This window comes from Ranitomeya imitator, chromosome 7, assembly GCF_032444005.1.
Source record: "Ranitomeya imitator isolate aRanImi1 chromosome 7, aRanImi1.pri, whole genome shotgun sequence".
NCBI lineage: Eukaryota > Metazoa > Chordata > Amphibia > Anura > Dendrobatidae > Ranitomeya > Ranitomeya imitator.
The window spans coordinates 59157180-59301358 of NC_091288.1; the positions used below are offsets into that span (position 1 = coordinate 59157180).

Sequence of the window (144179 nt, forward strand, 5' to 3'; positions counted from 1 at the left end):
GAGCAACCATCATCTCACTGGGTTGAGAAATTCCTAGAATAAGGGTACGGTGCACGGACACTTCAGGCTGGTTTCCTGAGTAAGTGAACCGTGAAAATAATGGGAAAATCCAGCAACCGCAAAAGTAAAAAAATATCACATTTATTAGTAGATTAAAATATGAATGGGAACAATTTAAAAAATTCATGATTAAGAGCTAGTGTGGCTCAAAACACGTCGACCGTTATCATGTTTTTAACATTTTTCCCTTTAATGTTTTAATCTACTAATAAATGTGATGTTTTATGACTTTTGCGGTTGCTGGATTCTCCTTTTTTTTTAACGGTGTGTATGATGAGTGCCTGTACTAAGTCAGTGGAACATTTATGCCTGTGCTGAGGTACTGTTCCTGCCCTAACCTAAAAGGACTGTTTGTTGTTGTTTTACATTTTGGTTGAAGAAAAGCTGCATTGTTTGTTTTGCAAGTTCATGAGAGACAATATCTTTACTCTGGTTTTGAGACCTCAAATCCGTGACTGTGTGGATCTAGGCTGCTACCAAAGAATGTGCCCCCTATAAATGTTTGCTCACATTATGCACTATTATTAATATACAGTATAACCCTTTGTGCATCTAATGCAGGTGAGAGGGTTTATACTACTCACTAAATGGCCTAGAGATTTAATTTCTGGACTGGCACTGGTACCTGTGGTAGAAGCTGGCACTTCATTGCTCCCCTGACAAATCCTCTTCAAATGTTTATTCAAAGAAATAATTTATTGTACGCATTTTTACACTTCGTAACAATTATCTATCATACTTGTACTCAGGGAAAGAACATAAAAGCTAAGCAGGGAGATAACCAACAAGTTTGGCAAATTTCCAAGCCTGCTCACTGTATAAAGCAAGTCATTCAAGGTCAATTGGCCCAAATGAACATTACTTCCTGGACGATCCTCTGCAGCAATGAAGCTATCACTGTTGTCTCTGTGTGGAGCCCTAATGATCGAGTTCTGTTTTTTTAGCCAAGCTAATGGAGGCAAGCTGCTTGTAATTCCTATTGGTGGTAGTCCCTGGCTCAGCATGCGTCCTCTGGTGGAGAAGCTGGCACAGCTTGGACACAAAGTTGTGGTTGTAACAGGTGAAAGCAACATAAGAATTGGTGAATCTGATCTCTATACCACCAAGACTTACTCTGTCCCTTACAGCGACCAAGATTTAGCATTAGTCTTAGAAAAGTTTGGATATGATCACTTTAACCAATCTTACTTCCCTGGTGTGGCTATTACAATGTTTAATGCCATGCAAGACCTTTATAAGGTATTTGACAACATTTGTAAGGCCTTACTAGATAACACAGAACTTATTCAGAGTCTTAAGGATGAGAAGTTTGACGCTTTACTCACCGATTCAATTTTGTTATGTGGAATGATACTGGCTGAACACCTTGATGTGCCCACGGTGAACTATGTGAGGGGAATTCCTTGTACTCTTGATTATATAAGCGCACAATGTCCAAGTCCTTTTTCGTATGTGCCTAGAATTTTTACTCAGTACTCGGACAAGATGACATTTTCCCAGCGTGTGAAGAACGTACTGGTCAGAATGTTGGAGACTTACTATTGTGGACTTACATTCTTGCAAATACAGCAAATGGCTTCAAATTTTCTGAAGAAAGAGGTCACAATTGTGCAGCTTCTCAGCAGAACTTCCATCTGGCTCAATCGATATGACTTTGTCCTTGAATTTCCAAGACCTATAATGCCCAACATGGTGTTTGTCGGAGGCATCAACTGTGAATCAAAAAAACATCTAACCAAAGTAAGGCTTATAGTAGATAATTGACTAGTATTTGAAGGAATGTTCATAAGTATGTTTACAGACAGTGTATTATAATGATATCATGATATACTGTATAAGTAATTACCAATTGCAAATTTTATTTCTGTTTTATTCTAATGTCCTAAAGTATATGTTTATTTCAAGGCATATTAGAAATTATTAGTGATATAGTTTATATTGGTATCCAAAATTTTAATATGACATATATTGTGGACCCTACAGTATCACTTGTGTTTTTTTTTATTCTATCACTTTAGCCTTATTTATTATATACACAATACATTAGTTAGTATACTGATCGCCATATTCTTCTTTTGTCATCAACATTCCTGACCTCTTCTGCGCCATGTGACTGCAATAATGGCTTTTGTGTTGTCTGGAAGTCACTTTCTCTGTGTAAGTCTATGGGATGCACATTGAAGCTATCATAGTTTTGCATTGAGAATATGACTTTAGGACTACACAGAAGATGCTGTGTGATCCGGTGAGGATTATTGGCAGTCATGTGGTGCAAAGGAGAACAGAAGTAGACAGCAATGGGTAAGTATATTAATACATGGACTATAAACATAGATAATGCAAAGGTGTTAAAAGATTTACAAAAAAAATCGTATGGTCAATCTTTTTTCTTGAGTTTCGTCCACTGTACAGTGTAGTATCCATCGTTTGGAGAAAATCAAGTCACAGCAGCTCAAGAGAGGTGCCAAAATCGATGGAACATCACCGGTACAGGGAGTGAACACAGAGTATTTTTATTTTTCAAGGGGTAATGTAGTATTTAAGAAGGAATTGTCTTAGCAGTGGACAGCCCCTTCCATTTATAAAATTTTACAGTAAATATGCAGAATTTTTTTTTACAGTTACATATAGTTAAACCACTTCCCGACCGCCCACTGTAGATAAACATTGTCATTTGCAGGGCTTTGTGCAGTGCCGTTTCTCTGCGGTCGGTGGTCTCGCAATGCTCAGGACCCCCAGGGTCCTGCAAGCACTATGATTCCATTGCAGGGTGGTAACTCTGACAGGTGACATCATCGAGACCTGATTGGATCAGGTCCCAGTGATGTTAACCCTTTGCTATCTTTTAAATAGTGAGAGCGCTCCTTTTTTTACCTCTCTGACGCCTCCCGTAATGAGATGGGGGAGCCGAATGTTGTCATGGCAGCCGGGGCTCACACTTAATGACCTCCGGGTCTGCTAGCTATGGTGGTCTGTTAGACTCAGCCAGCAGCGGTCTGCCAGTGTAAAATGGACAGGTCTCATGCAATGCAACACATGTGTATTGCAATGCATGAGACCAGTGATCAGAAAAATAAAAATTGAAGTCCCATAAAGGGACTAAGTAAAAATGTTAAAAAAAGTTTTAAAACTATAAAAAAACATAAATAATAGAAGAAAAAATATTAAACCATTAAATACATATGTTTATGTAGAAACAAAAAAAATACATATATTTGGTATCACCGCGTCCGTAATGACCTGACCTATAAAACTGTCACACTAGTTAACTCCTTTTGCGCATACCAGAAAAAAAAATGTTTTTCATCATACCGCCGAACATAATGTGGAATAGAACATGATCAAAAAGTCAAATAAAAATAAAAATGGTACTGATAAAAATTTGTCCTGCAAAAAACAAGCCGCTATACAGCTCAATCAGTGGTAAAATAAAAAAACAAAAAATATGCTTCTGGCACTCATAGAATTTATTTAGTCTTTAATTTATTAATATATTTCCATGCAGACAATAGTAGTGTAGTAACGTTTCGGTCAAAACATTGACCTTCGTCAGACTGAAAATATACAAAAAGAAAAAAAGAAAAAACAATTACATAATATCGATTCACATCCATTTTAGACATATCATGGATATAACAGAATAAACATAAACTACAAAAAGCAACTCCAATTTGTCAAAAGAACTGTGTCACTTACTCCTAACTCTATCGTAAAAAAATACCACAATACGTGACTTCCTTCACAATAACACTGCTCATAAATCTGGTGAGTGACATTAAGAGGTTCATATAGAAAATAAATGCTTTATTAACAGAGAATCCAATGCCACTGGTAAACTGAAAAGAAAAACGTTCTTACCCCTATGTCAGCTAGGAATGTATATATTTTGTCAAGGCAATATCTGTGAATGAAAATACCTTGTGTGAAAAAACACTACCGTAGAAAATAAGAAATGTATCTACACATACAAGTGTAATAAAAAATATATAGGTCGACTAAACACTGAAAAAAGGAAACCAACGCTTAAAAAAGGAGAAAATAACGCTTAAAAAAGAAAGTGAGTTACAGTGCTTACCAGCGATTAGAAGTGCGTCCCGAACCCGGCACTGTGGAATAGGTGAACGACCAAATGAAAACGGCGCCATAAGTAAAGCGTGCATATGCACGTGTATATATAGTACTTAGGTCGGAAACCGGGTGATAAAGATGACGTCACCGCGTCATTGAGACGCAAATGGAACGCAAACAGAGTCACCTAATAATGTGCAAAGCATAGCGTCACAGATGAGACGATCAACCGTCGCCCCGTTATGACGTGAAGTACGTACGATCCTGGTAATCTAAGGGAAGGACCAGGAAATGAGTCATCGGAGTCCCCGGCGAAAACGGAAGTGATCTGTGAGACGCAAGTGGAACGCAAACAATAGGGAAGGAGGTGGTGCAGAGGACGGATTCTTCATCGCTGGAACTGGCAGAAGATAACTATCTCTAATCAGTAATCAGGTAGCCGCCTAGGAAAAACAGAACACATGTCACATATATAAAAAAGAGACAATACAAGGATGAAAGTCCCAGTGGCAAAAATAAAAATATGCATTATGATTACAGGACTTGTGGATGACATAACCATCATAATTGAACAATACAAATCATAGCAAAACTATAATAGAAAGAGAAATGGGATATTACTAAGGGGGCATAGGGTATGAAATACCAACTAAGTGGTAATCTTAATGGTAATAAAGTCCTAGCAGCCGGATCGTAATTAGAATAAACCCGTAACATCAAATTCCCTGTTCAAACCCCTTGGTTCCATGCTTTGTAGGGAATGGATCCAAAATGCCTCTCTCTCTAATAATTTCTTGATCAAGTCTCCACCTCTCCTGTTAAGAGTAACCTGTTCCAACACCAAGAAACGTAACTGAGCTATTGTATGTCCTGATGAGTTGAAATGAAACGGAACGGGAAGATGGTTCTTATGGCAGCGTATGTCCGACTTGTGATGGGATATGCGATCTTTGATCGCTTGTGTGGTTTCACCCACATAAACTTTACCACAGGGGCACTTAATGGCATACACTACGGATTTAGAAATACAAGTAAAGAAACCCGTAATTGGTATATCTGCTCCTGTCAACGGGTGAGATATTTTTGGACCTTTGAGGACATTTGCGCATTGAGCGCATTGTAAACATGGAAATGTCCCTGTGCGAGGAGTCGAGAGAAATGTTTGCTTTGGGACAGTTAGGGATGATCCTATATCAGCCCTAACTATCCTGTTCTTCAGATTCTTAGGTCTTCTGAAACAGGGTAAAAAAGGAGATTGGAACTCTGGAATATTTGGAAAACTATCACGAAGAATAGGCCAGTATTTGCGGATTGTTTTGTGTACCTTATACATAAAAGGATGAAATGTGTGTACAAAGGCTATCCTCTGAGATGTAGATAATTTAGAAGATGATTGTGGTCTCAATTGAGCCTGCTTTAGAAGATGCAGTGGGTAGCCTCTTTGAACAAACTTTTGTTGCATTTCATCTAGACGTTGTTTACGTACTTCAGGATCACTCACTATTCTCCGAACTCTCTCGAATTGGGATAAGGGGATCGATTTCTTAACGGCCTTAGGATGACAACTTTGATAAAATAACAGATTATTACGATCTGTGGCCTTAGTATAAAGATCCAATGTGAGTTTCCCATCCTGATCTTGTAAGATCTTTGTGTCTAAGTAATTTATCTCATGTTTATCAAAGTTAAGTGTAAAGGATAATTAGTAACATAGTAACATAGTTAGTAAGGCCGAAAAAAGACATTTGTCCATCCAGTTCAGCCTATATTCCATCATAATAAATCCCCAGATCTACGTCCTTCTACAGAACCTAATAATTGTATGATACAATATTGTTCTGCTCCAGGAAGACATCCAGGCCTCTCTTGAACCCCTCGACTGAGTTCGCCATCACCACCTCCTCAGGCAAGCAATTCCAGATTCTCACTGCCCTAACAGTAAAGAATCCTCTTCTATGTTGGTGGAAAAACCTTCTCTCCTCCAGACGCAAAGAATGCCCCCTTGTGCCCGTCACCTTCCTTGGTATAAACAGATCCTCAGCGAGATATTTGTATTGTCCCCTTATATACTTATACATGGTTATTAGATCGCCCCTCAGTCGTCTTTTTTCTAGACTAAATAATCCTAATTTCGCTAATCTATCTGGGTATTGTAGTTCTCCCATCCCCTTTATTAATTTTGTTGCCCTCCTTTGTACTCTCTCTAGTTCCATTATATCCTTCCTGAGCACCGGTGCCCAAAACTGGACACAGTACTCCATGTGCGGTCTAACTAGGGATTTGTACAGAGGCAGTATAATGCTCTCATCATGTGTATCCAGACCTCTTTTAATGCACCCCATGATCCTGTTTGCCTTGGCAGCTGCTGCCTGGCACAAACAACATTTATCTCATTGAAAAATTCCAAAAGACTATCAATAGTACCATGCCATAAACAAAAAACGTCATCGATGTACGTAAACAACGTCTAGATGAAATGCAACAAAAGTTTGTTCAAAGAGGCTACCCACTGCGTCTTCTAAAGCAGGCTCAATTGAGACCACAATCATCTTCTAAATTATCTACATCTCAGAGGATAGCCTTTGTACACACATTTCATCCTTTTATGTATAAGGTACACAAAACAATCCGCAAATACTGGCCTATTCTTCGTGATAGTTTTCCAAATATTCCAGAGTTCCAATCTCCTTTTTTACCCTGTTTCAGAAGACCTAAGAATCTGAAGAACAGGATAGTTAGGGCTGATATAGGATCATCCCTAACTGTCCCAAAGCAAACATTTCTCTCGACTCCTCGCACAGGGACATTTCCATGTTTACAATGCGCTCAATGCGCAAATGTCCTCAAAGGTCCAAAAATATCTCACCCGTTGACAGGAGCAGATATACCAATTACGGGTTTCTTTACTTGTATTTCTAAATCCGTAGTGTATGCCATTAAGTGCCCCTGTGGTAAAGTTTATGTGGGTGAAACCACACAAGCGATCAAAGATCGCATATCCCATCACAAGTCGGACATACGCTGCCATAAGAACCATCTTCCCGTTCCGTTTCATTTCAACTCATCAGGACATACAATAGCTCAGTTACGTTTCTTGGTGTTGGAACAGGTTACTCTTAACAGGAGAGGTGGAGACTTGATCAAGAAATTATTAGAGAGAGAGGCATTTTGGATCCATTCGCTACAAAGCATGGAACCAAGGGGTTTGAACAGGGAATTTGATGTTACGGGTTTATTCTAATTACGATCCGGCTGCTAGGACTTTATTACCATTAAGATTACCACTTAGTTGGTATTTCATACCCTGTGCCCCCTTAGTAATATCCCATTTCTCTTTCTATTATAGTTTTGCTATGATTTGTATTGTTCAATTATGATGGTTATGTCATCCACAAGTCCTGTAATCATAATGCATATTTTTATTTTTGCCACTGGGACTTTCATCCTTGTATTGTCTCTTTTTTATATATGTGACATGTGTTCTGTTTTTCCTAGGCGGCTACCTGATTACTGATTAGAGATAGTTATCTTCTGCCAGTTCCAGCTATGAAGAATCCGTCCTCTGCACCACCTCCTTCCCTATTGTTTGCGTTCCACTTGCGTCTCACAGATCACTTCCGTTTTCGCCGGGGACTCCGATGACTCATTTCCTGGTCCTTCCCTTAGATTATCAGGATCGTACGTACTTCACGTCATAACGGGGCGACGGTTGATCGTCTCATCTGTGACGCTATGCTTTGCACATTATTAGGTGACACTGTTTGCGTTCCATTTGCGTCTCAATGACGCGGTGACGTCATCTTTATCACCCGGTTTCCGGCCTAAGTACTATATATACACGTGCATATGCACGCTTTACTTATGGCGCCGTTTTCATTTGGTCGTTCACCTATTCCACAGCGCCGGGTTCGGGACGCACTTCTAATCGCTGGTAAGCACTGCAACTCACTTTCTTTTTTAAGCGTTATTTTCTCCTTTTTTAAGCGTTGGTTTCCTTTTTTCAGTGTTTAGTCGAACCTACATATTTTTTATTACACTTGTATGTGTAGATACATTTCTTATTTTCTACGGTAGTGTTTTTTCACACAAGGTATTTTCATTCACAGATATTGCCTTGACAAAATATATACATTCCTAGCTGACATAGGGGTAAGAACGTTTTTCTTTTCAGTTTACCAGTGGCATTGGATTCTCTGTTAATAAAGCATTTATTTTCTATATGAACCTCTTAATGTCACTCACCAGATTTATGAGCAGTGTTATTGTGAAGGAAGTCACGTATTGTGGTATTTTTTTACGATAGAGTTAGGAGTAAGTGACACAGTTCTTTTGACAAATTGGAGTTGCTTTTTGTAGTTTATGTTTATTCTGTTATATCCATGATATGTCTAAAATGGATGTGAATCGATATTATGTAATTGTTTTTTCTTTTTTTCTTTTTGTATATTTTCAGTCTGACGAAGGTCAATGTTTTGACCGAAACGTTACTACACTACTATTGTCTGCATGGAAATATATTAATAAATTAAAGACTAAATAAATTCTATGAGTGCCAGAAGCATATTTTTTGTTTATACATAGGGGAGTGGTTGCCCCCTTCTTTTGAGCACCATTGTAAAAGTGGAGTGACGTGTCATCATTATATTATGTAAAATAAAAAAAGTTATAGCTCGCAGAAGAGAGCGATGCAAAAACAATTCTTTTTTCTATAAAATAGTTATTGTATAAAAGAAGCAAAACATTAAAAAAATGATATAACTGTGGCATCGCTGTAATCGTACTGTCCTGCAGAATAAAGTTGCCTTTTCAATTTTTCCACACAGGGAACAGCAATAAAAAATTAAAAAAAAATCTGAATTGCTGATTTTTGGTTATTCTGCCTCCCAAAAATCTGAATAGTAAGCGATCAAAAAATGTCATGTGCCTGAAAATGGTAGCAATAAAAACATCAACTTATCCTTCAAAAATCAGTTGACAAAGAACGGTTGCATCTGTTCGAAGCGCATCACTTTCTGCATTTCTGCTTTGTATCAGAATTATACTTTTTAATCTATGATTGAATAAAGTTTAAGGAAATTTTTCCAGGAGGTGGAAATATACCTTTTTTTGTCATTTTTTTTTCTTATCGTCACACGAATATTCGAATCGTGATTCCCTGCACAGTGGCCTATGACAATTGGTGAGCTGTCATACTTTTTTCTACTTCAAAAATCAATCAATTACATGACTCTGTCGGCAGAAATATGGAAAAATTATAGCTATCTAAATATGGCAAGGCAAAACCTTGTTTTTGTAAAAAAAATTAAAAAAAAGCGTCTTTTAGTGTGTGACTGCAGCCAAGCATAAAAAACCCTATATAAAACATATGTGGCACCCCAGGAGTCCGGTTGCCACAGTGGCATTGCCTCCATCAAAGGGAGTAATGTCATGCCTGGAAGCAAGGAGGGGTCCCCTTACCAGGTGTCAGTAGGAGAGAAGTAGAGCAGAACCTGGGGAGTGGAGCTGTGATTAAACTCGCCCCAGAACTGAGCGCTAAGAACCGGATACCGGAGTCCATGGTTGCGTGGGTACTGAAGTCCAGGTAGCTAAATCCAGAGGGCAGGGGACTGCAGGTCTCCTGGCCCAATCTAATACCCGGTGGCACAGCTTTATGATCTGTTACCAGTACCCCGGTCTGTACTATCAACCATCAAGGAAAGGAAAACTACAGCCCTTGTCATTCAGTGATCTCTTGCGCCCTGAGTACTGCACCACAAGGTACACGAAGCCTGACATAAATGGGACCGGTAGCTTTGGAGCCCCGCTCCACCTGTGGCGAGCAGAACCATCCCAGTTGCGTCACCATCAGCCCCAGCGGTCTCCTTTAGCAGCGTTGGTCATCCATTGCCGAGCACCACAGGTGGCGTCATGTTAAATCCCATATACATATTCCCCATTTTACGGCACAGCCATGGCCACGGAGTCGTGTCACGGCCTCGTGACTTCCCCAAAGAACTGTCCGGCCCGGTTCCAAGTACCCCACGGCCCTGGTGGGTGTGTCACATAAATACAACCAATTCTTCACCTTGGTTCTTTTGTTCATTCTGCTTTCCAAAGATCGTATTAAGGCTCGGCGCACACTTATCCTGCGCTCTGCGCTGACCACTGGGGTTTCAGTGTACATTTCTGAAATACATGATTCAGACAGAACCCCCCCAGGCAAAAGATTCCCTATGATGATGTGTACCACAGTTTTGTGCACCTCTGAAAAGAATGACAGCGGACAAATGGAGTCCAGAGTAACTGCTGCCTCAATATAGTGAATAGATCCCTTGAGGGTTTCATCTGAATCACGTCACTCAGAGATTTAGATGTAAACCTCAATGTAAGTGTGCAGCATAGATCTAAAATGTTCCCAATAAAAGCCTCAACTCAATCCACAAAAAAAGCGAGTTCCCACTCAGGGCCATCATCTGTTAACAAAAAAATAGCGGGCTTCCACGTTACTTGTAATGCAAAGGCTCTGTAAACGCGCCATAGCTCCTCTCCCCCAAAATAAATCCAATGAATTCTGTGCTCCCAAATACAAATGCCCCCTCCCTTCTGAACCCCACAGTTAGCCTAAACCAGTGTGGCATTTCTGCAGAGATGAGAGCCCACCTAATTTATGGCTGCGTGTCTCCAGAAGCATAAGCAGGGCATAATGTATTGGCACTACAATGTACTGGTCAGTGGTCACTACAACGGCAGTTTGCAATTTTTACTCAGCAACATCCACTTCTGCTTGTTTCTGGAAAACAGTGGTGTAATTTCCAAAACGGGGACACTTGAGGGGGGGATATTGCTCTTATGGCACCTAGGGGCTCTGTATATGGATTCCGCAAACTATTCTACAATGAGTTGTTCTCCAAGAGTCAAATAGAACTCCTTTCCTCCCAAGTGTTGCTGTGTGGCTAAGCAGTACTGTACTTCCATATATAGGGTAATGCCATGTTCAACAGAAATTGTGTGACACATTTAGGCACAATTTTTACCCATTTCCCGTGTGAAATGTAAAATCTGGGGCTAAAGCAATTTTTTTGGTGTAGAAATGTAATTCTGTTTTCTTCACTGCCCAGTGGTATAAAAATAATGCTGTGACACACCTGTGGTGTCAACATGATAACTACACCCATATATGAAATAATTTTGCTGTTCTGGAACCCCAGGGTCTCTGCCAATTTGACATAGCACCCTCAAACCAGTGCAGCAAAATCTGCACTGTAATATTTTCCTTCTTCCCTTCTGAGCTTGTACTGTGCCTCAAAAGTATTTTTTGACTACTTAAGGGGTGTTGATGTACTCAGGAGAAATTGCGTAACAAATTGTATTATTCGTTTTCTCCTATTACTCTTTTGAAAATTACACACTTGGGGTCATGATATCCGTAACCTATTCCAGCCAAAAGAGCGCACATTCCCTTTACAGCCCTTCCGTCCACCAAATCAGTCATTTCATTAACAAATATGGGGTATCGGCGTGCTCAGGAAAAAATTGCACAACAAATTTTGTCATCCATTTTCTCCTGTTACCCTTCTGAAAAGAAAAAAAAATGTAAGCTAAAGCAACATTTTTGTGGGAAAAATTGTATTTGTTTTTATTTTCACATCTCAGCACTATAACATGTTGTGAAGCTCTTGAGAGTTCAAGGAGCTCACTACACATCTAGAATTATTAAAATTAAAAAACACATTTTTCCCACTGATGTAACTCAGAGGACAGATGAGGAATATTGTGGTTTGTTATTTTACTTTTGTTGCAGGAGGCGTTGGCTTCAGTGAATTAGGCGTTCGGTGAGTATGGTTTAATTAAGATTGTTAAAGGAGTCTGTCATTATTTCAAGTAAAGGACTTTATTCTGAGTGTCGGTGTTTTTATACATTATCACTATGGGTTTAGTAATGGATAGGTGTCTTTTAGACACCTCTCCATTACAAACCTGTGGGCTTGATGTCACCTGACAATATAAAGGTGACATTAAGCCCACAAAAATGAACCCCACTTGCCACCGCTACAGAGCAAGTAGGAAGAGCGAGGCTAAGGGCCAGATTTAGCATATTTTATAGATGCGCCTTTTCTGGGGTGTCTGAGAGCTGATGTTTTTAGTCTGGGAGGCGCCAACATCCATGGCCCCTACCTAAGCTATTAATTTCAGCCCACAGCTGTCTGACTAGCCTTTGCTGGTTAGATTTTTTTATGGGGACCCTAGGTCAATTTTTTTCTGGGGTCCCCCTGTAAACCATCCAATAAAGTCTAAGCAATGTAACCAGTAAAGCCGCTGATTGGTTGCTTTCATGCTTTTTTCAACAGACAACCCATTTGTTCAAATTGTGGAATTTTGAAAAGTTGTACATTTCATAATCCTTCTGGCAATATCAACCCTTTCTAAGGGATTATTTATTTTATTATGCTTTGCTTATATAGTGCTATCATATTCTGCAGCGCTTTACATACATAATAATCGCTGTCCCCAAAGGGGCTCACGGTCTACATTCCCTATCAGTATGTCTTTGGAGTGTGGAAGGGAACCTGAGTATCCAGAGGAAACCCACGCAAACACGGAAAGAACGTACAAACTCCTTGCAGATGTTGTCTTTGGAGAGATTTGACCACAGGACCCCAGCGCTGCAAAGCAACATTGCTAACCACTGAGCCACCATGCTGCCTGATTAATTAATACATGGATGGATGGATGGATAAATTAATACATTTTTAAAAGGTTGATAAATACAAATAGAACTAAATACAAGTCAAAAACTTTCATCAGTTGTGACTCAGCATAGAAATGACTCAGCATTGTACATCAGGCATCAGGCCAAGTTACTTGAAACTCTATATCAAGATCTATGTACAAATAATTGCGCCACAAAGCCTTTTTATTTATGACCTTCATAACCTTTGTAAAAGTAGAGAGTGCAGAACTACAGTTCAGAGCTTATAACACATTGCCTTCATTCATGTTTTTGTCACATAGGGCAGGCTGTTATATGTTAAAGTTCAAATGTATAAAAGCCATTTGCTGAAAAGCTTTATGCTACAGAGACTCACAGAAAGGACATGGCTCGAAAGCAGCTCTCTTTATTTCTGACTACTACTATTGTATTACTAACTTGTGGACTTGTAGGATTTGTTACTGCTGGGAAAGTTCTTGTGGTGCCCGTAGATGGAAGCCATTGGCTTAGTATGCGCCCTGTGGTGGATGCATTGATTCAGAAAGGACATCATGCTGTTGTTATTGTACCAGATATTAACTTGCATCTTCGGACATCTCAAGATTATGAAGTGAAGTTTTACCCAGTATCATATACAATTCAACAACTACAGGAGAATTTCTTTTCCATGTCACATGAACTCTTCACTCAAAGACCTTTACTGGAGAAGTTCTTAGAGCTTCAAAAAATTTTTAAATTAGGAGCAGCCTTTATGCTAGACAACTGTGCTCAATTGCTGAACAATTCTCCGCTAATACAGTCTTTAGAGACCATGAACTTTGATGTTGTCTTTACTGATGTGATCCTCCCATGTGGTCAGATACTCGCTGACCACCTTTCTGTGCCCTCTGTTTTTTTCTTGCGAGGAATACCATGCCACTTAGATGCTGAAGCTTCCAAGTGCCCAATCCCATTATCATACGTGCCAAGGATGTTGACCAGCTTGACAGACCATATGAATTTTCTTCAGCGGGTAAAAAACATCTTCTTTGACCAAACCACACATTTTTTGTGCAATATATTTTATTCTCCTTACCAACAACTGGCTGCTGAGTTTCTTAAAAAGGATGTAAGTCTGCAAGAAATTCTTGGTCATGCAGCCATTTGGCTGATGAGAATAGACTTTGTCTTGGACTTTCCAAAACCTCTCATGCCCAACATGATCAATATAGGGGGAATCAACTGTGCTCAAAGGAAGCTCCTAAATCAGGTGCAGTTTTTTTTCCATTTTATATCTATTTATCTTGATTTATCTGTATTGAGAATATGTGCACAATGTTGGTTTGGTTGATATCATGTTTATATTTTTGTAGTTTTAGAATTAGGCTTGAGCCACACTAAACGTATAAAAAATCCATCAGATTCTCACTGCTGGGAGTCGCACGAGTGTAAGGCAAGTGTCATGCGTTGTTTACTACTTTCACTATGAATCTTCAACACGCGTGTACAGATACCGTGGATACCTTTATTTCGATGTCTGTTTAATTCTGTGCTGCATTCCAATTTTGTACCTGGTTGACTGGCTGAGTGTGTTGAGGTATGCATGGGATTTTCCCTTACCTCCTGAGTAGTTCCCAGACCTTTACTCTCCATTTACAACACACTAATCTATGAAATACCTTTTATTGCATCATTTATTACTTATCTACAGAAGGAATCCCAATTACAACCTCTCGTGAATACAATAGCTTTTCTACAGTATTCGGTTTCACACCTACACCCGTAGACATGTTGAGCTATCCTTGGTCATTTTCTATCTATGTGTTTGACTATAGTGCTTCCTTGAGGAGAGTAGAGCGGGGGCGCCATCTCTTGTCAATCTAGAGTGCCAACCTCCGCAAGTAGGTAGGTAGGTAGCAGATTTCAACCATAGGGACAGTGCAGCACTTCTTCACACCGGCTCTGTGTGTGTATGTTGTGCACTGATTTTTTTTCTGGCACTGGCTCCAGCACATTCAGTTCTTCAGTGTAGGGTATAATATATCCTGTATCCCCAATTTTTTCCTTTTTCTCATAGATTCTGAGGACTCTAGAAGAGTCTATGTTGTACATTCTTCTTTGAAAGTCCATTCTACGGTTGAGGTATTTCCATCAGGGCTATTGCTGATTGATATTAGTCCCCTATCTAGGCCCTTTTTTTAGGTTTGGGACAGTTGACGACTGAACCGTGGGGGGTGCTAATCTTTTGATAGTGTACCCACCCCCGTAGACAGTAGGGTGAGTTCAAGGGCAAAATTCATCTGATCAGACCACCCCCCTGTTTAGTTTATCTGCTAGACCTAAGCACTGCATGCACTTTTTTCACTCTTGTAGGGTTAATTTTTTATATATACTTAATAACAGTTATTTGTTATAAGGGTTATTCACAGTAAGCCCTAAATGCAATACAGTGTTTATTAAGGAGGGCATAGTCACCCAGCTAATACTAAGTGGGCTTGGTCTATTCATTTTATCTGTGGTGGCTGCTGATGATTTCGCATATATTCCAAATATTTTTTTAAATTGGGTAACAAATTGCAACCCATTGTCCCCATAATTTGTGTATTGCCATTACTTTTCGATAAGTATTGTATTGATTTAATTTGTGAATACCGTATATACTCGAGTATAAGCCGACCCCCCCTAATTTTGCAACAAAAAACTGGAAAAACTAATTGACTCGAGTATAAGCCTAGGGTGGAAAATGCAGCAGCTACGGGTAAATGTTAAAAATAAAAATAGATACCAATAAAAGTAAAATTAATTGAGGCATCAGTAGGTTAAAGGGAAGGTGCCATCCCCAAAAATTTTTTTCCAGCAATTGAAAAAATGTAAAGAATTAATGTTCACATTTTCTTAAAAAACATTATCATTTGTTTATAATTTAGTAAAATATGAAAAATAATTTGAAAAGGTTGAGCATTTCCACTTTTAAACACTAGGGGGAGCAGCTGCTGAAATTTGACAAAAACCTAGTGTACAACTAGCTCACATTACAGCACTGCAGTAAATATGGGCGGAGTCTGCTGATGTGTCTCCTCTCCTCCCCTTCTGGGTGTTTGCTAAGGGATTAGATAGGATGATATTCAGGAACCCAGTGAGCAGCCATTTTGTTGGTGATTGCAAAGTTATACTGACAAGTAGACAGTCACCGAGGATGGCAGGCAGCAAGGATTCTGGGAAATATATATGGTGGAGGGAGCAGGGTGACAGCAGTGCAGAGTATTTCAGGATAGCAGTGTGCTGGTCTATGGGGGGCACCCTGTTTGGTGCATGGAGCAGCCAGGGATTGTACATAGAGCGCTGACTTTTATACACATGGATGGACCGTCTCCTCAGAAATCCAGGAAACATTTCTGCGGATTGATGGCCTGTTCTGATCCAGACGTTACATGCAGACCCCATTCCCCTCCTCAGATCCTGTCTTCCCCATCCTGTCCTGGCGATGTGTGAAAGCGAGGTGACAGGCGCAGTCCGGGGTGATGCTGGGGGAAAATGTAGCCATATAGTCAAGATAAAAATGAGACCCCTCTCTTCAGCTGCCTCACTAGCCCTCCCATGACTGCACCTAACTGGAGGTCATGCTGCCCCCTCTATTACCCCAGACTCGTGTGCAGGTGCTCAGCTAGAACCACCCTGGAATGGGTCCTCTTTTTGAAGATAATACTGCCATAGTGTTCTTACATAAAACAGCCATAGTGTTCTCACATAATGCCACCATATACAGTTAGGTCCATATATATTTGGACAGAGACATTTTTCTAATTTTGGTTATAGATATTACCACAATGAATTTTAAACAAAACTATTCAGATGCAGTTGAAGTTCAGACTTTCAGCTTTCATTTGAAGGTATCCACATTAAAATTGGATGAAGGGTTTAGGAGTTTCAGCTCCTTAACATGTGCCACCCTGTTTTTAAAGGGACCAAAAGTAATTGGACAGATTCAATAATTTTAAATTAAATGTTCATTTTTAGTACTTGGGTTGAAAACCCTTTGTTGGCAATGACTGCCTGAAGTCTTGAACTCATGGACATCACCAGACGCTGTGTTTCCTCCTTTTTGATGCTCTGCCAGGCCTTCACTGCGGTGGTTTTCAGTTGCTGTTTGTTTGTGGGCCTTTCTGTCTGAAGTTTAGTCTTTAACAAGTGAAATTCATGCTCAATTGGGTTGAGATCAGGTGACTGACTTGGCCATTCAAGAATATTCCACTTCTTTGCTTTAATAAACTCCTGGGTTGCATTGGCTTTATGTTTTGGGTTATTGTCCATCTGTATTATGAAATGACGACCAATCAGTTTGGCTGCATTTGGCTGGATCTAAGCACACAGTATGTCTCTGAATACCTCAGAATTCATTTGGCTGCTTCTGTCCTGTGTCACATCATCAATAAACACTAGTGACCCAGTGCCACTGGCAGCCATGCATGCCCAAGCCATCACACTGCCTCCGCCGTGTGTTACAGATGATGTGGAATGCTTTCGATCATGAGCTGTACCACGCCTTTGCCATACTTTTCTCTTTCTATCATTCTGGTAGAGGTTGATCTTCGTTTCATCTGTCCAAATAATGTTCTTCCAGAACTGTGCTGGCTTTTTTAGATGTTTTTAGCAAAGTCCAGTCTAGCCTTTTTATTCTTCATGCTTATGAGTTGCTTGCACCGTGCAGTGAACCCTCTGTATTTACTTTCATGCAGTCTTCTCTTTATGGTAGATTTGGATATTGATACGCCTACCTCCTGGAGAGTGTTGGTCACTTGGTTGGCTGTTGTGAAGGGGTTTCTCTTCACCATGGAGATTATTCTGCGATCATCCACCACTGTTGTCTTCCGTGGGCGCCCAGGTCTTTTTGCATTGATGAGTTCACCAGTGCTTTCTTTCTTTCTCAGGATGTACCAAACTGTAGATTTTGCCACTCCTAATATTGCAGCAATTTCTCGGATGGGTTTTTTCTGTTTTCGCAGCTTAAGGATGGCTTGTTTCACCTGCATGGAGAGCTCCTTTGACCACATGTTTACTTCACAGCAAAACCTTCCAAATGCAGGCCCACACCTCAAATCAACTCCAGGCCTTTTATCTGCTTAATTGAGAATGACATAACAAAGGGATTGCCCACACCTGTCCATGAAATAGCCTTGGAGTCAATTGTCCAATTACTTTTGGTCCCTTTAAAAACAGGGTGGCACATGTTAAGGAGCTGAAACTCCTAAACCCTTCATCCAATTTTAATGTGGATACCCTCAAATGAAAGCTGAAAGTCTGAACTTCAACTGCATCTGAATTGTTTTGTTTAAAATTCATTGTGGTAATGTCTATAACCAAAATTAGAAAAATGTTGTCTCTGTCCAAATATATATGGACCTAACTGTAGATCACACATAATGCCACCATATAGATCACACATAATACCGCCAGTGTTCTCACATAATACCGCCATATAGATCACACATAATGCCGCCTCATACATCTCACATAATACCGCCATATAGATCACACATAATACCACCACATACGTCTCAGATAATACCGCCACATAGTACCACCATATAGATCACACATAATACCACCACATACGTCTCAGATAATGCCGCCACATAATACCGCCATATAGATCACACATAATACCACCACATACGTCTCAGATAATACCGCCACATACGTCTCACATAATACCGTCACATAGAGCACACACAATATCATCATATAATTTTCACATAATACTGCCACATATCACACATAATCCCACAATCTAGTTCTCATATACCGTCGTATAGCTTTTACATCATTCCACAATACTGATCAAAATAATACCGCCATATAGATCACATATAATACAGCCATAGATCACACATAATGCCATAATACAGCATGACCGCAGCTGCTTCTGTTATTGCACGCACTGAGTTGTGTGTGCAATGGGGAAAGACATGCAGGGGGGAGAGGACTGCATAGGAGAGGATTAGATACACAGCTCAGCAGACAGTATCACACAGGATAGGATTAGATACACAGCTCAGAAGACAGTATCACACAGGATAGAATTAGATACACAGCTCAGCAGACAGTATCACACAGGATAGGATTAGATACACGGCTCAGCAGACAGTATCACACAGGATAGGATTAGATACACAGCTCAGAAGACAGTATCACACAGGATAGGATTAGATACACAGCTCAGCAGACAGTATCACACAGGATAGGATTAGATACACAGGGCGGCAGTCAGTATCACACAGGAGACGATTAGATACACAGCTCAGCAGACAGTATCACACAGGATAGGATTAGATACACGGCTCAACAGACAGTATCACACAGGATAGGGTTAGATACACGGATCAGTAGTCAGTATCACACAGGATAGAATTAGATACACAGCTCAGCAGTCAGTATCACACAGGACAGAATTAGATACACAGCTCAGCAGTCAGTATCACAGGAGAGAATTAGATACACAGGGCAGCAGTCAGTATCAAACAGGAGACGATTAGATATACAGCTCAGCAGACAGTATCACACAGGATAGGATTAGATACACAGCTAAGCAGACAGTATCACACAGGATAGGATTAGATACACAGCTCAGCAGACAGTATCACACAGGATAGGATTAGATACACAGCTCAGCAGACAGAATCACACAGGATAGGATTAGATACACGGCTCAGCAGACAGTATCACACAGGATAGAATTAGATACAGGGCTCAGCAGACAATATCACACAGGATAGGATTAGATACACGGCTCAGCAGTCAGTATCACACAGGAGAGAATTAGATACACGGCCGGCAGACAGTATCACCCAGCAGAGGATTACATACCCGGTTCAGCAATCAGTATCACACAGGAGAGAATTAGATGCACGGCTCAGCACAGTATCACACAGCAGAGGATTACATACATGGTTCAGCAGTCAGTATCACACAGTATAGTAATAGATACACCACGGTCTGTTGTCCTTGATCAGTGGCTACAGTGAGAGGCAGGGAGCGAGCAGCACAGAGAGACTCTCCCCCTCCCCCGTGTTACCTCTGCAGCTCGTGATAAGAGGACATCAGACCGCAGCACTTCTGCCTCTCTAGGGATTCTAGAGATTACAGGCAACAGAGAAGAGGACAGGGAACGGCCGCTGACAGTGTGAAGGGGAGACAGATGGAGCTGCCCCTCCAACAGCGCAGCTCTCAGTCACAGTGGAGCTCACAGGTACACTCCACTGTAGGCTGAAGCAAGATGGAGCCGATCTCCTGCCTCTGCTGTGATGAGGAGACAGCCCAGGGGGCTTGGCCAGATCACAGCAGGGAGCAGCACAATGATAGGTATGGGGTCGGACGCCGACTGCTGACTTCTATGCCCAGGGCTGCCATATTTGCAGAGTGTAAGTGTCGTGCAGCTACACTTACACTCCTGCAAAGCAAAATGGCGGCCCCCAGTGGCTGCAAAAATAATAAGAAAAAAGATATTAAAGTTAAAAAAAATAATTTTTGCATTAAAAATAATTGTTTATATACACAATCATTTTTAATACAAAAACAAAATTGCGGCACCTTCCCTTTAAGTGTTTTTGAATATCCATATTAAATCAAGAGCCCCATATAATGCTCCATACAGTTCATTATTGCCCCATAAGATGCTCCATACAAAATAGGCCCCATATAATGCTCCATACAGTTCATTATGGCCCCATAAGATGCTCCATATACAAATATGCCCCATGTAATGCTCCATGCAGTTCTTTATGGCCCCATAAGATGCGCCATATAATGCTCCATTCAGTTCTTTATGGCCCCATAAAATGTTCCATACAAAATATGCCCCATATAATGCTCCATGCAGTTCTTTATGGCCCCATAAGATGCCCTATATAATGCTCCATGCAGTTCTTTATGGCCCCATAGATGCCCCATATAATGTTCCATGCAGTTATGGCCCCATAGATGCCCCATATAATGCTCCATGCAGTTATGGCCCCATAGATGCCCCATATAATGCTCCATGCAGTTATGGCCCCATAGATGCCCCATATAATGCTCCATGCAGTTATGGCCCCATATAATGCTCCATGCAGTTATGGCCCCATAGATGCCCCATATAATGCTCCATGCAGTTATGGCCCCATATAATGCTCCATGCAGTTATGGCCCCATAGATGCCCCATAGACCCTCCGTGCAGTTCTTGCCATGCATTGTACCACATGTATTGCTGCTGCTGCACTAAAAAAATTTTTAAAAAATGACATACTCACCTCTCTTCGCTACTCCTCAGCGTCCCGTCTCTCTGCACTGACTGTTCAGGCAGAGGGGGCGGCGCGCACACTAATACGTCATCACGCCCTCTGACCTGAACAGTCACAGCAAGAGGACGGGAAGACGAGGCGGTGGTGGAACGCAGAAAGGTAAATATGACATACTTACCTGCTCCCGGCGCTCCTGACGCGGTCCCTGCATGTCCCACGGTCTTCGGGAGCGGCAGCTTCTTCCTGTAGTGAGCGGTCACATGGTACCGCTCATTACAGTAATGAATATGCGGCTCCACCCCTATGGGAGTGGAGTCCATATTCATAACTTTAATGAGTGGTACCAGTGACCGCTGAACAGGGGAAGAAGCTGCAGGTGCCCGAAGACCGTGGGACATGCAGGGACTGCGTCAAGAGCGCTGGGAGTAGGTGAGTATTTGACAGCTCCCGCTCCCCCTCACCTGCCGACCCCCCCGCCTTCCATGACTCGAGTATAAGCCGAGAGGGGCACTTTCAGCCCATTTTTTGGGGCTGAAAACATCAGCTTATACTCGAGTATATACGGTAAGTACTGAGCTACTATGAACTCTTTATTGAAAATGTATTAGGGCACCATCACACTATTATTATTATTATTATACATCTTTATAGCGCCATTTGTTCCATGGCGCTTTACATGTGAACGGGACAAATATAGACAAGTACAATAAACAGGAGTAAAACAAGGCGTACACAAGTACAGGAGGAGAGAGGACCCTGCCCGCGAGGGCTCACAGTCTACAGGGGATGGGTGAGGATACACTAGGAGAGGGTAGAGCTGGTCATGCGGCGGTTCAGTAGACTGGGGATCACTGCAGGTTGTAGGCTTGTCGGAAGAGGTGGGTCTTCAGGTTGCTTTTGAAGGTTTCTGTGGTAGGCGAGAGCCTGATTTGTTGGGGTAGAGAGTTCCAGAGTATGGGGGAAGCACGGGAAAAGTCTTGGATGCGGTTGTGGGAGGAAGAGGATGAGGAGATGATGAGGGCATGCACAAGCATTTTAGTAGATTGGGGGTTGAGGAAAGGACGGATCCTGGAGATATTTTTGAGCTGGAGGTGACAGGAGGTGGAAAGAGCTTGGATGTGTGGTTTGAAGGACAGGGCAGAGTCGAAGGTTACTCCGAGGCAGCGGACTTCGGGTATGGGGGAAAGCATGATGTCATTGACTGCGATAGATAGGTCAGGTAAGGAAGATTTGTGGGATGGAGGAAAGATGATGAGTTCAGATTTGTCCACATTGAGTTTGAGATAATCCCTATCTGATGTATTTAAAAACCTGATCATCTGTATAGTACCTGTATGAACAGGGCTCAGAGAGACAATATCCACGTTAAACATGCGAGATGGAACAGCTACTGTTATGATCTGGTGGCCTAGGAGCAGCATGAGACGGACTCTGGAGAAGGTGGTCCCTGTACTGACCGCAAACCCTGAACTTAGCAGCGCAACTAGAAGTAGCCGTGGGGGGTACCTAACATTCCCTAGACCCCTCGGCACAGCCTAAGATCTAACTACCCCTAAAGACAGAAACAGGAAACCTATCTTGCCTCAGAGAAAATCCCCAAAGGATAGATAGCCCCCACAAATATTGACTGTGAGAGGAGAGGGAAATAACATACGCAGATATGAAATCAGATTTTAGCATAGGAGGCCATACTAGCTAAAAAGAAAGAATAGAACAGAGTACTATGCGGTCAGTATAAAAACACTAGAAAGTATCCACCGCAGAAAATACGGATCACCACATCTGACTAAAGACATGGGGGGTATATCTGCATCTCCAGAGAAATAGCTAGGCTGCAAAAAATCCTTCACAGACTAAGCTGGACAAGACAAATACATGAAAAAGCACAGAACTATAAGGTCCACTGCAGGTGGACAGCAAAAACAAAGCCAGGACTTATCTTTGTAGAAAAGCACAGCAAACTAGAGAGACCAGCAGGGAAATGAATCCTTCCAGAACAATGGACAACTGGCACTGACTAAAGGATCCTGCAAAGCTATATACCCCAGTCAGTTTTGCAATTAGTAGATACACCTGTCCACTCCTGCACTCCAGGCACAACTGCATTACCCTCTACAACCACCGGAGGGAGCCCAAAAGCTGAATTCACAACAGTACCCCCCCCCTTGAGGAGGGGTCACCGAACCCTCACCAGAGCCCCCAGGCCGATCAGGATGAGCCCGATGAAAGGCACAAACCAAATCAACGGCATGGACATCAGAGGCAGAAACCCAAGAATTATCCTCCTGGCCATAACCCTTCCACTTGACAAGATACTGAAGCTTCCGCCTCGAAAAACGGGAATCCAAAATCTTCTCAACAACATATTCCAACTCCCCATCGACCAATACAGGGGCCAGAGGATCAACAGCGGGAACAACGGGCTCCACATATTTCCACAACAAAGATCTATGGAAGACATTATGAATAGCAAAAGAGGCCGGAAGCGCCAGGCGAAAGGACACCGGATTAATAATCTCAGAAATCCTATAAGGACCAATAAATCGAGGCTTAAACTTAGGGGAAGAAACCTTCATAGGAACATGACGGGAAGATAACCAAACCAGATCACCAACCCGAAGCCGGGAACCAACACACCGACGACGGTTAGCAAAACGCTGAGCCTCCTCCTGAGACAGCACCAAATTGTCCACCACATAAGCCCAAATCTGCTGCAACCTGTCGACCACAGAATCCACACCAGGAAGGTCAGAAGGCTCAACCTGCCCAGAAGAAAAACGAGGATGAAAACCAAAATTACAAAAAAAGGTGAAACCAAAGTAGCCGAACTAGCCCGATTATTAAGGGCAAACTCGGCCAATGGCAAAAAAGCCACCCAATCATCCTGATCAGCAGACACAAAGCATCTCAAATAGGTCTCCAAGGTCTGATTAGTTCGCTCAGTCTGGCCATTTGTCTGAGGATGAAATGCAGAGGAAAAAGACAAATCAATGCCCAGCTTGGCACAAAAGGCCCGCCAAAACCTGGAAACAAACTGGGAACCTCTGTCGGACACAATATTCTCCGGAATACCATGCAAACGCACCACATGCTGAAAAAACAACGGAACCAAATCAGAAGAAGAAGGCAATTTAGGCAAAGGCACCAAATGAACCGTCTTAGAAAATCGGTCACAGACAACCCAGATAACCGACATTCTTTGGGAAACAGGAAGATCGGAAATAAAATCCAGAGAAATATGCATCCAAGGTCTCTCAGGGACCGGCAATGGCAAAAGCAACCCACTAGCGCGGGAACAGCAAGGCTTAGCCCGCGCACAAATCCCACAGGACTGCACAAAAGAACGCACATCCCGTGACAAAGAAGTCCACCAAAAGGACCTACTAACCAAATCTCTGGTACCAAAAATCCCAGGATGGCCAGCCAACACAGAACAATGAACCTCAGAAATCACTTTACTAGTCCATCTATCAGGAACAAACAGTTTCCCCACAGGACAGCGGTCAGGCTTATCAGCCTGAAATTCCTGAAGAACCCGTCGCAAATCAGGGGAGATGGCAGATAGAATCACCCCTTCAAAATGCCGACCGGCTCAAGAACCCCAGGGGAATCAGGAAAAAAACTCCTAGAGAGGGCATCCGCCTTAACATTCTTAGTACCAGGAATGTACGAGACCACAAAATCAAAACAGGAGAAAAACAGGGACCATCGAGCCTGTCTAGGATTCAGCCGTTTGGCAGACTCGAGATAAATCAGATTCTTATGATCGGTCAGGACCACAATACGGTGCTTGGCCCCCTCAAGCCAATGTCGCCACTCCTCAAATGCCCACTTCATAGCCAACAACTCCCGATTGCTGACATCATAATTGCGTTCCGCAGGCGAAAACTTCCGAGAAAAGAAGGCACACGGTTTCATCAAGGAACCATCAGAATTCCTCTGAGACAAAACGGCCCCTGCCCCAATCTCAGACGCGTCAACCTCATCCTGAAAAGGAAGAGAAACATCTGGCTGACGCAACACAGGGGCAGAAGTAAATCGGCGTTTAAGCTCCTGAAAGGCAGAAACAGCCGCGGAGGACCAATTCATCACATCAGCGCCTTTCTTGGTCAAATCGGTTAGAGGTTTAACCACACTGGAGAAGTTGGCAATGAAACGACGATAAAAATTAGCAAAGCCCAAGAATTTCTGAAGGCTCTTCACAGATGTGGGCTGAATCCAATCATGAATGGCCTGAACCTTAACCGGATCCATTTCTATAGATGAGGGAGAAAAAATGAAACCCAAAAAAGAAACCTTCTGCACTCCAAAGAGGCACTTTGACCCCTTCACAAATAAAGCATTATTACGGAGGATCTGAAATACCATTCTGACCTGTTTCACATGAGACTCCCAATCATTGTAAAAAATCAAAATATCATCCAAATATACAACCATGAATCTATCAAGATAACTCCGAAAGATATCATGCATGAAGGATTGGAACACAGATGGGGCATTAGAGAGTCCGAATGGCATCACAAGGTATTCAAAATGGCCTTCGAGCGTATTAAATGCAGTTTTCCATTCGTCACCCTGCTTGATACGAATAAGATTATATGCCCCTCGAAGGTCAATCTTAGTAAACCAGCTAGACCCCTTAATCCTAGCAAACAAATCAGTAAGCAAAGGCGAGGGGTATTGAAATTTAACCGTGATCTTATTCAAGAGGCGATAATCAATACAGGGTCTCAAGGAGCCATCCTTCTTGGCAACAAAAAAGAACCCCGCTCCCAACGGGGAAGAAGATGGCCGAATATGCCCTTTCTCCAAAGACTCCTTAATATAGCTCCGCATGGCGGTATGTTCAGGCACAGACAGGTTGAAAAGTCGGCCCTTAGGGAACTTACAACCTGGAATCAAGTCAATAGCACAATTGTAACAAATCTGCTGGCATCACAGCATGGCCTCACATCTCTCACACAATCTTACCCACTGCTCCAGGCCATGATGTGCTTTCTCTTTAATGCCAGCTCCATGTTCTGTTTCTCTGCTCTCTGCATGCCTCATGGCTATGTGTATAGGGGGCCGGCGCCTGAACTCTCTGGTTCTTATAGGAATCAGGTGCACCTGTCCAATCAGTTCCTGACCAATTACCAAGAGGCCTCCTGTATATAGTGCAGCTCCACCCTGTGGTCTGGGCCTGTGCATTGTGTTAGCTCAGTTAGTGTTTAGCTGCTGAGTTTGCCTGGCCTTGCTCTGAGTTACTCCCTCTGAGCTTTTCTCTGTGCTTTCGCCTTGTTTTTGTAGTTCGCCCTCCAGGAGGCAGAATATCCTGGTCCCTGTGTCTTTGTCCCTGTGTCTTGTTCTATTGCCTTGTCTGTACTTTGTCTTTTCTCGGTCTCCTTGTCTGTGGCTTCCTTCCCTGCTTTCTTTCCTTGTGTTTTCTGTTTGCTTACACTCCGCACTCTTGCGGCTCTGCACTCAGACTTTGCTTCGCACTCTCTGGCTTTGCTCTGTGGCTCCGCTCTTTGCGGTTCTGTCTGGCTCCGCTCTTTGCGGTACTATCTGGCTCCGCCTCCTGTGTTTCTGCACTTGGCTCCGTCTCTGCTTTTGGCTCCGCCTCCAGCATCTCCGCTCTTGGCTCCGCCTCCAGCATCTCCGCTCTTGGCTCCGCCTCCAGCGTCTCCGCTCTTGGCTTCGCCTCCAGTGTCTCTGCTCTTGGCTCCGCCTCCAGCATCTCCGCTCTTGGCTCCGCCTCCAGCGTCTCTGCTCTTGGCTCCGCCTCCAGCGTCTCCGCTCTTGGCTCCGACTCTAGCGTCTCCGCTCTTGGCTCCGCCTCCAGCGTCTCCGCTCTTGGCTCCACCTCTTGCGGCTCCGCCCTTGGCTCTGCCTTCTCCTTCTCTTCTCTTAGTTCCACCTTCTACTTGTTACTTGGTCCTCTTGTGTGAACAGGTCCCTACCTGTTTCTTCATACCTCATTCCTCTCTGCTTGTTTCCTTTCCTGCATCTTCTGTGTGTACAGGTCCCTACCTGTTCCTTGATTCTCCTTTCCTTCTGGCTTGTTTCCGTACCTGCATCTTCTGTGTGTACAGGTCCCTACCTGTTCCTTCCTCACACTCACAATAGGACTGCACTCGGGTGTCATCTGAGTGCAGCCTGATTCATACACCACATCAACCAGTCCTGTGTATCCTGTGTTCCTGCCAGTCCTGCCGTTCCTGCCCTGCCTTCCAGTCCTGTGTTCCTGCCAGTCTTGCCGTTCCTGCCCTGCCTTCCAGTCCTGTGTTCTCTGCAGTGCCTCCCAATCCTGTGTTCCTGCCAGTCCTGCCATTCCTGCCCTGCCTTCCAGTCCTGTGTTCCTGCTGTCCTAGCCAGTCCTGTTTCCTGCCGTGTCTCTGCCAGCCCTGAGTTCTCTGCCGTGTCTCTGCCAGCCCTGTCTCAGCCGTGCCAGCCTACTCGTCTGTGTTCCAGCCGTGCTCTTCTGCCAGTCCTGCCTAATGCCCGCACCAATCCTGGTGTTCCTGTCTCCCAAGTGGGATCAGCAGCCACAGCCAGACACCACCCTGGAGTAGCACCTGGCAGCTGCCTGCTGCACAAGCCTGTCCTCACCATCAGAGGCTCCAGTGAAAACCCAGGCAGCTGTCATAGTCACGCCCCTTCCAGGGTAGTCTGGTTTGTGGCACAGTGGGGCCACAAACCCCCCGAGCTCACGCCCACCAGTCAGGGCATGAGCGTGACAACAATCACAGTCCCTATGCGGTGGAAGGGAACTGGATTTAGGCTCATCGAATACATCCTGGAAGTCAGACAAAAACTCAGGAACTTCAGAAGAGGGGGAAGAGGAAATTGACATCATAGGAACCTGATCATGAACCCCCTGACAACCCCAACTAGTCACAGACATGGATTTCCAATCTAACACCGGATTATGTAGCTGCAACCATGGAAAACCCAGCACAATATCATCATGCAAATTATGCAACACCAGAAAACGACAATCTTCCTGATGGGCTGGCGCCATGCGCATGGCCAGCTGTGTCCAAAACTGAGGCTTATTTTTAGCCAACGGTGTAGCATCAATGCCCCTCAAAGGAATAGGGCTCTGCAAAGGCTGCAAGGGAAAACCACAACGTCTGGCAAATTCTAAGTCCATTAAGTTCAGAGCGGCGCCTGAATCCACAAATGCCATGACAGAAAATGATGATAATGAGCAGATCAAGGTCACGGATAACAGAAATGTAGGTTGTATAGTACTGATGGCAACAGAACTAGCGATTCTCTTAGCATGCTTAGGGCAATCAGAAATAACATGAGCAGAATCGCCGCAGTAAAAACACAACCTATTCTGACGTCTGAATGTTTGACGTTCAGCTCTAGACAAAATCCTATCACACTGCATAGGCTCAGGGCTCCGCTCAGAGGGCAACGCCACAGTGCGCACAACTCTGCGCTCGCGCAAGCGCCGATCAATCTGAATGGCCAGAGACATAGAATCACTCAGACCAGCAGGCGTGGGGAACCCCACGATAACATCTTTAACGGATTCAGAAAGACCCTTTCTGAAAATTGCCGCCAAGGCATCCTCATTCCATTTAGTCAGTACAGACCATTTTCTAAATTCCTGGCAATACAATTCTGCCGCTTCTTGACCTTGACACAGAGCCAACAAGATTTTCTCAGCCTGATCCACAGAATTAGGCTCATCATACAACAACCCCAAAGCCTGAAAGAACGAATCAACATTAAGCAAAGCAGGATTGCCAGATTCCAGGGAAAATGCCCAATCCTGTGGGTCACCACGCAGCAGAGATATGATGATTTTAACCTGCTGAATAGGATCACCAGAAGACCGGGGTCTTAATGCAAAAAACAGTTTACAGTTATTTTTGAAACTCAAAAATTTGGATCTGTCACCAAAGAATAAATCAGGAGTGGGAATCTTAGGTTCTAAGGCAGGAGTCTGAACAATGAAATCTGAAATACCCTGTACCCTAGCAGCAAGCTGATCCACCCGATAAACTAACTCCTGAACATTCATGTTAATACTAGACTCCGTAGCCACCCAGAGGTAAAGAGGGAGGAAAATACCAATCAGGCTAAGGAAAAAAAAATGGCTCAAAAGCTTCCCGCCCTTCTTCCGAGATGCAATTAACTCATTGTTGGCCAGTTGTACTGTTATGATCTGGTGGCCTAGGAGCAGCATGAGACGGACTCTGGAGAAGGTGGTCCCTGTACTGACCGCAAACCCTGAACCTAGCAGCGCAACTAGAAGTAGCCGTGGGGGGTACCTAACACTCCCTTGACCCCTCGGCACAGCCTAAGATCTAACTACCCCTAAAGACAGAAACAGGAAACCTATCTTGCCTCAGAGAAAATCCCCAAAGAATAGATAGCCCCCCACAAATATTGACTGTGAGAGGAGAGGGAAATAACATACGCACATATGAAATCAGATTTTAGCATAGGGGGCCATACTAGCTAAAAAGAAAGAATAGAACAGAGTACTATGTGGTCAGTATAAAAACACTAGAAAATATCCACCGCAGAAAATACGGATCACCACATCTGACTAAAGACATGGGGGGTATATCTGCATCTCCAGAGAAATAGCTAGGCTGCAAAAAATCCTTCACAGACTAAGCTGGACAAGACAAAAACATGAAAAAGCACAGAACTATAAGGTCCACTGCAGGTGGACAGCAAAAACAAAGCCAGGACTTATCTTTGTAGAAAAGCACAGCAAACTGGAGAGACCAGCAGGGAAGTGAATCCTTCCAGAACAATGGACAACTGGCACTGACTAAAGGATCCTGCAAAGCTATATACCCCAGTCAGTTTTGCAATTAGTAGATACACCTGTCCACTCCTGCAGTCCAGGCACAACTGCATTACCCTCTACAACCACCGGAGGGAGCCCAAAAGCTGAATTCACAACAAGCTACAATGCAAATGACCCACAAAGGAGTGGTGAACTCCCCATTCTTGTAGAAACAAGAGAACAATTATAAAACCAAAAACACATGGGCCACCTGCATAGCGAACAAGTGTGTAGGAACCTGTTCACACCACCAAAAAACTTGAAAACACAAAAGCGCACAGAGAGGTCAAAAAATACTCTGTTGTAAAAAAGTCACAGTAAATAAGCAAGTGCTAGTCAAAAAATGAAAAAATACAGGGTATTTAGTTAATACGTTTTTTTGCAAAAAAAGTATGTTAAGCTGCTCCACCAATCGCCAAGGTATACCCATAATAGAGCAGTCCTGTTTAATGTATATAATCCCTATCTGATGTATTTATAAACCTGATCATCTGTATAGTACCTGTATGAACAGGGCTCAGAGAGAAAATATCCACGTTGAACATGCGAGATGGAACAGCTACAATGCAAATGACGCACAAAGGAGTGGTGAACTCCCCAGTCTTGTAGAAACAAGAGAACTCCTTTGTGGGTCACTTGCATTGTAGCTGTTCCATCTCGCATGTTCAACGTGGATATTTTCTCTCTGAGCCCTGTTCATACAGGTACTATACAGATGATCAGGTTTTTAAATACATCAGATAGGGATTATATACATTAGACAGGACTGCTCTATTATGGGTATACCTTGGCGATTGGTGGAGCAGCTTAAGATACTTTTTTTGCAAAAAAACGTATTAACTAAATACCCTGTATTTTTTCATATTTTGACTAGCACTTGCTTATTTACTGTGACTTTTTTACAACAGAGTATTTTTTTACCTCTCTGTGCGCTTTTGTGTTTTCAAGTTCTTTGGTGGTGTGAACAGGTTCCTACAGACTTGTTCGCTATGCAGGTGGCCCATATGCTTAAAGAAGGAGGCAAATTCTTCAGCCGAAATGAGAGGGGAGGGAGGAGATGCTGGGGGACGGAGTAGAGAATTGAAAGTATTGCAGAGCTGTTTAGGGTTGTGAGTCAGGGAGGATATGAGAGAAGAGAAGTAAGACACATAGAGTTGTTCCCTGAGTTGCAGGTATAACAGCTTCTACCCTCCTGGGATACTTTCTAAAAGATTTTGGAATGTGTCTTTGGGAAATTTTGCTAATTCTTTCAGAAGAGGATTAGTGAGGACACTGATGTTGGAGAAGGCTGGGCTCAGAATCTATGTTGCAGTTCGACCTGGAGGTGTTGGAAGGGGTTGAGGTCAGGGCTCTTTAGTCAGTCATGTTCTTCCACACAAAATTCACCCAACCATGTCTTTTATGGACCTTGCTTTGTGCATTGGGGTATGGTCATGTGGAACAGATAAGGTTCTGCCCCAAACAAAGTTGGAAGCATGTAATTGTCTAATATGTCTTAAACACTGAAGCATTAATATTTCCCGTCACTAAAACTAATGGGCCAAGGGCAACTACTGAACATTAAGGCATGAAACTGCTCAGCCTAGAAATTCCTGATAGACGAACTTTTTTTGTGCTGATATTAATGCCAGACAAGATTTGGACCCTGCAATTATGGAGTCATCAGAGCATTGGTGTGAATAATAGAAAAAGATGGCTGTCTCCCTTGAAGATAAACGAAAGATATATATCTTGGTACCATTTCAGCCAGTGGATAGAAAAATATTTAGAATTGAGAGTCCTCAGTGGTTGATACCTTTTAATGGCTAACTGAAAAGATGGTTTCAAATTGCAAGCTTTCGAGACTACTCCGGTCTCTTCATCAGGCATAGACTAATAGAAATTCTGAAGAATCACATATTTATGCACAACACAGCACAGAAAAATGCCATAGACCAGACAGGAGACGTGAAGCAGAATTAACATTATGTGAGTGATACAGTTATGTCCAAAAATATTGGAACAGTTCATAGATAAGGAGTGTGGATGTTTTATTGTCCTCTGATTGGGGTCTGATTCTATGTTATGCTGACCCCGCATGGTGTGAGGAGCACATTCCTTAGTTGATGTAAAAAGACATCAATCCATGCGACACATTCATTCCTGCACTGAAGATATACAAAATTTACACAGCCAAAGTGTCATAAATATGACAGAAATGTAAACCGATCCTTGACTGTAGTACATTTCTTGTGGTGGCATATGGAAGCTGAAAAATATGTACAGCATTAATTACCAGACCACATATTATTATATATGTGCTTGAGGCTTGAATATACACAAGTAAAATTTCCATATACATTAGTAGTAGGGTGTTAAATCAATTCCACCTGTGGGCCCTGGGTGACCCAGTTCGACACCAGTTTGGTGAGGTTTGTGTGCCAGGGCTGCTTTTTAATTCCAGTCTGGCCCTGTGGATGTCTGTGCATTGAGGGAGGGGGTGGAATTGATATACAATGACTTGTGAAAGTATTCTCCCCACTAGGCAATCGTGTTTTGCCACCTCACAACCTGGAAGTTCCCAGTTTTTTTGAGGGTTTGCATCAATTCATGTAAAGAACATGACTAAAGCTGTGAAAATTTGTTTTTTATTTTTATTGCGAAGCAAACATCAAATAGGACAAAATATCTGAAAACTTCAGTGTGCATAACTGTTCACCCCCCTAATGTCAGAACTTTGTAGGGCCTCCTTTTGTGGCAATTACAGCTACGAATCACTTTGGATAAGTCTCTATGAGCTTTCCACATGTTGCCACTGGGATTTTTGCCTTGTCCTTAAGTCAAAACTGCTCCAGTTTCTTCAAGTTAGATGGCTTCCTCTGTTGAACAACACCAATCTTCAACTTTGATCACATCACAGATTTTCAATTGGATCACAATCTGAGTGACTAGGCTACTCCAAAACATCTACACAATTCCCCTTAAACCTCTCTAGTGTTGATTTAGCAGTATGCTTTGGGTTATTGTCTTGTTGGAAGGTAAACCTCCTTCCCAGGCTCAAATCACTGACAGACTGAAACAGCTTTTGCTCAAGAATATCCCTGTATTTCGCACCATCCATCTTCCCCTTGACTCGGAAAATTGCCCCTGTCCTTGCTGCTGAAAAACATTCCACCAGCATGATGCTGCCACCACCATGTTTCACTGTGGGGATGTGTTCTTGGGGTTATGAGCTTGGCGCCAGACATAGTGCTTACCTTGGTGGCCATAAAATTCAATTTTGGTCTCATCTGACTACAGCACCTTCCTCCATACATTTGGCACATGTCTTTTGGCAAACTTAAAACATGATTTACAATTTTTTTGTGTAAGTAAAGGCATTTTTTCTGCCCATCCATAAAGGCTTGTACGGCTTATTGTGCTCGTTTGAACAGATACTCCAGTCTCTGCTTGAGAGCTCTGCTGCTCTTTCAGGGTTACCTTTGGACTTTTTGCTCCCTCTCTGAGTAATGCCCTCCTTGCCCAGGCTGAGAGTTTTGGTGGGTGTCCCTCACTTAGCAGGTTTGTGGTGGTACCATATTCTTTCCATTTGGTGATAATGAATTTAATGATGTTCACAGGGGATCATCAGAGATTGGGATTTTTTTATAACGCAACCTTGACTTCTACTTCTCGACAACTTTGTTTTTGTTTGGAGAGCTCCTTTGTCTTCATGGTGTTGTTTGGTTAGTGGTGCCTCTTGTTTAATGGGGTTCATATTTGTGGGGTTGATGTCACTTGTTGTATTGTCAGGTGACATCAAGCCCATTACTAATCCTATAGTTACACTGTAAATAAACACATACCCAGAATAAAGTCCTTTAACTGAAAGAATGACACAGACTCCCTTAATGTATCTAAATTAAACCATTTTTATGTCATCACCCAGTCCACAGAAGCCATGGTCTCCAGTAACAGAATTAAAATAATAAACCACAATATTCCTTATATTAGCTTTTCAAAGTTATTTCCATAGAAATCAACAGGTATGGCACTTCAAACAATGTATAACCACCAACAGACTTACAAAGGTAGTCCAAAGATGTGAACCATATGATAATAAAATACCAAGCACCCGGAAGAAGCTAGGGTGAAACGTATGTTGGGGTGTGGTTCCAGTACACCAATCCCTGTATCTTAGTGCTCATCTGGATTAACTCTATATGCAGGTAATGTCCATATGCTTACATCCTTTGTCTATATACTAATATTCTTGTAACATTATTTGTACTAGTCTATGAGTCACAGATTGAAGTATGTATATCATGCTTAAATAGGACACCAGCTGCACACACTATGTGATATAATTGAAATTTTGCCTCTGAGCCCTAAATAAAAAAAACGTATACTACAGTTTATTATTTACTGGGACTAGTACTTAGGTCTCTCTAGCTCTAGATATTCACATTTGTTTTTTCCATTGCGTTTTATACTTTGCATAAAATAGTGCCTACTCTAAATAATATTGCTATTTAATCTTAGAGCTTTATATTTACTACTCTTTGATTTTGTGTATACTGAGTTGAGGGCCCCCTTATGGACATTTTTGTTTTGTTTACTTTCTTTAGTTATTTTAATGAATTCTTCTAAATATATTTAAAAAAAACTGTGTATTTTATTATCATATGGTTTGCTTCTTTGGACTACTTTTGTAAGTCCTTTGGTGGTTAAATATTCCTTATATTTCCGCAGAGAAGATAATAATCCATTTGTGCCGCAACGGGTCTAGCTCTGCTACATCTAGATGGCAGGCTGCATTGTTGGATGATGTGACCATACAGCCTGCCATCCAACAGAGACACTGAGCAGCATGTGCTACTTCTGCTCAGTGTCTGGCGGTGAACCTTTATGACCTGACTGACGTCACCGCGGTCGTGACAAAGTTATCACTCTCGCGATTCCGTCAGAAAGGTCTTGGGAGTTCACAGCCAATGAACTCAGTTCAACTCACTGACCTCAGCGCGAGCTCAGTGGGAAAAGGTGTAATGTCGCTCGCGCTGTTTTAGTGTTTGTTTGCCTGCCTGGTTATCAAAAGTACAGGGGAACCCACGTCAAATTCTTTAAATTATTTATTTATAAACACAATTGATGGGTCAATTAATGCTACTTTTCCTGGTGTTTGCCCCTAATTTTAGCTGTTTTGGCAGCGTTTTGGCCACCCTGATGGTGTTGTCTATATGTTTTGTTTTGCCTCCTACTGAAACCAATAGGGTTTGGGTATGTTCATCGAACCATTCAGCGAAAGCTAGGACTTTCGGCGATCTGAACTGAACTGAACCTTGAAAGGTTCGCTCATCTCTAGTGCTGACAAGAGCCAGCACCAAACTAGACGCCTCTTTGACTACGGTCCACGGATGTATTTTCAAAGTATATTTTCTCTAAAACACTGGAGAGTTTTAGAGAATAATATACTTGACTGTAATCTGTAGCTAGGCTGCAATTCATGCTGCATGTGATTTCGGCCTGGAAGGTTTCCTTTAAAATAGTTTTCATAAAGCAAGCACAGCATATAACCAGTAAGGCCCCTGATTGGTTGTAGCTATCATGCTTTTTTCAACAGACAACCCATTTTATTCAAATTGTGAAAAGTTGTAAATTTCATAAACCTTCTGGCAATATCAATACTTTCTATGGGATTAATTATTTTATTATGCTTTGCTTATATAGCGCATATCATATTCTGCAGCGCTTTACATACATCATCATCGCTGTCCCCGATGGGGCTCACAATCTAAATTCCCTATCAGTATGTCTTTGGAATGTGGGAAGAAACCAGAGAAACCAGAGGAAACCCACGTAAACATGGAGAGAACATAAGAACTCTGTGTAGATGTTGTCTTTGGAGAGATTTGAATACAGGACCCCAGCACGGCAAAGCTAACCACTGAGCCACCATTTAATACATGGATGGATGTGTAAATTAATACATTTGATAAATACAAATGGAACTAAATACAAGACAAAGACTTTCACTAGAAGTGACTCAGCATAGAAATGACTCAGCATTGTACATCTGGCATCAGACCAAGTTAATGGAAAATCTATGTCAGGATCTATGTACAAATAATTACTCAACAAAAGCCTTTAATTCTTGCAGAGGATTAAATCCCTGTTGTATATGGAATGAATAGCCCAAATTCTATAGCAATGTAAAGCTAACATAACTTGTGGGTTCCAATTTCTACATACGTTTATTACCTTCATAACCTTTGCAAAAGTAGAGAGTGCAGAAGAACTACAGTTCAGAGCTCATAACACATTGCCCTCATTTATTGTTTTGTGACGTAGGGCAGGCTGTTATACGTTAAACTACAAATGTATAAAAGCCCTTTGCTGAAAAGCTTTATGCTACAGAGACTCAGAGAAAGGACATGGCTCGAAAGCAGCTCTCTTTATTTCTGACTACTACTATTGTATTACTAACTTGTGGACTTGTAGGATTTGTTACTGCTGGGAAAGTTCTTGTGGTGCCCGTAGATGGAAGCCATTGGCTTAGTATGCGTCCTGTGGTGGATGCCTTGATTCAGAAAGGACATCATGCTGTTGTTATTGTACCAGATATTAACTTGCATCTTCGGACATCTCAAGATTATGAAGTGAAGTTTTACCCAGTATCTTATACATTTCAACAACTACAGGAACATTTCTCTTCTATCTCACATGAAGTTTTCACTCAAAGACCTTTACTGGAGAAGGTCTTAGAGTTTCAAAGAAAGGTGAAAATAGGAGCTGCCTTTATGCTTGACAGCTGTGCTCAATTGTTGAACAGTTCTCAGCTAATACAGTCCTTAGAGACCATGAACTTTGATGTTGTCTTTACTGATGCCATCCTCCCATGTGGTCAGATACTCGCTGACCACCTTTCTGTGCCCTCTGTTTTTTTCTTGCGAGGAATACCATGCCACTTAGATGCTGAAGCTTCCAAGTGCCCAATTCCATTATCATACGTGCCAAGGATGTTGACCAGCTTGACAGATCATATGAATTTTCTTCAGCGGGTAAAAAACATCTTCTTTGACCAAACCATGCATTTTATGTGCAATGTACTTTATTCTCCCTACCAGCAACTGGCTGCTGAGTTTTTAAAAAAAGATGTAAATCTGCAAGAAATTCTTGGTCATGCAGCCATTTGGCTGATGAGAATAGACTTTGTCTTGGACTTTCCAAAGCCTCTCATGCCCAACATGATCAATATAGGAGGAATCAACTGTGCTCAAAGGAAACTTCTAAATCAGGTGCAGTTTTTTTTTTATTTTATATCTATTTATCTACAGTTATCTGTATTGTGAATATGTGCACAGTGTTGGTTTGGCTGATATTATGTTTATATTTGTGTAGTTTTAGAATTAATGTGTGTTCTTACCTAAAGACTGTCAGCTATTAACAAGTGCTGATCAGCTAGTTCTGTGCTTATCGGCGAACATTTAATAGCCTGATTACACAGGCAGACCACTCTAACGATGCGCACTGAACAATCGGTAATTGTTCAGGGAGCTTATGTTGCCATCTTTTCACCCTACAAATGAGCAAGTGGGTTATTGGCAGACTGTTTAGACTGCGAGATTATCATGAGACGAGCATTCCAAGGTATACTTGTTCACAATAACCTTGCCATGTAAATGGACCTTACTTCGACTATAGAGAAATCAATAGAGAAAAACCCGAATATAAGTCAGAGAGAGTATATAAATAAAGGATGGGTGAAACTTACTCCTGATGAACCTCAGTGGAGGGGAAACGTGTTGAGTGTGTGGACATTGGAGTATATGACATGATATATCATTTGCCATTATCAAGAGTGTGCGGACATTGGAGTATATGACATGATATATCATTTGTCATTATTAACAGATTTATCTTGAATTGGGGAATACATATTGTGAACTGCAACCACTTTCATTATAAGGGCTGCGATTTTAGAGCATATATTGCATTGATAGTGCTATATCATTTCGATATTTCCTGGATAATACAGGGTGCATTTTGAATTTTTGAGATACAAAAATAGGCAATTTTAGATGCAGACAGTGCAATTTTTGCTTTCATCACCTTACGGCAAAAACTTTAAGAATTGGTCCAATAAATCATGTGGTACTTGAGTTTATCTCTTGTAGAACCACGCACGTAGTGTACGCCATACTATGCCCTTGTGGCTTTTACTATATCGGCAAGACTTATCGCCCCCTATTTGTGCGCGTGAGAGAACATTTTAACTCGGTCCGCACAGGAAAGGGGGTTCCCCGCCTCATCAATCATGTTAGGCATGGTGACATTAAATCGCTCTCATTTGTGGGATTGGAAAGGGTGTCTCTGCCACTGCGAGGTGGGAATCTGAATAGGTTGCTTCTAAGACGGGAGGCAATATGGATAATGCGTACAAATGCTGTGGGCCCTATGGGCCTGAATGAGAGAATTGACATGTCGTTTGTTTTACGACCTGATTAGTTATAATTGATACCATATCTAGTGACCTTCCTCTTGCGTTTTGTTTTTTTGTTCTGTTTTCTTTTTCTTTTCTTTAGACTAAGTTGTATTGCTTTTAAGTTACGTTTTTAATGATTTGTGTTCACATTTTGTATAAGGGGAGTGATTATGTATGATGTCATGAGGTGGGAGGGGTGTATATTTGTATAAGTGGTTACCTCATTTCCCCCATGCCATCGGGATCAGTGGAAGCGTGGTGTGTGCAAAACAGCTGTCATCCTACATTCAGCACGTTCTCCCTTAATTTACTGCACATGTCCTAATAAAGATAAGAATTGTTCGTTGGGCCTGGTGAGTGCAAGCCGTTTTTTTCTTCTTTTTTTGGATCATTTATTCTTGAGTGGCTATGCACAGTAAAGAGCCCCTTCATGGATGAGTGGGTATGAGTATTGGAGCAGCATTATAGGGCGCACCATAAGAGGTTTGCATTAGGCAGCAGTGCGGGTGCTACAATCTCTCTTTTTTTGGACATACTTAGATTATATACTGATATATTCCGCTGAGACATTCTCATTTATCACATGTTAAAACAGTTTTTCAAAGACTCAGAGAAAACCAATTATTTGTTAAGCTGGAGAAATGTTTTTTTTTAGTTCAGGAGCTATTGCTTTTGGGTCTCATAATCTCTCCACAGGGGTTTTGTATGGATCCCAAGAAGGTGCAAGCCATTATGGAGTGGATCCAGCCTCGGGACCTTAGAGGACTCCTGCACTTCTTGGGATTCGCAAATTACTATCGCAGGTTTATCAAAGTTTTTCTCAAAACCACTGTAAAACCACTCACGGATCTCACATGTAAAGGGACAGATGCCAAGAACTGGTCCCCAGTAGCCAAACAATCTTTTTTTAACTTTGAAAAACTGTTTCACATCTTCTCCTGTTTTGGTGCAACCGGACTCATCCAAGCCTTTTGTGGTTGAGGTAGATGCTTCAGAGGTGGGGGTGGGGGCAGTGTTGTCACAGTAACCTACTTCTCTGACTAACCTTGTGCCTATTTCACGAAAAGGTTTTCTCAGGCTGAGAGGAATTATGAAGTTGATAATTGAGAACTCATAGCTATCAAGTTGGTGTTCGAGGAATGGAGGCATTTTTTGGAGGGGGCGGCTCACCCTATCACAGTCATCACCGACCACAAAAACTTAGAGTATATCAAATCTGTAAAGAGACTGACTCCTAGGCAGGCCCGTTTGTCACTTTTTTTCCAGATTTCAGTTCTCAATAACTTTCCATCCGGGGTCTAAAAACGTGAAAGCTGATGCTTTGTCACGTAGTTTTGAGCCGCTATCTGCCCCTGTCCCGCCGTCCCCCATTCTTGAACTCAATATCGTTATAGCCGAAGTGTCATCGGAACTGGAGCGGGAGATTGTGAGACTCAATCTTTAGCTCCAAGGTCCAAACCCGAAAACAAATTGTTTGTTCCTCAACAGTTATGCACCAAGCTCCTGCGAGAGTTCCATGATTCAAAACTAAGTGCTCACCTGGGCATTTTTGCCACGCGAGAGGCAGTAGCTAGAGTCTTTTGGTGGCCTTTAATAGCTTCGGATGTAAAGAAGAATGTCGCTGCGTGCGGGGTATGCGCCCGTTCTACTAAGAGCTCTCATTGCCGGCCGGGGAATTGGTGCCTTTGCCAATTCCAGAAAGACCATGGGCCCATTTGTCCATGGTCTTCATTACCAACCTTCCTTCATTGGGGTAACACGGTAATCTGGGTAGTCGTAGACAGGTTTTCTAAGTTAGCGCATTTTGTACCTATGGCAAGTCTACCTTCAGCAGAGACCCTCGCTAAGCATTTCCTCGCGCAGGTTGTAAGGTTACATGGGGTACCTATGAACATTGTGTCTGACAGAGGGGCACAATTTGTGGCTAAATTTTGGCGGGCTTTTTGCAAAAGGTTGGGGATATCTTTGTCTTTTTCCTCAGCTTACCACTTGGAGAGTAACGGGCAGATGGAGCGCACCAGCCAGTCGCTTGAACAAATTCTTCGATATTTGACTTCAGCTCTCCAAAGTGACTGGTGTGATGCCCTACCATTAGCAGAGTTCGCCTTCAACAACTGTACCCAGGGCTGCCACTAGGAATTTCGGGGCCCCATACTGGCAAAATTTTCGGGGCCCCCTTAAGACTCCGCCCAGGCTCCACCCCAGCTCTGCCTCCACCCCTTGAACTGTCCACAGCCCCACCACTGTCTCTTGGAAAAACTCCACTTCTCACCAATCACACATTAACAGTTCTCATCACCAGATCACACACATAGACAGCAGATTTTGTTTTGGCCAAAAGGTTTTTTTAATCTGCCACGATGACAAGGTAGACTCTTTTGGCTGGGCCCTACTCTAATCTAACTTATTAAACATTTGTTAAAATATGTAATACAATTCAGGTATATTTTTATTTATTTTTCAATTTTTCAAATGAACAGTAATACCACATACAAGGGACAAATACCACAACACCATGACCAGACACCATATTATCACCACATAGTGACCTATAATACTATCTACAAGGAAAAAATACAGCCACACCATGTACAGACCACATATTACCACCACAGTGACCGAACAATATCACATACAAGGGACAAATACCACCGCAGCATGTATAGACCACATATTACCACCACACAGTGATCGAATAATAGCATATACAAGGACCAAATAACACCAGACCGTGACCAGACCACATATTACCACCACATTGTGACTGAATAGTACAATACTGATCATTAATAAAAATAAAAAAATACTATCACTATAAGTGCCATTATACACAGGAGATCTGTACTTAGTATGCAGTGTCTGTGTACAGGTAATACCGTGGTCACAGGTGCCATTATATACAGGAGCTCTATATATAGTGTCAGTGTACAGGTAATACAGGAATCACCAGTGACATTATACACAGGAGCTCTGTATATAGGGTACAGTGTACATGTAATACAGTGATCACTAGTGACATTATACACAGGAGCTCTGTATACAGTGTATGGTGTCAGTGTACAGGTAACACACTGACTCACCAGTGACGTCTCTAGCTGAAGTCCTTCATCTTTGCCTTTCTTTTAATCCAGCGCAGACCGCCATCACTTCTTTCAGCCAGGATTCATCTCTGGATAAAATAACACAGTTATCTAGAGCACCGCTTCCAGAGCACATTCCCCACTTTTTCCCTTTCTCCTACACATCTGAATACAGACGTTCACCCACCATTAATGTATAATTGGTTATTATGCAACCCACCATTCCAAATATAAATTATAATCCGCCACTGTGCCCCAACTATCTGTACATAACCACTTTCCCTATTTTTAACCAATAACCACACTGGCGCTGCACATATATAAAGAGAAGAGGGGGTACAAAAAAGCAGCTGGTATTTAGACAGAAGTTGTGCTGACCTCTGTCAATGAATTGAACACAAATAATCAGCTTAAAAATACCGCGCTATTGAGTGTGCATATATGTAAAAACATTCACATAAATACGCATGCAAATATCTTTCACTACAGAGAAGCCCTGCGACCACAGGATGCCGCTGTTTGCAAATAAAAGTTTGATAGGAATCCACTATATAGGGGGCTGTAGTCAGAAAATAGCAAAATATATAAACCTTCCTTGTAAGCGTTCAATAGTAGGAGGTTTTGCTAATTAACAGCCTGGTGCATATATAGTCTGATGTGCATACCTTAGTGTTGCTGTATCAAGATGCGCTGCGCTTCCTGGGGTGAATGACTCCGGTTGGTGTAATCGCTGTTCCGCTCTGAAACTGGAGTGTGCAGAGGGGAGGGAGTGTCGCGGTGTGCAGAGCCAGAGGCGCCCCGGCCGGTAGCGTCCCTGGTTGCACGAGGAAGGTAGGAAGATGGCCGGTACACCCAGCCACTCGACCTGAAAGTGACGTCACTTTACTACGGAGGCACAAAGGAGTCAGATACAACCCTATTTAATATATAAATTAATTAGCACCTGTACTCTTTCCCCCAATTTATTACCAGTCACTTTATTCTCAACGACCCCACTATGTACCTCCAGCTCTAACCCTGACCCCGATTCATTATAGTTACATGCCCCTTCTGCCTCAATTCATTGTCATGTCTTCTCTCTCTCCCACTCTTTATTCATTATCAACTGCTCTTCCCCACCCTCAAAATTCATTATTTGCTCTCCCCACCTTCAATACACCATTTGCTCTCCCCACCCCCACCTTCCATTCAATTGCCATCCCCCGTCCCTCACAGTCACTTGATGTGCAGACCCTATCACCCCCACTTCATCATTTGCAGTCCACCTTCATCATTTAGTCCCCTATCCCCCTTCACTTCATCTGCAGTCCCCCTTACTTCATCATTTGCAGCCCCCTATCATTTCATCATGTGCAGTACCCCTTCAAACACAATTCATCATCTGCAGTCGACATCACTCCCACATCATCATTTGCAGTCCCCATCATTTGCAATCCCCATCACCCCCACATCATCATTTGCAGTCCTCATCACCCCCACTTCATTTGCAATCCCTATCACCCCCACATCATCATTTGCAGTCCTCATCACCCCCACTTCATCATTTGCAGTACCCATCATCACTTGCAATCCTCATCACCCCCACATCATAATTTGCAGTTGACATAATCCCCACTTAATCATTTGCAGTCCCCATCATCCCCACATCATCATTTGCAGTCCCCATCACCCCCACATCATCATTTGCAGTCCCCATCACCCCCACATCATCATTTTCAGTCCCCATCACCCCCACATCATCATTTTCAGTCCCCATCACCCCCACTTCATAATTTGCAGTCCCCTATCCCCCTTCACTTCATCTGCAGTCCCCCTTACTTCATCATTTGCAGCCCCCTATCATTTCATCATGCGCAGTACCTCCTCAAACACACTTCATCATCTGCAGCCCCCTATCATTTCATCATGTGCAGTATCCCTGAAACACATTTCATCATCTGCAGCCCACTATCATTTCATCATCTGCAGCCCACTATCATTTCATCATGTGCAGTACCCCTCAAACACACTTCATCATCTGCAGCCCCCTATCATTTCATCATGCGCAGTGCCCCCTCAAACACATTTCATCATCTGCAGCCCCCTATCATTTCATCATCTGCAGCCCCCTATCATTTCATCATCTGAAGCCCCCTATCATTTCATCATTTGCAGCCCCCTATCATTTCATCATGTGCAGTACCCCCTCCAACACACTCCATCATCTGCAGTCTCACTCCCCCCCCCACCTCACCCAGTTAAAAAAAAACAAAAATGTTTTTTTATACTTACCTCAGTCGTTCCCGGGGCGTCTAGTGTTGTCAGCAGTGAAAAAGCAGCTAGAATGTATGGGCTGCTGAGAGGACCTGACTGGAGCCCCTACATTCTAGCACATTCACTACTGTAGTCAGGACCTGCAGGGAGCCCATACATTCTAGCTACAGCCGAGCAGGAGCTGCGCAGCCAACTAGGTGAGACGGCCGTGCACAGCTCCAAGAAGGCTCCCGGGCCCCAGCGCTGTTGTGTGCGCCGCAGTGCACAGTATTTTAGTGCATGATGGGGCCCGATCAGTAGAAGCACAACAGTGGGGCCCTGGATCTGTGGGCCCCTCTGTGTACTGCTGCTGACTGGGCCCCATACAGCAGAAATGGCAGTAATGCCCTGATGGCGGCCCTGACCGTACCAATCAATCAACCGTTAGGTCACAGTTTTTTATTAATTATGGTTTGAACCCCTACTTTGGTGAATTCTCGTGATTTAGTTTCGGGCTGTCAAGGAGTTGAGAACTATGTCAACCGAACCAGGGATCTTTGGTCAAAAGTTTGGTTAAAAATTTCCAGGGCTCATGAGAATTATAAGCGTTTTGCAGATAAAAAAAGGGACCCTGCTCAGATGTTGCAGTGTGGGGACAAGGTGTGGCTCTCTATGCGGGACATAAGTCTTCGTTTGCCCTCCACCAAACTGGGGCCTAAGTTCCAAACTGGGACCTAAGTTCATCTGTATATGAGATTATTGAGGTAGTTAACTCGGTGGCATATCGTCTTCGCCTCCGCCTCTTTGAAACTCCATGATGTATTCCATAGATCCTTGCTTAAACCCTTGGGATCGGTGGTGGAGGATCCAGGTGCTGTTCCCTCCCCAGTCTTGATTGATGGGCACCTGGAATTTGAGGTACAACATACTGTAGACTCCAAGCAGGTTCGAGGGTCTTTACAGTACCTAATGCATTGGAGGGGGTACGGTCCGGAGGACCGGTCTTGGGTGCCAGCCAGATCAGTACACGCTGACCGTCTGATTCGGGCCCCCCATTGAGAAGGGGTACTGTCATGGTTTACTGGGTTCTCGGGTCAGGTAGTTGCAGGGTTAACTCGGATGGCCTCTTTCTGGGTCCTGGGAGGCTTTTTATAGCCTCACTATGAGGCCAATCTTTGTTGTTTATACTCGGACCCTTGGCTAATTGTCTCTGACCCTGGTATGTTTCTGCTTTGTGCATGTACTACTGTCTATCTGTTTGGTTTCTGATCTGGTTCTGTCCTCGTTGTGATTTTTGCCTGCCGTTTCTGTACCGTCTATTGCCTGTTCTCGTTTACTGATCTCTTGCTACATCCTGACTATTCTTCTGACTGCCCCTGTGTACTGCTCCGACTTCTCTGTGTTTGACTTTGGCTTGTGTGACTACGTGTTTTCCTGTCACCCTTTTTACATCCCTGGGGTCTCCTCTCCCTTTTGCACTTCCCCTGGAGCCACTGCAGCCCCGCGCTGTAGGCTCAAACAGCGGCACTAGGCTCCGCCCACCCCCTCTGACTCACGGTCATGTGACTGCAAGTCCTGTTTGCCTTTGGAGAGCGGCCAGCTCCTACAAGCGCTACTAGTACCACTCTCACGGCTCCCCGATGTCCAGGCTAACCTCCTGCGCAGCCGCCGGTGAGTGCCCGTCGGGTTGCTGGTCCTGACAATATATATAGCTTTAACATTCAATATGCTCACTGCTGTCCTTATACTAGATCTTTACTATGTCCTTGTAGAACACGGTTCTCCTTCACAGTTTGGACTCAGGAGCTCATAGCGTGACTATGTTCATTTCCACTGCAAAAATTGTGAACAAACATTAACTCATAAATTAGTTACAAAATGTACAATTGGTGGGGAAAGGTTGAACTTGATGAACCTAGGTCTTTTTTCAACCTATGTAACTACATGTAACTATTGATTAACAATTAACTTACAAGTTACAGACATATGAGGTTATATCATATCAGATCCCTTATGTTACGTAATCCTACTGACCAACAGAAGAACCGGACTTTGGTCTGTGGATATTTTAAGCCATTTCTGAAACAGTTGAATTCAATCCCAACTCAGTGGTTGTAATCTTATGGTTCTCTTCTTAATAGGTCACAGCAGATGTCCAGCATCTTCCATTGCATTTTGGACTACTGTCATTAGATTTTGCAGTGCAGGCATATTTAGACCTGTTGTTTGGAGATCAGAAATGGCTAGGGGTGTTAGACGGTGCAATGCTCCAGGCTAATGCTGCGAGTAACCGGCTGGTAGGAACAGGGTGTTCGTCGGTGGTACGGGGCCTCTGCCAACATTTTGTGACAGCCCGGAGCCATTGCACTTCCATGGTTTCAATGTGGTGGAACCCAAGAAAATGGCTGCTGGAGTCGGCTCATGCGTAGAATGAGATCTCCTCTCCTGAGATCTCGTCTCCCAAGATCGAAATCTGTGCATGCGCCACCTCTGTTGGCCATTTTTACGGAGTCCACCGCATTGAATCTATGGAAGTGCGGGGGATCTGGGCTTTCAGAAATTGACAGTCAAACCTCCGCACCGCCAAGCACACCCTTATACCAGCCTGGAGTAGGACTCGCTGCATCGCCTGACAGCATCGCACCTCCGAAAACCTCCTGTGACCCTGCTTTACCACCATTGTCACCCCACGGTAAGCTGAATTAGGGCTCATTCCCACTTGCGATGAAATTGGACGAATTCAATCCGATAAAAAATCATATTGAATTCGGACCAATGTTACTCTATGATTGTGTGTTCATGTGCGTTTTTTTTTCCTGCTCGGATCAGATCACAATCTGACTGGAAAAAGTCATGGAATGCTGCGATTGTATTTAGAAATTGGATCGCATCCCGCAATAGAAGTCAATGGGTGCAAAAAAACATCAGCTCTCAGCTGCCCCAGAAAAGACGCATCTCTAAGATGCACCAATTCTGGCACTTAGCCTCACTTTTCCCACTTGCCCTGTAGCCTTGGCAAGTGGTATGATAGTTGAGGGTGTTGATGTCACCTTTGTATTGTCAGGTGACATCAAGCCTCAAGGTTAGTAATGGAGCGGTGTCAATAAGATGACACCCCATTGTCACATTTTGAGAAAACAGACACCCAGAAAAAGGTCCTTTAATTGAAAGACACAGACTCCTTTAATAATCTTAATTAAACCATACTTACAACCTCACCCATTCCTCGATACCCTCGTCATCTGCAAAAGAGGTAAAAAAACAACAATATTTCTCACTTTTCCGCAGAGATACTTTTAATCCATTTGTCCCACGACGAGTCAAGCTCTGCTTCATCTAGAAGGCCGTCTGCATGGATGCATGATTGGTCCATACAGCCTGTCATCCAGCAGACACTGAACACTGTGTGCTCAGTGTCTGCCTGTGAACTGCTATTCCCTGTCTGAGGGCACCGCGAGCGTGAGAAAGTTCTCCTGCTCGCGATGCCGTCAGACAAGTCCTGCGAGTTCATGGCCAATGAACGCACTTTACCTTTCTGACGTCAGCACGAGCACCGTAGAAAATTTTCCCACGCTCGCCTCGCGCTGACATCAGAAAGGTGACGTGATGTAGCAGAGCTGGACCCGTCGGACAAATGGATTATCAGCATCTCTGCAGAAAGGTGAGGAATATTGTTGTTTGTTTTTTTACCCCTTTTGCAGATGACAAGGGCATCAGGGGAAAGATTATTAAAAGAGTCTGTGTCATTCTTTCAATTAAATGACTTTTTTCTGGGTGTCTGTGTTTTTTTACAATGTGACAATCGGGTTAGAAATGGAGGCATCTTATTGACGCTTCTCAATTACTAACCTTGGGCTTGATGACATCTGACAATACAAAGGTGACATCAACCCCCCCAACTATCACCCCACTTGTCACCGCTACAGGGTACAGTAAGTGGGAAGAGTGAGGTAAAGAGCAGAAATGGCGCATCTTAGAGATGCGCCTTTTCTGGGGTGACTGATAGCTGATGTTTGCATAGCCTTTGCTGGTTATTAATTAAAGGGGGACCCCACGGCATTTTTGGGGGGGTTCCCCCATTTTAGTAGCTAGTAAAGGCGAAGTATACAGTTGTGAGCTGATAGTAATAGTCTGGGAAGCTCCATGGGTATTACCTTCTCAGGTTATAAACATTTGCCCCCAGCCATCAGCTTTCCCTCTACTGGTTACGAAAATTACGCGGGAGACCACGCCATTTTTTCCGAAAAATAATCTTTTATTAATTAAATACATGTACAGTAAGCTGCACACACTGCACTAATTGTATTTTTCTCAGACATTTATATATCTACCTATTCTATTTATATTTATTGTATTTAATCTATCTCTTCTATCCTGTCGGCTCCTGCAATGATTTTACAGTACACGGCAGATGAATTGCTGGCTTTTATTCTATCTATCTATCTATCTATCTATCTATCTATCTATCTATCTATCTTATATATATCTATGTGTATGTTTTAAAGAATATGTCCTTTGAAAATGATGTGTAAATGACTTGGAGAATTTCTCTAGGCAAAAGCTCATGTTAAAATCGCATTGCAGTTGGATAGCAATCACAGTGCATTCAGATGTAAATCGGATGCTAGGTGTGAAAAATTGGATTGTACTTGTATAAAAAGCGCATGACACTTGCATGACACATGCATTACACTTGTCCGACTCTCTTGCATCAAAATCGCATCGATTTTAAAATCGCTAGTGTGACTCCAGCATTAAGCTGAATCCGGACTGTAAGACAGACCCCCATTTGACATATTAATTTTTTTCCCCTTTTTTCCCTCTTAAAATTTGGAGTGCATCTTTTAGATAGAAAAATACAGTAGTTTGAAGGGCACATAGAAACCATCAACTTGTATGTAGACCAATTAAGGTCCAGGTACTATGGGTGCAATGCCCAGATGCCATAAGTCAACACACTGCTGAACATGCAGATGGATATGGCTGATACAGACATCCATAAAACAGATTCCAGATTTTGATCTGTATAACCAGTGTGTGATGCAACATAATGTATGAAATATTATATATAGACAGATTATGCGACTAAAGGCTGGCTCACATGAGCGTACAACATGGCCAAGTGCTATCCAATGTTTTATCAGATAGAACTGTGACCAGTGTTATACTATGGGGCAGTGCAGATCTGTGATTTTTTTTTCTTATGCCAATCCAGAATTTAGATCATGTGCAACCATACAAGTCTATGGGTGTGTGTGAAACATTGGACTGCACTTGAATGTAATCTGAGTGCAGTCCGACATCCGCGGACTCAGACAATGGAGAATATGGAGAAATTAAGTTCTCCGTCTTCTTCACACCTCTCATGCTAGAGAATCTGATCACAGTAAACTGACACTCTGATCAAACTCTGACATCATGAGAGAATCATGGCTCATGTGACCCCAGCCTAACACTAAGCAATATTATGGCCATCGTTAGAGTCTTCGATCTTCCTTCCAGTCTCCAGATATACTCATTAGAAAGAAAAAAATAAGTCTCAGGTAAAGACCTAGAAATTTGTAGATTAATGTAAAAATGAATTTTAATTGGATATGTTTTATATGTATCCTGAGGTCACTAAATTAGACTGATTCTAGGTGCCCCGTTATGTACAGATATGTGAGCCCTCATGGGCAGGGTCCTCCTCCTCCTGTAGCAGCCGGTCACTTGTTTTGGTTTAGATTACAGTACTCATATTATTTAAACCCCTTTTCGTGTGTTAATGACATGGAATAAATGGCGCTATAATAATAAATAATAATATACAGTGGGGCAAAAAAGTATTTAGTCAGTCAGCAATAGTGCAAGTTCCACCACTTAAAAAGATGAGAGGCGTCTGTAATTTACATCATAGGTAGACCTCAACTATGGGAGACAAACTGAGAAAAAAAAATCCAGAAAATCACATTGTCTGTTTTTTTAACATTTTATTTGCATATTATGGTGGAAAATAAGTATTTGGTCAGAAACAAACAATCAAGATTTCTGGCTCTCACAGACCTGTAACTTCTTCTTTAAGAGTCTCCTCTTTCCTCCACTCATTACCTGTAGTAATGGCACCTGTTTAAACTTGTTATCAGTATAAGAAGACACCTGTGCACACCCTCAAACAGTCTGACTCCAAACGCCACTATGGTGAAGACCAAAGAGCTGTCAAAGGACTCCAGAAACAAAATTGTAGCCCTGCACCAGGCTGGGAAGACTGAATCTGCAATAGCCAACCAGCTTGGAGTGAAGAAATCAACAGTGGGAGCAATAATTAGAAAATGGAAGACATACAAGACCACTGATAATCTCCCTCGATCTGGGGCTCCACGCAAAATCCCACCCCGTGGGGTCAGAATGATCACAAGAACGGTGAGCAAAAATCCCAGAACCACGCGGGGGGACCTAGTGAATGAACTGCAGAGAGCTGGGACCAATGTAACAAGGCCTACCATAAGTAACACACTACGCCACCATGGACTCAGATCCTGCAGTGCCAGACGTGTCCCACTGCTTAAGCCAGTACATGTCCGGGCCCGTCTGAAGTTTGCTAGAGAGCATTTGGATGATCCAGAGGAGTTTTGGGAGAATGTCCTATGGTCTGATGAAACCAAACTGGAACTGTTTGGTAGAAACACAACTTGTCGTGTTTGGAGGAAAAAGAATACTGAGTTGCATCCATCAAACACCATACCTACTGTAAAGCATGGTGGTGGAAACATCATGCTTTGGGGCTGTTTCTCTGCAAAGGGGCCAGGACGACTGATCCGGGTACATGAAAGAATGAATGGGGCCATGCATCGTGAGATTTTGAGTGCAAACCTCCTTCCATCAGCAAGGGCATTGAAGATGAAACGTGGCTGGGTCTTCCAACATGACAATGATCCAAAGCACACCGCCAGGGCAACGAAGGAGTGGCTTCCTAAGAAGCATTTCAAGGTCCTGGAGTGGCCTAGCCAGTCTCCAGATCTCAACCCTATAGAAAACCTTTGGAGGGAGTTGAAAGTCCGTGTTGCCAAGCGAAAAGCCAAAAACATCACTGCTCTACAGGAGATCTGCATGGAGGAATGGGCCAACATACCAACAACAGTGTGTGGCAACCTTGTGAAGACTTACAGAAAACGTTTGACCTCTGTCATTGCCACCAAAGGATATATTACAAAGTATTGAGATTAAATTTTGTTTCTGACCAAATACTTATTTTCCACCATAATATGCAAATAAAATGTTAAAAAAACAGACAATGTGATTTTCTGGATTTTTTTTTCTCAGTTTGTCTCCCATAGTTGAGGTCTACCTATGATGTAAATTACAGACGCCTCTCATCTTTTTAAGTGGTGGAACTTGCACTATTGCTGACTGACTAAATACTTTTTTGCCCCACTGTATGTATAGCTCTAACATTCAGTATGGCCACTGCTGTCATGTTACTAGATCTTCACTATGTCCAGGTAGCACGTGGTCCTTCTCCTTCACAGTTTGGACTCAGGAGCTCACAGTGTGACTATGATCATCTCCACTGTAAAAAGTGTGAACAAACATTAACTGATTAATTAGTGACAAAATGTACAATTGGTGGGGAAGGGTTGAACTTGATGAACCTTGGTCTTTTTTCAACCTATGTAACTGTATGTAACTATTTATTTACCATTAACTCACAGGTTACAGAAATATGACGGTTACACCATGTCAGATCCCTTATGTTACATAATCCTACTGACCAACAGAAGAACCCAACTTTGGTCTGTGGATTTTTAAGCCATTTCTGAAACAGTTGAATCCAATCACAATTCAGTGGTTGTCACCTTATGGTTCTCCTCTTACTAGGTCACAGCCGATGTCCAGCATCTTCCTCACGTCATTAGATTTTGCAGTGCATGCATATTCAGACCTGTTGTTTGGAGACCAGAAATGGCTTTCATTATTGCCCCTTTTCAGAATAAGGCTTATTTCAGAATAAGGTTTTTCCACCAACATAGAAGAGGATTCTTTACTGTTAGGGCAGTGAGAATCTGGAATTGCTTGCCTGAGGAGGTGGTGATGGCGAACTCAGTCGAGGGGTTCAAGAGAGGCCTGGATGTCTTCCTGGAGCAGAACAATATTGTATCATACAATTATTAGGTTCTGTAGAAGGACGTAGATCTGGGTATTTATTATGATGGAATATAGGCTGAACTGGATGGACAAATGTCTTTTTTCGGCCTTACTAACTATGTTACTATATGTTGCTATGTTACTATGTTACTTCTTTTTTAGAACTTTTAAAATGCACTTTTTTTCCTCCCAATTTTTTTGATGGGAAATGGGTGTGCATCATCTAGACCGAGTGTAGCTTACCAGGGGGGTGTGGTGGCCCTGGGCTGGGAGGACTGGGTGTTTAGCCATGCGACGCTACGGGATCATGCTGCGAGTCCAAAGCTGGTAGGAGTGGGGTGTTCGTCGGTGCAGCGGGGTGCTGACATTTTGTGAAATCTCCCGCACTTTCATGGTTTCAATGTGGTGGCCCCTGAAAAAATGGCCACTAGAGGCGGCACATGCGCAGAATGAGATCACGGAACCGAGATCTCATCTCCTGAGATCTTGTCTCCCGGGACTGAAATCTGCACATGCGCCACCTCTGGTGGCCATTTTTCTTGAGTTCACTGCATTGAAACCATGTAAGTGTGATGGCTCCCGGCTTCCACAAATTGTCAGCAGAGCCCTGGGCTGGGAGGAGAGGGTGTTTGGCCTCAAATTATGTCCTTTTTTCCAATTTTATGTTTTGGAATAGGTGTTTAAAAATGGTGTAATGGCATAAAAACATTGACATTTGTCTTAGGCATTTACGTCAATGAAATGTTGCAATTTGCTGAAATAAATATTGAGGTTTACAGTACTATATACAATATGTGCTCCCCAATATATGAATACAAACCCCTCTCCGAAGAGAGGTAGCAAAGGCCCCCATATCAGATGATGACGCATGTTTCACCGTGAGTGATATCTCCTGTTATTAGCATTGCTAGTAGTGATAAAGTGTTAATAGTTGTGAGGAGCAGGGCGATTAAGAGAAAGTTCCCAAAAAGTAAAATGTTTCATGTGTCTGAAAGTAGAAAGGACTTTATAATAATTTACTTCTGTGGCAGATTACCAGCAATTGAAATTTTATGCCCGATGACAGCACTTTCCTTCCTTTTCCAACAGTTTACCTTTATCCTAGGAACAAAGGTCTCATTTAAATAATTATTAATAAAACTTTAGCCATTGCCTAGCAATCATTCCAATTCCAGCTTCTGTGCATTTAAGGCTTTATGTAGACAGAAAGTGATATTGTGCTTCAATACATGTTCCATGGACAGCACTGAGCTCTGCTACACTCGGGGTCCATAGATGATTTTTCCATAAGAGGTCACAATCCATATCCACTATAGTTATGGTCTGTACTCAGGTCAGTGCACGTGTAATATAAGAATATTCAGTGTTAGGTTTGCGGACAGTACTTTAAGGAAAACACAAATGACTTGTAAGAACAGGGATCATTTCTGTAAGAGAACCCATTCCCATTTCTCATATTTTGTGTTTACATCAACCTTTAATATTCCAGCTTGTGTGAAATTACAACTCCCAACATCCACTGTCAGGGGCAGGAATTTTGGAATCTGTCAGGGCTTATTGGTAGTTGTAGTCTCATAAAAAGTGGCCAATGTTACTGACCACTGTTGTATTGTGTGTGTGGTTTTTTTTTAACAACAAAGTAATAAAGTTGGAGAGAATTTCCTGGTGTTCGGTGGGGCTTCCCTTATCGACTTGGAATCCCACCTTCTCTTGATGGCCGGTGTCGTAGGAATTATGATTGCACATTAGACCAATAAATCAGCACAGATTGTTATTTCACCTTCTCTCTGTCCTCCATTTCTTACCAAATGTAAGCGGTTCTGGAAAGAAACAAAGGGGAGTATGATACTAAGATCAGACTACACAGGATTTGTTTTGTAGTCTGTAGCCATAGAAGCGCATAGCTCTGCATATGAGCTGTAAGGCCGGTTTCACACGTCAGTGGCTCCGGTACGTGAGGTGACAGTTTCCTCACGTACCGGAGATACTGACTCACGTAGACACACTGAAATCAATGTGTCTCTGCACATGTCAGCGTGTTTTCATGGACCGTGTGTCCGTGTGCAAAACACGGAGACATGTCAGTGTTCGTGGGAGCACACGGATTACACGGACCCATGAAAGTCAATGCGTCTGTGTAAAACATGTACCGCACACGGACGCTGTCCGTGTGTAGTCCATGTGCTGTGCAGGAGACAGCGCTACAGTAAGCTCTGTCCCCCCCACGTGGTGCTGAAGCCGCCATTCATATCTTCTCTCCAGCAGCGTTTGCTGGAGAGAAGATATGAAAAATCTTTTTTTTTTTTCGTGTTTAAAATAAAGATCCCTGTCCCCAACCCCCTCCCACCCCCTGTGCGCCCGCTGTTAATAAAATACTCACCCGGCTCCCTCGCAGCGTCCTGTCCTCGCCGCACCTTCTCCTGTATGAGCGGTCACGTGGGGCCGCCGATTACAGTCATATGTGGCTTCACCTCCCATAGGGGTGGAGCTGCATATTCATTACTGTAATGGGGTTGAAGTCAGGGTTCTGCTGTCAGTCATGTTCTTCCACACAAAACTCACCCATCCATGTCTTTTATGGAACTTGCTTTGTGCACTGGAAAACGGTCATGTGGAACAGTTAAGGAGCTGCCCCAAGCGAAGTTGGAAGCATGCAATTCTCTAATATGTCTTGTACGTAGAAGCATTAATGTTTCCCATCACTGAAACTAATGGGCAAAGGTCGACCACTGAAAATAAAGCCCATGGCATTATCCCTCCTCCACCAAACTTTACAGTTGGCACAATGCAGTCGGGTGGGTAATGTTCTCCTGGCATTTGCCAAACCCAGACTCATTCATCTAATGCCAGATAGAGAAGCAGGATTCATCTCTCCAGAGAATGTTTCCGCTGCTAAAGAGTCCAGGGTCAGCTTTTCACCACTCCATCCTATGCTCTGTATCTAGCTCTGTGATGTAAGGCATGAATGCAGATTGCTCAGATATGAAATTCCCGTTTTTTTGCGCTGATGTTAGCACCAAACAAGGTTTGGACTCTGCAATTATGGAGTCATCAGCGTATTGGTGTGAATCAAAGAAAACGATGGCTGTACCCCTTGAAGATACACAAAATGTGCACAGCCAAAGTGTCACAAATATGACAGAAATGTAAACCGATCCTTGACTGTAGTACATTTCTTGTGGTGGCACACGGAAGCTGAAAAATATGTACAAAATTCATTACAAGACCGCATATTATTGTATATGTGCTTGAGGCTTGAATATGAACAGGTATAATGTTCATGTACATTAGCAGTGGGGTGTGGAATCAATGCCACCTGTGGGCCCTGAGTGACCCAGTTTGACACTAGTCTGGAGAGGTTTGTGTGCCAGGGCTGCTTTTTAATTCCAAAAATAAGTTGTATTCAAAGAAAAATGTATGTAACAAATTTTATTGGATAATTAGTCACAAAAAAACATAATTAACCCCTTAATGACCGCCAATACGTCTTTTAACTGACCTAAGATATAAGAGAATAGCCTCCCCATACAGATGACAATCCAGCATCTGTTGGTTGTACACTATAGCTGACAACTTGCTGTATCAGCCACGATCAGTATTTGCACCTTCTAAATCTGTTTAACCCCTTAGATGCTGCTGTCAATAGTGACTACATCATTATAAATGGTTAACAGAATGTGGGGGCTTCTTCTTTATCCCAATTGGTGCCCTCAGATCATGATTTTGTTGTCCTGATGTTTGCGATGGCAATTCATGACCAAATAGCGGCCTTAGAGTCTGACGGCTATAGTAATCTGTTTAGAAGTTAGAGGCATTTAGGTGGTAAAAATACACATTTTCATTTCTGTCATGCCACTTTGCATTAATTCCTGTAAAGCAACTGAAGGGTTAATAAACTACCTGACAGCAGTTTTCAATATGTTTAGGGGTGCTGTTTTTAAAATGGTATCACGTTTGGCGGTTTCCCAATATATGGGACCCCTAAAGTCACTTCAAACATGGATAAGTCCCTAAAAAAATAAATGTGGTAAATTTCTTTGAAAAAATGAAAAATTGCTGCTAAATTTTTAAACCTCCTAAAATGCTAACAAAATAAAATAACATTTTACAAATGGTGCTGATGTAAAGCAGACATGTGGGAAATGTTATTTATTAATGGTTTGCTGTTGTATGACTATCTGGATTAAAGAGATAATCATTCAAATTTAGAAAATTGCTAATTTTTTAACATTTTTCTCAAATTATTTATATTTTTTATAAATAAACACAAAAAATGTTGAACTAAATTTACCATTATCATAAAGTATAATGTGTCACGAAAAAACAATCTCAAAATCACTGGGATTTGTTGAAGCGTTGCAGAGTTATTACCACATAAAGTGACACTGGTCAGATTTCAAAAATTTGGCTCGGTCACTAAGGGGTTAAAATACATGATTGCACAACACATGATTAAAAAAACGACACACACACATATATATATATATATATATATGTGTGTGTGTGTTTTGTGCAGAATGAAAGATCATAATAGAGGATGCATTACATTCATGTACTTCATATTATTCATTCATATTATATAAACATTTAGCTGATTAAATGCATTACAAGTACAATAAATGAATTGTTTCAATAGGGCCACTACATGACAAAGACGTATAGTACATATCAATAGGCCATAGTGGATAAAGTAAAATGCAGAGTGCAATACAATATGATGTAATATAGTTAATAATATCAACTAGAAATATAAGATAACATAAAGTAAAACAAACAACACCTAATATAAGGCAATATATAATACATGTAGTGATCCCAGTTTATAAAGAGAGTTAATGTAGCAATCCCATTTTATATAGAAACTAGCGTCTCTGATTTTTTACACTCTACAGCTGTTTTTTGCCCTATATATACAGTACTTACCCATTTTTCCTTCACTTCACTCCCTGACGAAGCGACAGCGAAACGCGCGTTTGAGTGTTGTGAGGGGAACTGTGGTGTGCCTTTCCAGGGTCTGTATTTTGCACTATTGTTGCTTATATCTAATAGCATCTGGCATGGCTGTTTCTCTATAAATATGTTTGAATTTTGAAGTACATGTATGTAATGCGTCCTCTATTATGATCTTCCATTCTGCACACCCCGTTCCCCTCACATATATATGTTTAATTTTATTCAAATATATTTTTATATTTAGTTTGTTTAATCATGTGTTGTGCATCATATATTTTTATCATTTTTTTTGTAATTATTTGTCCAATAAAATGTGCTATATGCTTTTTATTTCCAGTCTAGCCCTGTGCGTGTGTGTTCATTGGGTTAATGTATATACAGTAGCTTGTGAAAGTATTTTCCCCACTTGGCATTTTTCGTGTTTTGCTACCTCACAACCTGGAAGTTCCCAGTTTTTTTGAGGGTTTGCATCAATTCATGTAAAGAACATGCTCACAACTGTGAACATTTATTTTTATTGTGAAGCAAACAATAGGACAAAATAATTGACCATTTTAGTATGTAAAACTGTTCACCCCTAAAGCAGGGGTGGGGAATCTTTTTTCTGCCAAGGGCTATTTGGATATTTATACCATCCTTCTGGGGCCGTACAAACTCCACCCACAAAGTACATCCTGACTCTGGCACTTGTGTCAGGACATAATCTTTCATTGCATGCCCTTCAGTATTCAGTAGTGAACACTGTGTGTGTGTGTACTAACAGAGCAAGAAGAAATTAATGAGCTGGAGGCAATCAAAATACACCTCCCTACCCAAGAATGCGGTCCCTGAGAATTTGCCCTGGGGCCTGATAAAAGGTCATCAAGGGCCGTAAATGGCCCTGGGGCCTGAGGTTCCCCACCCCTGCCCTAAAGTCAGTACTTTGTAGAGCCTCCTTTTGCATCAATTACAGCTGTGAGTCGTTTTGGATAATTCTCTATAACTTTTCCACATCTTGCCACTGGGATTTTTGCCTTTTACTCAAATCAAAACTGCTCCAGCTCCTTCAAGTTAGATGGCTTCCTCTGGTGAACAGCAATAATCAAAGCTGACCACAGATTCTCAATTGGATTAAGGTCTATGTGACTCCAAAACATTAACATGATTCCCCTTAAACCACTCGAGTGTTGCTTTAGCAGTATGCTTTGGGTCATTGTCTTGTTGGAAGTTGAACCTCCGTCCCAGTCTCAACCCAGTCTCAAATTATTGACAGACTGAAACAGGTTTTGCTCAAGAATATTCCTGCATTTTGCACCATCCATCTTCCCCTCGACTCAGACCATTTTTCCTGTCCCTGCTGCCAAAAAACATTCCCACAGCATTATGCTGCCACCACCATGTTTCACTGTGGGGATGGTGTTCCTGGGGTCATGAGCTGTGTTGGTTTGGCGCCAGGCATTTTGTTTATCTTGGCGGCCATAAAGTTCAATTTTGGTCTCATCTGACTAAATCACCTTCCTCCATACATTTGGGGAGTCTCCCACATGTCTTTTGGCAAACTGAAAACGAGTCTTACAATTTTTGTGTGTAAGTAAATGCTTTTTTCTACCCACTCTTCCATAAATGCCATCTTTATGGCGTGTGTGGTTTATTGTGCTCGTATGGACAGATACTTCAGTCTCTGCTTGGGAACTCTGCAGCTCCAGTTACCTTTGGACTCTGTGCTGCCTCTCTGAATAAAGAATTCCGGCACTCAAGTATAGAGTAGTAACTGTTTTATTGCAATCAAAGCAAATCCATGGATTTGCTTTGATTGCAATAAAAAAGCTACTACTTAATACGTGAGTGCCAGGATTCTTTGCCTTCCTATTTATACTTCCTCCACGAGCACCACATCAGAACACGGAGTGCCGACCACTTCTTGCTTTTTGCCTCGCTGAGAAAGTCTCTCCTTGCCTGGGCTGAGAATTTTGATGAGCGGCCCTCTCTTTGGCAGGTTTATTGTGGAACCATATTCTTTCGATTTGGTGATAATGGATTTCATGATGCTCATGAGGGATCATCAGAGATTGGGATATTTTCTTTATAACCCAACCCTGACTTCTACTTCTCGAAAACTTTGTCCTTTACTTGTTTGGAGAGCTCCTTAGTCTTCATGGCATTGTTTGGTTAGTGGTGTGTTATGTTTGCTAATGACAGGTGTTATGAAGGCAATCCAGAAACACAGTGTGCTTAGCGATCAGAGCGCACACAGTGATCTGACAAATACCCAAAAATACAAGAACGAGCTCTGAGACGTGGAAACTCTGTAGACTGCACACCTGATCCTATCCTAAACACAACTAAAAGCGGCTGTGGATTGCGCCTAACAACTACCTAGGCAACTCGGCACAGCCTAAGAAACTAGCTAACCTGAAGATAGAAAAATAGGCCTGACTTGCCCCAGAGAAATTCCCCAAAGGAAAAGGCAGCCCCCCACATATAATGACTGTAAGATGAAAAGACAAAACGTAGGGATGAAATAGATTCAGCAAAGTGGGGCCCGATATACTAGGACAGAGCGAGGACAGTAAAGCGAACTTTGCAGTCTACAAAAAACCCTAAAGCAAAACCACGCAAAGGGGGCAAAAAAAAACCACCGTGCCGAACTAACGGCACGGCGGTACACCCTTTGCGTCTCAGAGCTTCCAGCAAAACAAAAGACAAGCTGGACAGAAAAAAAGCAACAAAAAAGCAAAAGGCACTTAGCTATACAGAGCAGCAGGTCACAGGAACAATCAGGAGAAGCTCAGATCCAACACTGAAACATTGACAAGGAGCAAGGATAGCAGCATCAGGCGGAGTTAAGTAATGAAGCAGTTAACGAGCTCACCAGAACACCTGAGGGAGGAAGCTCAGAAGCTGCAGTACCACTTGTGACCACAGGAGTGAATTCAGCCACAGAATTCACAACAGTACCCCCCCCTTGAGGAGGGGTCACCGAACCCTCACCAGAGCCCCCAGGCCGACCAGGATGAGCCGCATGAAAGGCACGAACAAGATCGGAAGCATGAACATCAGAGGCAAAAACCCAGGAATTATCTTCCTGAGCATAACCCTTCCATTTAACCAGATACTGGAGTTTCCGTCTAGAAACACGAGAATCCAAAATCTTCTCCACAATATACTCCAATTCCCCCTCCACCAAAACCGGGGCAGGAGGCTCAACAGATGGAACCATAGGTGCCACGTATCTCCGCAACAACGACCTATGGAATACATTATGTATGGAAAAGGAGTCTGGGAGGGTCAAACGAAAAGACACAGGATTGAGAACCTCAGAAATCCTATATGGACCAATAAAACGAGGTTTAAATTTAGGAGAGGAAACCTTCATAGGAATATGACGAGAAGATAACCAAACCAGATCCCCAACACGAAGTCGGGGACCCACACGGCGTCTGCGATTAGCGAAAAGTTGAGCTTTCTCCTGGGACAAGATCAAATTGTCCACTACCTGAGTCCAGATCTGCTGCAACCTATCCACCACAGAATCCACACCAGGACAGTCCGAAGACTCAACCTGTCCTGAAGAGAAACGAGGATGGAACCCAGAATTGCAAAAAAATGGAGAAACCAAGGTAGCCGAGCTGTCCCGATTATTAAGGGCGAACTCAGCCAACGGCAAAAAGGACACCCAATCATCCTGGTCTGCAGAAACAAAACATCTCAGATATGTTTCCAAGGTCTAATTGGTTCGTTCGGTCTGGCCATTAGTCTGAGGATGGAAAGCCGAGGAAAAGGATAGGTCAATGCCCATCCTACCACAAAAGGCTCGCCAAAACCTTGAAACAAACTGGGAACCTCTGTCAGAAACAATATTCTCAGGAATGCCATGCAACTGAACCACATGCTGAAAGAACAAAGGTACCAAATCAGAGGAGGAAGGCAATTTAGCCAAGGGCACCAGATGGACCATTTTAAAAAAGCGATCACAGACCACCCAAATGACTGACATCTTTTGAGAAACAGGAAGGTCAGAAATGAAATCCATCGAAATATGTGTCCAAGGCCTCTTTGGGACCGGCAAGGGCAAAAGCAACCCACTGGCACGAGAACAGCAGGGCTTAGCCCTAGCACAAATCCCACAGGACTGCACAAAAGTACGTACATCCCGTGACATAGATGGCCACCAGAAGGATCTAGCCACTAACTCTCTGGTACCAAAGATTCCAGGATGACCAGCCAACACCGAACAATGAAGTTCAGAGATAAGTTTATTAGTCCACCTATCAGGGACGAACAGTTTCCCTGCTGGACAACGATCAGGTTTATTCGCCTGAAATTTTTGCAGCACCCGCCGCAAATCAGGGGAGATGGCAGACACAATGACTCCTTCCTTGAGGATACCCGCTGGCTCAGATAAACCCGGAGAGTCGGGCACAAAACTCCTAGACAGAGCATCCGCCTTCACATTTTTAGAGCCCGGAAGGTACGAAATCACAAAGTCGAAGCGGGCAAAAAATAACGACCAACGGGCCTGTCTAGGATTCAAGCGCTTGGCAGACTCGAGATAAGTCAAGTTCTTATGATCAGTCAATACCACCACGCGATGCTTAGCTCCTTCAAGCCAATGACGCCACTCCTCGAATGCCCACTTCATGGCCAGCAACTCTCGATTGCCCACATCATAATTACGCTCAGCGGGCGAAAACTTCCTGGAAAAGAAAGCACATGGTTTCATCACTGAGCAATCAGAACCTCTCTGTGACAAAACCGCCCCTGCTCCAATCTCAGAAGCATCAACCTCGACCTGGAACGGAAGAGAAACATCTGGCTGACACAACACAGGGGCAGAACAAAAACGACGCTTCAACTCCTGAAAAGCTTCCACAGCAGCAGAAGACCAATTAACCAAATCAGCACCCTTCTTGGTCAAATCGGTCAATGGTTTGGCAATGCTAGAAAAATTACAGATGAAGCGACGATAAAAATTAGCAAAGCCCAGGAACTTTTGCAAACTTTTCAGAGATGTCGGCTGAATCCAATCCTGGATGGCTTGGACCTTAACTGGATCCATCTCGATAGTAGAAGGGGTAAAGATGAACCCTAAAAATGAAACTTTCTGCACACCGAAGAGACACTTTGATCCCTTCACAAACAAAGAGTTAGCACGCAGGACCTGAAAAACCATTCTGACCTGCTTCACATGAGACTCCCAATCATCTGAGAAGATCAAAATGTCATCCAAGTAAACAATCAGGAATTTATCCAGATACTCACGGAAGATGTCATGCATAAAAGACTGAAACACAGATGGAGCATTGGCAAGTCCGAACGGCATCACTAGATACTCAAAATGACCCTCGGGCGTATTGAATGCAGTTTTCCATTCATCTCCTTGCCTGATTCTCACCAGATTATACGCACCACGAAGATCTATCTTAGTGAACCAACTAGCCCCCTTAATCCGAGCAAACAAGTCAGATAACAATGGCAAGGGATACTGAAATTTAACAGTGATCTTATTAAGAAGGCGGTAATCAATACACGGTCTCAGCGAACCATCCTTCTTGGCTACAAAGAAGAACCCTGCTCCCAGTGGTGATGACGATGGGCGAATATGTCCCTTCTCCAGGGATTCCTTCACATAACTGCGCATAGCGGCGTGTTCGGGCACGGATAAATTAAATAATCGACCTTTAGGGAATTTACTACCAGGAATCAAATTGATAGCACAATCACAATCCCTATGCGGAGGTAGAGCATCGGACTTGGGCTCTTCAAATACATCCTGATAATCAGACAAGAACTCTGGGACCTCAGAAGGGATGGATGACGAAATCGACAAAAATGGAACATCACCATGTACCCCCTGACAACCCCAGCTGGATACCGACATGGAATTCCAATCCAATACTGGATTATGGGTTTGTAGCCATGGCAACCCCAACACGACCACATCATGCAGATTATGCAACACCAGAAAGCGAATAACTTCCTGATGTGCAGGAGCCATGCACATAGTCAGCTGGGCCCAGTATTGAGGTTTATTCTTGGCCAAAGGTGTAGCATCAATTCCTCTCAATGGAATAGGACACCGCAAAGGCTCCAAGAAAAACCCACAACGTTTAGCATAATCCAAATCCATCAGATTCAGGGCAGCGCCCGAATCCACAAACGCCATGACAGAAAACGACGACAAAGAGCATATCAAGGTAATGGACAGAAGGAATTTGGACTGTACAGTACCAATGACGGCAGACCTAGCGGACCGCTTAGTGCGCTTAGGACAATCAGAAATAGCATGAGTGGAATCACCACAGTAGAAACACAGACCATTCAGACGTCTGTATTCCTGCCGTTCAACTCTAGTCATAGTCCTATCGCACTGCATAGGCTCAGGTTTAACCTCAGGCAGTACCGCCAAATGGTGCACAGATTTACGCTCGCGCAAGCGTCGACCGATCTGAATGGCCAAAGACAAAGACTCATTCAAACCAGCAGGCATAGGAAATCCCACCATGACATCCTTAAGAGCCTCAGAAAGACCCTTTCTGAACAAAGCTGCCAGCGCAGATTCATTCCACTGAGTGAGTACTGACCATTTCCTAAATTTCTGACAATATACTTCTATATCATCCTGACCCTGGCACAAAGCCAGCAAATTTTTCTCAGCCTGATCCACTGAATTAGGCTCATCGTACAGCAATCCGAGCGCCAGGAAAAACGCATCGACACTACTCAATGCAGGGTCTCCTGGCGCAAGAGAAAATGCCCAGTCTTGAGGGTCGCCGCGCAAAAAAGAAATAATAATCAAAACCTGTTGAATAGGATTACCAGAAGAATGAGGTTTCAAGGCCAGAAATAGCTTACAATTATTTTTGAAACTTAGAAACTTAGTTCTATCTCCAAAAAACAAATCAGGAATAGGAATTCTTGGTTCTAACATAGATTTCTGATCAATAGTATCTTGAATTTTTTGTACATTTATAACGAGATTATCCATTGAAGAACACAGACCCTGAAAATCCATGTCCACACCTGTGTCCAGAATCACCCAAATGTCTAGGGGAAAAAAAAAAGTGAACACAGAGCAGAAAAAAAAAAATGATGTCAGAACTTTTTCTTTCCCTCTATTGAGAATCATTAGTTTGGCTCCTTGTACTGTTATGTTTGCTAATGACAGGTGTTATGAAGGCAATCCAGAAACACAGTGTGCTTAGCGATCAGAGCGCACACAGTGATCTGACAAATACCCAAAAATACAAGAACGAGCTCTGAGACGTGGAAACTCTGTAGACTGCACACCTGATCCTATCCTAAACACAACTAAAAGCGGCTGTGGATTGCGCCTAACAACTACCTAGGCAACTCGGCACAGCCTAAGAAACTAGCTAGCCTGAAGATAGAAAAATAGGCCTGACTTGCCCCAGAGAAATTCCCCAAAGGAAAAGGCAGCCCCCCACATATAATGACTGTGAGTAAGATGAAAAGACAAAACGTAGGGATGAAATAGATTCAGCAAAGTGGGGCCCGATATACTAGGACAGAGCGAGGACAGTAAAGCGAACTTTGCAGTCTACAAAAAACCCTAAAGCAAAACCACGCAAAGGGGGCAATAAAAACCCACCGTGCCGAACTAACGGCACGGCGGTACACCCTTTGCGTCTCAGAGCTTCCAGCAAAACAAAAGACAAGCTGGACAGAAAAAAAGCAACATAAAAGCAAAAGGCACTTAGCTATACAGAGCAGCAGGTCACAGGAACAATCAGGAGAAGCTCAGATCCAACACTGAAACATTGACAAGGAGCAAGGATAGCAGCATCAGGCGGAGTTAAGTAATGAAGCAGTTAACGAGCTCACCAGAACACCTGAGGGAGGAAGCTCAGAAGCTGCAGTACCACTTGTGACCACAGGAGTGAATTCAGCCACAGAATTCACAACAGTGGTGCCTGTTGCTTAATGGTGTTGTAGCCTCGGTGGCATTTTGTAAAAGGTGTGTGTATACTGACAAACCATGTGACACTTAGATTGCACACAGGTGGACTTCATTTCACTAAAGGTACCTTCACACATAACGATATAGTTAACGATATAGTTGCTTTTTGTGACGTAGCAACGATATCGTTAAGGAAATCGTTATGTGTGACAGTGACCAACGTTCAGGCCCCTGCTGGGAGATTGTTGGTCGCTGAGGAAAGTCCAGAACTTTATTTCGTCGCTGGACTTCCCGCTGACATCGTTGGATCGGCGTGTGTGACGCCGATTCAGCGATGTCTTCACTGGTAACCAGGGTAAACATCGGGTTACTAAGCACAGGGCCGCGCTTAGTAACCCGATGTTTACCATGGTTATCAGCATAAACGTTAAAAAAACAAACACTACATACTTACCTTCAGCTGTCTGTCCCCGGCGCTCTGCTTTCCTCCTGCATCCTGTGTCAGCGCCGGCCAGCCGGAAAGCACAGCGGTGACGTCACCACTCTGCTTTCCGGCTGACAGTGCAGAGGAAAGCAGAGCGCCGGAGGACAGACAGCTGAAGGTAAGTATGTAGTGTTTGTTTTTTTAATGTTTACGCTGGTAACCATGGTAAACATCGGGTTACTAAGCGCGGCCCTGCGCTTAGTAGCCCGATGTTTACCCTGGTTACCGGGGACCTCAGGATCGTTGGTCGCTGGAGAGCTGTCTGTGTGACAGCTCTCCAGCGACCAAACAGCGACGCTGCAGCGATCGACATCGTTGTCGGTATCGCAGCAGCGTCGCTGAGTGTGAAGGTACCTTAAGCATGTGACTTATGAAGGTAATTGCTTGCACCAGAAATTTTTAGGGTCTTCATAGCAAAAGGGGTAAATAATTATACACATGTCAATTTTTAGTTATTTGATCCTATAAATTAAATTTTGCCAATACTTTTTCTCACTTCACCAACTTAGACTATTTAGTGCTGATGCATCGTACACAAATCGGATTTCAAAAATATTTAAACACAAGTTGTAATGTAACAAAATACATAAAAAATCAAGGGGTGAATATTTTTGCAAACCGGAAGCAACTTAAAACTCCCGCTTGACTGCAAAAGACCTTCAAAAAGATTTAGCAGACTCTGGAGTTGTGGTACATTGCTCTACTGTTATGAGACACCTGCACAAACATGGCCTTCATGGAAAAGTCATCAGAAGAAATCCTCTCCTGGGTCCTCACCATAAAATTCAGTGTCAGAAGTATGCAAAAGAACATCTAAGCAAGTCTGATGCATTTTGGAAACTAGCCCTGTGGACCGATGAGGTTAAAATAGAATTTTTTGGCCGCAATGATCAAAGGTATGTGTGGAGAAAAAAGGGCACATAATTTCAGGAAAAGAACATCTCGCCAACCATTAAGTATGGAGATGGATCAATCATTCTTTGGGGTTGTGTCGCAGCCATTGTCACTGGGAATATTTCACTGGTAGAGGGAAGAATGGATTCAATACATTTTCTTGTTGCAAAAATAACATCATCTGTATAAAAGCTGAAGTTGAAAAGAGGATGGCTTGTACAAATCGACAACGATCCTAAACCCACATCAAAATCCACAATAGACTACCTCAAAAGGTGCAAGCTTAAGGTTTTACAATGGAGGCAAAGTAAAATGCCAAGAAAGAAGAGAGGATTAAAAAGAATTAGAAGGAAAAGTGTCAAGAAGGAGACAGAGCAAATGTGCAGTCAAAAAAAAGAGGCAGGAGTCAGGAGTGAAGCTCATAGGCTGCTAGCAACCTGGAGTTCAGCAGAGCTAGTGGTAGCACAAGAGCAATGCAAATCGACCAGCTCAGGTGAGGCCCAGTGGGTGGACACGAACCAGACTGCTTAACTCCTATGGTAGTCGGCTAACGCCTAAGCTGCACTCTAATGCTGCTTTTACATATGCAGACTGCAGCCATTAGACAACCGCTAATCAGGTACTTGCAACCTGATCAGAGGTCATTTAATGGACTGTTTGGACTGGTTATGCCACTCGGTGTGACTCTTAATTAATTTGGCACATCTTACTCCAGTGCACTGCTGTTTAAATGGAAGATTTCACCCATTTTATTTAAGAATAATTGAAACCAGTAAATGATACATATTCTTTGTAATCTATTTTTATTTTATGTGTGTAGATTTTTTTTTTTATTTTCTGTACATAGTTATCGGGGTTGTCGACTTGCCTGAGCTTCTGTTAACAGCATTTATAGATCGGCCTGATGGATCATAGACAATGGATAGGCTCTGATCCATCTAGACATGCTTTGTAATCTGTGCAGAGGTCATTGTGCAAAGAGAGTGAAGAGGAAAACTGTGGCCATGACCAATTGTGATTAGTGTGCTTTTGTGTTATCTATTATAGTGTGTTAAGGTACCGTCACACTCAGCGACTCTGCAGCGATGTAGACAACGAGCCGACCTAAACTAGATCGCTGGAGCGTCGCTGTTTAGGTCGCTGTAGAGACGTCAAACACAGCAACTCCAGAACAATGCAGGAGCGATCCAGTGACGTAACGGCGACTCACTTCTCGTTCTCGCTGGTTGTTAGCTCCATGTCAAACAGCCGGAGTGTACCGATCCGACACATATCTAGGGGCCCTATGCTCGTTGCTGGTGTTGTTGCTTTTGATTTTGATGTCAAACATGACGATACATGCCGACCTGGCGATGAAATAAAGTTTTGGACTTCTAGCTCCGACCAGCGATGGCACAGCGGGATCCAGATTGCTGCTGCATGTCAAACACAACGAGATCGCTATCCAGGACGCTGCAACGTCATGGATCGTTGTCGTTCTCTTTGCAAAGTTGCTGAGTGTGACGGTACCTTAACCTCTCAAAGTCCTTTTACCTGTGATGATAATGGGATACCTATTGAAAATTGATTTCTACAAAACAGGAAGCGTCAACCTATTATTAGACTTAGTGGCCAGAGAGAAAATTGCAAGATTTTAGTATGCAGACCAATGAATGTGAGTGGAGAAGTGCATATGAATGATTTTCCAGCATATAAGCACTAGTTTTTGTCCATTTGTATAAGAGACAGTGCTAGTTTTAATGGTAGATCACTCCTCCACACACTTGGAATGAACAACGTTATCGCACAGCGCTGCACACATGCAACCTTCATGTGAACATAGCAGTGTTTATCTTATTCTATCTCTAATGTGATAAATTGTTGTTAGACAAGGGAGTGTTCAATGTTTGAGTCATTCAGGAACATAAAGTGCCATGTATTAAAGAAGTTTTCTATTCTTATTGAAAACAAACTTGTAAGAAAGCATTTACTAAACCGATTGATTCCTGGAATTGCTGAGTGCTTGGAAATGTCACAGATTTTCTATTATAATTTGGGTATTTGGATGTATGCAGCTCTGAGCCTCTTTGCTCTGGTTGAGTGTGGAAATGTCCTTGTAATTGCCCAGGATGCTGAGATCTGGATGGACATGCAAAGTATGGTAGAGAAGATACATCAGAAAGGACACAAAGTAGTGTTGGTCATACCCAAGAACAACGTGATCAAGGACTCCTCCCAAGGGTTCAGCGTGAAAATGTATGCTGTTCCATTTTTGGAACCTGAACTAAACATGTATATGGAACATGCATTCGATCAGCCACTGATGGGCACCTTGTTGAGTGCAATAAGTACAGAATCCAGAAGGATGATTTACACAGCATCCGTCCTTTCCCTTACATGTTCGCATCTACTAGATGATCAAGTTTTGATCCATTTCTTGCAAAGAAACACTTTTGACGTTGCCATCATGGATCCATTCTTTCCTTGTGGTCCCATCCTTGCAGAACAACTCCATCTACGATCTATTTATTTTTTACCAAAGTTACCTTGTGATTGGGGCAGCAGGGCCATGAGGTGTCCAGATACGAATGACCTAAATCATGTACATGGTTTTATGGAGCGTATCAAGAGCCAGCTTCTTCATTCAATTGAACATCTAACCTGTGAACAAATTAAAAAACAATTTACAAATGTTGCCTCAAAATTCTTACATAAAGAAGTTAAGTTACTTGAGCTCTTTAGCCAGGCGGAGATCTTTTTCTATAAATATGATCATGTTCTGGAGCTTCCTAAACCATTTATGCCAAACATGGTGTTTATTGGAGGACATAGCTGTGGTCGAAAACAGAAATTAGACAAGGTGAGTAGCTTTTCAAAACAATTAATACATTTTTTTTTTGTTAACTTTACTAGGGCTTACTTCCTGGAATAAATATCTATTTTCCAATGTATACATGTATGCATATCTAGGACGGAACTTTGTTGTTTTTTTTCATTTATGTTTTTATCAATCTTTTTAGTGGGATTTTAAATATTTCGATATGAGAAGTCACAAAATTGGTATTTTTTTAACTTAAAAAATAGTTGTTCTGCATATGAAATTTTGGCACTTTGAAAATATCTGCATCAACTGGATTACCAGGTTTAAATAATTGTTACCACCAGGGATATTTATGGTATATATCCGAGATGTGTATTAGGAGGCCAAATCGCTCTTAGAATGGTGATCTATTGCTCATTAGCAAGAATGAGGTATCTGCACATGCGTGGCTCTTTCTATTCACTGAAAAGAGCTCTGAATATTGCCAGGTGTGCTATCTCTCCAATTTGCAAAGCTTCCTTAGCTATCAATGGAGAAAACTACAATTGAATGGCTATGTCTCCATTCTTGAAAGGTCACAAGTCCACCTTCTCGAGATAGATGCAATTCTCACCACTGGGACTCGCATCTCTTGGATATTTATGTCGTATTTTGTTATTATGCCTTAATTGCCCAGATTGAACAACACCTTTAAGTTAAGAAAATGTTGGCAAGTCCCTCAAAAGCTGTCATTTTAACTCTTCCATATAGGAAAAGACTGACATGTTGGATTTTAAGATGCCTGATTCTTTGTTCACTCAGATAATAGGCTTCAGTTCTGCCTGAAGCACCTGGCAGTTGCTTATCCCACATTTGAAGACATAAAAATGCACGCTAAAATGGTCAATATATGCTTATGGGGATGTCCTGCAAGATACTCATCAGCCAATCTACTGAGGTGTATGGCACCTTTATTTGTACCTATTTGCATATTGTATATTTCTGCCTCCACTATTCTGCATGTTTACTACATTAAAGCTAAAATCTTTCAGTGGCAGATAGTATAATGTCTATGGCAAGTGCCAACATATAACATAGGTGCAACCTGTACAGCTGCACAGGGGCTCTACAGGTAAGGGGGTTATATACATCTCCAAAGCAGCTGGATTTGTGCATAGTGATGCGCAAAGGTCCCATTTACTGGGGCTGTGTTCTTTTATTTTCACCCTGCTCTAAGGTAACGTTATCTCAGCATTTCATGTTTACTAGTTGTAGTACATATCAGGGCCAAATATTGCGAAACTTTCTAATTTATTAAGAAACAAAGGTCAAATTGTATGTTCTGAAAAACACACAGAGATCACTACTGACCAGTTTAGGCTTGCTATTCAAGCTGTGTTAGGTGGACGCAGGGTGAAGATAATTTCTTTCAATCCTGGCTGTGCTGTGGACCCAATCATGAATACGTTATCACTCTATGGCATTATTATTAGAAGTCTTCTACTTTTCATTATGTTTAGATTTACTGAAAGTGGCAAATTGCTCGTGATCCCCCAGGATGGAAGCCACTGGCTTAGTATGCGCTCTGTAGTGGAGAAGTTATCTGAAAAGGGTCATCAAATTGTTATAATTGTCCCAGAAGTGAACTTTCAACTGAAGAACATAGACAAGTACACAGTGAGAACATGGCATGTATCATACACCAAAGAATTTATGGAGTCATTCATAAAGGACTACACCAATGATGTATTTGAGCAGAAAACATTTTTACAGAATATGGATCTTACATATCGCAGAGTAATGAATAGCACCAAACTTATTGTTGCTGCCTGTGAGAACTTGCTCAAGAATGAAACTCTTATCAATTATTTGAACGTAAGCAATTTTGATGCTATGTTGAGTGATCCTGTTTTCCCATGTGGAGAAATTATTGCTGAATATTTATCTATTCCTTCCATATTTTTTATGCGTGGAGCTCTATTTTCAGTGGAACAAGCAGCCGCTCAGTCTCCAAGTCCACCTTCTTATGTTCCCAGGTTCTTCACCACCTATACTGACCATATGACCTTCTACCAGAGAGTTATAAACTTCCTACTGGCCTCAATTGAATCTACAGCATATAATCAATTTTATTCAGCATTTGTTCCTATCGCTTCTAATTTTTTGCATAGGGATATCACAGTTTTGGACCTTTTCAGTCATGCTTCCATCATACTTTTCAGAATTGATTTTGTCCTTGATTTTCCAAGACCGGTTATGCCAAATATGGTTTTTATTGGAGGCATCAACTGTGCCAACAAGAAACCTCTTAACCAGGTAGAAACAAAGTTCTTTCTGTTTTATCTTTGCAATGTGATAATAATATGTGAGGTTATTGTTTGTATATTTACAAAGAGAATATAACTAAGCCAGTTTTTTTATCAGTTGTTATTTAGGGGGGAAAAAACCTACAATACAATTTTAGTATATGTATTTCATTGTTTTTTATACTAATAAAGGACTAATAGAACTAATATGTGTAGCTGTAATTTAAATTTGAGATCACATAATTATCACCCATTTATCTATAAATCTGTTTTATTACAGTTGCATAATAGTATATAGTGCTTTATCAGCAACATTTTATGACATACAATTTGTGTTTTGATGGAAGACATGACTGTAATTGAGATTTTACCTTTATATAGACTTTTGAAAATATTGGTTTCATTCAACCATAAATAGAAGTACGGTAATAGTAATTAAAATGGAACTAAGGCTTGGGAAAACTTTTGATTCTCTTAAATTCTTTGTACTGATGGGGTCCAGATCCCAAGATTCACCAACAATTGCTGAAAAGACTGCTCAGAAATGTGCAGTTTAGCAGACACAAGCACACAGCTCTGAATGCCTGCGCCGAGTGGAGTAAAAATTCAATAACATTTCTGTACTCTATTTCTCGTTAACCCCTTAGTGACAGAGCCAATTTGGTACTTAATGACCGAGCCAATTTTTACAATTCTGACCACTGTCACTTTATGAGGTTATAACTCTGGAACACTTTAACAGATCCCGCTGATTCAGAGGTTTTTTTTCTTTTTTGAGACCTATTTTGCTTCATGTTAGTGGTAACATTTCTTCGATATTACTTGCGATCATTTATGAAAAAAAACGGAAATATGGCGAAAATGTTTAAAATTTTGCAATTTTTAAACTTTGTATTTTTATGCCCTTAAATCAGAGAGATATGTCACAAAAAATAGTTAATAAATAACATTTTCCACATGTCTACTTTACATCAGCACAATTTTGGAAACAAAATTTTTTTTTGGTTAGGGAGTTATAAGGGTTAAAAGTTGACCTGCAATTTCTCATTTTTACAACACCTTTTTTTTTAAGGACCACATCACATTTGAAGTCATTTTGAGGGGTCTATATGATAGAAAATAACGAAGTGTGACACCATTCTAAAAGCTGCACCCCTCAAGGTCCTCAAAACCACATTCAATAAGTTTATTAACCTTTTACGTGCTTAATTTGCCCCTATGGTAATAATATTCGCCATCCTGGCCCCCGTGTGTCTCATTCCTGGCGTCAGACATATGTTCTCCCATCCTGCCCTCATGAGTATCCATTCTGCCCCATATGATCTCCCCATTCTGCCCCATCTGTCTCCATCGTATCCTGACCCATGATCCTATCATGCCCCGTATCTCCATTATGCCCCCATATGTCTCCAGCTTTCTGCCCCCAATGTGTCTCCAGCATTCTGCCCCAGTGTCTCCAGCATTCTGCCCCCAGTGTCCAGCATTCTGCCCCCAGTGTGTCCAGCATTCTGCCCCCAGTGTGTCCAGCATTCTGGCTCCAGTGTGTCCAGCATTCTGGCCCCAGTATGTCCAGCATTGTGCCCTAGTGTGTCCAGAATTGTGCCCCCAGTGTGTCCAGCATTGTGCCCCCAGTGTGTCCAGCATTCTGTCCCCACTGTCTCCAGCATTCTGTCCCCACTGTCTACAGCATTCTGCCCCCAGTGTGTCCAGCATTCTGCCCTCAGTGTGTCCAGCATTCTGCCCTCAGTGTGTCCAGCATGCTGCCCCAGTGTGTCCAGCATTGTGCCCCCAGTGTGTCCAGCATTGTGCCCCCAGTGTGTCCAGCATTCTGCCCCCAGTGTGTCCAGCATTCTTCCCCAGTGTCTCCAGCATTCTGCACCCAGTGTGTCCAGCATTGTGCCCCAGTGTCTCCAGAATTCTGCCCCAGTGTGTCCAGCATTGTGCCCCCAGTGTGTCCAGCATTGTGCCCCCTGTGTGTCCAGCATTGTGCCCCCAGTGTGTCCAGCATTCTGCCCCAGTGTCTCCAGCATTGTGCCACCAGTGTGTCCAGCATTGTGCCCCAGTATGTCCAGCATTGTGCCCCAGTATGTCCAGCATTCTGCCCCAGTGTGTCCAGCATTGTGCCCCAGTGTCTCCAGCATTCTGCCCCCCACCCCGTGTCTCCAGCATTCTGCCCCGGGGCCCCCCGGATCGCCGCTCTCAATAATAATAAAAACTAAAAGTTCTTACCTGGCCACGCTCCTGCAGCGAAGGCGAAGCTCTCTCCACTCAGCTGAAGCGCGCACTCGCTGGTGACTGACAATGACGTCAGACGCCAGCAACATGCGCGCTGCGGCTGACGTCAGCTGCCAGCCTCCGATTGGCTGGCAGATGTTAACTATTGACATGCGGGCATGGGCCCGCACATCAGTAGCTTTGCTGCCGCAGCGCCGCTAAGGGCCCGGTTTAGCCTGCCGGTAGGGACCCGGTGAGCAGATGAAACGGGGCGCGATGCAGGCCCACCGGGCCCTATACACCAGTCAGGGCAGTAATGCCCTGATGGCGGCCCTGATTAGGACTAGTGATGAGCAAATATACTCGTTACTCGAGATTTCCCGAGCACGCTTGGGTGACCTCCGAGTATTTTTTAGTGCTTGGAAATTTAGTTTTTATTGCTGCAGCTGAATGATTTACATCTGTTAGCCAGCATAAGTACATGTGGGGATTCCCTAGCAACCAGGCAACCCCCACATGTACTTATGCTGGCTAACAGATGTAAATCATTCAGCTGCGGCAATAAAAACTAAATCTCCGAGTACTGAAAAATACTCGGCGGTCACCCGAGCGTGCTCGGGAAATCTCGAGTAACGAGTATATTCGCTCATCACTAATTAGGACTTATGTCTACAAAACGTGATTTTTTTTTTGCCTTCCTTGTTATTAAAACAAATTCATACATGTAGAATCTTTTATTTATAAATAATTTATATCACAGAATAAGAATAAAAAGTTGTCATTGATACATGGTTCATTTCCAAAGGTACCTTGCAAAAGCGGCGCATTAAAAATTTCTTGCAGTGAGTTGCACCAGGGCAATCACTTTGAATATACCAGCAGTAATTCGCCATCATGTTGGTATTCCAGATCTTAAGTATCTTTCTTCTGTAGTTCTTAAATCTTGGTGGAATAATTCACGCTGATTTTCACTTAGGTCATTAAAGGTACCTTCACACTCAGCGACGCTGCAGCGATACCGACAACGATGTCGATTGCTGCAGCGTCGCTGTTTGGTCGCTGGAGAGCTGTCACACAGACAGCTCTCCAGCGGCCAACGATCCCGAGGTCCCGGGTAACCAGGGTAAACATCGGGTTACTAAGCGCAGGGCCGCGCTTAGTAACCCGATGTTTACCCTGGTTACCAGCGTAAAAGTAAAAAAAACAAACACTACATACTTACCTACCGCTGTCTGTCCCCGGCGCTCTGTCCCCTGCGCTTAGTAACCCGATGTTTATCCTGGTTACCAGTGAAGACATCGCTGGATCGGTGTCACACACGCCGATCCAGGGATGTCTGCAGGGAGTCCAGCGACTAAATATAGTTCTGGACTTTCCTCAGCGACCAACGATCTCCCAGCAGGGGCCTGATCGTTGGTCGCTGTCACACAGAACGATTTCCTTAACGATATTGTTGCTACGTCACAAAAAGCAACGATATCATTAACGATATCGTTATGTGTGAAGGTACCTTAAGGTTTTCTGGGATACGATCCAAGTGGCTGTGGAGATAATGCACCTTGATACTCATTGTATGGCTAAGGTGTCGGAAAGAAGATAGCATTCTTTCTACTAGTTCATTGTAATTATCTGCTTTATAGTTCCCAAGAGAATTCCTTACAACCATAAGGAAAGAAGACCATGCATCTGCCTCAGCATCCTTCAATGAATCTTTGAAGTGTAGATCTTTCATGAGTCTTCTGATTTGAGGACCGTAAAAAATACCCGCCTTTAGCTTCTCCATGGTTAGCGCTGGAAAGTTTCTACAGATGCAGTTGAAAAATGTTCCCACTTTGTTTAGAACCTTTCCAAACTGCTTTGTTAAACCCAATTTGATTTGCAGTTGTGGTAAAATGATCTTATTCCTGACAACCAATGGTTCTGAAATTTCATTATTTTCTCCTACCAATATAAGTTCTTTCAGAGGCCACTGTTTTCTCACCCAGTGCTCATTTTTTGATCTACTAACCCAGAGACAGATAAAACAGGATACTTGATGTACCCACTCTGCTATACCAGGAGAATGTTCACCATCTTTAGATCCACACAGATTGGCCACTGGTGATCTTGGTATGATAGTTTTTGTAGGACCAGAGCAATTGTCTTTTTGATGTTCGTTCAGTGACCTATTGTTTCCATTGTGGAAAAACACACATTTTAGGCTCCGCTTAGAACTGTCTCTGAGAAGAATGGCAGTAAATCCTTTTCTCCATTGCAATAGCATGTGATTTTGGTTTCCAGATGTAATAAATTATTCTATGCTAGTCCATAGTGTGGCATTTTTTCACTTTTTTGTATATATGTAAAATAGGATTGTTTTTGTGTATCAAAGTGTGTGCATTATCCCCTTACCGGCATCGGACGTACTATACCGTCCGATGCCGGCTCCCCTGCTTTGATGCAGGGCTCCGCGGTGAGCCCGCACCAAAGCCGGGACATGTCAGCTGTTTTGAACAGCTGACATGTGCCCGTAATAGGCGCGGGCAGAATCGCGATCTGCCCGCACCTATTAACTAGTTAAATGCCGCTGTCAAACGCAGACAGCGGCATTTAACTACCGCTTCCGGCCGGGCGGCCGGAAATGACGTTATCGCCGACCCCCGTCACATGTCCGGGGGTCGGCGATGCGTCTCCATTGTAGCCATAGAGGTCCTTGAGACCGCTATGGTTACTGATTGCCCGTCGCTGTGAGCGCCACCCTGTGGTCGGCGCTCACAGCACACGTGCAATTCTGCTACATAGCAGCGATCAGCAGATCGCTGCTATGTAGCAGAGCCGATCGGCTTGTGCCTGCTTCTAGCCTCTCATGGAGGCTATTGAAGCATGGCAAAAGTTAAAAAAAAAAGTTTAAAAAAATGTGAAAAAAATAAAAAAAACATAAAAGTTTAAATCACCCCCCTTTCGCCCCAATCAAAATAAATCAATAAAAAAAATATCAAATCTACGCATATTTGGTATCGCCGCGCTCAGAATTGCCCGATCTATCAAATAAAAAAAAGTATTAACCTGATCGCTAAACAGCGTAGCGGGAAAAAAACTCGAAACGCCAGAATTACGTTTTTTTGGTCGCCGCGACATTGCATTAAAATGCAATAACGGGCGATCAAAAGAACGTATCTGCACCGAAATGCTATCATTAAAAACGTCATCTCGGCACGCAAAAAATAAGCCCTCAACCGACCCCAGATCACGAAAAATGGAGACGCTACGAGTATCGGAAAATGGCGCAATTTTTTTTTTTTTTTTTTTTTAGCAAAGTTTGGAATTTTTTTTCACCACTTAGATAAAAAATAACCTAGTCATGTTTGGTGTCTATGAACTCGTAATGACCTGGAGAATCATAATGGCAGGTCATTTTTAGCATTTAGTGAACCTAGCAAAAAAGCCAAACAAAAAACCAATGTGGGATTGCACTTTTTTTGCAATTTCACCGCACTTGGAATTTTTTTCCCGTTTTCTAGTACACGACATGCTAAAACCAATGATGTCGTTCAAAAGTATAACTCGTCCCGCAAAAAATAAGCCCTCACATGGCCAAATTGACGGAAAAATAAAAAAGTTATGGCTCTGGGAAGGAGGGGAGCGAAAAACGAACACGGAAAAACGAAAAATCCCCTGGTCATGAAGGGGTTAAACTGCGAATGCATACATGTTTCATCCGTAATGTCTCTAATTAACCATCAATTTGTAAACAGCTAAATGTATTTTTTGAGGAGATATACTTCGTTGTCGGGATGGAACCGTATAAAGGATTTCCATATAAAGGTATTCTTTGCATTCGATTATATTCGATGTACAATGAAAAAGATGAGAGCTGTAATTTACTTTACATACAATTTAATAATAACTTTTATCAACCTACAGTTTTAAGTTTTGACCCTTAATATTCAATAGCATTAGTATTATGTACAAAATTATAATGGCCTTCGCCAAAGGTTATCTATTTTTTTTTTAATTACAATTATTTTATTGAGTAACTTAAAAATTACACTTTGGAGGCACATTGAAGAACATATCTCCTGAATACATAAAATCTCCCAGGCAAATAAGATGTTGAGTTGTCCTCTTCTGTGATATAGTTACACATATTCACCCATCCCCTGTAGACTGTGAACCCTCGCGGGCAGGGTCCTCTCTCCTTCTGTTCTTATGTGTGCCTTGGTTTTTGCTCATGTTTATTGTACTTAGCTATATTTGCCCCTTTTCACATGTAAAGCGCCATGGAATAAATGGGGCTATAAAATGTATAATAATAATAATAATAATAATAATAATAATGGGAAGTCACGCAATCAGCATAATAGAACAGCTGTCCCCCAATTTTCCTAGAATCGTAGATGGCAAATCTACTTAAGGTACCGTCACACTAAGCGACGCTGCAGCGATACCGACAACGATGCCGATCGCTGCAGTGTCGCTGGAGAGCTGTCACACAGACCGCTCTCCAGCGACCAACGATGCCGAGGTCCCCGGGTAACCAGGGTAAACATCGGGTTACTAAGCGCAGTGTCGCGCTTAGTAACCCGATGTTTACCCTGGTTACCGTTGTAAATGTAAAAAAACAAACACTACATACTTACATTCCGGTGTCTGGTCACGTCTCTCGCCTTCAGCTTCCCGCACTGACTGAGCGCCGGCCGGAAAGCACAGCGGTGACGTCACCACTGCACAGTGTGCTTTACGGTCGGCCGGCGCTCAGTCAGTGCGGGAAGCTGAAGGCAAGGGACGTGACCAGACACCGGAATGTAAGTATGTAGTGTTTGTTTTTTTTTACATTTACAATGGTAACCAGGGTAAACATCGGGTTACTAAGCGCAGCCCTGCGCTTAGTAACCCAATATTTACCCTGGTTACCAGTGAAAACATCGCTGGATCGGGGTCACACACGCCGATTCAGCGATGTCAGTGGGAGATCAGCGACAAAATAAAGTTCTTTCCCCAGCGACCAACGATCTCCCAGCAGGGGCCTGATCGTTGGTCGCTGTCACACATAACGATTTCGTTAACTATATCGTTGCTACGTCACAAAAAGCAACGATATCGTTAACAATATAGTTATGTGTGACGGTACCTTTAGTTTTGCTGAATTTCGCTTGACTGTGACCCCCTCCCCAAGTGCAATCCAATTCCAATAGTGATGATTAACTCCGTTCTTTGAGATAAGAAATTAAATAACCTTTACCCGAAGGTTCATGTGAGTCCATGACAAATGTTACTTGACACAAAATTAACTTTTTTTCCTGAAACTCACAATGAGAATGCACTTTTTCTGTGTCATTGTATCACACTGCCGATAGAAGAACTTTCCCTCTAGATCATGTGGCTCGCGGACCCATGAATTGTGGCTCGCGGCTGTCTGTCAGCTTGGTGCATTAGCTCCAGTTCTAGCAAATAGGTATGAAGAGCACATCTGAACTTTGTGAGCAGCCCTGCACAGAAGAGCAGATCTGGATGCACATATACTGGTCTTAGGGGTTTTGAGATGATTTAAGTATGGTATGCTGGAGACAAGATGATACCACCTGTCAGAGGAGATGTTTGAAGCTGGATGTGACAGTGTCTTGGGAGTGCTTTATAGGAGAATACTGAACGGGGGGGTATTGTGGGAACCCCTGGATCTTAGTATATTGCTTTGGCGTGACTTCTGTGGAAAAGCTTTGGTTAACCATTATGCCTGTAATGGGGGCTTTGGTTGCCACTATTGTGAGGGTGACGGGAGCTGAATGTGGCTCGCGACCCTCTCTCAAGGTTGGATGTGACTCCCGACCCTCTCTCAGAGCTGAATGTGGCTCTCAAGGTCAGAAACGTTGGGGACCTCTGCTCTAGATAATGATGACCTTCCAGATTTACTGGATGGAAAAATCCATATTGATCAATTTATGTTACAAGTCAGCAATCATAACATAATTCTCCAAGGTTTATAGATATTTCTTTAAAGGGAATCTGTCAGCAGGATTTCACCTCCAAACTATTTATATGTGCATGTACAGTGGCATGTAAAAGTTTGGGCACCTCTGGTCAAAATTACTATTACTGTGAACAGTTAAGCAAGTTGAAGATGAAATGATCTCTAAAAGACCTAACTTTAAAGATGACACATTATATATATATATATATATATATATATATATATATATATATATATATATATGTGTGTATATGTGTATGTATATATATATATATATATATATATATATTATAAATATATATATATATATATGTTTGAGCACCCTTGGAGGTTTGTGTGCTCAGATAACGTTGACCAAGGTTTCAGACCTTAATTGGCCTGTTAGGGTTATGGCTTTTTCCCTATCATCGTTAGGAAAGGCCAGGTGATACAAATTTCCCAGCTTTATAAAAACCCGCCTCCTCTAACATTGTGCCAAAAACAGCAGCCATGGGTTCTTCTAAGGAACTGCACTCTGAAAATGAACATGGTGGGGGCCCACAAAGCAGGAGAAGGCTATAAGAAGATAGCAAAGTGTTTTCAAGTTAACCTTACCTCAGTTTGAAATGTAATTAATGTAATTAAGAAATGGCACTTAACAGGAACAGTAACATAGTAACATAGTTAGTAAGGCCGAAAAAATACATTTGTCCATCCAGTTCAGCCTATATTTCATCATAATAAATCCCCAGATCTACGTCCTTCTACAGAACCTAATAATTGTATGATACAATATTGTTCTGCTCCAGGAAGACATCCAGGCCTCTCTTGAACCCCTCGACTGAGTTCGCCATCACCACCTCCTCAGGCAAGCAATTCCAGATTCTCACTGCCCTAACAGTAAAGAATCCTCTTCTATGTTGGTGGAAAAACCTTCTCTCTTCCAGACGCAAAGAATGCCCCCCTGTGCCCGTCACCTTCCTTGGTATAAACAGATCCTCAGCGAGATATTTGTATTGTCCCCTTATATACTTATACAGTGAAGGTCAAGATAAGGTCTGGAAGACCCAGCAAAATTTCAGTGTGAGCTACTCCTAGGATTGCTAAAGAGGCAAATAAGAGTCCCCGCTTGACTGTAAAACATGTTAAGAAAGATTTAGCAGACTTTGGATTTGTGGTACATTGTTCTACTGTTCAGATACACCTGCATAAATATGGCCTTCTGTTATGAACTGGTGGTTTAGGAGCAACATGGGACGAGCTCTGAAGGAGGTGGTACCTGTACTGACCGCAGTCCCTAAGCTCAACACAACACTAGAAGTAGCCGTGGGATGCTCCTAACACTCCCTAGGCAACTCGTCACAGCCTGAGAATTAACTACCCCTAAAGATAGAAACAGGAAAACTATCTTGCCTCAGAGAAAATCCCCAAAGGATAGATAGCCCCCCACAAGTAATGACTGTGAGTGGAGAGGGAAAAGACATACACAGAATGAAACCAGGATGTAGCACAGGAGGCCAGTCTAGCTAGATAGATAGGACAGGATAGAATACTGTGCGGTCAGTATTAAAAACTACAAAAATCCACACAGAGTTTACAAAAATCTCCACACCTGACTAAAGGTGTGGAGGGTAAATCTGCTTCCCAGAGCTTCCAGCTTAACTGAATTAATCCATACTGACAAGCTGGACAAAACATAGAATGCACAGAACGAATAAGTCCACAACATGTGGACAGAAAAGAGCAAAGCAAGGACTTAACTTTGCTGAACTGGTCAGGATATCAGGGAAATCCAAGCAAAGATGTGAATCAAACCAGGAACCATTGACAAGTGGGACTGGCTGAAGGAAGAGCCAGGCATAAATAGCCAAGCAGAAAGATAATCAGTGGAAGCAGCTGCAGACTTCTAAATCCAAGGAGCCGCCATTCCACTTAAAACCACCGGAGGGAGCCCAAGAGCAGAACTCACAAAAGTGCCACTTACAACCACCGGAGGAAGCCCAAGAGCGGAATTCACAACAGCCTTCATGGAAGAGTCATCAGAAGAAAACCTCTCCTGCGTCCACTCCTCAGCATAAAATTCAGCATTAGAAGTATGCAAAAGAACATCTAAACAAGCCTGATGCATTTAGGAAACTAGACCTGTGGATCACTGAGGTCAAAATAGAACTCTTTAGCAACAATGATCAATGGTATCTGTGCAGAAAAAAGGGCACAGAATTTCAAGAAAAGAACATCTCAACAACCATTAAGCATGGGGGAGGACCAATCATGCTTTGAGGTTTTGTTGCAGCCAGTGGCACGGGCAATATTTCACGGGTAGAGGAAAGCGTGGATTCATTGAAATTTCAACAAATTCTTGTTGCAAACATAACACCATCTGTATAAAAGCTGAAGTTGAAAAGAGGATGGCTTCTACAAATAGATAATGATCTTAAACACACATCAAAATCCACAATAGATGACCTCAAAAGGCACAAGTTGAAGGTTTTACAGTGGCCCTCACAGTCCCCTGATCTCAACATCATTGAAAATCTCTGGCTAGACCTCAAAAGAGCAGTGCATGCAAGATGACACAGGAATCTCACAGAACTGGAAGAATTTTCAAAGGAAGGATGGATGAAAATCCCTAAAACAAGAATTGAAAGATTTGGCTGGCTACAAAAAGTGTTTATATATATATATATACAGTACAGACCAAAAGTTTGGACACACCTCATTTAAAGATTTTTCTGTATTTTCATGACTATGAAAATTGTAAATTCACATTGAAGGCATCAAAACTATGAATTAACACATGTGGAATTATATACTTAACAAAAAAGTGTGAAACAACTGAAAATATGTCTTATATTCTAGGTTCTTCAAAGTAGCCACCTTTTCCTTTGATGACTGCTTTGCACACTCTTGGCATTCTCTTGATGAGCTTCAAGAGGTAGTCACCGGGAATGGTTTTCACTTCACAGGTGTGCCCTGTCAGGTTTAATAAGTGCATAATAACTGCATCACCAATGAGATGGACATAGCGCTCCTGGACTTCCGCGAACACGGCCCAAACCAGGCTTATTTTTCTCCTGGGCATATCATGTACCTTTACTTAAAGAGAGGTTTTGACAAAGACCACCTTTGGTCGAAACGTTAACCTAAATTCATTGTCCATCAATTCCTTCATATACTATTGAGCACCTGGTGATGACTGTACGCACAAATAAAATAATATTTTTTGCATAAACCTTCAAGCTTTTTTTTGTGTGCGGCTGTTTTTCCATAAACATTGTGACTGTTTGTTCAGCCTGCACCTCTCGCTCCAAGATACAGTGTGCACCACATTTCTTTGGACTGGAAGGTTTAATAAGTGGGATTTCTTGCCTTATAAATGGGGTTGGGACCATCAGTTGTGTTGTGCAGAAGTCTGGTGGATACACAGCTGATAGTCCTACTGAATAGACTGTTAGAATTTGTATTATGGCAAGAAAAAAGCAGTTAAGTAAAGAAAAATGAGTGGCCATCATTACTTTAAGAAATGAAGATCAGTCAATCCAAAAAATTGGGAAAACTTTGAAAGTGTCCCCAAGTGCAGTGGCAAAAACCATCAAGCGCTACAAAGAAACTGGCTCACATGAGGACCGCCCCAGGAAAGGAAGACCAAGAGTCACCTCTGCTTCTGAGGATAAGTTTATCCGAGTCACCAGCCTCAGAAATCGCAGGTTAACAGCAGGTCAGATTAGAGACCAGGTCAATGCCACACAGAGTTCTAGCAGCAGACACATCTCTACAACAACTGTTAAGAGGAGACTTTGTGCAGCAGGCCTTCATGGTAAAATAGCTGCTAGGAAACCACTGCTAAGGACAGGCAACAAGCAGGAGAGACTTGTTTGGGCTAAAGAACACAAGGAAAGGACATTAGACCAGTAGAAATCTGTGCTTTGGTCTGATGAGTCCAAATTTGAGATCTTTGGTTCCCAACACCGTGTCTTTGTGCAACGCAGAAAAGGTGAACGGATGGACTCTATATGCCTGGTTCCCACCGTGAAGCATGGAGGAGGAGGTGTGATGGTGTGGGGGTGCTTTGCTGGTGACAATGTTGAGGATTTATTCAAAATTGAAGGCATACTGAACCAGCTTGGCTACCACAGCATCTTGCAGCAGCATGCTATTCCATTCGGTTTGCGTTTAGTTGGACCATCATTTATTTTTCAACAGGACAATGACACCAAACACACCTCCAGGCTGTGTAAGGGCTATTTGACCAAGAAGGAGAGTGATGGGGTGCTACACCAGATGACTTGGCCTCTACAGTCACTAGACCTGAACCCAATCGAGATGGTTTGGGGTGAGCTGGACCGCAGAGTGAAGGCAAAAGGGCCAACAAGTGCTAAGCATCTCTGGGAACTCCTTCAAGATTGTTGGAAGACCATTCCCGGTGACTACCTCTTGAAGCTCATCAAGAGAATGCCAAGAGTGTGCAAAGCAGTCATCAAAGCAAAAGGTGGCTACTTTGCAGAACCTAGAATAGAAGACATATTTTCAGTTGTTTCACACTTTTTTGTTAAGTATATAATTATACATGTGTTAATTCATAGTTTTGATGCCTTCAGTGTGAATGTACAATTTTCATAGTCATGAAAATACAGAAAAATCTTTAAATGAGAAGGTGTGTCCAAACTTTTGGTCTGTACTGTATATGTATGTATATATATATATATATATATATATATATATATATATATATATATATAATGTATATAAATTTATATTATTAAATATATGAACGCTACGCCGTTTAGCAATCAGGTTAATCTTTTTTTTATTGATAGATGGGCGATTCTGAATGCGGCGATACCAAATATGTGTATGTTTGATTTTATTTTTGTTTTATTTTGAATGGGGTGAAAAGGGGGTGATTTGAACTTTTATATTATTTAATTTTTTTAAACATTTTTTTTACTTGAAACCTGCAGTGATCCTCAGTCTACTGAACCGCCGCATGACCAGCTCTACCCTCTCCTAGTTTATCCTCACCCATCCCCTGAAGACTGTGAGCCCTCGCAGGCAGGGTTCTCTCTCCTTTTGTACTTATGTGTCCCTTGTATTGCTCATGTTTATTGTGCTTGTATTTGTATGACTTTTTTCACATGTAAAGCGCCATGGAATAAATGGCGCTATAAAAATTATTACTAATAATAATAATACTTTTGGCATGCTTTAAGAGTCTCCATAGGAGACTAGGAGCTGCCATAGCCCGATCGACTCTGCTACATAGAGGCAATGGCCAGATTGCCTCTATGTAGTAGAATTGCTGACTTGTTATGAGCGCCGACCACTAGGTGGCGCTCACAGCAAGCCGGCACTGACAACCATAGAGGTCTCCACGAGCTGTCCCGGGAAAGATGTGGGCTCACCGCCAGAGCCCACATCAAAGGGAGGGATATCAACATCTGCGTACTATTACGCCCGATGTCAGTAAGGGCTTAAGGTACCATCACACATAACGATTTCGTTAACGATATCGTTGCTTTTTGTGACGTAGCAACGATATCGTTAACAAAATCGTTATGCGTGACAGCGACCAACGATCAGGCCCCTGCTGGGAGATCGTTGGTCGCTGGGGAATGATCAGGACTTTATTTCGTTGCTGGATCACCTGCTGACATCGCTGAATCGGCATGTATGATGCCGATTCAGCGATGTCTTCACTGGTAACCAGGGTAAACATCGGGTTACTAAGCGCAGGGCCGCGCTTAGTAACCCGATGTTTACCCTGGTTACCATTGTAAAAGTAAAATAAAAACACTACATACTTACATTCCTGTCACGTTCCCTCAGCGTCAGTTTCCCTGCGTCCCCCAGTGTCAGCGCCGGCCGGCCGTAAAGCAGAGCACAGTGGTGACGTCACCGCTCTGCTTTCCGGCCAGCACTTACACAATGCAGGGAAGCTGACGCTGGGGGACGCGACAGGAATGTAAGTATGTAGTGGTTTTTTTTTTTTACTTTTACAATGGTAACCAGGGTAAACATCAGGTTACTAAGTGCGGCCCTGCGCTTAGTAACCCAATGTTTACCTTGGTTACCCGGGGACTTCGGCATCGTTGGTCGCTGGAGAGCTGTCTGTGTGACAGCTCTCCAGCGACCACACAATGACTTACCAACGATCACGGCCAGGTCGTATCGCTGGTCGTGATCATTGGTAAATCGTTAAGTGTAACGGTACATTTAGGTGCCTCTTCACAGCCTAACAGACTATTGAGTTTGGAAGCTGTATCAGTAAATTCCTTCAAGGATAACCACACAATTGGACATTACAACCTATTGTTCCTTTACTTTATAAAACCTAAGATAGAAACAAAATTAGGAAAAACCCTGCTGTAAGTAAGTAAAATGTAATAGTACATATAAATAACATGGGTACTTAGTAAACACTGTATTTCATTCTGAAAAGCGTAAAAACCATTCTACCACAGCAAGGTGTACCGGTACCATACTGTCTCTAATATTAAAAACTTGCCATGTGAATAAGGGCAGAGCTGGATCGGAGCCCGACTGTGGACACTGTTATGTAGGCAATCCAGTGACACAGTGTGCCAGCAATCAGAGCACATACAGTGATCTGACAATAACCCAAAAACAATAGAATGAGCTCTGAGACGTGGAATCTCTGTAGACCGCAATACCTGAACCTAACCTAAACACAACTAAAGGCAGCTGTGGATTGCGCCTAACACTACCTATGCAACTCGGCACAGCCTGAGGAGCTGACTAGCCTGAAGATAGAAAAACAAGCCTGACTTGCCTCAGAGAAATACCCCAAAGGAAAAGGCAGCCCCCCACATATAATGACTGTTAGCAAGATGAAAAGACAAACGTAGGGATGAAATAGATTCAGCAAAGTGAGGCCCGATATTCTAGATAGAGCGAGGATAGCAAAGAGAACTTTGCAGTCTACAAAAAACCCTAAAGCAAAAAACCACGCAAAGGGGGCAAAAAGACCCACCGTGCCGAACTAACGGTACGGCGGTACACCCTTTGCGTCTCAGAGCTTCCAGCAAAACGAAATGACAAGCTGGAAAATAAAGTAGCAACAAAAGCAAAAAGCACTTATCTAAGCAGAGCAGCAGGCCACAGGAAAGATCCAGAAGCTCAGATCCAACACTGGAACATTGACAAGGAGCAAGGAAGACAGAATCAGGTGGAGTTAAATAACAAAGCAGCCAACGAGCTCACCAGAACACCTGAGAGAGGAAGCTCAGAAGCTGCAGTACCACTTGTGACCACAGGAGTGAATTCAGCCACAGAATTCACAACAGTACCCCCCCCTTGAGGAGGGGTCACCGAACCCTCACCAGAGGCCCCAGGCCGACCAGGATGAGCCACATGAAAGGCACGAACAAGATCTGGAGCATGGACATAGAGGCAAAAACCCAGGAATTATCTTCCTGAGCATAACCCTTCCATTTAACCAGATACTGGAGTTTCCGTCTAGAAACACGAGAATCCAAAATTTTCTCCACAATATACTCCAATTCCCCCTCCACCAAAACCGGGGCAGGAGGCTCAACAGATGGAACCATAGGTGCCACGTATCTCCGCAACAACGACCTATGGAATACATTATGTATGGAAAAGGAGTCTGGGAGGGTCAGACGAAAAGACACAGGATTGAGAATCTCAGAAATCCTATACGGACCAATAAAACGAGGTTTAAATTTAGGAGAGGAAACCTTCATAGGAATATGACGAGAAGATAACCAAACCAGATCCCCAACACGAAGTCGGGGACCCACACGGCGTCTGCGATTAGCGAAAAGTTGAGCCTTCTCCTGGGACAAGGTCAAATTGTCCACTACCTGAGTCCAGATCTGCTGCAACCTGTCCACCACAGAATCCACACCAGGACAGTCCGAAGACTCAACCTGTCCTGAAGAGAAACGAGGATGGAACCCAGAATTGCAGAAAAATGGAGAGACCAAGGTAGCCGAGCTGGCCCGATTATTAAGGGCGAACTCAGCCAACGGCAAAAAGGACACCCAATCATCCTGGTCTGCAGAAACAAAACATCTCAGATATGTTTCCAAGGTCTGATTGGTTCGTTCGGTCTGGCCATTAGTCTGAGGATGGAAAGCCGAGGAAAAAGATAGGTCAATGCCCATCCTACCACAAAAGGCTCGCCAAAACCTTGAAACAAACTGGGAACCTCTGTCAGAAACAATATTCTCAGGAATGCCATGCAAACGAACCACATGCTGGAAGAACAGAGGCACCAAATCAGAGGAGGAAGGCAATTTAACCAAGGGCACCAGATGGACCATTTTAGAAAAGCGATCACAGACCACCCAAATGACTGACATCTTTTGAGAAACGGGAAGGTCAGAAATGAAATCCATCGAAATATGTGTCCAAGGCCTCTTTGGGACCGGCAAGGGCAAAAGCAACCCACTGGCACGTGAACAGCAGGGCTTAGCCCTAGCACAAATCCCACAGGACTGCACAAAAGTACGTACATCCCGTGACAGAGATGGCCACCAGAAGGATCTAGCCACTAACTCTCTGGTACCAAAGATTCCAGGATGACCAGCCAACACCGAACAATGAAGTTCAGAGATAACTTTACTAGTCCACCTATCAGGGACGAACAGTTTCTCCGCCGGACAACGATCAGGTTTATTCGCCTGAAATTTTTGCAACACTCGCCGCAAATCAGGGGAGATGGCAGACACAATGACTCCTTCCTTGAGGATACTCGCCGGCTCAGATGAACCCGGAGAGTCGGGCACAAAACTCCTAGACAGAGCATCCGCCTTCACACTTTTAGAGCCCGGAAGGTACGAAATCACAAAATCGAAGCGGGCAAAAAATAACGACCAACGGGCCTGTCTAGGATTCAAGTGCTTGGCAGACTCGAGATAAGTAAGGTTCTTATGATCAGTCAATACCACCACGCGATGCTTAGCTCCTTCAAGCCAATGACGCCATTCCTCGAATGCCCACTTCATGGCCAGCAACTCTCGGTTGCCCACATCATAATTACGCTCAGCAGCCAAAAACTTCCTGGAAAAGAAAGCACATGGTTTCAGCACTAAGCAACCAGAACCTCTCTGTGACAAAACAGCCCCTGCTCCAATCTCAGAAGCATCAACCTCGACCTGGAACAGAAGAGAAACATCTGGTTGACACAACACAGGGGCAGAACAAAAACGATGCTTCAACTCCTGAAAAGCTTCCACAGCAGCAGAAGACCAATTAACCAAATCAGCACCCTTCTTGGTCAAATCGGTCAATGGTTTGGCAATGCTAGAAAAATTACAGATGAAGCGACGATAAAAATTAGCAAAGCCCAGGAATTTTTGCAGACTTTTCAGAGATGTCGGCTGAGTCCAATCCTGGATGGCTTGGACCTTAACCGGATCCATCTCGATAGTAGAAGGGGAAAAGATGAACCCCAAAAATGAAACTTTCTGCACACCGAAGAGACACTTTGATCCCTTCACAAACAAAGAATTAGCACGCAGGACCTGGAAAACCATTCTGACCTGCTTCACATGAGAGTCCCAATCATTTGAGAAGATCAAAATGTCATCCAAGTAAACAATCAGGAATTTATTCAGATACTCACGGAAGATGTCATGCATAAAAGACTGAAACACAGATGGAGCATTGGCAAGTCCGAACGGCATCACTAGATACTCAAAATGACCCTCAGGCGTATTAAATGCAGTTTTCCATTCATCTCCTTGCCTGATTCTCACCAGATTATACGCACCACGAAGATCTATCTTAGTGAACCAACTAGCCCCCTTAATCCGAGCAAACAAGTCAGATAACAATGGCAAGGGATACTGAAATTTCACAGTGATCTTATTAAGAAGGCGGTAATCAATACACGGTCTCAGTGAACCATCCTTCTTGGCTACAAAAAAGAACCCTGCTCCCAGTGGTGATGACGATGGGCGAATATGTCCCTTCTCCAGGGATTCCTTCACATAACTGCGCATAGCGGCGTGTTCAGGCACGGATAAATTAAATAATCGACCTTTAGGGAATTTACTACCAGGAATCAAATTGATAGCACAATCACAATCCCTATGCGGAGGTAGGGCATCGGACTTGGGCTCTTCAAATACATCCTGATAATCAGACAAGAACTCTGGGACCTCAGAAGGAGTGGATGACGAAATAGACAAAAATGGAACATCACCATGTACCCCCTGACAACCCCAGCTGGATACCGACATAGAGTTCCAATCCAATACTGGATTATGGGTTTGCAGCCATGGCAACCCCAACACGACCACATCATGCAGATTATGTAGCACCAGAAAGCGAATAACTTCCTGATGTGCAGGAGCCATGCACATGGTCAGCTGGGTCCAGTACTGAGGTTTATTCTTGGCCAAAGGTGTAGCATCAATTCCTCTCAACGGAATAGGACACCGCAAAGGCTCCAAGAAAAACCCACAACGTTTAGCATAATCCAAATCCATCAGATTCAGGGCAGCGCCTGAATCCACAAACGCCATGACAGAATACGATGACAAAGAGCATATCAAGGTAATGGACAGAAGGAATTTGGATTGTACAGTACCAATGACGGCAGACCTATCGAACCGCTTAGTGCGCTTAGGACAATCAGAAATAGCATGAGTGGAATCACCACAGTAGAAACACAGACCATTCAGACGTCTGTGTTCTTGCCGTTCAACTCTGGTCATAGTCCTATCGCACTGCATAGGCTCAGGTTTAATCTTAGACAATACCGCCAAATGGTGCACAGATTTACGCTCGCGCAAGCGTCGACCGATCTGAATGGCCAAAGACATAGACTCATTCAAACCAGCAGGCATAGGAAAACCCACCATGACATCCTTAAGAGCCTCAGAGAGACCCTTTCTGAACAAAGCTGCCAGCGCAGATTCATTCCACAGAGTGAGTACTGACCACTTCCTAAATTTCTGACAATATACTTCTATATCATCCTGACCCTGGCACAAAGCCAGCAAATTTTTCTCAGCCTGATCCACTGAATTAGGCTCATCGTAAAGTAATCCGAGCGCCAGGAAAAACGTATTGACATTACTCAACGCAGGGTCTCCTGGCGCAAGAGAAAATGCCCAGTCCTGAGGGTCGCCGCGCAAAAAAGAAATAATAATCAAAACCTGTTGAATAGGATTACCAGAAGAATGAGGTTTCAAGGCCAGAAATAGCTTACAATTATTTTTGAAATTAAAAAACTTAGTTCTATCACCAAAAAACAAATCAGGAATAGGAATTCTTGGTTCTAACATAGATTTCTGATCAATAGTATCTTGAATCCTTTGTACATGTGTAACGAGATTATCCATTGAAGAGCACAGACCCTGAATATCCATGTCCACACCTGTGTCCTGAAACACCCAAATGTCTAGGGGAAAAAAAAGACTGAACACAGAGCTGAGAAAAAAAAATGATGTCAGAACTTCTTTTTTCCTTCTATTGAGAATCATTAGGTTGGCTCCTTGTACTGTTATGTAGGCAATCCAGTGACACAGTGTGCCAGCAATCAGAGCACATACAGTGATCTGACAATAACCCAAAAACAATAGAACGAGCTCTGAGACGTGGAATCTCTGTAGACCGCAATACCTGAACCTAACCTAAACACAACTAAAGGCAGCTGTGGATTGCGCCTAACACTACCTATGCAACTCGGCACAGCCTGAGGAGCTGACTAGCCTGAAGATAGAAAAACAAGCCTGACTTGCCTTAGAGAAATACCCCAAAGGAAAAGGCAGCCCCCCACATTTAATGACTGTTAGCAAGATGAAAAGACAAACGTAGGGATGAAATAGATTCAGCAAAGTGAGGCCCGATATTCTAGATAGAGCGAGGATAGCAAAGAGAACTTTGCAGTCTACAAAAAACCCTAAAGCAAAAAACCACGCAAAGGGGGCAAAAAGACCCACCGTGCCGAACTAACGGCATGGCGGTACACCCTTTGCGTCTCAGAGCTTCCAGCAAAACGAAATGACAAGCTGGAAAATAAAGTAGCAACAAAAGCAAAAAGCACTTATCTAAGCAGAGCAGCAGGCCACAGGAAAGATCCAGAAGCTCAGATCCAACACTGGAACATTGACAAGGAGCAAGGAAGACAGAATCAGGTGGAGTTAAATAACAAAGCAGCCAACGAGCTCACCAGAACACCTGAGAGAGGAAGCTCAGAAGCTGCAGTACCACTTGTGACCACAGGAGTGAATTCAGCCACAGAATTCACAACAGGACACCCAGCAATGGGAAGCTACAGTATATAAATGCATTGCCCAGCTCAAAAAGAGGGAGACCATGCCCTTGTGTGCACTGAGAACAAGATCCAAAAGCAAAACCAAAAAATGAGCCAGAGTCAGGGCCGCCATCAGGGCATGACAGCCGTGACTGGCGTATGGGGCCCGGTGAGCAGAGGGGGCCCGCATCGGGCCCCGTCTCATCTGGTCACCGGGCCCCCCCTGCAGGCTCTGCGGCAGCGGCACACTATTGACGTGCGGGCCCGCGCCCGCACGTCAATAGTTAACAGCCGCCAGCTAGTCTGAGGCTGGCGGCTGAATAGGGCCGAAGTGCGCACTCGCCGCCACCGGCGTCTGACGTCATTGTCAGCCGCCGGGTCCGGCGGCGAGTGCGTCTGTGTGGAGCCTGGAGAGGGAGCTTCACCCGGCGCTGGAGCTTGGCCAGGTAAGAAGTTGTGTTTTTTTTTTTCTTTGAGAGCTGCTGCGATCCAGGGGGGCCCGGGGGGCAGGATGATGGACACACAGGGGCAGAAATGCTGGACACAGTGGGGCAGAATGGTGGACACAGTGGGGCAGAATGCTGGACACAGTGGGGCAGAATGGTGGACACAGTGGGGCAGAATGGTGGACACACAGGGGCAGGCTGATGGACACACAGGGGCAGAAATGCTGGACACACAGGGGCAGAATGGTGGACACACAGGGGCAGAAATGCTGGACACAGTGGGGCAGAATGGTGGACACAGTGGGGCAGAATGGTGGACACACAGGGGCAGGATGATGGACACACAGGGGCAGAAATGCTGGACACACAGGGGCAGAATGGTGGACACACAGGGGCAGAAATGCTGGACACACAGGGGCAGAATGGTGGACACACAGGGGCAGAAATGCTGGACACAGTGGGGCAGAATGGTGGACACAGTGGGGCAGAATGGTGGACACACAGGGGCAGAAATGCTGGACACAGTGGGGCAGAATGGTGGACACACAGGGGCAGAATGGTGGACACACAGGGGCAGAATGTTGGACACAGTGGGGCAGAATGCTGGACACACAGGGGCAGAAATGCTGGACACAGTGGGGCAGAAATGCTGGACACAGTGGGGCAGAATGGTGGACACACAGGGGCAGAATGGTGGACACACAGGGGCAGAATGGTGGACACAGTGGGGCAGAATGCTGGACACACAGGGGCAGAAATGCCGGACACAGTGGGGCAGAATGGTGGACACAGTGGGGCAGAATGCTGGACACAGTGGGACAGAAATGCTGGACACAGTGGGACAGAATGGTGGACACACAGGGGCAGAATGGTGGACACAGTGGGGCAGAATGCTGGACACAGTGACACAGGGGCAGAAATGCCGGACACAGTGGGGCAGAATGGTGGACACAGTGGGGCAGAATGCTGGACACAGTGGGGCAGAAATGCTGGACACAGTGGGGCAGAAATGCTGGACACACAGGGGCAGAAATGCCGGACACAGTGGGGCAGAATGGTGGACACAGTGGGGCAGAATGCTGGACACAGTGGGGCAGAAATGCTGGACACAGTGGGGCAGAAATGCTGGACACAGTGGGACAGAATGGTGGACACACAGGGGCAGAATGGTGGACACAGTGGGGCAGAATGCTGGACACAGTGACACAGGGGCAGAAATGCCGGACACAGTGGGGCAGAATGGTGGACACAGTGGGGCAGAATGCTGGACACAGTGGGGCAGAAATGTGGACACACAGGGGCAGAAATGCTGGACACAGTGGGGCAGAAATGCTGGACACAGTGGGACAGAAATGCTGGACACAGTGGGGCAGAAATGCTGGACACAGTGGGGCAGAAATGCTGGACACAGTGGGGCAGAAATGCTGGACACAGTGGGGCAGAAATGCTGGACACAGTGGGGCAGAATGGTGGACACACAGGGGCAGAATGGTGGACACACAGGGGCAGAATGGTGGACACAGTGGGGCAGAATGCTGGACACACAGGGGCAGAAATGCTGGACACAGTGGGGCAGAATGCTGGACACAGTGGGGCAGAAATGCTGGACACAGTGGGGCAGAAATGCTGGACACACAGGGGCAGAAATGCCGGACACAGTGGGGCAGAATGGTGGACACAGTGGGGCAGAATACTGGACACAGTGGGGCAGAAATGCTGGACACAGTGGGGCAGAAATGCTGGACACAGTGGGACAGAATGGTGGACACACAGGGGCAGAATGGTGGACACAGTGGGGCAGAATGCTGGACACAGTGACACAGGGGCAGAAATGCCGGACACAGTGGGGCAGAATGGTGGACACAGTGGGGCAGAATGGTGGACACACAGGGGCAGAAAAGCTGGACACAGTGGGACAGAATGGTGGACACACAGGGGCAGAATGGTGGACACACAGGGGCAGAATGGTGGACACAGTGGGGCAGAATGCTGGACACACAGGGGCAGAAATGCTGGACACAGTGGGGCAGAAATGCTGGACACAGTGGGGCAGAATGGTGGACACACAGGGGCAGAATGGTGGACACACAGGGGCAGAATGGTGGACACAGTGGGGCAGAATGCTGGACACACAGGGGCAGAAATGCCGGACACAGTGGGGCAGAATGGTGGACACAGTGGGGCAGAATGCTGGACACAGTGGGACAGAAATGCTGGACACAGTGGGGCAGAAATGCTGGACACAGTGGGACAGAATGGTGGACACACAGGGGCAGAATGGTGGACACAGTGGGGCAGAATGCTGGACACAGTGACACAGGGGCAGAAATGCCGGACACAGTGGGGCAGAATGGTGGACACAGTGGGGCAGAATGCTGGACACAGTGGGGCAGAAATGCTGGACACAGTGGGGCAGAAATGCTGGACACACAGGGGCAGAAATGCCGGACACAGTGGGGCAGAATGGTGGACACAGTGGGGCAGAATGCTGGACACAGTGGGGCAGAAATGCTGGACACAGTGGGGCAGAAATGCTGGACACAGTGGGACAGAATGGTGGACACACAGGGGCAGAATGGTGGACACAGTGGGGCAGAATGCTGGACACAGTGACACAGGGGCAGAAATGCCGGACACAGTGGGGCAGAATGGTGGACACAGTGGGGCAGAATGCTGGACACAGTGGGGCAGAAATGTGGACACACAGGGGCAGAAATGCTGGACACAGTGGGGCAGAAATGCTGGACACAGTGGGACAGAAATGCTGGACACAGTGGGGCAGAAATGCTGGACACAGTGGGGCAGAAATGCTGGACACAGTGGGGCAGAAATGCTGGACACAGTGGGGCAGAAATGCTGGACACAGTGGGGCAGAATGGTGGACACACAGGGGCAGAATGGTGGACACACAGGGGCAGAATGGTGGACACAGTGGGGCAGAATGCTGGACACACAGGGGCAGAAATGCCGGACACAGTGGGGCAGAATGCTGGACACAGTGGGGCAGAAATGCTGGACACAGTGGGGCAGAAATGCTGGACACACAGGGGCAGAAATGCCGGACACAGTGGGGCAGAATGGTGGACACAGTGGGGCAGAATGCTGGACACAGTGGGGCAGAAATGCTGGACACAGTGGGGCAGAAATGCTGGACACAGTGGGACAGAATGGTGGACACACAGGGGCAGAATGGTGGACACAGTGGGGCAGAATGCTGGACACAGTGACACAGGGGCAGAAATGCCGGGCACAGTGGGGCAGAATGGTGGACACAGTGGGGCAGAATGCTGGACACAGTGGGGCAGAAATGTGGACACACAGGGGCAGAAATGCTGGACACAGTGGGGCAGAAATGCTGGACACAGTGGGGCAGAAATGCTGGACACAGTGGGGCAGAAATGCTGGACACAGTGGGGCAGAAATGCTGGACACAGTGGGGCAGAATGGTGGACACACAGGGGCAGAATGGTGGACACACAGGGGCAGAATGGTGGACACAGTGGGGCAGAATGCTGGACACACAGGGGCAGAAATGCCGGACACAGTGGGGCAGAATGGTGGACACAGTGGGGCAGAATGCTGGACACAGTGGGACAGAAATGCTGGACACAGTGAGGCAGAAATGCTGGACACAGTGGGACAGAATGGTGGACACACAGGGGCAGAATGGTGGACACAGTGGGGCAGAATGCTGGACACAGTGACACAGGGGCAGAAATGCCGGACACAGTGGGGCAGAATGGTGGACACAGTGGGGCAGAATGCTGGACACAGTGGGGCAGAAATGCTGGACACAGTGGGGCAGAAATGCTGGACACACAGGGGCAGAAATGCCGGACACAGTGGGGCAGAATGGTGGACACAGTGGGGCAGAATGCTGGACACAGTGGGGCAGAAATGCTGGACACAGTGGGGCAGAAATGCTGGACACAGTGGGACAGAATGGTGGACACACAGGGGCAGAATGGTGGACACAGTGGGGCAGAATGCTGGACACAGTGACACAGGGGCAGAAATGCCGGACACAGTGGGGCAGAATGGTGGACACAGTGGGGCAGAATGCTGGACACAGTGGGGCAGAAATGTGGACACACAGGGGCAGAAATGCTGGACACAGTGGGGCAGAAATGCTGGACACAGTGGGGCAGAAATGCTGGACACAGTGGGGCAGAAATGCTGGACACAGTGGGGCAGAAATGCTGGACACAGTGGGGCAGAAATGCTGGACACAGTGGGGCAGGATGCTGGACACAATGGGGGCAGGATGCTGGACACAGTGGGGCAGAAATGCTGGACACAGTGGGGCAGAAATGCTGGACACAGGGGCAGAAATGCTGGACACAGTGGGACAGAATGGTGGACACACACAGGGGCAGAAATGCTGGACACACAGTGGGGCAGAATGCTGGACACAGTGGGGCAGAATGCTGGACACACAGGGGCAGAAATGCTGGACACAGGGGCAGAAATGCTGGACACGGGCAGAAATGCTGGACACAGTGGGGCAGAATGCTGGACACACAGTGGGGCAGAATGCTGGACACACAGTGGGGCAGAATGCTGGACACACAGTGGGGCAGAATGCTGGACACACAGTGGGGCAGAATGCTGGACACACAGTGGGGCAGAATGCTGGAGACAGGGGAAGAAATGCTGGACACAGTGACAGGGGCAGAATGCTGGACATTGGGGCAGAATGCTGGACACAGTGGGGCAGAAATGCTGGACACAGTGACAGGGGCAGAATGCTGGACACAGTGACAGGTGCAGAATGCTGGACACAGGGGCAGACTGTGAGACCCAGGGGCAGAATGCGAGACACGGGGCAGAATGGAGATACGGGGCATGATTGGAGACACGGGGCAGGATGAAAGACATGGGGGCATGACTGGAGACAGATGGAGCAGGATTGGAGACAGATGGGGCAGAATGGAGACACAGGGGGCATGATTGGAGACAAGTGTCAGGATTGCAGACATGGGGGCATGGTTGGAGACATAGGGGGCAGAATGGAGACATGGGGCATGATTGGAGACACTGGGGGCAGAATTGGAGACAGATCGTGCAGGATCATGGGGCAGGATGGATATGATGGAGACAGATGGGGCAGGATGGAGAGATCACATGGGGCGATCATATGGGGCAGGATAAGGAGATCATATGGGGCAGAATGGATACTCATGAGGGCAGGATGGGAGAATATCTGGCTGACGCCAGGAATGAGACACACGGGGCCAGGCTGGGTGATATTATTAATACCATAGGGGCTAATTTAGGGATATTATTACTGCAGTGATGTATTTATTTTATTTTTTGAGTATACTGTTTTAAATGGGGGGCGGTCCTGTTACTGTATAGAGTGATACTATGTCGCCTTCTTCATGTGGTGTAATGTAGAAGTTGTGAAAACTTAAGTAATGTGTTCTGCAAGCGGAGCTCGAGATAACTGTGTTATTTCCTGCAGAGAGAAGTCCTGGCTGGATGAAATGATGGCGGTCTGTGCTGGATGAAAGATGAAGGACTTCACCTAGAGACGTCACTGGTGAGTCAGTGTGTTACCTATACACTGACACTATACACTGTATACAGAGCTCCTGTGTATAATTTCACTAGTGATCACTATATTATCTGTACACAGACACTGCATACTAAGTACAGATCTCCTGTGTATAATGGCACTTATGGTGATAGTATGGTGCTTTTTTAAAAATTACTGATCAGAATTGTAGTATTCAGTCACTATGTGGTGGTAATATGTGGTCTGGACATGGTGTTGTGGTATTTGTTCCTTGTATGTGATATTATTCGATCACTGTGGTGGTAATATGTGGTCTGGTCATGGTGTTGTGGTATTTGTTCCTTGTATGTGATATTATTCGATCACTGTGGTGGTAATATGTCATCTGGTCATGGTGTTGTGGTATTTGTTCCTTCTATGTGATATTATTGGGCATTTTAAAAATTGAAAAATAAATAAAAATATACCTAAATTGTATTGCATATTTTAACAAATATTTAATAGGTTACAGCAGAGTAGGGCCCGGCCAAAAGTGTCTACCGTGTTATGGTGGCGGCTTAAAAAATCTTTTGGCCAAAACAAAAGCTGCCTGCTATATGTGTGATCTGGTGATGGGAACTGTTAATGTGTGATTGGTGAGAAGTGGAGTTTTTCCAAGAGAGAGCGGTGGGACTGTGGACAGTTCGAGGGGTGGAGCCTGGAGGCGGGGCTGGGGTGGAGCCTGGGCGGAGTCTCAAGGGGGCCCTGATAATTTTGCCAGTATGGGGCCCCGAAATTTCTAGTGGCAGCCCTGGCCAGAGTATAAGTTGGTATGCATACAACATCGGACTGTGTTTATACTGGCCATTGAACAGAGAACTTAAAACAGAAACAAAATGAGCAAAAACCCTGCTGTAAGTAAATAAAAAGTAATAGTACATATAAATCACATAGGTTGCTCAGTAAATAAACACTGATTTTGATTTAAAAGTGTAAAAGCCATACCACCGCAACAAGGTGTACACAAATCGGTAAATGACCTCAGTGTGAATAAGGCCAGAGCAGGACTGGAGCCCAACTGCGGACACCCAGCCATGGGATACTTTATAAATGCATTGCCCAGCTTATTGCATTTATTTTTTTGTTTTCCTCTTCTTTATAACTTGCCACCATGCACATTTCCTCAGGCACTGCTGTTTCCCTTTAGTTGCATGTTCTATCAGCAATGTATTACCATTGCACTTCCTAGGGGGTGGGATTTTATTGTTGGATTTCATACAAATAAGACAAAAGTGCTGCATGGTAAATAGCATACTGTATTACATGGGGTGTTCTAAATCTGTGTGCAACAATATAGCCACTTGCACAAGGCTCTTCTGGGATTTACTATTGAGTTTATCTTATAAAAAGTTTGCAGGTTTGTGTACATTGTGTGATGACAGTTTTCTGTAGGCCATAAAGGGAATCTGTCACGTCAGATAATGGTATTAACCTCCATATATTGGGTTAAAATGCAGGACAATTGCGTTGGGAAAGTGCCCAGCTGAAGTACTGAAACTCCGGCTCCAGGGAGACAATTAATTTGATGCCTCCCGGGAGCCGCCGGCTTTCAGTCATAGAGGCGGGGCAGCAAGGCTGCAGTCAATGCTCACAGCAGTGTGAGTGATCGCTGTAAGCACGCCCTAGAGCTTCATAGTCAGTGCTGGGTCGTGTGAACAGCCGCCGCTCACAGTGCTGTTAGTATTGGCTATACTCAGCTCCGACCGCGTCTCTATGACTGAAAGCAGGCAGCTCCCCGGAGGAATAAAGTTAATTCACTCATCAGGTGCTGCACTATGAATATGGCAGCCAGAACCTTTCTAACACTATTGACTTGCAGAGTAATCCTATATCTGTAGGGTCCCTGTAATGGAGAAAACCTGCAGTTAGTTTTAAATAAACAAAAAAAAGTTTGTTTGAAAAAAGCAAACTGCACTTAACTCGCCCTTTTCGAGTCTGATGTTGATTCGCCTGCTTCTGTTGTCTATTATTGCCTGCAGTGCTATTGTCGTGTCGATAGCGCTGCAGCCAATGATTGACCTCAGTGGCTCACGGATTGGCTGCAGTGCTGTTGATGTGATATCAGCACTGCAGACAATAACAGGCAGCAGTGGACACTTAGTAGTGTAAAAGTGGAATTTGTTTTTCTAACAAACTGCAGCCGGGTAACGGGTTTGCGGAAAGGGGAAAGTCTCTTTTTAATATTGGTTAGGTGAGAACAGTCTTACTATAGCATTAGCTGAAAAGGAAGTGTTTGCAATATAAAAAAGACGAGGGACATAATTCAAGTCAGTTCTTATCCTAGGTGGAGTTAGTTTTTGTTACATGTTCTCTGTATTGCCCGCAGCTACAGAATTACTTCACTTCTGGAATGTTTTAGCAGTAACGCTGCCAAAATCCACTTTCTTTGGAATTTTCAACATTCTCCCCTCCTAGCAGGAACGCGTCAACCTTCACATTTTACCGATCTGTCATCACTGAAAACAAACAGTGATACAAAATGTTAAGCCATCCCGCTGCAAGTCCACCTGGGAGATTTCTGAGAGCTTTGTGCTAGAGACTGCAAATATGAGTAGCCAGTTTTGTCAGCCCTTAGCTGCATTTTTTATGTTTTTCCTGATTACTTTCAGTTTGTCAGAATGTGGGAGACTACTCGTGATGACTCAAGAAGGAAGCCACTGGCTCAGCATGCAAGGTTTGGTAGACAGCTTATCCAAAAGAGATCACCAAATTGTTGTGATCACTCCAGAAACTAATCTGATTAATAAAGACTTGGGTTATGCTGCTCAAACTTACCACGTGCCTCTCAGTAAAGAAAATATAGAACTTTTTACAAAAGCGAGTCAAGAAGTGTTTGAACATAAGACTATTCCTCAGAAGATACAGCTAGTCTACAAAATACTGACAGATGCAACAAGTCGGCTTCTAACATCCTGCAAGACTGTTCTTCAGAATAAAACACTCATCGAATATTTGGAAAAAGGCAAGTTTGATGCCATGCTGAGTGACCCTGTGTTTCCATGCGGTGAGATCATTGCTGAATATCTTTCTATCCCTTCTGTGTTCTTCATGAATGGCGCTCCTTTTGGGATAGAAGAAAATGCAGCTCAGTCTCCTGCCCCACCTTCCTATGTGCCCAAATTATTTACCACCTATACGGACCACATGACCTTCATCCAGAGACTGCAGAATATTTTTGTAAGATTTTTGGACTGTGCAATATTTGATATATTGTACTCTCCTTATGCCGAACTGGCCACAGAGTTTTTGAAGCGAGATGTCGGAGCTTTGGACCTTTACAAGAGAGCTTCAGTTTGGCTTCTTAAAAAGGATTTTGTATTTGAGTTTCCCAAGCCTGTTATGCCCAATATGGTGTTTATAGGAGGCATTAACTGTGCCAACAAGAAACCGGTAAACCAGGTAAAATATCTTAGTTGTTTAATCGTGGCCAACATTTCCACACAATAAATATATATTCGTGTGATAGATAACTTTGCTAGAGCCAGTTGCTTTGCAGATTTATCTCTTATTTCTTGTTTTTGAGAATATGTTAAATGGACACATTTAGTAGAATTATATGCAGATTTCTTCCAGGCTTATTGCCATTTCAGCTTCCTTTTACACCTATCTACTGGCGGCACTTGATGACTGCCAACCAGCGACTTGTTTGCTTATACAGGCAGAGCAAGCTAGGCTGATATTGTTCTTGAGAACCTACATAAATGTGTGCAGCCAAAGGGAGTATAAATATAAATTTATTGAAATAAATATAAAAGACAGATGTTTAAAATAGGGGGAACACTATTCAAACTCAGCAGGAGGGGACAAATAATAACATTGGATACAATAAATATGGATATGAAAAAAACAATTCAGAATAGTGATGGATGAATAAATGAAAAAAGGGTGAAGATGACAATTGACCAATATGGCAAAATTAATTAATTGATATCAGGACTGAAAAAACAGTCGTGCAGCAAAATAAATAAGAAAATAAAACTGATGTCAGTATGTAAAGCGCATGTGCAATATGAATAAAAAAGTAAGACTCAAAGGCATCATTCCAGATGTGTTCCTCCTGCTAGAATGGCGCCAGCCCCAACATGCATTTCAGCATGAGCCTTCATCATGGGGTGGCATCAGACCAGTGGAGGGTGCCATTTAAACTCCCCATAGCTAGTAAAAAATGGCCTGTCATCAATCGTCACCACTGATAGCCGTGTCATGTGAGGGCAACTCTGGACCCATCAATGACAAAAGCGGGGGACTGAAATGCAAACTGAACCACATCTGAGAACAGACGCGGCAGGAAATATACCAGCTCGACAGAGACCAGCGCATGCACACCAGCAGGAGACAGACCTTAAAGATAAATGGTTCAGAGAGGAAAGGACTGAAAAGGTAGAGACTGAATGAAACCAGGGTGTGCACATGGAAGGATCATTGGACAAGCAACTTGTTCTCTATGAGAAATCTGCTGCTAGGTATATCTCTGGCAGCGATTTATCTCTTAGAGGACAAAAGGATTGGCAGTCCAAAATTGGACATTCCGAAGCTGTCTGTTCCCATACATCATCTAATCGGAGACAGTTGGGAGGTCCCCACACAATAGATTGTTGGCAGGTTCCACCGATGTTAGTGTATAGGGGCCTTCAGAGACAGACACCTCTGGCTGTAGGTTATCTTCAGAGAGAACAAAAGAATCAAGCATTTCAATACAAAATCCTGATTTTTTTCCTTCCCCCGACATCATCTCTATGGGGAGATTTGGGAGGACCACATACATATTAGATCTCACGCTCCAGGACATTTTGACCTGTCTCGGCTCTTTATCGCATAGTCACTGTGTCCAGCATGTGGAAATGATAGAGGGAAGGAGGCACAATTCATGTACTGATGGTGATTTTGGTGATGTATTCATGTACTAATGGTGGTTCTAGTGCTATATCCATGTACTGATGGTGGGTCTGGTGATGTATTTCTGATCTGTTGGTATTTCTGGTGATGTATTCCTGTACTAATAGTGCTTCTGGTAATGTATTTCTGTTCTGTTGGTGGTTCTAATAATGTATTCCTATAATGATGGTGCTTCTGGTGATGTAATTCTATACTAATGGTGGTTGTGAAGCTGTATTCATGTACTGATGGTGGTTCTGGTGATGTATTCCTGTACTGATGGTGGTTGTGTTGCTGTAGTTCAATATTGTTAATGGTTTTAGTGATGTATTCCTGTGTTTTGTCTGATCATGTGCACATGCAACAACCCATAACTTGTCAAATAATTTGATACATAACATTTTAATTAACTATGGCGCTGTCTGACAAGTTAAGGATTACTATATGTGCATTTATGTTAGGAGCATTAATTATAAAATTAAGCACTGTAGAATGACAGATTATTACAGTGTGTATTAGTTTCATTTACAGAATTCATACCTGCTTGCCGGTTCCAGCAGTCGTCACATGACCACTCATACAGTATGTGATTTTCATGCTTATGGTCACGTGTCACCTAGCTTATTTTCCTGCTTCACTCAACTAAGCAAGGGCTATGTTTTTCCACTAAAGATTGAGACATTTAGGAAGAGGAGCTAGTCGGCTTGTGACAGTAAGTATGTAAATCAGACATGAGCGGCTACATGACAACTACTCAAACCACTTAAGCTATGTATAGGGGGGCACCAAACTGAATTTTGCAGGAAAAGCTGGATTCCCCTGTGCCCTCCCACCCTCGTTATGTTAAAGTAATCAGTGCGGGGCGCAGCACTGAGCTGTAACAGCTATACTTCAATCATGCTATCTGTTCAGTTGATTGACGTCCTGTTCAGCACAAGTATGAATATGAGCCACGTGCAGAAATGCATGTACTTACATACCATCAAGATCCACTGCTTGCAGCTCCCTTTGCAATTACCAATCAGTGAGGTCCCAGATGTGATCGATGAGTGACAAGTCGGAGACGCCGCAGGCCATTAAAGCACGTTTAGGCCATGCAGGCTGTTCACTGCAGCACAAGCAACATACGGCTTGGCGTTGTTGTGTTGAAAATGGCTCCTAGACACTTTTGAGAAATGGCCGTATCACTGGTTCCATGAACAAATCCATGTAATAGAATAGAATAATAAACTGTAAAAACAGAAAAAAATAATATTCTGGTTTTATTTTGTAAAATAAATAATGTGGGAGACGCATTCAAGCAATTCATTATTGATTAACTCATAAAACTTAGTTAATTACAACCTTCCCCCCCAGACCGCTAACAAAAAACAAGGCCAAATGGTTTCACAATGATTTGAAGATTAGCAAACCACACACAATGTAATAATAGATGTTCACTAGCAGCAGCAGAAGTATCAGACTTTGACTTCTTCATTATGAAGCTAAAGAAGGTTGGATCTTTCTCTCTATTGCTTCTTATTTTGTGTCTTGGATCGCTCCCCTATTCTAATGCTGGAAACCTACTGGTGATACCAATGGATGGAAGCCACTGGATCAGTATGGTGTCAATAGTAGAGAAACTAGGACAACAAGGACATCAAATTGTGGTGCTGGTTCCAGAAAGCAACCTGCATGTGAAAGCTTCAAGCAAGTACATCTTGAAGACATACCCAGTTCCATATACAACAGAACAACTTAAGGACGATTTTGCAAGGTCTGCCAATGATTTTTTTGCTGAGCTTCCCACTGTGAAAAGAATAGTTAAAACCTTTAAAAAAATAGCCAATATCAGCAGCCTCCTCCATACAACATGCCGGCATCTACTTCAGAATAAAGAAGTTATTGATTACTTGAGAAGACAGATGTTTGATGCTGCCTTGCTGTCTCCCATTTTTCCTTGTGGACATATTATAGTTGCACATCTAAAACTTCCATCTGTGAGTTTTCTGAGAAGTCTTCCATGTGGCATTGACCAGCAGGCCACACAATGCCCAAGTCCTGCTTCTTATGTGCCCAGATTCTTCACCATCTACACTGATCGCATGATCTTTTTTCAAAGGATAAAAAATGTGCTTCTTCGGGTATTTGATGGCTTTCTTTGTAAGTTTCTGTATAATGACTTTGGAGACTTGGCTTCAGAATTCCTGCAGAAAGAGGTTTCTATGGTAGACCTCTACGGCCAGTCAGCTCTATGGCTCCTAACGTATGATTTTGTGTTTGAGTTCAGTAGACCAATAATGCCCAACATGGTCTTTATAGGAGGCATCAACTGTTCCAATAAGAAAAACCTGACCCTTGTAAGTACAATATGAAATAAGAAGTCTTCCCTTGCCATACTGTTGTGCTTTCAACATTTGTTCCATTCAATAAAAATTAGTCTACATAATATGTGAAAGCTATATGTGATACTAGCAGTAAGTGTAAATGCTACAGAATTTGGGAATGCTAGGAGGTGCACAAGTCTGTTCCAGTATGGTTCTTATCGGACAGATACATAAGACGATTCAGTGCTACAGGAAAAAAATGATTTGTTGGTGTATTTTCAACATATTGAATCCTATTTCTTTCTTTGACATTAAGTGCCAATAAGTTGTATGATGGAGAATTAGGGGGCTTAGGGGAATTCAATGCTAATATCTTTTTGAATGTTTGCCAGCTTTTGTATGTCAAGCTTGCAGCCTTTTTTTCCCCACAATCAGTGATGAAACTTGAAGCTCCTGGGCCACGATGCAAAACCTTTAAACAGGGCCCCCAGCTATCACAGGTCTTTACTACTGCTGACAAAACCCAAGATGAAAAACATGACAAGCAAATACCCTACAGTAAATAATCAGCAATAGTGCATGAAAATATAGGATGCTTAGTTAACATAATTTTGATTAAAAAAAATTAAAAGCCATCCCACCACTTCACGTTGACCCTATTTCAAATGGTCCTAACCTCTAATCTTAAAACTTTACCATTTGTCAAGTGATGTGCATGTGGATAAGGGCTGAGAAGAACTGAACCCGGCTAGTGGACATGCATCCATGGGGATTGACATGGCTATTATTGGTCTTCTGCTATAGGCCAAAGGGACCTTTTAGGCTTCCCTAGGCTCCAGCACCTGGATGCGGCTGCAAATCTTGCACCGGCTAAAGCAAGTTATTTTTTTTCTAAGGGATTTGTCCACTACTTTTATATTGATGACCTATCCTGGAAATACCAGATCAGCACAAGATTGGTCGGGTTCGCGCCCCCGGTGCCCCCACCAATCAGAATTTTTTTAGGATTAGCAGCAGTCTGATAATATCAGTTGTGCAGAACAGCATAGACAGCCAACGGTATATTGCAGATTCTCTGCCATTTATTCCAATTGGGGCAGACTATACGGCCACTATACAGCTTATGGAGCTGTGCTATGCAGCTCTGAAACCAATCACATCTGGTTGCCACCAACACCGGGAACAGGTGATTGATGGGGTGTGCCAGGTGTCGCATCCCCACCGATTTGATATTAATGACGGCTCCTAAGAACAACCCCTGTAAATAAAGATTTCCACAACTATTCTCTAAATAACTCATGAACAGTCAGGTTTAATTATTCTAGAAAGTTAAACATTGATTAGTGCTAATATGCCAACATTTATCGCATGCAGCAATTATACATTGAGTATACTGTATAAACATTGCTTTTTCTCTGTTATTCAGGATTTTGAGACGCTGGTGAATAGTTCTGGTGAACATGGCTTTGTGGTTTTCTCCTTCGGATCGATGGTGTCTGAGATCCCTATGCATAAGGCAATGGATATAGCAGAAGCGTTGGGATCCATCCCTCAAACGGTAGGAAACGTGCTTGTGGCAATATTAATTTCTTTTAGTGTTTATGCTAACAACAAAAGAGGCGTTCTGTTTTCTGTGAATGTAATTTCTTAGTTTAGTATTGTTCCGATTATTGTGACATTTGTGTGACATGTTACAATGTTTACAGTTTTCTCTTTCATCGCTTATATTAATGAGATATAATTAAAGTGGACAATTTTAATCATAACGGACATTTCTTGGGTGACATGTCATAAAGAATAATCATTTCAGTGACACTCCTGGAAAGAAATAGTCCAGACTATCAGAAGAAATATTTTTTTAGTTCCTTGTAACAATGTTCCTAGAAAGCTTTTCTTGTTTGCCAGGCATCATTGAAAATGTGTGGCCAAGTTGAACGATTTTAACCACCATTACGTACGACTGCAAGACTGGAATTATAGGTTACAAGGCGATTCACTATCCTTCAGCCATTAAAATGTTTTTTTCCTGCATGAAAAGGTATCCCTTATTCATAAGTGGGGAATAACTTAAGCTCTGTCTAAACTAACTGATTATTGTGAACGAGGGTTCCTAGGAACACTTGTTTATTGGAAAACAGGCAGTGTAAACAGGCTGCCAAACAGGCTTAAAAATCATCAATTTTGTCAGCACATCATCCTGTGTAAACAGGACCTGTGCCGCCGAGAATAATGGCAGCCTATGTGCACTGAAAGATCTATTACTGATCATACTGTGGGCATAGGAAATACAGCCTGCCTATCTAAACAGGCTATTAATTGGCTTCAGATCAGCAAACAAATAACTTATTGATGGTTGTTTAATGCTGCAGGTCAGGTGAGATAAACTCACCATTACTGTTGTGAATTCTGTGGCCAAGCTCCCTCCTGTGGTCGTGATGGTACTGCGGCTGGTTCTGTCTATAAGCTTCCTTTGGTGGATGAGAGTGGTACTGCGGCTTCTGAGTTTCCTTCCTCAGGTGATGAGGTTAAGTCATTAGGTGCTGCTCTATTTAACTCCACCTGGTGCTTTGATCCTGGCCTCCAGTCAATGTTCTAGTATTGGTCTTGCTTCCTCCTGGATCGTTCTTGTGGCCTCTCTATCCTGCATAAGCTAAGTTCTGCTTGTGTTATTTTTGTTTGCTATATTTTCTGCCCAGCTTGCTATATTGGTTTTTTCTTGCTTGCTGGAAGCTCTGAGACGCAGAGGGAGCACCTCCATACCGTTAGTCGGTGCGGAGGGTCTTTTTGCCCCTCTGCGTGGTTGTTTGTAGGTTTTTGTGTTGACCGCAAAGCTATCATTCCTATCCTCGGTCTATTCAGTAAGTCGGGCCTCACTTTGCTAAATCTATTTCATCTCTGTGTTTGTATTTCATCTTTACTCACAGTCATTATATGTGGGGGGCTGCCTTTTCCTTTGGGGAATTTCTCTGAGGCAGGGTGGGCTTGTTTTTCTTTCTTCAGGGCTAGTTGGTTTCTCGGGCTGTGCCGAGTTGCATAGGGAGCGTTAGGCGCAATCCACGGCTACCTCTAGTGTGGTGTGTTAGGATTGGGGATTGCGGTCAGCAGAGTTTCCACGTCTCAGAGCTTGTCCTATGTTTTTGGTAAATGTCAGGTCACCTTGTGTGCTCTGAACTTCAAGGTCCATTGTGGTTCTGAATTACCTGTTCATAACACATTACTGATCACTGGAGATCAGACAGCTATGACCTTTAGTGATCCCAAGAATGAAGCTTCTTCAGGGCTGATTGGAGCGGAGGTGTAGCATACACACCACCACTCTATCCGTTGTTTATGGGGCTGCCGTGTACATCGATAGACAATGAATGTGGAATCCCTTTCTTGGGATCACTTGAGGTCCATCCCCAAATGAATAGGGGATAACTTTTAATCTTGGAAAAAAAACTTTAACCAATATGTATAGCAGACCTTAGGAAAAGAAGAAAACATGGTGTTCCATGGTTGACTGCACACGACATCACAGGAGACTTCATCTAGGGGAGAACTTGGTAACTCTTGGTCCCTCCATACAGCACCATACAGAGTGCCTATGTAGTCCAGGTCATGTGCATGGCTTTACTCTGTGCGTTATCCATGAGTGTAGGTGATAAGTGCTCTTTGAAAATAGTGAATAAAATCCAGTGTCTATATAAAGGCAAACTACAATAATTGCATTTACAATTCTAGGTTATCTGGAGATACACAGGAAAAGTGCCATCAAACCTGGCAAATAACACCCACCTGGTGAAATGGCTGCCACAGAATGACCTGCTCGGTAAGTGTGTATAATACCAGTGAGATACCTACATAGTCGGGTGCAGAAAAATAGGTACGCAGTACTTGAATAAAATCCTAAACAGGAACCATAAGGAAATTTATGGAAAGTTTTTGTTCCACCTCTGTGGTTTATTGCATCATACCTTTTTTTGCTTACCTCCTCCCTCCTTCCCTACTTTAACTACACCCTTTTAATTTTGTTTATGCTCTCACATCCCACTCTTTTTGTCAATCTCTCATTATTTGCCTTATCTCTTGTCTTTTCTCTTTGCAAGAGTTTACAAAGTTCAGAGTTTTAGTCTTCTTGTCTAAATTCTCAAGCTTATATAAGTCATCCTTCACCCTCCTCAATCATTTGTCTGGAGAGCTCCCAAGCTTAAACCATTTTTGAGGACCTTTGACTTGCGCAGAATCCTGCATTTCCATGCATACTTTTTTACATTCTACTTATACGATAGGCTTAAAACAATCACTTCTTTATATTGTGATTTGGAGCACAGTTTTAACGTATTTCAATATTGTAAAGAATGAAAAATGACCTAAAAAATAAAGACAGAACATTCTCACTTGATGTGGGAAGAAATGTAGTACCAAACATGGAGATGGCTACTCTTAGTAAGCACCTGTTCACACCTGTTTTCTGTTTGGAGGTGCCGGTCAGTCTTTTGATATTTGTAAACATATTCCATGGACAGGGCTGGCATTCCAATTAAAGAAGCAATCCCTTTATTTTCTTATCCCTGGGTAATATACTAATGTCTACTCTGCTTTGAGCAACATGTCATTATATCCCTCTTCCCCAAAGGAGTAGAAAATCAAATAATAAAAGTATTTTTATTTTTTATTTAAATAACTACCGTCTTTTAAACAAACCTTCCATAAATCAATAGTGCAACCAACTATAAGAGACTCCTCCTAAGCTGATCATTCACTCAAAAACACGGCTAAAACTATCTTGCTGGGGACAATACAGACAGCCATCTAACTTATCAACTGATCAAATTACAGCCTATTGGTGTGTATAGGGTAGGGAGGAGAAGGGATGAGCAACATACTCAAGGACAGCTTATTCTGAAAAGTCACCCAAGGCTAAAGGTACACTTTAAAGAGTTATTGTTAAAGTAAAAAAAAACAACTTCAAACTATTTGATGTGTGGATAGCTGATATGGCTGTTTTTCATGGCGACAGATTCCCTTTAGCATTTAAGGTGTTGTTCTTCCTTGGGGTACAGGTCTGCAGTCACAGTCTGTGACTTCAGACTTGTGAATCTTCACAGCGCCCTCTGGGGATTCACTGGTACTGGGAGCAGGGGGTCACATGAACGTAAGCATGCAATTTGCAAACTTCCGGCCACATTCTGTCTAGATGTGTCCGGCCTTGCTCAAATCCCTTGCATTGGTCGAGTCCATGCACGTCTGGTCTGCACCTGAATGCAAATCGCATACTTGTGGTCACATTACCGCCTCTCCCAGCGCTGGTACTGGAGAATCCTGATAGCACACACTGTGCACGCTGTGAGGATTCACAAGTTTGCAGTCACATAGCGAGACTTATATCCTTAGTCTGCAGAAACCCCTTTAAGAAAAACCTTCAACTTGAGAATATTTCAGACAATTTGTTTATCTTTCCTCAGCACATCCAAAAGCCCGTGCCTTCATTACTCATGCGGGTTCACATGGAATCTACGAGAGTATCTGTAATGCTGTCCCGGTGGTCATGTTACCCCTTTTTGGTGACCAAATGGATAATGCTAAAAGGATTGAGTCCCGAGGAGCTGGAGTGACACTCAACGTCTTGGACATGACACCAGATGACCTTTTTAATGCTCTTGACGCTGTAATAAATAATCCGAGGTAAGCATATTACAATTCAAAAGATATTCAAGAATTGCTAGAGAAAATTTGGTATTTTGTAATTTTTTTGGGCAGTTGTTAATATGTAATACAATTGGAAAAGAAATACCTTTATTGCTATATTTATACATCTACATAAAAAATACTTAGGTGGGCCCATCATTGTCCCACATAAAGTTCCCCCTCGTGTTGCATCCACCTTAAAGCGCCTTCTTAGTTTTACATGAAAAATTGGCCTAACCTAACAAATGAGTGTTGACATCTTACCTTGCAGACTGCATGCTTCAACTGCTTGGATTGGGGCAGTGTTACATTTCAATTGCTGGAGTCCTTTACTTCCTCCCTGCTGCTGTATGTTGTATGAGCAAATAGAGAGTACTAACACAGGGAATCACAAACTTTTTCTGTGCTTAGTGAGTGAAGTCCAATAATAAAGTCTTGTGAACATAGAAACATCAACACTGGTCATGTTGTGAGTGTAGGAGAGGGAAGAACTGTCAGTGAATGTGACCTAGAAGACTTGTAAAAACAGTGATCATGAAAGATGTGTAGGAGTACGTGCATACCGTACAGAATATTTTTTCAGTTGGTCTGCTACAAAACAAAAATCACTTAAAATATGCTTGAAAGATTCATATTCACGTCTAATGTAAAACCACTTTACTATTCATGTGTTCAGTGATTCAGGTGTTTTCCACTTCAAGTTTTGAAATAAACAGTGATAGGAAAAATTAAAGTGCACGTCACTACTTTGCAGAGGCTTCTGATGGAATCTGCTCCAAACTAGGCACTGTCCAATCAAAAGGTGGCAAAATAAAATCATCTTCAGGAAACAGTGTTCTCCTCCAAAAACTTCCAAAGAATCTGTGCATACAGAATTTTTTGAAACAGTCAAAAATCATGAGTTTTTTAAGCAGAATCTACTTTAGGAAATGTTCCTCCTTTGCGGAGTTTTTACAGTTTTTTTTTTCCTGAAGCTGTGAAGTGTTCCCTGCTGCATTTTGAATGGTCAGTGCCTGGATTGTGACATGCACTTCCTTTTTTCTTCCAGATATTTTTGAAAACCACTTTAACAAAAAAAAAAACTAAATTTTTTTTTATCTGAACAACAAAATGGATTTTGTACAGAAATTTACCGGTAATTAGATGAGTTTTCCAGGAGGTTTTCTAGCCATTTTTGAGGAGGATTTTTTGGATTGGATCAGCTCCCCCCCAAAAAACGGCGCGCAAATACCCAAAAGGCTATGGCCACATTATCAGTATTTTTCCTCAGTATTTGTGGGCCAAAAATGCAGAATTTGCGCTCTTTTTCTGTTATATCTTTTGTCTAATTATCCCTCACGTGGTTTTGTCTTACAAATAATGAGGAATAATGCTGGCCAAATACTGATAGTGGTGCCATAGCCAAAGAAGGATAATTGCACGTGACTGCTTTTAAATGCCGACATATTTGCTGAAGACACTGCTGGAAACTGCTGGTGGAAGAATGAATCGGTCACTTATTTTTGCCACTTCACGACTTTCAAAGCCTGAAGCTTTTAACCCTGCTGTTGTCTTCGGTCAAAAACGACCGACCTTGAACTTCAATATTCTTTAAAATATTCAAGATGCGGCTCTGAAACCTGTGGCCGACCGACCCATCCTCATTTAAGTCAATCAACCACGAGTTTCAGAACCGCATCTTGAACACCCCAAAAAATACCAAAGTTCAAAATCGGTCTCCCCAGACCAAAGACAACAGCAGGGTTAAAAGAAGTGACAAAAGATGAAACATATGCACAGCAGGTCATCTTGAGATTGCTGTGCATATGTTCATTCTGTTTGGCGTTTTCTTAGCACTTTTTCACCCAGGTTTCAGATGGAATCTGACGTTGTGTCCACATACCCTACAGAACGTTTCTACTAGAAAAATTTGGTTTTGACCATCTCAAAAAAACTTGTGTGTTCATACATTGCAAACTATTTTAACCTGTTCCATCTTTTTCTCATTTTTTTCAACCTTAGCTACAAAGAGAACATTCAGCGATTGTCCACTCTGCACCTTGACAGACCAATTCATCCCCTGGACCTTGCAGTTTACTGGGTAGAATTTGTCATGAGACACAAAGGTGCACCTCACCTGCGACCAGCTGCTCATGACCTGAACTGGATACAGTATCACTCTCTAGATGTCTTTGGCTTCCTCCTTGTCGTAGTGGCCACCATACTCTTCATCAGCTTTAAATGCTGTGCCTACACCTGCAGACGATGCTGCGGCACAAAGTCTAGACCGAAGTCGAAATCCAAAAAAGAATAGGTCATGCATATATAGAATTACTAGAATTGCTGTAGCATTATTCTATGTTGGGGCTTATATTTTTACCCAATAATGTGAATTATAGAAAATAAACTTTTTTTTGGGCATTGAACAAACCTGTACTTGAAATTTGACAGAGAATTTGATGCAAAAAAACATGCAACCTATTATTTTCTGAACAAATTAATTAAAGATAAACCTCTTAACATACTGACTCTTGAAATTTTTTCTCCTGATTGAGAAGGTTTGGTAGAAAATTTCTGTGTTAAAAGATGCTTATATTTACAACACTTTTTTTGTAGGTTTGCCGCTATGTAGTCTAGTGCAGAAGCCTGATATCAAGTACCTAAAATGCTTGTGCTTTTGGTTTATTTTTTAAAATAGTTTTTTTTACCAGAAACTTTTCCTGAACCTGTTTTCAAGAGTTTTGGAAGAGTTTTTTTAGTGGTTTTTTTTCCAACGTTTTGATTTGACAGTGTCTAGATTGCATTGGATCCCATCAAGATCTCCTTCAAAGGCCGGAGTCACATTACTGTAGAATACGGCCGAGTGCTATGCAAGAAAACATATCACAAAACATAGCACTCGATCCAGTGTTAATCTATGGGGCAGCTCACATCAGTGTTTTTTTTCAGGTGTATTCGACGTGTATGTAAAATTGCTGCATGCTGCGATTGTCACCAAGATTCGCCAATGCAAGCCTATGGGTGCGAGAAAAAAAAATCGCACAGCACTCGGACCATGCGCTGTCCGATTTTTACGCACCGATGTCCTTTGAAATGTCGGCAATTCATCTTGATGCATATAGTAAAATACAGCGTGACAGGTTAGAATAAAATAGATAGAATAGATATACGATACACACATAGAATGCATAGATAAATAGATGGCAGTGACACACATATATGTATATATATATTAGATAGATAGATAGATAGATAGATAGATAGATAGATAGATAGATAGATAGAAGAAAAGCCAGCAATTCAGCAGCCATGTACATGTATTCAATAAAAGATTATTTTTCTGAAAAAAATGGTGTGAGCTCCCGCGTAATTTTCTTAACCAGCAGGAAAGCAGACGGTTGGGGGGACCTGGGAAGGGGGTAACACTCATGGAGCTTCCCAGGCTATTAATATCAGCTCACAACTGTATACTTAGCTTTTACTGGCTATTAAAATGGGGACCCTAAAAAAAATGACGTAGGGTACTGTTATGATTAGGTAATTCAGAACCACAATGGACCTTGAAGTTCAGAGCACACAAAGTGACCTGACAATAACCAAAAGACATAGGACGAGCTCTGAGACGTGGGAACTCTGCTGACCGCAATCCCTAATCCTATCCAACCACACTAGAGGCAGCCGTGGATTGCGCCTAACGCTCCCTATGCAACTCGGCACAGCCTGAGAAACTAGCTAGGCCTAAGAAAGAAAAACAAGCCTACCTTGCCTCAGAGAAATACCCCAAAGGAAAAGGCAGCCCCCCACATATAATGACTGTGAGTAGAGATGAAAATACAAACGCAGAGATGAAATAGATTTAGCAAAGTGAGGCCCAACTTACTGAACAGACCGAAGATAGGAAAGATAACTTTGCGGTCAACACAAAACCCTACAAACAACCACGCAGAGGGGCAAAAAGACCCTCCGCACCGACTAACGGTACGGAGGTGCTCCCTCTGCGTCCCAGAGCTTCCAGCAAGCAAGAAAAACCAATTTAGCAAGCTGGACAGAAAAAATAGCAAAACAAAAATAACACAAGCAGAACTTAGCTTATGCAGAGCAGACGGCCACAGGAACGATCCAGGAGGAAGCAAGACCAATACTAGAACATTGACTGGAGGCCAGGAGCAAAGCACTAGGTGGAGTTAAATAGAGCAGCACATAACGACTTCACCACATCACCTGAGGAAGGAAACTCAGAAGCCGCAGTACCACTCGTGACCACAGGAGGGAGCTCTGCCACAGAATTCACAACAGTACCCGCCCCTTGAGGAGGGGTCACCGAACCCTCACCAGAGCCCCCAGGCCGACCAGGATGAGCCATATGAAAGGCACGAACAAGATCGGCAGCATGGACATCAGAGGCAAAGACCCAGGAATTATCTTCCTGACCATAACCCTTCCACTTAACCAGATACTGGAGTTTCCGTCTCGAAACACGAGAATCCAAAATCTTCTCCACAATATACTCCAACTCCCCCTCCACCAAAACCGGGGCAGGAGGATCAACAGATGGAACCATAGGTGCCACGTATCTCTGCAACAATGACCTATGGAATACGTTATGGATGGAAAAAGAATCTGGAAGGGTCAAACGAAAAGACACAGGATTAAGAACCTCAGAAATCCTATACGGACCAATGAAACGAGGCTTAAATTTAGGAGAGGAAACCTTCATAGGAATATGACGAGATGACAACCAAACCAAATCCCCAACACGAAGTCGGGGACCCACACAGCGTCTGCGATTAGCGAAACGTTGAGCCTTCTCCTGGGACAAGGTCAAATTGTCCACTACATGAGTCCAAATCTGCTGCAACCTGTCCACCACTGTATCCACACCAGGACAGTCCGAAGACTCAACCTGCCCTGAAGAGAAACGAGGATGGAACCCAGAGTTGCAGAAAAACGGCGAAACCAAGGTAGCCGAGCTGGCCCGATTATTAAGGGCGAACTCAGCCAAAGGCAAGAAGGACACCCAATCATCCTGATCAGCAGAAACAAAGCATCTCAGATATGTTTCCAAGGTCTGATTGGTTCGTTCAGTCTGGCCATTAGTCTGAGGATGGAAGGCCGAGGAGAAAGATAGGTCAATGCCCATCCTACCACAAAAGGCTCGCCAGAACCTCGAGACAAACTGGGAACCTCTGTCAGAAACAATATTCTCAGGAATGCCATGTAAACGAACCACATGCTGGAAAAACAACGGCACCAAATCAGAGGAGGAAGGCAATTTAGACAAGGGCACCAAATGGACCATCTTAGAGAAGCGATCACAAACCACCCAAATGACCGACATTCTTTGAGAGACGGGGAGATCCGAAATAAAATCCATAGAGATATGTGTCCAAGGCCTCTTCGGGACCGGCAAGGGCAAAAGCAACCCACTGGCACGAGAACAGCAGGGCTTAGACCGAGCACAAATCCCACAGGACTGCACAAAAGAACGCACATCCCGCGACAGAGACGGCCACCAAAAGGATCTAGCCACTAAATCTCTGGTAACAAAGATTCCAGGATGACCAGCCAACACCGAACAATGAACCTCAGAGATAACTTTATTCGTCCACCTATCAGGGACAAACAGTTTCTCCGCTGGGCAACGATCAAGTTTATTAGCCTGAAATTTTTGCAGCACCCGCCGCAAATCAGGGGAGATGGCAGACAAAATTACTCCCTCTTTGAGAATACCCGCCGGCTCAGACAAACCCGGAGAGTCGGGCACAAAACTCCTAGACAGGGCATCCGCCTTCACATTTTTAGAGCCCGGAAGGTACGAAACCACAAAGTCAAAACGGGAGAAAAACAGCGACCAACGAGCCTGTCTAGGATTCAACCGTTTGGCAGACTCGAGATAAGTCAAGTTCTTGTGATCAGTCAAGACCACCACGCGATGCTTAGCTCCTTCAAGCCAATGACGCCACTCCTCGAATGCCCACTTCATGGCCAGCAACTCTCGATTGCCAACATCATAATTTCGCTCAGCAGGCGAAAACTTCCTGGAAAAGAAGGCGCATGGTTTCATCACCGAGCAATCAGAACTTCTCTGCGACAAAACAGCCCCCGCTCCAATTTCAGAAGCATCAACCTCGACCTGGAACGGAAGCGAAACATCTGGTTGACACAACACAGGGGCAGAAGAAAAACGACGCTTTAACTCTTGAAAAGCTTCCACAGCAGCAGAAGACCAATTGACCACATCAGCACCCTTCTTGGTCAAATCGGTCAATGGTTTACCAATACTAGAAAAATTGCAGATGAAGCGACGATAAAAATTAGCAAAGCCCAGGAACTTTTGCAGACTCTTCAGAGATGTCGGCTGAGTCCAATCATAGATGGCCTGGACCTTAACAGGGTCCATCTCGATAGTAGAAGGGGAAAAAATGAACCCCAAAAATGAAACCTTCTGAACACCAAAGAGACACTTTGATCCCTTCACAAACAAAGAATTAGCACGCAGGACCTGGAACACCATTCTGACCTGCTTCACATGAGACTCCCAATCATCCGAGAAGACCAAAATATCATCCAAGTATACAATCAGGAATTTATCCAGGTACTCTCGGAAGATGTCATGCATAAAGGACTGAAACACCGATGGAGCATTGGCAAGTCCGAAAGGCATAACTAGGTACTCAAAATGGCCCTCGGGCGTATTAAATGCAGTTTTCCATTCATCGCCCCGCTTAATACGCACAAGATTATACGCACCACGAAGATCTATCTTGGTGAACCAACTAGCCCCCTTGATCCGAGCAAACAAATCAGATAGCAGCGGCAAGGGGTACTGAAATTTGACCGTGATTTTATTTAGAAGGCGGTAATCTATACAAGGTCTCAGCGAACCATCCTTCTTGGCCACAAAAAAGAACCCCGCTCCCAATGGCGACGATGACGGGCGAATATGACCCTTCTCCAAGGACTCCTTCACGTAACTCCGCATAGCGGCGTGCTCAGGTACAGATAAATTAAACAGTCGACCTTTAGGAAACTTACTACCAGGAATCAAATCGATAGCACAATCACAATCCCTATGCGGAGGTAGGGCATTGGACTTGGGCTCATCAAATATATCCTGGTAATCAGACAAGAACTCTGGGACCTCAGAAGGGGTGGATGACGAAATAGACAAAAATGGAACATCACCATGTACCCCCTGACAACCCCAGCTGGACACAGACATTGATTTCCAATCCAATACTGGGTTATGGACTTGTAGCCATGGCAACCCCAACACGACCACATCATGCAGATTATGCAACACCAGAAAGCGAATATCCTCCTGATGTGCAGGAGCCATGCACATGGTCAGCTGGGTCCAGTACTGAGGCTTATTCTTGGCCAAAGGCGTAGCATCAATTCCTCTCAATGGAATAGGACACCGCAAGGGCTCCAAGAAAAACCCACAACGCCTAGCATACTCCAAGTCCATCAAATTCAGGGCAGCATCTGAATCCACAAATGCCATGACAGAATAAGATGACAAAGAGCAGATCAAAGTAACGGACAAAAGAAATTTTGACTGTACTGTACCAATGGTGGCAGACCTAGCGAACCGCTTAGTGCGCTTAGGACAATCGGAGATAGCATGAGTGGAATCACCACAGTAGAAACACAGCCCATTCTGACGTCTGTGTTCTTGCCGTTCAACTCTGGTCAAAGTCCTATCGCACTGCATAGGCTCAGGTTTATGCTCGGATAATACCGCCAAATGGTGCACAGATTTACGCTCACGCAAGCGTCGACCGATCTGAATGGCCAAAGACATAGACTCATTCAGACCAGCAGGCATGGGAAATCCCACCATGACATCCTTAAGGGCTTCAGAGAGACCCTTTCTGAAAATAGCTGCGAGCGCACCTTCATTCCATTGAGTGAGCACGGACCACTTTCTAAACTTCTGACAATAAATCTCTATCTCATCCTGACCCTGACACACAGCCAGCAAATTTTTCTCTGCCTGATCCACCGAATTAGGTTCATCGTACAGCAATCCGAGCGCCAGGAAAAACGCATCAATATTACATAATGCAGGATCTCCTGGCGCAAGGGAAAATGCCCAGTCTTGAGGGTCGCCACGTAATAAAGAAATAATGATCCTAACTTGTTGAACTGGGTCACCAGAGGAGCGAGGTTTCAAAGCCAGAAACAGTTTACAATTATTTTTGAAACTCAGAAATTTAGCTCTATCTCCAGAAAACAAATCAGGAATAGGAATTCTTGGTTCTAACATAGAATTCTGAACCACAAAGTCTTGAATATTTTGTACTCTTGCAGTGAGATGATCCACACATGAAGACAGACCTTTAATATCCATCACTACACCTGTGTCCTGAACCACCCAAATGTCTAGGGGAAAAAAAGGCAAAACACAGTGCAAAGAAAAAAAAATGGTCTCAGAACTTCTTTTTTCCCCTCTATTGAGAAGCATTAGTACTTTGGGCCTCCAGTACTGTTATGATTAGGTAATTCAGAACCACAATGGACCTTGAAGTTCAGAGCACACAAAGTGACCTGACAATAACCAAAAGACATAGGACGAGCTCTGAGACGTGGGAACTCTGCTGACCGCAATCCCTAATCCTATCCAACCACACTAGAGGCAGCCGTGGATTGCGCCTAACGCTCCCTATGCAACTCGGCACAGCCTGAGAAACTAGCTAGGCCTAAGAAAGAAAAACAAGCCTACCTTGCCTCAGAGAAATACCCCAAAGGAAAAGGCAGCCCCCCACATAGAATGACTGTGAGTAGAGATGAAAATACAAACGCAGAGATGAAATAGATTTAGCAAAGTGAGGTCCAACTTACTGAACAGACCGAAGATAGGAAAGATAACTTTGCGGTCAACACAAAACCCTACAAACAACCACGCAGAGGGGCAAAAAGACCCTCCGCACCGACTAACGGTACGGAGGTGCTCCCTCTGCGTCCCAGAGCTTCCAGCAAGCAAGAAAAACCAATTTAGCAAGCTGCACAGAAAAAATAGCAAAACAAAAATTACACAAGCAAAACTTAGCTTATGCAGAGCAGACGGCCACAGGAACGATCCAGGAGGAAGCAAGACCAATACTAGAACATTGACTGGAGGCCAGAAGCAAAGCACTAGGTGGAGTTAAATAGCAGCACCTAACGACTTCACCACATCACCTGAGGAAGGAAACTCAGAAGCCGCAGTACCACTCGTGACCACAGGAGGGAGCTCTGCCACAGAATTCACAACAGGGTACCCCTATAACTAATAACCAGCAAAGGCTATGCAGACAGCTGTGGGCTGCTATTAATAGCCTAGGAAGGTTCCATGGATACTGACCCCCCTCCTAGACTAAAAGCATCAGCTCTCAACCGCCCCAGAAAAGGCGCATCTCTAAAATGTGCCAATTCTGGAACTTAGCCTTGCTCTTTCCACTTGCCCTATAATGGTGGCAAGTTTGGTGATGGTTGGGGGGGTTGCTGTCACCTTTGTATTGTCAGGTGACATCAAGCCTCAAGGTTAGTAATGGATAATAAGACACCCCATTACTAACCTCATAGTCACATTGTATGAAGACACAAACACCCAGAATAAAGTCCTTTAATTGAAAGAATGACATAGACTCCTTTAATAAATCAATTAAACCATACTTACGATCTTGCCCATTCCATCGACGCCCTTGTCCTCTGCAAAAAAGTTTAAAAAAAACAACAATATTCCTCACCTTTCCGAAGAGAAGATGATAATCTATTTGTCCCACGATGAGTCTAGCTGTGCTACATCTAGATGGCAGGCTGCATGATTGCATGATGCAACCATACAGCCTGTCATCCAGCAGAGACACTGAGCAGCGTGTGCTCAGTGTCTCTCTGTGAACTCCTATTACGTGTCTGACAATATAGGAGAACGTGGTCGAATTCTGCGCTGCTGTATCATTGTAGTCCAAAGGTATTTCCTGTTGAAGGAGTTCTTTGAAACTCAGAAACGCACTGAATAAAGACCACTTTTAACAATACCTTTGGACTACAATGATTCAGCTTCAGGAAACAGGAAACAGGAATGCACACATGGATTTTTCCTCTCTGAACCCTGTTCACACAGGTAATATACAGATGATCAGGTTTTTAAATACATCAGATAGGGATTGCATACATTAGTTAGGACTGCTCTGATATGGGTATACCGTGAAGATTGGTAGAGCAGCTTAGTATACATTTTTTGCAAAAAACGTATCAACCAAATACCCTGTTATTTACATCTTTTACTAGCACTTGCGGATTACTGCAAACATTTTTTCAAACTGAGTGTTTTTGGTTTTACCATTCTCTTTTGTGTCTTCAGGTTTCTTGGTGGTGTGTGAACATGTTCTTACAGACTTGTTCACTGTGCAAGTAGCCCATGTGTTCCTGTTTCCATGATTGTTCTCTTGTGTCTACAAGACTGGGGCGTTCCACCACTCCTCTTGGGCTAGCTGCACAAAAGCTGTTCTGCCCTGTATGCACACATGGATTTTTCCTCTCTGAACCCTGTTCACACAGGTAATATACAGATGATCAGGTTTTTAAATACATCAGATAGGGATTGCATACATTAGTTAGGACTGCTCTGATATGGGTATACCGTGAAGATTGGTAGAGCAGCTTAGTATACATTTTTTGCAAAAAACGTATCAACCAAATACCCTGTTATTTACATATTTTACTAGCACTTGCGGATTACTGCAAACATTTTTTCAAACTGAGTGTTTTTGGTTTTACCATTCTCTTTTGTGTCTTCAGGTTTCTTGGTGGTGTGTGAACATGTTCTTACAGACTTGTTCACTGTGCAAGTAGCCCATGTGTTCCTGTTTCCATGATTGTTCTCTTGTGTCTACAAGACTGGGGAGTTCCACCACTCCTCTTGGGCTAGCTGCACAAAAGCTGTTCTGCCCTGTATGCACACATGGATTTTTCCTCTCTGAACCCTGTTCACACAGGTAATATACAGATGATCAGGTTTTTAAATACATCAGATAGGGATTGCATACATTAGTTAGGACTGCTCTGATATGGGTATACCGTGAAGATTGGTAGAGCAGCTTAGTATACATAGTAACATAGTAACATAGTTAGTAAGGCCGAAAAAAGACATTTGTCCATCCAGTTCAGCCTATATTCCATCATAATAAATACCCAGATCTACGTCCTTCTACAGAACCTAATAATTGTATGATACAATATTGTTCTGCTCCAGGAAGAAATCAAGGCCTCTCTTGAACCCCTCGACTGAGTTCGCCATCACCACCTCCTCAGGCAAGCAATTCCAGATTCTCACTGCCCTAACAGTAAAGAATCCTCTTCTATGTTGGTGGAAAAACCTTCTCTCCTCCAGACGCAAAGAATGCCCCCTTGTGCCCGTCACCTTCCTTGGTATAAACAGATCCTCAGCGAGATATTTGTATTGTCCCCTTATATACTTATACATGGTTATTAGATCGCCCCTCAGTCGTCTTTTTTCTAGACTAAATAATCCTAATTTCGCTAATCTATCTGGGTATTGTAGTTCTCCCATCCCCTTTATTAATTTTGTTGCCCTCCTTTGTACTCTCTCTAGTTCCATTATATCCTTCCTGAGCACCGGTGCCCAAAACTGGACACAGTACTCCATGTGCGGTCTAACTAGGGATTTGTACAGAGGCAGTATAATGCTCTCATCATGTGTATCCAGACCTCTTTTAATGCACCCCATGATCCTGTTTGCCTTGGCAGCTGCTGCCTGGCACTGGCTGCTCCAGGTAAGTTTATCATTAACTAGGATCCCCAAGTCCTTCTCCCTGTCAGATTTACCCAGTGGTTTCCCGTTCAGTGTGTAATGGTGATATTGATTCCCTCTTCCCATATGTATAACCTTACATTTATCATTGTTAAACCTCATCTGCCACCTTTCAGCCCAAGTTTCCAACTTATCCAGATCCATCTGTAGCAGAATACTATCTTCACTTGTATTAACTGCTTTACATAGTTTTGTATCATCTGCAAATATCGATATTTTACTGTGTAAACCTTCTACCAGATCATTAATGAATATGTTGAAGAGAACAGGTCCCAATACTGACCCCTGCGGTACCCCACTGGTCACAGCGACCCAGTTAGAGACTATACCATTTATAACCACCCTCTGCTTTCTATCACTAAGCCAGTTACTAACCCATTTACACACATTTTCCCCCAGACCAAGCATTCTCATTTTGTGTACCAACCTCTTGTGCGGCACGGTATCAAACGCTTTGGAAAAATCGAGATATACCACGTCCAATGACTCACCGTGGTCCAGCCTATAGCTTACCTCTTCATAAAAACTGATTAGATTGGTTTGACAGGAGCGATTTCTCATAAACCCATGCTGATATGGAGTTAAACAGTTATTCTCATTGAGATAATCCAGAATAACATCCCTCAGAAACCCTTCAAATATTTTACCAACAATAGAGGTTAGACTTACTGGCCTATAATTTCCAGGTTCACTTTTAGAGCCCTTTTTGAATATTGGCACCACATTTGCTATGCGCCAGTCCTGCGGAACAGACCCTGTTTTTTTGCAAAAAACGTATCAACCAAATACCCTGTTATTTACATCTTTTACTAGCACTTGCGGATTACTGCAAACATTTTTTCAAACTGAGTGTTTTTGGTTTTACCATTCTCTTTTGTGTCTTCAGGTTTCTTGGTGGTGTGTGAACATGTTCTTACAGACTTGTTCACTGTGCAAGTAGCCCATGTGTTCCTGTTTCCATGATTGTTCTCTTGTGTCTACAAGACTGGGGAGTTCCACCACTCCTCTTGGGCTAGCTGCATAAAAGCTGTTCTGCCCTGTATGCACACATGGATTTTTCCTCTCTGAACCCTGTTCACACAGGTAATATACAGATGATCAGGTTTTTAAATACATCAGATAGGGATTGCATACATTAGTTAGGACTGCTCTGATATGGGTATACCGTGAAGATTGGTAGAGCAGCTTAGTATACATTTTTTGCAAAAAACGTATCAACCAAATACCCTGTTATTTACATCTTTTACTAGCACTTGCGGATTACTGCAAACATTTTTTCAAACTGAGTGTTTTTGGTTTTACCATTCTCTTTTGTGTCTTCAGGTTTCTTGGTGGTGTGTGAACATGTTCTTACAGACTTGTTCACTGTGCAAGTAGCCCATGTGTTCCTGTTTCCATGATTGTTCTCTTGTGTCTACAAGACTGGAGAGTTCCACCACTCCTCTTGGGCTAGCTGCACAAAAGCTGTTCTGCCCTGTATGCACACATGGATTTTTCCTCTCTGAACCCTGTTCACACAGGTAATATACAGATGATCAGGTTTTTAAATACATCAGATAGGGATTGCATACATTAGTTAGGACTGCTCTGATATGGGTATACCGTGAAGATTGGTAGAGCAGCTTAGTATACATTTTTTGCAAAAAACGTATCAACCAAATACCCTGTTATTTACATCTTTTACTAGCACTTGCGGATTACTGCAAACATTTTTTCAAACTGAGTGTTTTTGGTTTTACCATTCTCTTTTGTGTCTTAATGATTCAGCTTCAGCAGCACAGAATTGGACCACATTCTCCTATATTGTATTTTCAATGGCCGGTCCCTCATGGCTCCATGGACCTGCAGCAGCGAATCTCTCCAATGCTTTTCTTAAGCTACGTCTGGTGGGTGCTTTTACCTTGCATTGACTGCTTAATTTCGGATAAAACCCTATTGCGCTATTTCCCTCCAACAGTTTTTATTACCTGTCTGACGGCACAGCGAACGTGAGAAGTTCATCTGCTTGCTGTGACGTTAGACAGGTCCTGGTAGTTCACAGCCAATGAACTCTCTTTACCTTTCTGACGTCAGCGCGACGTTGGGAAAATTTAACACCACGCTCCCGCTGACGTCAGATAGCCAAAGAAGAGAAATACACTTTTTCCCATCAGGTATTTTTTAAAAACCTCTTTATGAAATTTCCAAACCCTCACTAGAAGACAATAAAATGTAACTTTTATTTCTATTAATTAAAATAAAGTATATATAAAGGGTGTAAAACGTTTTGTCCCTTGCCTGTCTCAAATGTCTGCAGTTATTTTATGCAGTATTCCTGCTAATTTATATTTACAAAGTGTATAGCACCCCGGATGCTAATACATGTTGGCAGAATAGGGCAACAAATTTTAGCACCAGCGTCCCCTCAACATGTTTCACCGCTCTAGTTGCATCTTCAGGGGATGGGACATTGGCTTAATCATAATGGCACACCACCATTGACAGAGCAGATCTCGGCACAGGGAGCTTTCCTGATGCTGCACAGATGTCAAAATAGAACAGCCACATAGTTTAAGGGCTCCCTCTGCATCTTTTGTGAAGCGCTGGTGATGGTACAATCATGTACGCGCCAGCATCTACACGTGCCACTCGCCACGATACCAGAAGCAGAGCTGTGGCTGCTGGGGATCGTCTGAGAGGTATTTTAGTTAATAAAATCAATTGATCAATTGAGGGTGGGGGACAGGGGACAATTAATGATTTATCTATTGAGGTAAGGGAGGGCAAATATTAATGAATTGGGTGTGGGGAATGGGGGAAAGCAAATGATGAATTGAAGTTGGGTAGTGAGGAGAGCATGAATGATATACTTGCAATTACCAAGCGGTAATATCTATTAAATTAATATCGCTAACCAGATGTTTACTTAAATCAGTGCAATTATAAATATCAACTGGTCCTTCTAAGCACTAGCACTTTTCCTAGCAATTGGAGGTTCAATTGAAGTAGTTCACTCATTATTCACTCTCTAGTGTCATGTTTTTAAATAGTGTGTCCGTTCTGTTGTTGAATTACATAAAAGTTAAGTTTTAATTTGGGGTCTTTAATAGGCATCTTTATTTGCCTTTGGCAATTTGCGTATTATTGGTAACCCTATGCTGACACCTGGACAGTATAGTTTAGTGTTGAACGTATTGAGTCTGGGGGAGAACAAATTGATAAACTGAGGGTGGGGGAGAGCAGTTAATAATGAATAGTGGGTGGGGGGAGTAAATGATGATGTATTGAGACTAAGGGCAAATGAATGATGATGAATTGAGGGTGAAGAGTAGGGGGGCAGGAAATAATAAGTTGAGGGTGAGGGAGAGCAAATGATGCTGTTTTGAGTATGAGGGAGACCAAATGATGATGAATTGAGGGTACAGGAGAGCAGTTGATAATGAATAGAGAGTGGGGGTGGGAGAGAGAGAGGAAATTACAATGAATTGGTAGGGAGAGGGGCATGTAAATATTATGAATCGGGAGCAGGAGGTACGGCGTGGGGGGCGTTGAGGATACAGGAGTGTGACTGGTATTGAATTGGGGTAGAGTAGAGGTGCTAATTTATATATTTATTGAGTGGAGAAAGTGGCTATTTATAATTAGTAGGGGAACAGTGGTGGATTACAATTTATATTTGGAATGCTGGGTTACATAATAACTAATTGTATATTAACGGTGGGTACACGTCTGTATTCAGCTGCATAGTGTAGAAGTTGGGGAATATGCTCTGGATGCACTGCTCTAGATAACTGTTATTTTAAGGTGAGATGAGTCCTGGATTGAAGTGATGGCGGCCTGAACTAGATGAAGAAAAAAAGCGAATATGAAGGACTTTAACTCGAGATATCACCGGTGCATTAGCTGTACACTGGAACTATATAGTGTATACTATATACAGAGCTCCTGTGTATAAAGTCACTGGGGAGTCAGTGTGTTACCTGTACACTGACACTATACACTGTAAACTATGCACATAGCTTCTGTGTATAAAGTCACTGGTGAGTCAGTGTGTTACCTGTACACTGGCACTATACACTGTATACTATGTACAGAGCTTCTATGTATAATGGCGCTGGTGGGAATATTAGTGTTGTGTTTTTATTAATGATCAGTATTGTAGCATTCAGTCACTATGTGGTGGTATTATGTAGTCTGGTCATGGTGTGGTGGTATATGTTCCTTGTATGTGGTATTATTCGGTTACTATGTGGTAGTAATATGTGATCTGGTCCTTTTGTGGCAGTATTTGTTCCTTGTATGTGACATTATTCGGTAATGTCGGTGGTAATATGTGGTCTGGTCATGGTGTAGTGGTATTTGTTCCTTGTATGTGGTATTATTCAGTTACTACATGGTAGTAATATTTGATCTGGTCATGGTGTGGTGGTATTTGTTCCTTGCATGTGACATTATTCGGTAACTCTGTGGTGGTAATATGTGGTCTGGTCATGGTGTGGTGGTATTTTTTCCTTGTATGTGACATTATTCAGTAACTGTGGTGGTAATATGTGGTCTGGTCATGGTGTGGTGGTATTTGTTCCTTGTATGTGGTATTATTGGGTGGGTTACTATGTGGCTGTAATCCGTGGTCTGCTCATGGTGTGGTGCTATTTGTTCCTTGTATGTGGTAGTATTCAGTCACTATGTGACACATTTCGTTGAAGAAAAATTAATAAAAATATGCCTAAATAGAGTATTGGATATTTTAAGAATTTTTTTGATAGATTACAGTAGAATAGAGTAGGGCCCGGCCAAAAGAGTCTACCTTGTCGTGATGTCAGGCTGAAAAAAATATTTCTATGAAAACAAACACTGCTGGCTATGAATGGGATATGTGTTCATCGGGAACTGTTAATGTGTGTTTGGTGAGGACGTGGTGCAGAAGTGGAGTTTTTCCAATAGTTTGCGGTGGGAGTGTGGAAGGTTAGAAGTGTGGAGGCAGAGTTAGGGTTGATGCGGAGCTGGGGTAGAGCATGGGCAGTGTCTCAAGGGAGCCCAAAAATTTTGCCAGCACGGGACCCTGAAATTCCTAGTGGCAGCCCTTGACTTTTGCACTGTTAATACTGACTGACTACACTTTTGTGTACACAGAACAAGCATTAATACAATCGTTCCTCGCGCATAAAATATCATGTTATCTGCAGCACATCACCGGTTTGCAAAGGACGACATGCTACCAAGTACAGTGAATTTTAAGCTTGCAAGGCACTTGTTCGTCAGATGATTACTGACCAATTCAGACTGGCCGATAATGTGAAAAGAGGTCAGTAGTCACTCAACACACAAGCAAAATGTATGTTCATCAGGTGAGATACTTTAAGGCAGGCTTAAAAATCATTGCTTCAATTATCAAGGTGTCTAAATGGGCCTTAAAGGGAAGTTATCATCAGAATATTTACCTTTTGTTTTATCAGGCTTTCGTGTTTTAAAATATATATATTTTGGGTTTTTTTAATTTTATTTTTTAATAGAATGATCTGTATTAAGAAATACAAATCTTGCAATTTTAATGCTGTCTACTGAGCATAATTTAGGCTCTAACGCCCTGAATTAACATGCACATTAGCAGAAATGAACAGACTCTGACCTTGTCTTTTGTATTGAAGCATCTAATAATTGTGTGCAAAGGTTATTGTGTGAAGAGAGAGAAAGAATGGTCAACTGTGACATCACCTACAGTGGCTTTTAAAAGTATTCACCCTCTTGGCGTTTTACATTTTGTTACATTACAAGTTGTGTTTAAATATTTTTGTAATCTGACTTGTGTGTGACGCATCAGCAATAAATAGTTTACGTTAGTGAAGTGAAATGAGAAAAATATAGGCATAAATTAAATTAATGGGATCAAATAACTAAAAATTGGCACTTGCATACGTATTCATCCCTTTTGCTATGAAGCCCCTAAAAATTTCTGAAGTCCATCTGTGTGTAATCTAAGTGTCACACGTCTGTCAGTATATACACTTTACGTTTTCTGTAAGGCCACCATTAAGTAAGAGGCGCCACTAACCAAACAACAACATGAAGACCAAGGAGATCTCCAAACAAGTCATGGACAAAGTTGCTGAGAAGTACAAGTCACTAGACACTGCCTGTGTCGGCGCTTCCCACGGTACCTCCAACTGCGGGCATTGCGACCCCGGACCGCGCCTCCATTGCACCACCAATGACTGCACGTAGGTCCCTACTAAGATGACTGACACGGCATGAAGGGATTCTAATATTCCCTGCCTCACCCTATTCTCTTTGCTGGAACCCTCGAGTCTGCAGGGCCACATATGAGCCAACTTAACAATCCAGCCAACCTGACCTTTTGACAGATGTCTCAAATTTATCGCTGGACTGCACTACAGCTTCCGACTATTGAATAATAAGACAAGCTTTATCTGCCATTTGGGCCACAGCCGGACTACCCTTACTTGGCTACATATTACTTTATCCTTGTTCTTACTTGACGTGTCACAAACAGTTCCTAAAGGCACCATTTGTGAACAAGGCCACTGAGTGGCCGAAACGTCAAACTTGTTGCCTCACTGTTTTCTGCCTTCACGTCTGCAATAAACTTTTTTCACTTTAGCAAAATTGAACTGGATGAGTGCAGTGTTTTACTTTTTTCCAGTTATTGAGGGTCTCTGGATCCCGTGCACTAGCACCATCAAGAAACTCTACCTATCTGTCGAGTGCTAGCTCTTTATCCTTTCAATTACCTCTATACAAGTCACTAGTTCGACCACACTTAGAATACTGTGAACAGTTCTGGTCTCCGGTGTATAAGAAAGACATAGTTGAACTGGAGCGGGTGCAGAGAAGAGCGACCAAGGTTATTAGAGGACTGGGGGGTCTGCAATACCAAGATAGGTTATTACACTTGGGGCTATTTAGTTTGGAAAAACGAAGACTAAGGGGTGATCTTATTTTAATGTATAAATATATGAGGGGACAGTACAAAGACCTTTCTGATGATCTTTTTAATCATAGACCTAAGACAGGGACAAGGGGGCATCCTCTACATCTGGAGGAAAGAAGGTTTAAGCATAATAACAGACGCGGATTCTTTACTGTAAGAGCAGTGAGACTATGGAACTCTCTGCCGTATGATGTTGTAATGAGTGATTCATTGCTAAAATTTAAGAGGGGATTGGATACCTTTCTTGAAAAGTATAATGTTGCAGGGTATATATACTAGATTCCTTGATAGGGCGTTGATCCAGGGAACTAGTCTGATTGCCGTATGTGGAGTCGGGAAGGATTTTTTTTCCCCAAAGTGGAGCTTACTATTTGCCACATGGGTTTTTTTTTGCCTTCCTCTGGATCAACATGTTAGGGTAAGTTAGGTTAGGCTATGGGTTGAACCAAATGGACTTAACGTCTTCCTTCAACCTTAATAACTATGTTACTATCAAGGTAAATGTCATGTCTGGCGCCAAACCAATACAGCTCATCACCCCAAGAACACCATCCCCACAATGCAACATGGTGGTAGCAGCATCATGCTGTGGGGATGTTTTTCGGCAGCAGTGACAAGGAAAATAGTCCAAGCTGAGGGCAAGGTAAATGGTACAATATAAAGGGATATTTTTGATCAAAACTGGTTTCAGGCTGTCAGAGTTTTGAGGAAAGCTCATAGAGACTTATCCAAAGGGACTTGCAGCTGTAATTGCCGCATAAGGGGGCTCTACAAAGTACTCATGTTAGGGGGTAAATAGTTATGCATACTGAAGTTCTCAGCTATTTTGTCCTATTTGTTGTTTCCTTCACAATAAAAAGAAAACCAAATGTTCACAGTTGTAGGCATGTTCTTTACATGAACTCATACAAACCCTGGAAAACAGTGAAATTCCAGATTGTGAGAAAGCAAACATGAAAAATGCCTAGGGGGTGAACACTTTAGCAAACTACTGTATTGTAAAAGATGTATCTAATTTTACCAGGAGTGTTTAGAGAGGTGTTACATGTCCTTCTAATCCTGCTTGTGATGATAATGAGTCTTCTGTTTCTTGTAAGAATGAGTCTAAGAAAAGCCCTAGTGGCCAATGGGAAAACCCTGCTGTTCTGTTCCCATGTACTATACACTTGTATTGCTCCTGGGTCATCATGACCCGGTTTATTAATTTTTTTTTTATTTTAGATACTCTAACTCAATTATTTTTATACCTTTTGCTTACTAGACTGTATGGGAACATGTTTGGAAATAAAAAAAAAAGAAAAATGAAATTGAAATCTTTATTTTTTTTTATTAAAAAAAACTCAGTAATAAGTAAAAAGCGAAAAATGCAAACTACATATATGTGGTAAAAAAACCCAAACCAAAACAAACAAATCAAACATTTTGTGAAAAAGATTAAAAATAATAACCACTTCAATTTGAACATATTTACATGGTAAATTAATTTATGTATTCTTTCATGAAGAACAATAAACATGGGCTTTGCATAAGAATTTTTTGCATCCAGAACATGTAATACTTGTTTTATTATCACAAGAATAAGGGTAATAGCTGCACCTTTTTCTTTTTGTTCTGGAAGCACCGCTTGTAGGGGCCATGGGGGTAGAAGTGCTTGTGGAGGCCATGGTTTCCCTTTCCTGAGCATGTTGCTGGATGCTCTGTACAAGGCCTTCCGTTCTGGGTGTTACCTTTCTTTCCTCGATATGCGGCCTAACCAGTGATTTTCCAAGTTCTCCTATAAAGAGTCTTTGTTTATGGAGTTTTTTTACTTAGCAAAAAAAATCATTTGCAGGCCTTTAGAGCTCAGCTTTACAAAATAAGGCCCTCTTACACAGCGCGTTCTGCGCAGTCCGTTCTACGCAGAATATACACGTGTAGTGCACACCTAGTGATCTCTCTGGATGCGCTCTACATTTTAGAATAGACTGTGCACCAAAAAAATCAATATAAAGCCATTTTTATGGTGCGCAGATCTCAATGCATACACCCGGCAGAGCGCGTGTACGACCCCATTGAAATAATTTAGGAAATAAATAAATTGATATACAATAGTAGATGCAATAAATAGACCCAACTGAGGTAATGGAGGGGAGATATGTGTCACTGCTCTTAATGGCAGCAGTGATGTGAAACCAGAGTATTTTCCTCCAGCACATTACGTGTTCTGAGGGTTAAGTTAAAGTTTCATACATGGGCTGGTTTTATGTGGGCATCTATAGAGTGGGTGGGAAGATGCCAACCTTATCTTCACCTGCACCGCCGTGTACTGACAAGACCTGTGTGATATATCGATATATAATCACTGCACTCGTACTCAGAAGCTTGCTTTGATATAGGTGAAAAAGTTTATTGAAACAATTGTGGCAAAAAGGAAAATTGGTGTAGCGATAGGCATAAACGACGTTTCGGCCAGCTCGTGGCCTTGATCACGCTATTGCTGGAACAAACAAATAATAAAAAAGACAATAAATAACTATATACAATACAATCAATGACTATCTACAAGAAAATTAACATATATACAAATCTGGAAAACATGTCAAAACCACAAGTAGCCAATGTCTGTATATAGGGCGCATATAATATCAGGACGACAAATAGAGGCATAGGGAGGCAAAGAGATGCATCTAACGTGCGTGAGAGTAAGATAGTAGCATACCCTGGTGGGAGATTCCTAATGTATGGCTGTACTGCAGTGTTGCTGGTGGTGCCAACCAAAATAAAGGGGCCTGGAGAGAATGGTGGAGAGCAAAATGAAAAAAATGAAAAGGAATATTATGGTACTGTCTTGTAGTAAGGGGCACAAAGAAATATGCTACAACGTACTTCTAATTTGTCAATAATACCCGTCTGATGGACCCTTGGTTGCCGTATAGTGGGATACACATATGGAGATAGCTGTAGGGACATATGGTAATATGTTATCTGTTAAGTTCTTGATAGATAAATAGTGAGTAAGACAGATTCCAGTATACTTGCCAGTATATTGTTCTTACTACAGACAGTGTAGCAGGCCAGTTGTCGTAATACGAAACGTACGTGCAGATATGGCTAGAGAAATACATAAATATGGGAGTAAATTTGTCTGTACAGTGCATATCAGGTAGGGTACCGCGGAGCCATGTTATACTTGCCTGTATGATCAACCTGTAATACACTGGATGTCCCCAATAAGTGGAAAGGGTACATAGAAGTAACTGTGGAAATAGATATCTAGGGTAAGTGGGTTATAGGGGCGGCTCGTGGTATGAGATTATGTATTAGGTGTACTACCTGCCGGTGTGTATGCCCAGTCTTGGTCCAACAATACGGGTACCCAGTTTCAATGAGAATGGGAGCTGTGGTGATTACCAATTCAGCTGTAATATAGTAGGGGAGTTGTTAGAATAGAGTACTCAGAGTCCCAAATTACTTAACTGTAGGGTGCATGTAGAAGTCTCACATCAGCGGTCCGTGGTTGTGCAGAGGCCGGCGTTGGTAGCCAGGTGATGGGAGCAGACACAACCTGTGTCCTTGCTAAGGAATGGCTGCCATGTCTAGTAAGGCAGCGCTATATAGGGCTATTGCCGGTCAGGTGACCGGATGCTGGCCGGAGTGTCCGCATCTGCATGATGTGAAGGGGAAGGGGAGGGAGGTCCCGTGGAGCCGGCGCGTGTGTTGTCGGCATCTTGTGCGGCAGAGACCGCAATATGGCACTCACGCATGGGCAGTGGGCTCAAGCGGGGACTCCAAGATGGCGCCCGCGCATGCGCAATGCATGCTGTGGGTTAAAGCGATGCCGGGACAGTAAGATGGCGCCCGTGCATGTGTAATGCCGATAGTGGGCTCGAGCGTTAGTGTCCAGACACCTGGAGCTGGCGACCACAGGGGAAGGAAGCAGTCAGTGTGCTTCAAGGATTACTATAAGGCCTTGATAATACAAGATGTACAAAGTTACAATAACACTGCAGATACATGATATAAATACAGATGTAAATATATATAAATGGTAGGAGTCCAAACTTGAAAAAAAAGAACATAAGAAAACAGGGAAAATAAAAGAAAATAAAGAAAAGAAATAAAAGAAATAAAGAAAAGAAAAAAATAAAGGCTATGGGGATGACCAATGAATGAAGCTAAAGTTTGATTAACAAATGATAAAAAATGATAATAAAAAAAAAAAAAAAAAAAAAGGGGATAATTTTGAAACCAGAGTATAAAGTAAAGTAAAGTAAACTAGTGAAAATAGGCTGGGCAAATAGATATTGGTAAAGGAATCGGGGGGTATGGATCTTACCGTCTAGATAGTGCGCACGGTGAAGGCTATAAGTGCAGTGGGTCAGTTCGCCTAGGAAAAAAGGGTATACTCATGTTAGCCAATCAATTTCACGATTTAATCCCCTTGGGTGGAGGGTATCTAAGGTGTAGATCCAATATGTCTCCCTCTGTTTTAAAAGTTGGATGTGATTGCCTCCCCTTCTCGGGCGTGGTACTCTCTCGACTATTTGGAACCTAAGTTGGGCAATATTGTGTCTCGCCTCCTTGAAGTGCGCTGGCAGGGGTAACCATAATTTCTCGCGTCGGATCGTAGATTTGTGGCTGGATATGCGATCCCTTATTGCCTGCGTGGTCTCCCCCACGTACAGTAATCCACAAGGGCACTTAATAATGTAGACTACAAAGCTTGTTGCACAGGTGTAAAACTCTCTAATGGGATATGATTTCCCGGTTCGTGGGTGGACTACTTCATTCCCTTTGATAATGTTCGAGCAACACATACAACTCAAGCAGGGAAAGGTGCCCGTTCTTTTTTGGTCAGTGAGGGTCCTAGTGAGCGATGATTTTTGTGACCCTAAGTCGGCTCTTACCACCCTATCTCGTATATTTTTGGCTCGTCTAGTGCACATTAGTGGGGGATCTTTGAAGATAGGTATGTTGGGATAGGCCTTGTGGAGGAGGGGCCAATGTCCCCGGATGAGGTTATGTATTTTGTGCATAGTGGGGTGGTGATTATGTACAAACGGGAGCCTCGGGTTCTTTTGTATACCGACTGTCCCGTCGTTGAGATCACTAATGGCTCGAGAGGATTCTATCTCAAGGAGATTGGTAGGATAGTTGCGGGCTTCGAATTTTTGTGCCATCTCCTGTATTCTGGTCTCCCTGGTTGGGGGGTCGGAAACAATTCTAGTAACCCTTTTAAATTGTGATCTGGGAAGGCTGTTTTTGATAGATTTGGGATGACAGCTGTTGTATAACAACAGGCTGTTGCAATCAGTCGGTTTCATATAGATATCTGTGGTAAGATGGCCATTGATATCTTTCAGTACTCTAGTGTCCAAAAATGTGACCTCCTTGTCATGGTATACCAGTGTAAAGGACAGCTCTGGTCTAACAGCGTTAATGTTGGCGTGAAATTTTAAAAGGCTAGTTAGGTCCCCTTGCCATATACAAAAAATATCGTCTATGTACCTATACCAGGTACGTGCGTGTAGTTGGAAGATAGGGTCTGTGTACACGTATTCTTTCTCAAAACGATCCATATATAGATTGGCATAGGCAGGGGCCACATTAGACCCCATAGCGGTACCATCTACCCAGCAAGGACGCCAAGACCTGTGTGATGTCACAATCAAGTGGTCATCACATGAAGGATAGGAGTCAGATGGTCTAGGGTTTAAGTGGCGGGCTTTGCAAGACAGCAGTGGGCAGTGTACCTGGTGAGGAATACACTCCAGGAAAGTGTTTGCGCCTGTGTGGCATGTTATGGACCTGTACTGTTGACACTATACCCGTGAGCGGGCTGAACCCTTCTAGTGAAAGGACTGTGTTTTCTTCCTTTTTGTTTTGCTATTTTGCCCAGAGGGTCGTATTTATTTTCCCTTGCTTGGTTTATGTTGCCTCAATAAACCAAGCATGTTCTTAAAGAGACAGTGTTCCGTTTAACTCTCTATATCCAGCCAAGAGAGATGCTCTACCATAAACCAAGCATGTTCTTAAAGAGACAGTGTTCCGTTTAACTCTCTATGTCCAGCCAAGAGAGATGCTCTACCACAGTACATTTAACACAAAAACTTGATTTAAAAATAGGCCATTTCCTGAAGACAGGTTTCTTTTAAGCAGAGTCACATAATTAAATTTCCTGTCTGATTTTGATCCAAATAAGCAGCATTAACTAATCAAATTGCACACTGAGTCAATAGAGAAAAAATAAAGACAAATCCATCAAACTGGTCATCCAAAGGTCATCCTTATATGATACAATTTTAAATCATGTGCACCAGAGGCATAGCTAGGGTTTTGGTTCAGGGGTGACGCACCTTATTAGTGGAGGAGAACCTCAGCAGATAACTGCGCTGTTACTGAAGATTATCTCTATATAACGACCAACGTTGATATTACCGCCATATGGTCAGTGGTAGATACCAGCCCTACAGAACATATAACAGATCACAGCACAGTTACAGATAATGACTTACCGCTGACGTTCTTTCTGATGGAATCGTTCATTTTTCCCGTCTTTTCCATCTGGTCCAGACCGACACAACTTCTTCCAGCCAGGACTCGTCTGTAGAGAATACAACAAAGACACATTTCACGTCTCACATTCCAGCCCCATCACCATCTATTCCCAACCTGCACAAACTCCTCATCCTTCTAATATCCCAATACTAAGCTGCTGCTGACGTATGTGTCCCTATTACTGCACCTGATACCCCACTACTGAGCCGCTGCTGCCGCATGTGTCCCTATTACTGCACCTGCTGTGTGGTTCTCTGTGCCCTCTAAATTCTAAAGCAACCCTCTATAATATAGTAATGCCGGGCGCAAGTGCTCTAGAAAACAGTGCCCTTGTTTTGCCCCCTAGAAAGTAATAATGCCCTGTGTGCCCCTTTGATAGTAACAGTAACCTGAGTTCCCCTATAACAATAAGTGCCCACTTTACATTTAATAATGTCCCGAGTCTCCCCCTGTACAGCTCTCCTATACACAGCATGATGCTCTCTTATACACAGTATAATGCCCCTCACTGTATAGTACCACCCATACAGTATACTGACCCCTTAGTAGCCCCCAAACTGTTTGATGGCTCCAACATAGTATGTTGACCCCTTCACTATAATCCCCACACTGTACAATGGCCTCCTCACTGTAATCTCCACACTGTAGGATGGCCCCCTAGATAGCCTCCATATAGTATAATGTGCTAGATAGTCCTAAATGTAGTATAATGCACTCCCCATAAGCCTACATATAGTATAATGCACTCCCCATAGGCCTACTATATAATGTATAATGCACTCCTCATAGGCAGACTCTATTGCACAAGGCAGCACCCATAGGCAGACTCTATAGCACAAAGCAGCACCCATAGGCAGACTCTGTAGTATCAGGCAGCACCCCATAGGCAGACCCTGTAGTATAAAGCACCACCCCCATAGACAGACCCTGTAATAGAAGGCAGCACCCCATAGGCAGACCCTGTAGTATAAGACAGCACCCCCATAGGCAGACCCTGTAGTATAAAGCAGCACACCTATAGACACACCCTGTAGTATAAGGCAGAAACCCCATAGGCAGGTCCTGTAGTATAAGGCAGCACCCCTGTAGGCAGACCCTGTAGTATAAGGCAGCACCCCAATAGGCAGATCCTGTAGTATAAGGCAGCACCCCATAGGCAGATCCTGTAGTATAAGACAGCACCCCTATAGGCAGACCCTGCAATATAAGGCAGCACCCCTATAGGCTGACCCTGTAGTATAAAGCAGCACCCCCTGTAGTATAAAGCAGCACCTCCATAGGCAGACCCTGTAGTATAAGACAGCACCCCCATAGGCAGACCCTGTAATATAAGGCATCACCCCATAGGCAGATCCTGTAGTATAAGACAGTACCCCTATAGGCAGACCCTGTAGTATAAGGCAGCACCCCCATAGGCAGACCATGTAGTATAAGGCAGCACCCCTATAGGCAGGTCCTGTAGTATAAGACAGCACCCCTATGGGCAGACCCTGTAATATAAGGCTGCACCCCCATAGGCAGACCCTGTAGTATTAGGCAGCACCCCTATAGGCAGATCCTGTAGTATAAAGCAGCACCCCTATAGGCAGACCCTGTAATATAAGGCAGCACCCCTATAGGCAGACCCTGTAATATAAGGCAGCACCCCTATAGGCAGACCCTGTAGTATAAAGCAGCACCCCTATAGGCAGACCCCTGTAGTATAAAGCAGGACCCCAATAGGCAGACCCTGTAGTATAAGACAGCACCCCCATAGACAGATCCTGTAATATAAGGCAGCACCCCCATAGGCAGACCCTGTAATATAAGGCAGCACCCCTATAGGCAGGTCCTGTAGTATAAGGCAGCACCCCTGTAGGCAGATCATGTAGTATAAGGCAGTACCCCCATAGGCAGATCCTGTAGTATAAGACAGCACCCCTATAGGCAGACCCTGCAATATAAGGCAGCACCCCTATAGGCTGACCCTGTAGTATAAAGCAGCACCCCCTGTAGTATAAAGCAGCACCTCCATAGGCAGACCCTGTAGTATAAGACAGCACCCCCATAGGCAGACCCTGTAATATAAAGCAGCACCCCCATAGGCAGATCCTGCAGTATAAGACAGCACCCCTATAGGCAGACCCTGTAATATAAGGCAGCACCCCTATAGGCAGACCCTGTAATATTAGGCAGCACCCCTATAGACAGACCCTGTAATATAAGGCATCACCCCTATAGGCAGACCCTGTAGTATAAGGCAGCACCCCCATAGGCAGACCATGTAGTATAAGGCAGCACCCCTATAGGCAGGTCCTGTAGTATAAGACAGCGCCCCTATGGGCAGACCCTGTAATATAAGGCAGCACCCCCATAGGCAGACCCTGTAGTATTAGGCAGCACCCCTATAGGCAGATCCTGTAGTATAAAGCAGCACCCCTATAGGCAGACCCTGTAATATAAGGCAGCACCTCTATAGGCAGACCCTGTAATATAAGGCAGCACCCCTATAGGCAGACCCTGTAGTATAAAGCAGCACCCCTGCAGTATAAAGCAGGACCCCAATAGGCAGCCCCTGTAGTATAAGACAGCACCCCCATAGACAGATCCTGTAATATAAGGCAGCACCCCCATAGGCAGACTCTGTAATATAAGGCAGCACCCCTATAGGCAGACCCTGTAATATAAGGCAGCACCCCTATAGGCAGACCCTGTAATATAAGGCAGCACCCCTATAGGCAGACCCTGTAATATAAGGCAGCACCCCATAGGCAGATCTTGTAGTATAAGGCAGTACCTGTATATAAGGCAGTGCCCATAAAAAAAAAATACTCACCTCTCTTCCTCCACAGCTCTGAGCGCCCGCTCATCTCCTGACAGCGGGCGCCGGCTAGTGGCATCATCACGTCACCTGTCAGTGTCTGCGTCGGTAATATCAGACACTGAGAGGGGGATGATGGGAGAAGGAGCGTAGCGCTCCTTCTCCCATCAACGCGATCAGCTGTATCTGCTAAATGCCGGAACAGCTGACCTTCCGATGACGGGCAGGGGGCCCCCTCACCTGCTGAGGGGCTCCATAGAGGCTGGGCAGCAGAGCAGGTAGATCGATTCTCCCTGCTCTACCGCAGAATGTAACTGTATCGGCATCGGGTTGGGGATGAGGCCTTTCATATGTGTGAAAACCTACTGAAGCCATATTCCAGTCGGGACTTGAACCACACTAAAAGGATTTATAACTACAGACTGACCAGGGCCCGAAGAACAGTGGAGTGTACCTTTGGGATTCTTGTCTCAAAATTGTGCATTCTTGGGACAGCCATTAATCTAAAAATGGAGACAGTCGATGAGGTGGTCAAAGCCTGTGTGGTTCTCCACAATTACATAATGGCTAAGGAGCGACCCAACATTGAACTGGATGAACCAGTTGCAAACCCATTGCCAGATTACCAGCATCACCCGCTGTGGTCAACTGTTGAAGTTGGCCACATGCGGAACCAATTTGCTACCTATTTTGTTTCTGACATTGGACATGTGGCATGGCAAGATAATATTGTGTAAAATGTGCTGTTGGGTTTGGGTCTGTACCAGTTATGTTTTAAATGTTACTAATATTTGTTGTTAATAAACAATGTGTTTTGATATCTGTACCGAGTATCCTATGTATTTCCTCTAAAAACCACTTAGGTTGCTAGTGGTAAGGTAGTTGACGTCATTACATCCTGATTCTGCTCTGCAGTATCTATTGGACGCAGACTGGAGAGACAATGGAGGTATAATACAAAGCAGATCTATACTCACCAAGTCATGTGTGAGAAATAATGACTTCATGAGCACAAAACCCAGCATCATGAATTCACTATTTCTGACACCTGTCCAGGTGAGTATAGATATGCCTTGTATGACCTCCATCGTCTCTTCAGTTTGTGTGAAATAGATTACGTAGACTGAAGAGAAAATGGAGGTTATACATAGTAACATAGTAACATATTAGTAAGGCCGAAAAAAGACATTTGTCCATCCAGTTCAGCCTATATTCCATCATAATAAATCCCCAGATCTACGTCCTTCTACAGAACCTAATTGTATGATACAATATTGTTCTGCTCCAGGAAGACATCCAGGTCTCTCTTGAACCCCTCGACTGAGTTCGCCATCAGTCGGACAAGGCAGTTCTCTACTCACTAGGTCAGGTGTCATAAATAATGATTTTTTTTGACACATGACCTGTTGAGTATAGTTCTGCTTTGTATTACCGCCATTGTCTCTTCAGTCTGCGACACAGATTAAGCAGACTGAAGTAATTATGGAGAAAATACAAGTAATATTATTTTTTGACAACTCATAGCTCCATACCAAACACACAAAGCTGCAGTGTTGTACTTAATAACTACTGGAGCTATGAGGTGGCAAAAAAACAAAGTGTACGTCACAGTGTGTTTATTCGGCACACGGTGTGTGTTGCCGGCGGCGAAATACACAAATAACCAAACAGTATTGGGGGCAAGAAACATTAACATTTATTAATAAACAACAACAAAAAAAAAATTAACTGCGCCTGCTTGGGGTAGAGTGACGGAACTGGGGAGGGGTGTAGCTGTGAGGCCTGGCTAACTGTAGACGACGCAGGGGTTGCAGGAAAAGGGGCAATTAAAGTAGTGGGATCTGGGAGTTCGGGGATGGCGCTAGACGCATGAGAAGGCAGAGACACACTGGAAGGGTGAGACAAACCTGACATCACAGACACATTGGGAGGTGAGGGGGGAGGAATAGAGATAGTCCGCTGCTTTTTATTTTTTCCCCTTTTTAGAATCGGTGCTGCGGTCTCGGGAGCCTCAGTGGGCTCATTTCTTGCGGTCTGGTCATGGTGGCTGACCTGTCAGGGTCCATTTGCCGCTGCCTGGTTGTGGTGGTGGGGAAGGCCATGCCAGGGTCCTGCTGCTGCATGGTGGTGGTGGGGAAGGCCGTGCCAGGTTCCCGCTGCTGCTGCATGGTGGTGGTGCGGAAGGCCATGCCAGGGTCCTGCTGCTGCATGGTGGTGGTGGGGAAGGCCGTGCCAGGTTCCCGCTGCTGCTGCATGGTGGTGGTGCGGAAGGCCATGCCAGGGTCCGGCTGCTGCTGCTGCTGCATGGTGGTGGTGCGGAAAGCCATTCCAGGGTCTGGGTGCTGCTGTTGTTGCTGCTGCATGGTGGTGGCAGTAGAGGATGTCCAAGCAGGAGCAGCAGTTGGCATGGTGGTGGTGGTGGGCTGTCCAACAGCACTGGCATGGTGGTGGCGCTGTAATGATGTCTGGCAGTGCTTGGAATGGTGGTGGCCGTGCAGTGGTATGCAGCAGAGCTCAGCATTGAGGTCAAGCATGACAGTGTTAGCACAGGTGGAAATGCCACCACTGGCATGGTAAGCAGCATTTCAGGCCTGCATGACATTAAGCTGGAGATCAGGAGTAAGGTGTTCCAACATGCCCTTCTCTATTTGATTGAAAAAATTATGTGCTGGCCTCTGGAGGTCGGCTTTCACTTGGTCAAGGCTTCTGGTGACATCCTGGATAAGTGTATTCATATGATTTATGGCACTATCCAGTCCGTCTCCCATCGCATTGAGTCCATCATGAAAGACCGAGCTCAAGTGCAAAAACTCGGGCATGAGTGACCTGTCCAAATCCCTCTAACGCTGCTGGGACAGGGGAACACCTGATGGACCAGCTTCTTGGTCTCCAGTTTGTGTTGCAGGCCCACTTGCTGCAGTGCTGCTCGATGGCTGGGACGGGTCCGTGGCTGTTTGATGAAGGACAGCTCCAGAACCAGGGTCAAGAGTGCTGCTCCATGTGCTGTGAAAAAAACAAAACATTAGTACCAAACATTTACAATAGTAAAAGCGCCAGCTCCTGTGGAATATAAAAATACAGATTAGGCAATACAACCCAACCCAATACACCACAAAAAATACTTACGTTCTCTGGGCAAGGACCGGTCTCAAAAATGCCAGGATGCGGTGATATTTATATTTTTGGATTCTTGCTCCAGAACCACTAGGAACCCGGCTCTCTTGACGAAGGTCCTTGTTGAAGCGATCCAAAATAAATAAAAACTCAAAATGCACTGTTCCAAATTATTAGACACAGTAGAATTTCTATACATTTGATATGTTTTAAAGAACTGAAATGCACATTTGTGGAATTTGCAGCATTAGGAGGTCACATTCACTGAACAAAACAGCTATTTAACTCCAAAACCTCCTAACAGGCCAAGTTACATGTTAACATAGGACCCCTTCTTTGATATCACCTTCCCAATTCTTGCATCCATTGAACTTGTGAGTTTTTGGAGAGTTTCTGCTTGTATTTCTTTGCATGAAGTCAAAATAGCCTCCCAGAGCTGCTGTTTTTATGTGAACTGCCTCCCACCCTCATAGATCTTGTGCTGGATGATACTCCAAAGGTTCTCTATAGGGTTGAGGTCAGGTGAAGATGGTGGCCACACCATGAGTTTATCTCCTTTTATGCCCATAGCAGCCAATGACTCAGAGGTATTATTTGCAGCATGAGATGGTGCATTGTCATGCATGAAGATGATTTTGCTCCTGAAGGCACGTTTCTGCTTTTTAGACCATGGAAGAAAGTTGTCAGTCAGAAACTCTACATACTTTGCAGAGGTCATTTTCACACCTTTAGGAACCTTAAAGGGCCCTACCAGCTGTTTCCCCATGATTCGCAGCCTTGTTGGGACATTGTGGCCTCCACCAACCAACCACTACTCCATCCATCTGGACCATCCAGGGTTGCTCGACACTCATCAGTAAACAAGACTATAGGTTTATGAACCAAAGCAAGCCTTTGAAGGATCCTACACATTGAGATTCGAGGGACTTCAGAGGCACCTACAGCTTCAAATATCTGTTTGCTGGTTTGTAATGGCTTTTTAGCAACTGGTCTCTTAATCCGATGAACTTGCCTGGCAGAAACCTTCCTCATTCTGCCATTATCAGCACAAACATGTCTGTGCTCAGATTCAGCCACAAATCTCTTCACAGTATGATGATCACGCTTAAGTTTTCGGGAAATATCTCATGTTTTCATCCCTTGACCAAGGCATTGCACTAGTTGATGCTTTTCAGCAGCAGAGAGATCCTTTTTCTTTCCCATGTTACTTAAAAACTGTGGCCTGCTTAATAATGTGGAACATCATTTTTAAGTAGTTTTCCTTTAATTAGAATCACCTGGAAAACTAATTATCACGTGTTTAAGATTGATTTCAGTGATCCATTGAGCCCTGACACACAATAACATCCACGAGTTTATTTGAAAAACAAAAAAATTTAATCTTTATGAAACTTAAATCCAATTTGCATAAAAATTTGGAACACAGTGTAAGTGTGCTTACTAAAAAAACAGGATTTTTGGTTGCTTACCGTAAAATCTGTTTCTTGGAGCCTCCATTGGGGGACACAGGAACCATGGGTGTATGCTGCTGCCACTAGGAGGCTGACACTATGCAAATAAAAAAATTAGCTCCTCCTCTGCAGTGTACACCCCACCGACTGGCATTAAACTCTTCAGTTAGTGAGAAAGCAGTAGGAGAAAGAACAAGGTTGAAAAACCATAACCACAAACTTGAGAACTGTAAACGTGAGAACAGTCAGAGAACATATAACAAAAACATTGGGAGGGTGCTGTGTCCCCCAATGGAGGCTCCAAGAAACAGATTTTACGGTAAGCAACCAAAAATCCTGTTTTCTTTATCGCCTCTCATTGGGGGACACAGGAACCATGGGACGTCCCAAAGCAGTCCCAAGGGCGGGAAAACAGACTTCCATCAGGTCAGAGGACTCACCACTGCCGCCTGCAGGATCCTTCTGCCTAGGCTGGCGTCCGCCGATGCGTAGGTATGGACCTTGTAAAATTTGGCGAACGTGTGGATGGAAGACCAAGTTGCCGCTTTGCAAAGCTGTAGGGCGGAAGCCCTGTGGTGCACCGCCCAGGAGGCGCCGACTGCCCGGGTAGAGTGAGCCTTAATCCCAGGAGGGGGCACTCTGTTCTTGACCCGGTAAGCCTCCAAAATTGCCGTTCTGATCCAGCGAGCAATAGTCGCTTTAGAAGCCGGCTGGCCTCTGCGCGTGCCATCAGGAATGACGAAAAATGAATCCGTCTTCCGGAAAGAGGATGTTCTATCCAGATAAATCCTCACTGCCCTGACTAGGTCCAGCTTGTTCAACGATCGCTCCAGAGGATGAGTCGGAGCTGGACAAAAGGAAGGTAGAACGATGTCCTCGTTGAGGTGGAAGGTGGAAACCACCTTAGGAAGAAAAGAAGGTGAAGGTCGGAAGACCACCTTGTCCTGGTGAATGACCAAAAACGGAGGGCGGCAAGACAGTGCCGCCAGCTCGGAAACGCGGCGAATGGACGTGATGGCCACAAGAAAGGCCACCTTCCAAGATAAAACTGATAGAGGAATCTCCCTAAGAGGTTCAAAGGGAGAAACCTTCAGAACGTCCAGTACCAGGTTTAGGTCCCATGCCTCCACAGGGGCCCTGTACGGCGGGACGGCGTGGGCTACCCCCTGAAAGAAGGTCTTAACCTGTGGCCGAGAGGCCAAGGTCTTCTGAAAGAGGATGGAAAGCGCAGAGACCTGACCCT

The 144179-nt window shown here is 43.4% G+C and overlaps 1 protein-coding gene and 1 pseudogene across 5 annotated transcripts; both read left to right on the plus strand.

The window, feature by feature from the left end:
• Positions 1 to 916: 916 nt before the first annotated feature.
• LOC138644679 (UDP-glucuronosyltransferase 1A1-like) lies at positions 917 to 112805 on the plus strand. 5 transcript variants are annotated; one of them, XM_069733307.1, is made up of 5 exons: positions 917 to 1800; positions 106063 to 106194; positions 108360 to 108447; positions 110084 to 110303; positions 112308 to 112805. In XM_069733307.1, exons 1-5 carry the CDS (start codon positions 946 to 948, stop codon positions 112597 to 112599), a joined length of 1587 nt encoding a protein of 528 aa, XP_069589408.1. In that variant the 5' UTR covers positions 917 to 945; the 3' UTR covers positions 112600 to 112805. The 5 variants fall into 5 exon arrangements, with proteins under 5 accessions (XP_069589408.1, XP_069589404.1, XP_069589406.1 ...); XM_069733303.1 differs by lacking the exon at positions 917 to 1800 and adding an exon at positions 36233 to 37126; XM_069733305.1 differs by lacking the exon at positions 917 to 1800 and adding an exon at positions 70130 to 71072.
• On the plus strand, positions 13181 to 14179 carry LOC138644680 (UDP-glucuronosyltransferase 1A1 pseudogene; annotated as a pseudogene).
• Positions 112806 to 144179: the final 31374 nt, after the last annotated feature.

What these genes read in the sequence shown, in the direction of transcription:
- LOC138644679 (XM_069733303.1), top strand. Translation starts at nt 36,263, where the DNA reads ATGGCTCGAAAGCAGCTCTCTTTATTTCTGACTACTACTATTGTATTA. An exon ending in TGGGATCCATCCCTCAAACG is followed by an intron (nt 106,195 to 108,359) that starts GTAGGAAACGTG and finishes TTACAATTCTAG; the next exon opens with GTTATCTGGAGATACACAGG. An exon ending in GCCACAGAATGACCTGCTCG is followed by an intron (nt 108,448 to 110,083) that starts GTAAGTGTGTAT and finishes ATCTTTCCTCAG; the next exon opens with CACATCCAAAAGCCCGTGCC.